Consider the following 122614-nt stretch of genomic DNA (forward strand, 5'->3'; position numbering starts at 1 on the left):
GACGTCACAGCGCCCAGGTCTCTGCCTGTCCCACCCACAGATGCAGATCTGGATGGAATCCGGACAGGGAGAGGGACCATCTCCCGCTCTGGCAGCGCCCGCCGATCGGCCCCACCCGCCGGCCTGTCTGGACTCCGGGTTCGCTGTCCTACCTGGCTCTGTCCCTCCTTTACCTTTGCGTCCTGTGCTGAACGTTCTCACTTTAAAGGAAAGGAATAAATCTCTCGGTGTGGATGGCGTGGCGCATCGGCAGGGCTTGTGCCTGTGACTTCCGTGGTAAGGTGGCACCCAGACCGCCCGGGGAGGTGGCGGACGCCCAGCTCTACCCAGCTCCTACCTGCCCTGGAGAGGAATGCCCCCTGCCCTCCGTCACCTTTCTCTCAAGGGAACACAGATGCGTACCTTTACGTCTAGTCGTCCCCCAGACGTTTGTTGGAGGCCTGTTTTAGGGAGACTTGCAGGATGTCGGAGTTACATGAAATTGTGGAAAAATAATCTGATCCAATGCCTTTATTCTGTGGGGGGAAAACTAACCCTCTGAGAGAAGGGACCCGCCCGAGGAAGAGGTTATGAACTGTGTTGGTGACAGAACTGGCCTGGAATCCAGTGGCCTTAAGCCCAGCCTGAGCACCTCGGGGCTGGCTGCTTTCTCTGCCTGAGCTTCGGGGAGGGCCCGAGCTCCGCCCCCTGCACCTGCTGCTCCTGGACTTGAAGGAGCGCCACCTCCCCGCCACCACCCAAGGTCAGCGCCCCTCCCCTGAGAGTGCATGGCCTTTGCACGTGGACACAGGTGGCTCTTCTGCATGGCCACAGTAACCACGGAGATACCAGAGGACAGCGTTAGGTCTCCTTCACTCTTGGACTTTCCTCTGGACCAGGAAGCTTTTGATTTTTCCTTTTTTTTAAACTTTGGTAAAACAACATAAAATGTGCCGTTTTAACTTTTTTAAGTGTACGATTTCATAGTGTTAGGTACATTCATAATGTTTTACAGCCATCACTATTATTCCTTTCCAGAACTTTTTCATTATCCCAAACATAAACTCTAGCCATTTGTTATGGGCTGAATTGTGTCCACCCCAAGATTCAATACGCTGCAGTCCTAACCCCAGGAATACAGCCATCTGCCCACCAAGGAGTCCTCAGAAGAAATCAGCCCTGCCAACACCTTGATCTCAGCCTCTGGCCCCTAGAATGGTGAGAAAATAAGTTTCCAGTGTTTAAACCACTCAGTTCTTGCTTCTTTGTTATGGCAGCCATAGCAAACTAATGCACAAATAGTAATACTCCCCACTCCTGCCAGCCCAGGTGACCTCTAGCACATTGTCCCTATGAACCTGCCTATTCTAGGACCTCATGTAAGTGGAATCTTACAATATTTGTCCTTTCGTGTCTGGCTGATTTCGCTTAGCACAATGTTTCCATGGGTCATCTATGTGGTAGCATGCATCGGGATTCATTTCCTTTGTGTGGCCAAGTATAACAACATTCCCTTGTGTGGATGTGCCGCATTTTGCTTATCCGTTCGTCATCTCATGATGGACATTTGGGTTTCCTCTACCATTTGGCTGTTGTGCATCACTCAGGCTTAGCTTGTGACTTTCAAAACAAACAAAAACAATAGCTTAAGAGAAAGAGGTATAAGATTTCCATAGCTCAGAGTTTATGCCACACTGGAATTTAGAGACTGCATGATGAGGTCAGAGCCTGTTTTTTCTCTCTAGCCAGGGTGGAGGGTGTGGTGGAGGGGCTTGCTGCCAGGTGCATCAGCCACCTGTGCCCAGACCCGCCGGAGGCAGCAGAACCCCCGACAGATGGACATCCAGGCGTAGAGGAAATGAGAGCTCCACTCCTCTGGGGGCTCCCAGGCTCCCTTAACCACCAGGACCTGGGTGTTTGGAGTAGGGGTGCCTGTGCGGGGTATGGGTATGTAGGGGCCAGGCAGAAGGCATTGGGTGGGCTTCTAGCATCCCCTTGCTGTACCGCGAGGGGTCAGGGAACAGACAAATGCCTTCCTCGGTGACAAAGAGTGAGTCACTTGCTCTGGTCCAAGGACAGGGACATATTGGGCCAGACACGAGCGGCCGTGTGTGGGGCCAGCTGGGATCTCCTCAGAGTCCCTGTGGGGAGGAACTCCTTGAGGGACCGTGGCCCACCCAGTACACATGGAGAAGCAATGCTGAGGTTCAAGTTCAAAGAAGTATGGCCAGAAATGTGCAGGTTCGTGATGGTTTGCGAAGGCTATTTCATTCTTCCAGCCCTTCAAGCTGCTTTCTCCCCTCTTAACAAAAGGAAGAACAACTTGCATAATTTCAACATATCTAAAAATAGCTTCCTTTTTGACTTAGATTAAAGAGAGAGAGAGAATTCCTGCTCTGTCTGGAACAGATAAGAGGGAAAGATCGGTGGAGGGGAATGGCCGCGGGCCTCTCTGGCATTCTGGAGGCTGGGCGCGACTCTAACATGCATTCATCTGCATCACGGGTTCCTCGCCTACAAAGCAGGGCTTGGGGTCAGCCACTTCCTGGGGCACCTGCGTGGTTCTGTGTGGGGAACTATTTTTACAGAGAGGCTCTGATATCCTCTTCCTCCCGGTGCATCACCCAGGAGCGTGGAAAGGTGAGTTCTCGGCCCCACCCAGACCCACTGAAAGCAAGACGCGGGGGGTGTGTCCCAGAACGCTGCGACATAACCGGCCAACCAGGGGACACGGTGTTTCTGCTCTCCGGTGACCACTGCTTTCCTAGAGACGCAAGTTCTACCTGGAGGACGTGTGGAATGTGACCTCACCACTACTGGCAAGGCACTAAAAAGTGGATAACTAGATGTTGGAAAAAACAGATTCGACGCATTAGCTTCAGTACCAGAATAAGTCGGTTTTCACACCAAAAATTATAAATATGCATACTTTATCCTAAAGCAATGCAATAATTTCCGATTTTTAAAAGAACCATCAGCATGGCGAACCAGACACCCCTCTCTGACTAAATGCGTAACGCACGCAGAACTTTCGTCGCCACGTGATAATGAGCTTGTAGAGATCTGTGTGCATGGCTCTTCAAAGCCATGCCGCTGAGCTTCTCAGGGAGAGAACCTGTGAGAACAAAATGCACTTCAGTCTAAGGACGTGGATTGTGTGCCGAGTCACGCTGCCGTGAGAGCGAGCGCCGCCGCGTTAGGAAAGGCGGGTGGGAAGCCCCGCCAGTCCGCAGCTGCGCGGGGGGCGCCCCTCGCCCGCTTCCCAGCGTGAGGGTCTCGCGGAGGTTTCCAGTCACGGTAGCGTTTGGGCAGAGGACGAAGATGAGGCCTGTGCCATCAGCTGGGATGCAGAATGTTCTTGCGAGTCTTCGCCCTGGCTGGTACTCCAGGCCACAGAACGCCTCACTCTAAGGTGACGTTACATTTCATGAAAATCACCTTGGGCCTCCCACACTCACCACCGTTTTATATTTCAGTGTAGTTGAGGCCCAGCTATGCATTGAATGTTGTTCCCGTTTATTCTTTTTTGTTTGTTTGTTTGTTTTTAACTCCAAGAAATAAGTCCTTAGGCTTCTATGATTTGGGATTAAGAAAAAAAAAAAAAGAAGTCCCACTCAGGGGTGCAGGTGAGATGTGCTGGCTCCTCACTGCTTTCAAGTGAACGAGGAATTTTCTTGAATTAAGGAACTTCATGGCAACGCCCACGTTTTGAAGGATGTAGAGGATTCAAGTGGCACCACCCATGCTTACTGTGTCCAGGGAAGTGGATTTGAGCTTTGGAAAGGGGCTAAGGTGAGCCGAGCCCGGGGGGCACTTCCGGCTGCACCTGGCTCCCGAGCGCCGGCAGTTCCCGCTGGGCCTCACTTCCTGCCTCTCCCCGGTTCCTGGAAATGAGGCTCAGGGTTCCAGGTCACTGCTCTGGTTCTTGCCCTCGTCAGCCAGCTTCCCTGTCTTTCCCAGTGCACGCTGCCATCCCTGCACTTCAATTCCACGTCCACGCTCAGCCCGGCCTTTCCTGGAGATGCCGACAGCGCAGGCCCTGAGCACCCCAGGTGACCCACACAGGACCTCCCAGGGTGGAAAGATTCTCCAGGAGCACCAAGGTGAAAGTCACCTTGAATGCTTGCATACATTCAGTGGGCACTAACTAATTCAGGCCATTTCAGGCCCCTGTTGCAGAAAACACTAGGATCACATTCAGCTGCCGGCAGACAACTGCACCGTCAGCGTCACCGATGGGGTCCCCATCGCCTGTCGGATGGTTGGTTACGTCCAGTCCTACTGGAACGACACTTCCTCCTCTGCAATGCTCCGCGCCCCCGATTCTGGGCACCCCGCTCTCAGATGGTTTCTTCCTGCCTCATCTGTCAGTCTGCCTCTCTCACTTGCTCCTTCTGCACAAGCTCCTCCTGCTTCCGGGACCAGGTTTCAGTCCTTGGACCTCTTGCCTCCCCAGGTGGCGTTGCCAGATTGAGAAATAAAAACATAGAACTCCCAGCTAAAACAACAAACAGTCCTATGGTGAAAGGATGTCCCAAATATTGCATGGCCCCAAATACTTACCTGGGTAACAGGTAAATATTGCATGAGGCATACTTAGGCAAAAAAGTGTTCATTATTTATCTTCATTCAAATTGAATCGGGCACGCTGGGTTTCATCTGCCCACCCCAAGATGATCTTATCCAGTTTCATGTCTTTAAATGCCATCTCTATGATGACTCCTCCAAAAATGTTTATCTGTAACCTAGATCTCCCTCTCCTGGACTTCAGACTCCCAAGGACTCCACCCCGTTGCCACCCGGGTGATTAATGGCTGTCTCAACTCGGCAGGTCAGAAACAGTGCTAATCTTTACCCCCAAATCTTGCTTCACGCACAGGTAATTCCGTCCCTCCATCTGCTTAGCCAAAAACCTTGGGCTCTTCCTCGGCCACCCGCCTTCTCCTCACACCCACGTGCAATCTGTCAGGATTTCTTTGGTCCCACCTGCTGTCAAAGCACCTCTTGCTGGATCACGGCCACCACGGCCCACTCCTGTCCCTGCTTTGTCCCGTGCCCCACAGAGTTTTTGCTCAACATGCCTGCCAGAGGAGTCTGTTAAAACATTAGTCTGGCCATGTCACTTTTCAGCCCCCACCCTGCAGTGGGTCCCCGAGTTTCTCAGCACAAAAGCCCAAGGCCCTCATACCCTCCTGCAAAGCCACTGTGACCGGTTCCCTGCAGCCCCTGGAACCTTGCGGAGAGCTCCTGCCCTTCCCCAAATCTTTGCTCAAATCTCACCTTCTCAATGAGGCTCACACTGACCTCCCTATTCCCACTCCAGCCTACGCCAGTTTGTGAACAACGTGTGACGAAGCCACAGGCCAGATACTTCACAAAAGTCATGCCCAGGAGTATGAGCATTTAAAGACCAGCTCTTAAAACGTGTGTCCCCACCAAAGGCAAACCTGGCCCTCAGTGAAGGCGAAGACTGAGCTCTGTGACTGCTAAGCATGCAGACGACACATTGCTAAGCCAAGTCCCAAGAACTCTTGTGCCGCCACCTGCCAGTGCTCAAGGTGCCAGTGCCAGGCTGCAGAGATGAGCAGGGTGCAGACAGCACAGGGCAGGGGTCCCCACCCTATAGTGAGTTGTGTGATTATTTCATTATATGTTACAATGTAATAGCAATAGAAATAAAGTGCATGACACATGCAATGCGTTTGAATTGTTCCAACCGCTCCCTATCCCCTGGTCTGTGGAAAAATTGCCTTCCATGAAAATGGTCCCTGGTGCCAAAAAGGTTGGGGACTGCTGGTTTAGGGCACGGAATGCAAGGTGAGGCCAAGGCACCACGCTCCCCAGGTCAATGGCACGGCCCTTCTGCTGTGGCTTGGGCGTGGCTTGTTTGCCCACCAGGTCTCATGTTGGAATGTGACCCGCGGTATTGGAGGTGGGACTGGAGGGGGGTGTTTGGATCATGGGGCTGGGTCCCTCGTTGAAGGGCTTGGTGCTGCTCTCATGGTAATGAGTGAGTTGGGGCTCTGTTAGTTCCTGTGAGAACTAATCGTTACAAAGAGCCTGTCACCTCCCTTCTCTCTCTCTCTCTCTCTCTCTCTCTCTCTCTCTCTCTCTCTCTCTCTCTCCCTCCCCCCTCCTCCATCCCCTTCACCTTCCGTCAGAGCAGCGGCTTCCCGGTGAGAAGCAGACGCGGGTGCCACGCTTCTCGTCCATCCTGCAGACCCTCGCGCCAAAGAGACCACCTTTCTTTACAGAGCTCCCAGACTCAAGTGTTTCTTTACAGCGACTCCAAGGGACGAAGACGCCGTCTTAGTAGGATTTGGGAAAGTCTGAGGCAAAGCACAGCAACTGGAGAAAACACGGCAAAGGCCCCTTCTGCCGTGGAGAGCCAGCGAAAACCCCGTGACGACAACCAAGGAGACAGACAGCAGTGTCCAGCTTAGGGCCGGGTGTGGCCAATTTCTGCGTCAATGAGCAGGTGCTGCTGCCACAGCCGGGGGGGGGGGGACTGGGCAAATCTCGGCTTACCTCAGGAAAGGCATCCACGCGGCGCCCGGAGTGGCCCGACTGACGGGGCAGGGAGACTGGCACCTCACCTTCGCCCTCTTTCTTTAGGCATTTGTGTTTCTCTTTGCCTTGATGGCCTCAATAGCCAGTTGCTTGCCTTTCTCTGGCAAAAGAAAGGCTGCTCCAGACAAGAAACTGCTCCACGTCCAAGGCCATGGGCCACCCAGATCCACCGGGGATGACGTCTGGCCGGCACTGCTAAGTCCTGCAGCTGTGACTTGGAGGAAGGCTGGAGTAACCCAGACCCGGGCTGCCCGTGGGTGTGCAGTTGGGCAGGGACTTCAGTCTTCATCTTCTTCCTCTGTCCCGCGTTCCTGAGCCCTGCGGGGAGGGAGGCACAGAGGGCAAAGCTGCCCCAGACTGCAAGGGGATTGATCTCCGTGGCCGGCATCCCAGCGCAGGTCTGTTTTCTCCAAAAACCCGTATTCTTTCTGTGTCACCACGCTCAAAAGAATGGAAGATTTACTTAACAAATGGCATGGCAAGGTGGAAATTTGGTAATCATTTTAAACACCTTACCCTAGACACAAAAAAATAAACTCAAAATAAGAATTTACGTAGAGAATGGCAGGAAAACTCGTGGAAAATGAATTGCATACTGAAGCAGTTGAAATCATAGAAGGAAGACAAATACCATGTTTTCACTTTCAAGTGGGGCCTAAATAATGTAAACCTAGGACCCAGAGTGGCATGATCGACAGTGGGAACTTGGAAGGGTGGAGGAGTGTGGCGGGGTGGGTGATGAGAAGTTCCTTAATGGGTACAGTGTGCCTTATTTGGGTGATGGGTCCCCTAAAAGCCCTGACTTCACCACTGTGCAACCTATCCTTGTAACAAAATTACACTTGTATCCCCTAAATTTATGCAAATAGATAAATGGCAAATGTAAGCATACTTTCTTATTTAAGAAAAGAAATCATAGAAGGAACAGATTGATAAATTAACATTTATTTGTATGTGATAAATATTGACTGTGAGTATAGTCATGAATAAGAATAGGTTTCACGCAAATAGAAATTGTATGATAAATAAAAACACACACTTTGATAGATCTTGAACTTCACATGTCCGATACAAAAATGTAAATTGGTGCTCATCAACATTATAAAATTTGCAAAACATATTTAAGGCATAAGAAAATGTTAGCAAAGTGGCGATGAGCAGCAACATGTTGGTCTATGCAGTAATGCCTGTAGTGCATCACAGAGCCCCTACTCCTGGGACTTTATCTAGGAAATCACCCCGGAGAAGAAAATGTGTTTGTTGTGGCAGTGGGTTACTCCAGAGCCAGAGGACAGAATCCTCCTAGTTAGGCACCCCTGACTTGCCATCCTGCCTCTGATATTTACTGGCTTGAGGAAGTGACTTGACACAGCTATGCTTCAGGTTCCTCATTTATAAAATGGAAAAATACAATGTGTGATACAAAGTGCTTAGTGCTCATTAAGCAGAAGCAAGTGACACCAAAGAGTGATTCTCAGTAGATGAAGGTAGGCGGCACCCAATGTCCATCAGGAGGGCAATTAAGAAAATTATTATATGCTAAATGTGTAAAATCTTAAAAAGCATTAAGAAGACAGTTATGACAACTCTGATAAGGAAATCAGCTTAGGATATGCTAGGTAAAATATGATGAAATTTTTCGATAGCCACTATGATCATAGCTAAATAAAATATGCACGCATGCTAGCAAAGACTGGACAAGAATATGATAAAGGAAAATGAAGGAGATGATTTTAAGGAGAGTTGAAACTTTTTCTTAAATGTTTGTATACTAACCGAAAACCAAGGATAAAAAGGATGGCTGAAAAGAAACTTGTGTGTGTTGTGTAGGGGTAGAAACTGAGTGTGCCCACTACCCATGGCAGGAGGTGATAGGAGTGGTGATGTTTCTTCATTTGGTTGGCATTTATGGAACCCTATTGTGCCAATTCTTTGGAAACAAAGATCCTGCCCTCACAAGCTAGTAGGGAAGAAGCAGATAAAAACAACCAATAAATTCCATTGTGGTAAATTCATTAATAGAGATAAATATAAGACAATCTACCTTTTAAAGGAGTTGGGCTAGGGGGCTTCCTCAAGGAGATGATGAGCAAAACTTTAAGGTGAGGAAAGTCAGGCAGCTGATGAGGGGTGAGGGAAGGGCAGCCCTTGGAAAAGTATGTGCTGTGGTTTGTCCCTGCCAAAGTCACGTTGTAATTTAATTGCCAATGTAATGGTATGGGGGGGGGGAGACACCGGCCTCCTGAATGGATTAATGCTGTTATTTCAGGAGTGGGCTAGTTACCATGGGAGTGGGATCCTGATAAAAGGATAAGTTCAGCCCCACTGTCTCTCTGTCTCTTGCACATGCTTCCACACAACATGCTGATGCCTTCTGCTGTGAGAAGACCCTTCCAGATGCAGCGCCATGCTCTTGGACTTCACGGCCTCTACAACAGTGAGCCAAATAATGTATGTTTTTTACAAAGTATCCAGTCTGTGATAGTCTGTGGCAGTCTGTTATAGCAGCAGAAAATGGACTAAGACAGTATAGAAAGAGGCCAGAGACAAGAGTAGAGACAGAGATAAGGCCAGATCATCGCCTTACATGTCACCCTAGGGTGTGTGAGTTTTATGCTGACATAAAAAATCAAAGTACAGTTATTTGTTTGTTTTTTTGTTTTGTTTTTGTTTTTTGCAGTCAACCAAGAGAAAACAATGGGTTTCCACACTAACTCAGCAGCGGTGGCAGTGACAGGAAAGGACTGTGCATAAATCTTTGAGAAGAGAATCAACAGATGAATTGAGGGGAAAGAGAAGCAAACAGAATGGGAAAGATTCAAAGGCAACTTTGAAGTCACCAGTTTCACCAAAACAGGAAACCAGAAAGTTGGGAGAAGGTACCTCAGACCATTGGCCAAGTTGGGGTCAAAAGGTCTGTTTTGCAGCCTGCTCAATGGGTGATGCCTTTGGGATATGTAAATGAAGGCATTCGTCAGGTTATGGATAAATGGTCTGAGGTTTAGGAGAGAGATGCTAACTGGAAGTATAGATCTGAACGTCATCTGTACATTAATCACTGGGAAAAGAAAAGAATGATCTGTTTTTGAGGTTCTACACTATTTCAGGTGCTTCGCACATAATGTCTCATTTAAACATCACAACCACTCCCATGAATTTTGTATACGAGGAAGGTGAGGCTCCCAAAACTTCAGTAACTAACTAGGACTCTTTGTTGCAAGGAACAAAGCCAGCTTACTGGTAAAATTGACTGTAAGGACACGGGAGACTCTGGGGCACCAAAAGACAGAAAGGGGAGAGAGGAGCAGCATGTTTCCATTTTCATTTCGCAAAGCTCCCTGTGTGGGAGAGGAGCAGGCTAGGGGAGGGCCAGGGCAGGAACGAGGAGGCCGGCCGGGATCTGTGCCACCTCTCTTGCCAATCAATCTCGAAGCAAAGGTTTGTTGAACTAGATGCAGCTTGGCTTGAAATCATGAGAAAGTGAGCGATCACGGAGGAAAGATACCCTGTGCCTTTGCCAACTTCGGTCTAACAGTCGCCAAATTTTTTTTTTTTTAAGTAAAATCGACTCTCTCTATATAAACTCCAAATGCATGGAGTATAGATGGACTTTTAATAACAATACTTTGTGGAATGATCATGATTTTAAGTAGAAATTCTTTTTTGTTTTTGCCATTTTCATGCCAATATCTTTTTTTCAGACAATACAGTAGAACAGGTTGTGAGGTGAGACTCATTAAACATTGAACCTGCTTCAGTTCTCCCTGTCTGTTGTAAAACCCTGGATGGGTCCTCATAAAATGAGGAATTTGAACTAAAATAAGTGCTTCTCAAGCTCTAACGTGCATGTGAATCTCCTGGGGTGTTGACAAAATGCAGTTTCCTGTTCACCAGGCCTGAGCTTCTGCCTTTCCAATAAGCTCCAGGGTGGAGGAGATGCTGCTGGTGAGGGTCACACTCCAGATAGGTCACCTTCCCCAAGGTGCCGTTATGCTATAAGCTTTAATGGTCACCAGACAAGGAAAAGCATTATGTCAACAGTTGAGAATGGAAAGTGTTTATTTTAGAAAATAAATACAGCTTTACTTTTCTGTTTATAAGAGTAATACATGCTTGTCACGGTGGCTCCTGCCCATGTTCCTAGCACTTTGGGAGGCCGAGGCCAGAGGACTGCTTGAGGCCAGGAGTTTGAGACCAGCCTGAGCAAGAGCGAGACCCTGTCTCTACAAAAAAATAGAAAAATTGGCCAGGTGTTGTGGTGCATGCCTGAAGTCCCAGCTACTTGGGAGGCTGAGGCAGGAGGATTGCTTGAGGCCAGGAGTTTGGGGCTGCAGTGAGCTATGATGATGCCACTGAACTCCAGCCTGGGTAACAGAAGATGACCCTGTCTCAAAAAAAAAAAAAAACAATTAAAAAAAAACCACACACACACAATATGTAAAGTGCAATGAAGTGAAAATCAGCCCGAATTAAATACCACTCAAACTTATGTGCTTTCTTTTCACTTGGTTGTGAAGAATATAAATGCTAAGTTTCAGTATTTATGTTGTATTACCTTCTCTTTTCAAATCAGATCGTAACCCTGGTATCTTTTTCAATTTGCTGCCAATCACCTGGGCACTAACTGATTCGAATTCACTTCCTTTGACTGCAGTAGATTCACTCCTGCATCGTCTGATCTCAAGTCGCTCATTGCTGGGTTCAGAAGAGGGGAGTGGATGACTTTCCAGTGAACCCAGCCATGCCGAATTGACCTGAGGGTGTCTAAAACGAGAAAATAGCTCAGTGAATACAGACAGCAAGTCTTAAAGTCAGAGTTAAGACTCATCAAGAGCTGATAATCAACAGAGGGTTCTATAAATGCATTCATCTTTTGGGAATGACTTATGTCATAATAATAGTTGATTAAGGAAGAAATTTCGTCTGGTTCCTCTGTGCTTTCTTCAGTGATAATTAATGTTAAACCTATTTGAGAGTACCTGAAATTATTTGCAATAATAAGACAGCCTTAAGATCTTTTTGGTTATTGAAAACATATATGTGACATTTTTAAAACCCAATTAGAATTTATTGAAATATACAACTGTTAGATATAAGATTATACATTCTAAATATCAAATTAACTTTATTATTTATATGTTTCCTTTGTCTCCTCTAAGCAGCCACAATTCCTAATTTAGCATCCAATAAAGTAATCATAATTGCAAATTTATATCTTTATATTTTATAGCTTAAGAAAAATTTCAAACTGTATATAGATTTATAGGAATATCTATATCAATATTCACAAAACCAGGCAAATACAAATACTGTCAATGTGTAGATAACCATATGTTAAGAGAATGGTCAGTTTGAAATCATGCCATTAGTAACTCAACTAGGTAGCACAGCTGTTAAATATATGGCGGTGAGTTCACATTTTAGATAAATGATACCATGATTTTAAGTAACTTAGGTTTAAAAAACTTAGGTTTAAAAAAAGTTTCTGAAATATACAGATTTCTACCTCACAGAGGGCTCTGAAAATACTTTAATCTTTGGGATTTCACATGTCATAATCATCATTGATTTTTCTTTGCTTTTGTCCTAAATTGCCCTTGAACAGTATGCTTTTAGAAACCCTGGGTTATTTGTTATTTAATCATAATCTTATTATAAAAGTCATACATGTTCATTGCAGAAAGTTCTTCAAAATGCAATAAAATATAAATAAAAATCGTCAGTGTCACTATCCAGAAATAATCATTGTTGGTGGTCTAATGACACCTTTATACACTGTATTAGTTTCCCAGGGCTGCCAGAATAAATTAGCCACAATTACAACAACAGAAGTTTATTTTCCATGGATGCCAGGAGTCTGAAATTAAGGTGTCGGCAGGGCTTGTTCCTGGAAGAATCTGCTCCATGCACCTCTCCTACCTTCTGGTGGTTGCCAGCAATGTGTGGCTTGTAGACACATCATTCCAATCTCTGCCTCCCTCATTGCATGGCCTTACTCTCTGTGTGTCTTTTCGTATGAGGACATTGGACCTGTGACCCACCCTAATCCAGCATGACTTCGTCTTAGCTAATTACATCTGCAAAGACCCTGTTTCCAAATAAGGTCATATTCTGAGGTTCTGGGTGGATGTGAATTTTGGGAGGACACTTATTCAACCCACCATACACAATATAATATATATTTGTGTAATTATAACAAGGGAATCATATTTTATATATAGCTTAGTTCTCTTTTTGGTTAGGATATCATAAGTCTCCCTATGTCTTTCAAAAATAGGATTTTTAATTTTTGTAGAGTGCTTCATCATATATCACACCATTTACATAGCCAACCTGCTACTTCAGAAATTCAGATGGTTCCCATTCTTTTCTATTATAAATGGCTCTGATGAATATACATGTACCTAAATCCTTGAATTTATCTCAACTTATTTCCCTGGTATAAATTATTTTGAGTTGAATTATTGGATTAAGGAGTATAAGCATTTTAAAGGCTCAGGAAAATTTTTGTTGAAGCTCAGAGATTGTATCCATTTACTGTCACCGGTGAGAGAGGAAAGAGCCCACCATGTTGCACCCTCTGTACAATAATAGCATTAAAGTTTTTGGAATGTTTGACAAGCGAATAGGCACACACACACAAAAATTACATCTCTTGTACTTATATTTTTATGTAAAGTTGCATCTTTTTCTGTTTATTGGCCATTTATGTATCCTTTTCTGAATTATCAGTTCATGCCTTGTATCTACTTTTAATTTTTTTTTTCTTCTTTCTCCAACTATCAGTATTTATTTCTTACTGTCTCACTGAGGAATACACGTTCACCCCTCTTGGAATGTGCTGTGAGCTAAGTTACTATGTACACATACCCCCCTTCCCTGTTCCCATTCTCAGGCCACCTCTGACCCCGGGACAGAGGTCCACCAGCACCTCCATTCCTGTCATCATGGCCCACGTGTCCCTCTCCCTTCTAAGACTTTGAACACTCTGGGGCAACGTCCATGTCTTACTCTTGTTTCCGTGTCTTCAGCAACTAGCACAGACAATAAATATTCGTTCAACTGAATTGTTAGATTATGATCTGGAAATGTTCACAATATCCTGTTAAGATAGAAACAGCTAAATAAGGGCTTATCAAATAAGGATAGACTCTAAAGGGACTCTGGATAAAGCGCGTAGGATTTAACCCATGAATGTTGTAGTTCTCTAAATTTTTAGAAGTAGTAATTTTTTACTCCCATATTTCTCAGCTATCTCTGGGATAAATGAGACTGTGGGCAACATTGTCTAGACAGCCAAAGTGTTAGCAATAATAAGCATAGCAATAATTATTATCATAGTAATGGAATAAAGACATTAACGTATTGAGATCGGAATGAGTTGCAGTTTGTCAACATTTTAAATGTTATGTTGTTTCCATTGAAATAATTGACCGTACTTGTAATAAATATAGCACAAATGTGTGCAATTTGTAGATTTTGGAATAAATTCCTGTTTAGCATTCGACTGTGAAGAACAGTCTAACTCTATTTGAAAAATACTTTGAAAAGCCCTGGTGAAAAGTTTCCACCAAACCTAGAAACCAGTGGATTATAAAACAGAATTAGAAAAGTTATGAGAGAGAACTCTTAAACATTGCATCAGCTGCAAGAAACTTTTCATAAACATCTTTACAAGCATTACTGTCTGGTCGAATTCATTTTTGCATGGATGTTAAAACAAGCTGTTGCCACAAGTGGGCTTTCTGTTCTGATCCTTATTCTGCCCCAGATGTCCTTTATCCTCTTCTCCACCCTTGCTTTGCCCCTCCCCTGTCCCCTCAAAATGCCACCCACCCTAAAGAGCCCCGTCCAAGCCTGTGTCCTGAGTTCTGAATGCCTCCCCGTGGCAACCAGGAGAGCCCTTCCGTCCTCTCTGGCTCCACTGCACACTGGTTTTGACACTTTCATCACTCTTAGCCATTGTGCAATGTGTTCTAGCTCTTTGTGAGCAATTTATCTTCCCCCTGTAGATGGTACGCATCTAAAGAACGGAATGAGCTGGGGAACCGTATGTAAATACTCACATGTTATTTGTGACAATGGCCGTAACAGTTAACATGCGAAGGGCATACACCTTGACCCTTTTGAGACTGAAATAATTTTCTAGGAATATTGGAGACCCAGCATTTCTGGACTTCCAACAGCCTGCCCCCTTGTAAAGTTGTGCGGACACTCTTTCATTGTAGAGCTCTGCCCAGACCCTCTCTCCAATACACGCCGTGTACATGCCGCGTGCACGTGCGTGTGCGCCTGGGTGTGCGCGCGCCCGCGCGTGCGGCGGGGAGCAGCCCGGGTGCCTGGGGCTTGGCGGGCGAGGGCGCACCGCACCGGCTGCCTCCGCGCTGCTTTCATCCCCGTTCCCAACGTCTCCATCCGGTGCGCGCTAAGGCGTGTTTTGTTGAAGGTGCTTCTGGGCTCTCCGGAGGGGAAGGCAGGCGACCTCCTCCCAGCGCGGCGGGCCGAGGAGAGGTGAGCGCGCTTTCGAGCGTGGGCAGTGCCGCCTGGCAGACCGGTCCGGTACCTGCCGAATTCTAGGCGAGCCGACTGGGGCCAGTTTCCAGGGCGCAGCCCAGACCGGGCCGGAGTCCGCGGGCGCTGGGGCTGGAGGGGCCGCCGCCGGCTTGGGGGCGCAACAGGGTTTGGGAGAAGGGGGAGGAAGGCAGGCCACTTGGCGGGCTTTGTTTTTGGTTCGGGCAGATCGCGGACGCGAAGCCAGCCGGAGCGCTCCCGCGCGCTAATTGGAAGGGGAGGGAGTGACTCGGGTTACACCAGCGCGACCTTCCCTCCCGGTAACTGCTAACTTGTAGCTTTAAAAGGAAGTGACATGAGTGGGGAGAGACGTCAGCCGAGGACCACTTTTTTTTTTCCTTCCCGAAGGGTCCACCCCATGGGTGGAGTCTCGCCTTTTCTCCCCAGTGCTGGCCGACTCGCAGCCCCATGAACTAGCGGCAGTCTGCGCGCGGCGGCTCCGTCTCGGCTCCTGGCCGCCGGGTTCGTGCGCCCGGGGCTGCCAGGAAGGAGGTAGGTGCAGCTCGCGCGGGCCGCCACCTTCCCGCCGGGCGTGGCCGCGGCTCGCATCGCTGCCGCCGCCTCTCCTCCGCGCGCCGGCCGTGCGGGCTCCGCGGGCAGCGGGCAGGGCAGGGCGCGGCGGGCGGGCGGGCTCGGACCCCCGCGGCTCCGTCCGTGCGCCGCGCCCGCGCCCCCGGCCCCGCGCGCCCGCCGCTCCCGGCTACGCCGTCCTGCTCCTCGGCCATCGACGAGGCCGGGAGCGCGTTCTGTTCCATGCTGCTCTCTTTTGTGTCATGCAACATGTTCTTCCGTCTCTGACGTTTCTATGGCAACCGCAAAAATACTACGCGGAATGCAGCAGCCCCGACAGAAATGGGTTTATCTGCCTTTCCGTGTCTGGCCTGCGGCTCCCCGCGCCGGTCGGCGGCCGCTCGGGCTTGCGAGGAGCCGCGCGGCTTCGCGGCTACCCCTCCTCACTCGCATTTTGGTTTTTCCCTGTGGCGGCGGGGAGGGGTGGGGGAGGGGAGTTGTCAAGGAAACGGGCATTTGTAATTACCTCTCTATTTACCTGATGCTCGGCCTAGGCATTCTCCATCATATCTAGGAATTAAAGAAGGAATACTTTGTTGTTTACGTAAGACTTCAGTGTCTGGTCTTTCTTTTCTATTTTTTAGGAAACCTAAACACTTCTCAAGATGTGATACTGACCCTGTGACCAGGCTGAGGGGAAGTAACACGTAAATGCTTTATGGGGGCGAGATGCTTGGAATAAAGTTGTAGAGAATGTCTGAGAATTCACACTGGTACAACGGGACCCTCTGCCCGGCTTTGCCTGGAAGTCTCCATGTTTATCAGATGGGTCTTGGCTCTGGTCTGAACTTAGCGCGATATTGAAGCTCAACAAGTATGAGCAACAAATGGTCACTCCCCAGTAGGAGTCTCAATTTTCGTTTTTGTGCCTTGTTCTTAGATGGAGTTCCCAGGCTGTTCACTCTCATTAAGGTGAGAGCTGATGGACTTTTCCTGTTTCAAAACTGTGGATCAACCTGTCTGTGCTTATTAGTCAACCACCTTCAGCTGGAAGAGAAGTTATCTTGAGAGAAGGGAGAAAGTGCGTGTGTTAACGTGTGTGTGTGTGTTTAGGGAAGTGTAAAGATGGCAGAGAGAATGGGAGCAAATCAAAAATCCTAAGTTAAAATTATTACTACTACATCTTCTGAATGTTCTCCATGGGGAGAAAAAAAATTGGTTTTCTGAAAAAAGTATGAGATGAGAGAAGATGATTATCTACCTAGGAATAAGCAAAGTTGAATATAATTAGACTCAAATAACACATCTCTTCAAAAGACATAGTCCCAATGGGCCTATTAGCAGGTATCAGTTAAATTGATGCTTTTATTTAGTACATGTAAGGAAATGTTTGTTGACGGGCACCATTCTTTTCATGGGCATCCCAGATTACCAAATCAGCCTTTATAGGATCGATCAGTAGTAATCCCATGTTTTGATTCTTAAAATTTTCTGCAATTTTGGTTAAGGTTTGTGAAGGTCACTTAGCCCTCACGATACCTTCTGGCTATTAAAGCCAAAAACATTACTTAGAAACCTCAGAGTAACCGTGCCCTGAAGAAGCAGGAAGAAGAAGTGGTTTTAATGAGGTTTTGTTCCCTGAGCTCCTTGTCTAGATGCGCTATCATCAATGTCTTATAAAACTTACTATGATGCAAGAGGTCTTAAGTATTTAAGATACAAACGTTATCTGAAAATGGGGTTAAATAGCGTGCACCAAACTAGAGCTAAATGGAGTAAAGAGAACAATTTAAAGGGCATAAAACATAGAAAAGTATTACTAAAAAGAATATGACACATTTTGGAAAAGCCCATTCTAGTACACATAGAGAAGTGGTTGGATTGTAGGCTTTGATGTTTGCAAAGAGTTCTGAAGGCAGTCATGCTAAGTTCCTGTTTTTCCAGCCTGAAAATTGTCCACAAGGATGTAGATTTACCACGCGACCTTCCAAAGCAGCCTGACAGCGAGTAAGAGAACGTCTTATGGTGGGAGTGCTCTTGAGTTTCCAGATCTGGGAATTTCACAACAAAAACCCTAATGGTATAGCATTTAAAGGAAAAGTAGCAAGAATCCCTTGGAAGTATAGAAAGAAAGAAAAAACCCCGACCAACCAAACAAAAACCACTTTGCGACATCCAGATCCTGAGTAGAGGTTAAAATAATCACCAGCCTTGACCTGGGGGAGGGACTTGGAGCTGTGAATGTGGAGTGAAAGCAGGGTCCCATGAAAGAGGCTGGCTAGAGGTAACACTAACGAAGTCAGTTCTAGAGTGACAGTCCTCATGGTATTGGGATTTCGCTGTCTGCGAGGCTCTGAACTGGGCGCTGTGAAGCTGGGGAAGAAGGCAGCAGCTGTAGCCCTCCAGACAGGTGGCAAAACGTGTGATGGGCGCGCAGCTGGGGAGAAGGTGAGAGCAAGTGAAGGGGATTGGAAGGAGAATGCAGTTAGTCTGAGACGAATGCTAGCAGGAAGGGCTGGAAGATGACATTGACATTTTGGAGGAGAGGAGGCAGGCGATTCAAGGGGAGAAGGTGAGGGTGTCCCAGATGGCAGAGATGGATGATAAGAGATGGATCTTGGCTCAGGGTTCTTATTATAAGCAGGGAGAAGTCAGTCTTTAGTGTAGAATAGAGCAGGTATACGCTGTGCTGGCTGAAAGAATAAGAAGTCGATGTAAAGGACAGAATTTTCTTACAGATGAGGACAAGAAAGGTTGTTAGAAGAAGGATAGGAAGTGGAATCCTTTCTCATCCAATAATTTTTTTTAGCTGAAGCTCAAAAGCTAAAGGCCAGACTTAAACCCATCTTTAAACAAGTAAGACATTGGGGGAGAGGGAACCCCGAACTCACAATGTCATCCTAGTAATTCCTACCATTGCCTTTGCTTTGAATTGTGGGGTGCTCAGATGAGGGTATGGTAAACATAATACACTTTGCGTGATCTGCTGTGTTCTGAAAAGGAGGTCTGATGGGTATGGGGAGAAGCTGAGTTCACATTTCTAAATGGTTTTTTAACATCTAAATATTTGGAGAAGCATATGTTTGATCAAGCCTGGCTTAAAAATCCTCTGACATCAGCCAGGGCCTGGGTAACTAATTCATCGGTCTTTGTCTAAGACAGTGAATCGGTTTGGAGTGTAAGAGTTGGAGCTCTGAAATCTACCAAGGCTGTATGAGAAAGCAGAGCCTAAAGCATATACTGTTCTTTCAACAAATACTTCTTGTGTATCTATTATGTGTTGGGGCTGTGGATGCAACTGTGAGCAAAATAAGATACAGTTTCAGTTGTTACAGATTTCAAATATCTGAGGGGTTTTCAAGGAGGATCTGTGACTGGCTGATTTCTGTTTTCTTCCAATAAGAGTAGTAAGAGAATAAGAGGAAATGTCTTAAAATAGGAACAATTTTTGTTGAACACTATCTAACCTGTCCTCTTACAAGGTGCACTCTTGCTTCACAAAGATTTTTTTTACCTGTTTCATTTTTGTCTTTATTTTGTTCCTTGAATCTGGTTTGCTGTACTTCTTCCTTTGACCCTAAGTCCTACCTTTTAGTCACCATCCATCCATTCATTCATTCTTTCATTCATTCATTCATACAGGCACACATTCATCTGTCATTCATCCGTCCATTTATTCATCTGTTCAAAAATAGTGTTGATACCATGTCTCAGGCACTGTATATTATGGATATAGCAACAATAGGAAACCAGTTCGGCCCTAAACAAGCTCAGGAACTAACAGGGAAACAGATGTGGAAGCAGCCCTTTAAACCAGGGCATATTACTTTGGATCCAGGTGTTTATTGGCTGTGACATGGATGTGTATTTCACTGCACAGTTTTCTATGTAGCCTGTGCTGAGCAGGCATGGAGTGAGTGATTAGCTGTTGACTGTAGTCTGCCTCATAATTTTCTGGTATCTGCCATGTTGGTTGAGCATAAGGATGGTAAACGTTTGTTAATTAAGTAAATGGGAAGAAGTGGGGTTTCTGACCCTGGAGATAAAGTGGAATAAAAGGCTTGTGTGTCCTCTTTCTGAAAGAACAAGCTGAGTGAGATATCTCTCACGGGTCCCCCCATAGAGAGTTACTTACAGATTTCCAGGGGACTATAGCTCACCCCCCAGATGGGCTCAGAGGATAGCATTTTAAAAAAAAAAAAACCCCCACCTGCCTCAAACTGTATGCCCACTGGGTTACTAAATACCCTCATGTCCTTCAGAACTTGTTTTCCATAACACGTTGCAAGTCTATGTCTTGTTCCGACAAAAACAAGTGGGTTTCAATCCCTTACAGCTTTCATCCCTCTTATAAAGGAATAGCAGTTGTCAATGTAAAAAAGCCAAACTCTGTAAAATAATTTTAAAGAGATTTATTCTGAGCTAAATTCGAGGACCATGACCCAGAGCCACTGCCAAGAGGCCTTGAGCTAGTGGACTCAGATATGGCTGGGTGACAGTTTGGTTTTTATACATTTCAGGGAGACAGGGGTTACGAGTAAAGTCATAAATCAATACGTGGGTCATAAATAAATCAATATCATACATTGATTTGGCCCAAAAAGGTGGGACATCTGGGAGGGCGGGGGCTTACAGGTTATAGGTGGGTTTAAAGATTCTTTGGCTTGTAGTTGGTTAAAGACATGAAGCTTTTTCTAAAGGCTTGGAATGTTTTAACATAAGGAGCTGTTATCAGAGATAAGCCACCTGACATAGATTTGTTGTGGAAATTGAGGACCTGCAGGTTTGTCTTGCACACCCTTAGGCCTGTTAATGGGTTACAAAGGATGTCCCCAAGAAGGGAGGGGGGCATGAAGAGGCAAGTCTGACCTCCCTCCTCCTGGCAGACAATTTAATTTTAGGATATTCCTTTGGCCATGAGGGGGTCCATTCAGTCAGCCGGTGGGGGCGAGGTGAGCCTTAAAATTTTATTTTAGTTCACACAGTTCACCAGAAACTCACAGAGAATCTAAATACCCAATGTAAAGAATGTTAGGGCCTTGTTGCAGTACTTTCTCTTTCTGTTTCCTAATATCATGAAGCTCCTCTAGTAGAATTGTTTCCCCACTTAATTTCCCCCTATTTATTGCTATATCCATAATATATGGTGCCTGAGACAGGATACTCAATACTATTTGTTGAATAAATGGATGGATGGATGACAGATGGGTGTGTGCCTCTATGAATGAATGAATGTTGACTGAAAGGTAGGACTCGGGGTCAAAGGAAGAAGTAGAGCAAACCAGAATGGAGGAGCAAAATAAAGACAAAAGTGAAACAGGTAGGCAATCTGCCAAAGAGCAAGCATGCACCTTGGAAAGGAACACAAGGCTAGTAGAGTGGATTTCCCCACCACGGCCTAAACATTATAAGGGCAATAAGACAAAGTTCATCTGGAAAACCACACTCCTCTGCTTGGCTGACCTTGGGAGAAAACGTTTAGCAAGTTCTTTTTTTTTTTTTTTTTTTCAATCTCAAATGAGATCAGCATGAAGCTGTTCCCAAGAGCTATTAGACGTAATAGCTATTTCATGGTCATTTCTACATAGGATCCTACAAGAGAGAGGAGGTGCATTTTGAACTTCATGGGATTTTGAAGCTGGACACAGAAATTCCTGCAGGATGTGATTCCTCAGTCTGGAAGAAACCTGCAGAGGCCATTGGAGACCCTGAGGTGACTGGCCCGCCTGTAGAATATATGAGAATGATAATGCCCACCTTTACTGAAGCTCCCTTGTACATAGTGCAAGGTTTTTCAGCGGCAGCAAAAAGAAAAGACAGAGAGAGAGAGAGAGAGAGAGAGAGAGAGAGAGAGAGAGAGAGAGAGAGAGAGGGAGAGAGAGTGGGGACCAAACCACATGGCTTTATTATACACTCCTGGACGAGGTTCTGGGGCTCCAAGAGATGGGGGCCCCAGAAGTCGCTGCCGTTTGAAGGGGCTGAGGCCTTTTATACCCTTCGGGCCTGGCTAGGGACTTCTGGCGGGAAGAGCTGGGAATTTTCCATTGTGACCTAGGGTGGTCATTGGGAAATAGGAGGGGCTGGCGGTATTTGTGGAATCCAGGAGCCATAAACGTTCTCATCTCGGTGGACATCTGGTTGTGGTTGCTCCCAGCGGGGCCTGGCAGTTTTATCCTTGGCGGGTCTGGTCTCCTGAGCCTTTTCTTTTTTGATATAGGGAAGGGAGGGGGCCTGCCACCAGCCTTACACATAGACTTCACATATATTAATTAATTTTATTCTCATAACAAACTTAGCATGTAAAAGCTTTGATATTATCACTTTCCATCTTACCGATAAAGATTACTGTGATTAAGCAACTCACCTAGGATCAGAATAAGTAGCAGAGTTGAGATGTGAACCCGACCACTGCTTGCCAGAAGCCTGGCTCTGGGCTACTACCCTTCATCTCTTGCTGTGGTGGATTCCTCCGTCTGTCTCCAGTGCCTGGTGCACAGCCTGGTACATAGCAGACACTGCAGTCATTTATTTTTTTATTATTATTTTTTAAAGACAGGGTCTCACTATGTTGCCCAGGCTGGACTCTGACTCCTGGGCTAGCTCCCAGAGTAGCTGGGGACTACAGGCTGCTACCACTGCACCAAGCTAATATTTTTGAGATAATGAACAAATCTTCTACCGTGTAGACCTACCTCTTGCATGCCTTTCCCCCTAGTTTTTAAGAGCTGCAGAAATACTACAAAGAACTTGGAGTAAAACTAACAGCAGTGTTTATAAGATCAGCTACTATAGTTTTCAGGGAGTGTTGTTTTTCTTGTGGTTTAGCCAGAGATGTGAGATTGTTGGGCGGAGGAAAAGGGCCATGTGGTTAAAATATGTGGGTGACGACGCACTACGTGTATCACATTAAACGTGGACTGTTCTCAGCAGCAGTGTTTAAGGCAGATCTCCACGCCACGGAGCTCACTGAGGAGCTTGCTCTTAAGGATACCTGTGGCGGCTGCTCTTAGTTCCCAGGCTGTGGGTGGGTGGAGTCAGACGCCTTTCTTTTGTTTTGTTGACTTTCAACAAATCCATCACTGAATTTAAAGGCAGATCATTCTCTGAAAAAGACTGTGCCAGGGCTTATCTTAGACAAACTTTGAAATGAGAGTGAGAAGGGAATTGATCCAGGAGTGGAATCTGGTCTGTTGCCCATCTCCCCGGGCTTCTCATGAGCTGTCAGTTCTCTGCGGGCAGAGGTTAACCGAGGCGGATGAAATTTTAAAGAACTTTCTGTCTCAATCAAGCACCTCCTCTTCCCAGGGTGCTGTAGCCATCAGCACACAATGGATGCCATCGTGGTACATGGCCTGGATCTTAGGTGTAAGTCATCCTGGCTCTTTCCTCTTCTTTGCCTTCTTCTCGGCTGTGGGGAGGCCAGGGCGGAAGGAGGCTTGGCAACCCTGGGCGCCCACCTCCCCGCCCCTGGCCTCTGCTTTCCCAGCGCTCTCTTTCCACCCATTCCATCTCATAAACAGTCGCTCTTTCTAGATGCAGAATTACATCACATGACAATGATTCCTCTGTGGTTTGAAATGACCGCCTGGGTGCTCACTGATGTCACGGGTTTTCATTGCACCACTTGTAGCACAGAGCAGAGCGCCTGGCACTGAACAAGTGTGCTGTGTCTTGGAGACACACAGAAGCCAGGCGGTCAGGTTTGCCTAATCTGCTGCCTCCCGGCCAGGTCCTCCCAAGGTGACATTGCTTTAGGGCAAAGTTTCTCAATCTCCTCTGTCATTGTTGACATTTAGGGCCACATACCTCTTTTCGGTGGGGGCTGCCTTGTGCAGCACAGATGTTTAGCAGCATTCCTGGCCTTGTCCCTTACATGCCAGTAGGAGTCCCCTCCCACCCCTAGTTGTGACTGTTCCAGACATTGCCAGATATGCCCCAGGAGGACAAAATCACCTGGAGTTGAGAACCCCTAGTCTAGGGAAGTGCCACACCGCCTCAATGATGTTCTGACGGGCCCCTCCCACGCCCATGTGGAACTCTCGGGAGGAACAGGTGAACACAGGTAAAGGAGGAGTTGAGAGAGTTGCTTGCTTTATAATCCTCACTCTCACCTGCTGCTTTCATTCCCCATTTCCTCGACCTTCACAATGATTGAATGCGTCCACCACCCAGGCCTCAGGAGCTTTTAATTGGCCTCCTAGACCCCACCCACCGACAGCTGTGGATACTCCAGCCTTTCCCTCCCTGTCCGCCCCTGGCCTTTCTCACTCACTGGAAAAACGGGTGAGAAGCCGCCTTCCCCACTTCCCTGAGCCGGCCGCCCTGCAGCCTCAGGTAAGGCACGGCTCCCCAGCCCTGCGGGGCCTCAGCCTTCCAGACTCGGTCTGTGGGGAGCTCAGGGTTCCAAATCCAGCCCCGGGTGACCCTCGGGGTTCCAAATCCAGTCCCTGGGTGACCCTCGGGGTTCCAAATCCAGTCCCTGGGTGACCCTCGGGGTTCCAAATCCAGTCCCTGGGTGACCCTCGGAGTTCCAAATCCAGTCCCTGGGTGACCTTTGGGGTTCCAAATCCAGTCCCTGGGTGACCCTCGGGGTTCCAAATCCAGTCCCTGGGTGACCCTCGGAGTTCCAAATCCAGTCCCTGGGTGACCTTTGGGGTTCCAAATCCAGTCCCTGGGTGACCCTCAGGGTTCCATATCCAGCCCCGGGCGACCCTCGGGGTTCCAAATCCAGTCCCTGGGTGACCCTCGGGGTTCCAAATCCAGTCCCTGGGTGACCCTCGGGGTTCCAAATCCAGTCCCTGGGTGACCCTCGGGGTTCCAAATCCAGTCCCTGGGTGACCCTCAGGGTTCCATATCCAGCCCCGGGTGACCCTCGGGGTTCCATATCCTGCCTGGGGGACCCTCACGGTTCCACCATCACTAAGTCCCTTCCAGGACCTCAGATTGATGGGGTTGGGGGAGTCTATTATTCCAACTTCCCACGCAAGTCCAGAATCCTCCTCTGGCATTTTTACTGAACCCTCGTATTCCACCAACCGTCTGCCTGGCGCTGGGGGCACAAAGATGGGCCAGATGCAGCCAGTGCCGAGGAGCCTGCTGCCTGGAGGGGAGACGGAAACCTAGCTGGATCGCACTGTCGCGGGGGGTGGGATGAGGAGCATGCGGAGCAGAGCGCCCAGGGGCACGGCAAGGGGACCGCAAGGGGACCGTGCCTGGCCTCGCCCAGGCTGGGGTTTGGGAAGTGCTTCCTGGGGGGAGTAACCCTACTTTAGGTCTGGGAGGCCGAGTACTCCTGCCAGTGTGCTCACTCCCACCAGAGGCTGGAGGTGCGAGGCCTGGCCGATGGTGTGGGGCTGGGGCGGGACATGGCGGAGCGAGCCGGCCAGGCTGGCACCTCACCCAGGAGGCGACAGCTGAGCGCCCTCGCCAGGCCTGGGTGGGGAGGTGCAGGTCTGAGAGTCCAGCAGGATTTGGCAACTGGCTTTACGGAAGGCCTCTCTGACACTCTGGGATAGTAAATTCAGGAAAAAACTATTTTTCTCTGATACTCTTCCCCAATGGGCACTTAACCGTATTCTGCTTAGTAATGCAGTCAGTCATTTATGCACTTTAATAATCAGCATCCTTTACGCAGCCCTTCCTACCAGTTGCGTGCTTTATGTAGCACATCTCATTTCAGTCTTGCTCCAGCCCTGAGGGTTATGAATTATTTTCTCTAATCTGAGGCACAGAGAAGTTAACTAACTTTCCTAAAGTCACAGAGCCGGGACTACCTGAGCACACCGTGGCTTTGCTCTGTACAGGACTGTCAAAAACAGTCACATATACTTGTGATGCATGTTCTTGCTTTTGCTGAGATCTCCCTGAATTCTCTGTGAGGGCGAAAAGACTTCTTATTGTTTTAATATGTGCAGAAATTTCCCATCTTAACCCTCCTTGAATCGTGTGGAAATTTAAGAAGTTACTTAAGACCAAATAATATCATGAAGGTTTTGTGGCGTCCGAAATCCTAATTTGGTCTCCATGTCTGGAGTTGTGATGGGGTTAAAGTTTGAGAGTAAGTTGGGAGAGAGGACCATAGAGATTTCTTAAAATGTGCTTGATTCTTTTAATTATTTATAGTCATTCCAACTTTTGTTCCATTAGGACTTACCCCTTCCGTCTTTGCAAAGGGCTGGACCGTTGTTTGTCTTTAAGGCAGTCTGGTCTTCAGCAGGTGCCTGGCTCTGCTCCCCAGAGAATACGCGCCTTCCTTAAACCCGTGCTTTGTATGATGGGGTCTGGCTGCATCCTGGGGCTGCAGAGCAGGCCTGGAGCTGCCTTTTCCTGTTATGGGTTCCACCTTGTGACACAGGGTCCCTATTGTCCTGGAGGGAGGAGGATTCGGGTGGCCTTAACAGGCGGGGAGAGTCGGCTAGTGAGAACCTGGAGACGTGGCCCCCTCCTTCCTTACCTTCTCTCCCTGAGCAGCAGCATAGCCTGGGGGCCTTTGGGGACTGTGATAGCTGTGTGGCTTGCAGAGGAGCAGGGCTGGGACACAGAGCTGAGGCCACTCCTTGCCTTCTGCGGGCCCTAGGACTCGCCAGGACTTGGGGCCGGCTCCCTCTTGTACATGTTGTCCTGGCTCCAGGAGCTGGCCTGGCACAGCCTCTGTCCCAGCCCACGTGGCCATTGTCTCCTGGCCCGGGCAGCGGGGAGTCTGGCGTCCATGGGGACTTCTTAGCCAGGCCCTCATGCTGGGGCCGTTCCATGGTGTGCCGGGGAGTCCACTGTACGGAATGAACGCGACCGTCTCGCTCCTGCATCCATTTTAATGAAAGATCCAAGGGAAAAGAACTTGTTAAAAATGAAAACAAATGGGGTTATGCTTCGACGTAACGTGCAAAGTTTAGGTGACATTTCAAGACAACATCTCAGAGGACTAGGGTACTTGGACAACTTTGGGACAAGCTGTAGACCCCACACGGCCAGAGCCTGCCCGGCTGAAGGGAGTGTTGCTGCAGAAGTTTTTGAGAAGAAAGAACTGCACAATCTCTAAGTAGGGAAGGGTGGCTTCAAGGTCCTGCCCTCCCACCCTCCGTCCCCATGTGGGGGATCTAAGTGTTGGGGGTGGGGGTCAGGTGCGAGGCTCCCTGAGGACATGCCTGCCTTTGTTACTGGTTCTTCCCCGTCTCTCTCCTCCTGGTGGCAGCACTGATGGAGGGTTGCTTGGGTCTCTCCATGTTTGTCCCACAGCTTCTCTTGCCTCCTTAGGAATGGTCCCTTCTCTGGGTTAGCCCAGGCTGGCTCTGGTCCCTCCTCCTCTCCCTGTGCCCTGGTGTCTCCTAGGCAAGGAGCTGCTGCCTCAGCGCTCCTGCCTGGCTTCTCCCATGTCTTTCTCCACTGTTTGGAATAAGTTACCCTCCTGTTCTCATAAAGGCTTCTCTGACATCGGGTTGTCTTTTGAAATCTGAACAGAACACACGTGAAGTTTGCCAGTACAAGTCCTAACAAGCCCCACGACGGGTACCCATCCCTTCAGGGGTCTCACACTCCCCGGTGGGACTGATGAATAACACAACCCAAACCTCCCTCGGGAAGTAGGAGGTGTGGGTGGAACTTGTAACAGACGGAAGAGGAGAACCCAATATCCAACTGCCCCAATAAACCACTTTTTTCCCCCCTCTTTACAGCAAGACGTTGGCAGAGAAAATCTGAGCTGTGCTCTTTGCCCAGGGACAAGCCAACCAAGTTTTATTTGAAATATTGGAGAATAATGAAGGTTGGTGGGCTTGTTTCATGTGTGTCTATGCTCTTTTAAAAACCATGCTATTAAGCATGAATGTGAAGCATCACTCCACCCAACATCTCACATAAACCATCTGGAAATGGAAATAGTGCTGTCAAATTATTTAGGTGGTATGAGACCTACATATAAGAGTGACTTTCTATTCCAGTGAAATTCATTTTAGAATGTGTGTGTGCTGCAGGGCAGGGGGTGGGCATTATGGGGTGGGGCCTGCTGAAAGTAGGAAAAGAGGCTGTCCATCACAGAAGTTCATTGTCTGATTCCGGTTAAGCCAACAAGTACGCTAAAATATATCACCTGTTTAGGAGACAGAATCATCCACATCTGAGGGGACAGACTCAACCAAGTGGAGCACAGCCCCAAACCTGAAGTATGGAGTGGGCAAAAAGCCTATGTGCTCTATGAGGCTTGATTTTACCCTGAACCTCCTTACACAGCTAAATGCTAAAATTACTGACTTAAGCTTGGCTGTCTACGTCCCCAGCGAACAGTGGGAAAGCAACGATCTACAGCCAGGTAGGAAGAGAAAGAACAGCCCATTGGAAGATTAGTGGTGGTTGCGGCTCCCCCAGATTCTAGCAGAAGGAGGCTCCTGCATTGTTGTCCGTGGCGTGTCCGTCGTGCTCTGCTTACTAAGGCGAGAAAGTCCCAATGACACCTGGAAAGGTCGCCATTGACAACCAGGTTTTGTTCCCTTTATCATTTGGCAATTAAGTTGCACATTTTAACTTTCCAGACAGTTCTTTCATTCAAAATACTTTGTTCCTCCACGCACACAGGAGGAAGGAAGGAGCTTGCTGTGGGTGATGGTCCAGGTGGGCTGGTGGGTCTCTCTCTGCCCCTGCAGCAGCCTCCTTCTCGGGAGCTGTGCTCTGAGTGGCTTCGAAGCACAGGAGTGCAGTGTCCTGGGGCATCTGTTCCCCGTTTGGTTCCTGGCCATGACTAAAACGGAAGGAATGGGAGGTTAACCACAGGAGCAAGCTCCTTGAGCTAGCCTGGAGCCGGCCAGGGAGGGTTTGGTGGCCTAAGTACGCAGGGCACTGGGAGGCAGCCCTGGGGCGTGAGGGGGGGGGCACGGCTGGCGCCCCCCCATCGGTGTTGGTGGCAGAGTCTCACCTGTGCTCTCACCCTCGCCTGCATATGTGAGAGTCACCTGCGAGCATTTAAAAACCAACCTGCCTGGGCCCCACCTTGGGCCAGCTGAGTCACATTCGTCGGCTTATTTTTTGTTTTTATCAGTTTTCCCAGTGACTCTGCTGAGATGGGAAGAATGGAACCACAGGGTGGAAGGAGGGAGGGCGGCGGGGAGAAGGTGGCGACTTTGACGAAAGGAACACCAGAGCCAGGACAAAGGCCTGGGTGGTGGCTGTGGCGGTGACGGCCACATTTAAGCTTAGGTGCCAGGCGAGGTTCTAGGAATAACCCTCTTACAACCCCTGACGTGCTAGCAGTGTCTCCATCTCACAGACGAGGAAACCGAGGCTAAGTGGCTTTCCTGGGGCCGCGTTGTCATGCTTGCAGGCCCCTCTTTGGCTCTGGCGTCCCTGCTCCAGCGGACAGGTTGGTGCCTTTGCGCCAGCGGCCTCTCCCTCTGCCCAGCTCAGCGCCCACGGTGCACGTTATAAGAACGCAGCAAGGAGCTGAAGGTCTCCTCGAAATGAAGGAGAAGAGGAATAAAGAGGACAAAATCGGGTACAGGAAATCCCCTTATCTCTGATCTTGTTATTTCCTAACACCTCTTAGATTTTTTTTTTTTTTTTTTACTGGTGTGGTGGAAAGTTCTGGTAGAGTCTGGAATGCTCTATTGTCTCTGACCAACATATATTCCTAGAAAAGAGGTAGAGTTAAATCGTGAGTTTTCCCACATCCGGCGTAGCTTAGCAACATTACGTTATTAGCGGGACCGAGGAAGGTGAGGTGTCCTGCCTTTCTGAACTCTGATTCGCCAACGACGGTGCCTCGTTGTGAAGGCGGCGTGGCAGCTGTGTCCTGTCGGGGTCACGTCACTAATAAGCCACAGCCGGGCATTTCTCTGGCGCAGTGTGGCGGACGTGACCAACCATTCAGCTCATCGTTTTATGAATATTTATTAACCATCGTTGGTACAATGATGAAAAACACAGCTCCTAAGGAATCCAGCCCCGTGGGAAGGCAGGGACACAGGAAGGGAGGTGACACTGCTCTGTGTTACACAGCCTGGGTCAGGCGTCCTCAAACTACAGCCTGCGGGCCACATACGGGCCGCCTAGCACGTTTATCCGGCCCTCCTGGTGTTTTCACCGCTGCTACCTGTCCTGCTCAGCAGGGGACTCGTCCCGGGCCCACAGTGCTCGCTCTCCAATGGTCTGAGGGACAGTGAACTGGCCCCCTGTTTAAAAAGTTTGAGGACCCCTGGCCTAGGTACTGCGCTGAGAATCTCCTGTCATTTTATCACGCGGTGGTCACAGTGTGTAATAGTGAACTGGACAGTCAACGTGGAAGGGGCCGGGAAGACGGGAAAGATGCGCCTGGCTGGTGGGGGAGGCAGGAAGGTGGCGCAGACTCGAGCAGGGTCTGGGGAGAAAAGGCGCGTTTGGGGAGGCAGCAGTGGCAGAAGGGCGGCGGTGGGGCCTCGGGCAGGCGGGGCGGGCGTGTGGGTATGGAGCAGGGTGGAGCCCTGCTCAGGCCGTCGTCAAGGTTCAGTGAGGCGAGCTCCTCTCCTGACACTCTCCTGGCGTCCTCCCCGCCCCGGTGGAGCCAGCTGCCCTGACCCTGGCATTTTATTTTCACTACACGCTGCACAGTCCCGGGGAGTGGCGGGTGGTCTTCGACTTGGAGTTGGAATTTCTTACTGTGCTTAACCGTGGTGGAGTGAGCTCCTCGGGACCGTCAGTGGCCGTTCCCCACGACGGCACCTTCGTGAATACCTGCTGAGGGAAGGAAGGCGTCTTCTGAGGAAGGGGCCGGGGGAAAGTGGACACCCCACCTGCGGTGGGAGCGGTGGCCTGCCCCTCGTCCTGGCGGCTCAGCTGAAGCCTGACCTACGTCAGAGCCGCAAGTCAGAGCCGCAAACCGCCCAGTCGGCTGGTGCTGCTTCTGGTTTGTTGACGTGGGGTGCAGTTCAGCACCAGCGTGTCCCCAGCCCCAGCGTGTGCAGCCAGTGCGGGCGAGGGTCGGCCCGGCGTGGCTCTGTGCAGGCTGACGGTGGGTGCCAGAAACGGTGCCATTCACCGGTGATCTCGCCACGTGCCCGTGGGTTAGCTTATCCATGCGTTCAGCTGACCTAGCTGCTGACATGTTTGCAAACAGTGGACCCTTTTCCATATTGCTCTCATATACTTTCTAGCGATTGCTAAATGTCTCTGCGAGTTGGACGTATCCGAGGAGCCGCCTCATTGGTAAGGTCAGGGCACCGTTGAGTCGGGGTGACTTCATGTGGGTGTGCACTGTGCCGTCACCCAGGGGCCTGTACTTGGGGTAAGGCTCTGCCCTCGCTCTTTTGAAATTCTGAAAAGCTTTTGAAAAGGGAGGCCCACGTTCTTACTTTGGACCAGGGCCTGAAAACGACGCAGCCCGTCTCTCGCGGGGTCTAGAGTTGGTTGACTTTCCACGCCCACCAGCCAGATCGTTGTCACTCTGGTCCTCCCCCAGGTCCGGAGGGCTGTGCACAGCAGGATGGCGTGAGACAGGGCGGCTCCCTGAAACAAGTCCACGATCAGCAGCAGCCCAGCAACTCGGAGCGTGCTCCTGGCAGCCAGGATCCTGTTAGGGTCATCGCTGTGTAGACGGGATGGTTGCGTTGCTGTGGAAGTTTGAGGGGTCCAGAGATCCATCGTGCAGCTTTGTGACTGGTGCTGATAATAGTGGGTTGCTCACTGGATCGTGGCTACAACAGATTTTCAATGTTCTCGCCATAAAAGAATAAAGTTTGTGAGGCGGTGGATATGTTAACTAGCTTATCATTTCACAGTGTGTACATATCAAAACATCATGTTGTATACCATCAATATACACAACTTTTATTTGTCCATTAAAAAATAATTATTGTTAAAAGCTTGCAGAACAGTCCCCAAGTTCTTCACATCTAGCCGTGTGATGAGACTTTCAACCAAATCTTTCTAAACTTAGCCTGAGAATGTCTCTCTGTGTCCATGAGGACAGCTGTTTCTATGGGTCTTTTTGGGAACTATTAATAACCATCTCCCTGATACAGGGTGCCTAATTCCGAGCCTGCAGTTTCCCCAAGAGAACTCTTCTTCCCTCTGATGGCTGAGAGGTGGTTGTTCTCTTGTGTCAGTTTAATTGTGTTTTTTTTTTTCTTTCTGTATTTTGGCTGTCTTTGTGATTCCAGGCATGAATAAAAATGTACTTTTCAGAATTTCCACCAAGAGCATCAAGTTTATTAATTTAGAGAAGGTAGCTTTTTAAGAAGCAAAATTCTAGCCGTGGTTGTTAGATACTTTGAGGTATGTGGAGCATCTGCCCACCCTGTTTGCAGGGAGTTTGTTTTCAAACAGGAAAGGATGGAACAAGGTGAGCTAAAGTTGCTGCTGTTTTGAGTTACTCCCGTGATCGTGGCTGAGGCAAGGTGCTTTTTAAGGCACAGAACGAGCTTGCAGTTGTCATCTCTGAACTGCTATCCTCAGTCTTTGGGATCTAACAGGGAAATAAGCATGACTGGAGACAGACAAAACCCCCTGTTTTCAAAAGTCGGGAAGTGTAAATGCTAGAACCTTTATTCTATGCATAGGAGTTTGTTCCTCCCAGGTATTTCAATTTAGGAAATAATGGGTGATCATGTGAAGCTGGCATGTGTCCACCAGAACTGTGGTAAATCATGCTCGGTTAGCCTAGCTTATTTCGTGGGTACCCTTATTGGGTGAGTCAGTTGAGAAAATGCCAGAGCAGGGCAGTTACCGGTGAGTACAAATCTGACAGACAGGTGCACCATGACACCTTGTATCTGTGATGGGGAACTGGGGTTGGCAGGCCAGGTGGGCGCATGGCTAATGGAACCAGACAGGCCTGTATTTACCTCACTATGACATAAAAAGAAGGGACTGATGCTGTCTTTTCCTTTTGTCTATTTTACATCTCTTTCCCATTCTTTCTTGCCCACATGCCTTTCTGGTGTCCACGAAGAAAATTAAATTGGCTTATATTCAAAGATCGCTCCTAGTATTGTTTTCTGATATTGTGATTTCAACAGTTCTTAAAAGTTTTTTCCTTCCATTCATTCACTTAATTTTTGATGCCTTTATTGAGATATAGTTTATATACCATAAAATTCACCCATTTAAAGTGTAAAGTTCAATGAGTTTTGGTAAATTTATGCCAAATTTGGAAAATTTGGTGTTGTATAACCACCACCAAAATCCAATTTAGAACCCTCTGTCACTCCAGAAATCCCCTGTGCCCATGGAATTGGTGCTCGCTTATACCTGTAGTCCAGACAATCAGCAATCTACTTTCTTTCTCTATAATTCAGCCTTTTATAGGTCTTACATATCAGTGGGCTAATTCAATATGTATTGTTTTGTGGCTGGCTTCATTTGTTTAGTGTACTGTTTTTGAGGTCCATCCACGTTTTCCTTAGATCAGTAGTTTAATCCTTGGTATTACTGAGCAGTCTTCCATGGTGTGGATATACCATGTTTATTCATGCACTGGGTGATGGATATTTGGAATTTTTCAGCATTCGTCTAATTTTTAAGTTTACGACTTTTATTCCTGATCCATTTCCCTTAGCGCTCCACCCGTGGCCCCAACATCCCATTGAGGGGACAGGAAGGTTCCTAATAAGGGCTTAGAGGACGCACGAGGACAGCTGTCTCCACTCCCTGCTGGCCAGGGTAGCAGGTCCATGGGAAGAGAGCAAAAGTGTTTTAAATATGATGCTGGCGGTTGACTTTTAGGAAAGCCGAAAGTCTCCCACACCTGGAACTGGAGAGAAGGGGACAGAAACTCTTGACTTCTGTCTTACTGGCTCATTTGTCTCCTACCTGGAATATATGAAAATGTCCCTGTTGCCAAAGTGATGAACCCAATTTCTTTCCTTTCAATTATTTATCTCCCCACTGATTTCATTAATTAATGAAGCTTTTGGCAATCCACCAAATTTCATTCACGAACTCTTTTCTCTTTGGTGTCTGCTCCCCTCCCCCGGCTCTGCCTCCTCAGCCTGCTCTGGGGACGATTTGTCAGCTTCGCTCTGCCTGGCCATTTTTTTTCTTTTTAATTTTTATAATAAATATTATTTATACTTATTTTTTTTTCTTTAACACAAACTCTTGGAAGATGGTCCAGAATCTGCCTGGCTATTGAAGGAGCTAAATTCGTAGCACTGGTGTCATTTCTCTCACTTATCTGAGCCCTGAAATTTCATCCGAATTTAATCACAGTGTGCTACAGCAAATAGGGTCACCTGTCACACACACTAGGGAGCAGTGCTGATAGGAACTTGTGTCTGTGGGGTATTTAATCTCAGGTGATCAAAAGCAGCCTCGTGTGAAGGGGGAAAGTCTCTGATCCGCTGAGGATTTGCTCTGGATCTTATGCACAAAGCCTAATTCTTCTAGATGGCGGCAGTCCCTGCTGCTGCTGGCGGGCATGCCTGCAGATGGCTCCCCTGTGCTCTTTTATTTAGGCTGCCTGGCAACCTTACAGTGTCAGCCAGTTCTTAACATCCGTAGGGTCAAAGGTGAGGTCCAGCCCGACTTTCATTTACAGCCTAGTCTCACAGAGATCCTGTCAGTTTGGGCGGGTCCGTTTTACTTCCCCAATGTGCGGTCCCTGTGTGAACACCTCCCCCTGCGGCCTGGCCGAGGGTGGAGTGCCTTCTCCCTGCAGGCTGGAGCTCCCGCGCCCTCCTCTCTGCTCCGGGACTCGCTCATTTCCTCCTCCTGTGCTGTGACGTGTGGTCAGAGTACTCTGTGGACCGAAAGCTGCTGCGTGTATCTTGTCTTCTGTGGGGCCGGTGTTTGTTTTTCAAAACAGCATTATTAAGATATAATTTACATATTGTGCAATTCACCCATTTAAATGTACAGTTAATTAAAGTGTACAGTTCAATGCTTTTAGTGTATTCACAGTCATGCAACCATTACCACTATCTTCTTTTGGAACGGTTTCATCACCTCAAATAGAAACCCCATACCCATTAGCTCACTCCCTACCGCCAACGCTCCAGCCCCAGACAGCCACTGGGGTACTTTCTGTCTCTGTGCATGGGCCTATTCTGAGCCTTTTGCATAAATGGAATCATATAGTCAGGGGTCTTTTGTGGCTAGTTTCTTTCACTTAACATAATTTTTTGAGACATGTTGTCACATGTCTCAGTAATTCATTATTTTTTGTGGCTGAATACTATTCCATTTTATGGATATATACTACATTGTGTTTATCCAGTTTATCCATGTATCAGTCGATGAACATTTGGGCTGTATCCACCTTTGGCTCTTATGAATAATGGTGCTATGAACACAAGTGTACAAGTTCTTGTGCAGAAATATGTTTTCATTTCTCTTGAGTAGATACTTAGGAGTTGAGTTCCTGGGTCACGTGGTAACTCCAATATCTGAGGAGCTACAGCTGAGTGTTTTTCATTCACTGCCCAAAATCTTGCCTGAGGCTAAAGAAGCAGGGATGTTTTGTGTCTCAGACTTTCAAATGCAAGGTTCTTTGCTGTTCAGATCTGTGACAAGTTGTTATGATAGAATTAATGAAGGAGAACTTCAGGTGTGAGCTATCACAGGAATGAATGAAGCAACTGTCAGAAGGGCTGTTGGTCCGACCCATAATCCTGTAGTGTTGATTCTATGGGCCCATCTGGCCTTAGAGTTTCTCTGCTCTAGAAGTGCTGTGGAACGTTCGCTCAGAGTGGTAAGAACCATTTGCTGGGCGTGTTCTGCAGTTGGAGGCTTTTTCTTAACATCGTTAGGGCTCTGGCTCTTTTGAGCCCAGGCATTGTATTTCCAGAGCTCTCCGTTCTTGCCAGGATTTGCTTTCTTAGAAACTAGGAAGTCCTGTGGAGAGAATTATCTGAAAGCAAAATGCACTTGCTCTAAGTACTGAATCCATTTTTTGTTCTCTCATTTGAGTCATTATTTACTGATCTTTAAGAAATGAATTGCTGATCAAGTTAAGCTGAGATCCAGGGATTAAAGGAATAAGTCGTACGTTGTCTTAGTAAACCCAAGGATTTGCTAAACCATGCTTCATCCCGTGGGAAGGACCAAATGAAATGGTACCCTGAGGTTTTGTATGAATATGTTTCTCCTCTATTCCCCAATGCTTGGTTACTTCTTACTGTGAACAGAGGACAGACAGGGATGTGAGGGACATAACCATGAGGACACATAACCAGTCCCACAAGTAGATGGTCCATAAATATTAGGTGAAAGAAGTGTGTGTGTGTGTGTGTGTATACACATATAAATCATTTTACTTTTTTAGCATTTCTAATCATCCTGTATCGTTCCCTCAGTAGTTTTGTGAGTTAGGTTGATGGGAGTGACAGAAGAGGAAACTGAGGCTTAGAGGAGGTAGGAACCTGAACAGCTTAGTGACCAAACAAAACAAGCCATAGAACTTCCCTAAACCTCTATTTCCCTGGCTGTAAAACGGGTATACTAATAAATCACAGAGCTTTTTCAATATCAAATGATACATATTAACATATGTAATCTGAAAAAGTGCAGTGTAAAAGCTTGAGCTTTTTAAATTTAAAGATATTAAACAAGTGGCAAATATCCTTTGTAGAATGATTAGAAAATACAGGTAAGCATATGAATATTTCCCATTATCTCACTAACCCAAAATATTCACCTAGAGTATTAATTGTTCGCTCATTTTGAAAAGCAATTTGTAATTAATAATATATAGTAGTATTGGAGGTATGCATGCCAAAATGATGCAGCAGTTCCAATTTACTGTTCATTATTACATTGTCTATAACAGTGAAGAAATGTAGAAATAACCTATATGCCCATCAGTATGGGAATAGATTAGTTTTTGGTGTAATCTTCTGAAAGAATACTCTTTTTGAAATTAAAATGACTGAAACTAGATGTATAAAATTTTGAAAACACAGCATTGAATGTAGAAAGAAAATTACAAAAGGATTCAAACATGAATTGTTTGTGAATATATATACATAAAATAAAAGAATAAAAACAGAAGGAAAAAACACACCAATTTCAACCTGAAATTAAGGGATGGCTTCAATATCTATAATACCTTATTTTTTAAAAAATGAAGCAAACATGATATCAATGTGGTAAAACACATTATATGTTTTGTATATTTAAAATTTCAGACATTTAAAAAAAAATGTTTGATAACTTACCATCCAGGGTACTTCCTCAGTACAGAGTTATACCTTTTTTGTCTTATAAAGTTGGCTCATACTTTTTTACAGAATTATACCTTTTTTGTCTTATAAAGTTGGCTTGTATTTGTTTCTGTTGACTCTAGATATTGTAAATATCTTTTCTGTCACTATAAATATGCTTCCTCATAGTTGTTTTTCCTGGTCCTCCTAAGTCATTCTGTTCCAACTTAATTATATTCTCAGAGAAAAATGTTTAAAAGAAAAATTCCTGGGGCCTCTTTTTACATTTTTATAATGATTTTCTATTTATTAATTTATAACATATATGACAACTGAAAGAGCTCCTACCCTCAACGCAGAGGGAGAATTGAAATCTAGTTTAGTCAAGATACACACAATCCGTTTGGTTTGTTAGGGAATTCCCCAAAGTCTGGGCATTCACAACATGAAACTTTCATTAACTTTTACCAAAAATAACTTAATCAAACAGATAATCTGGTTGGAAAGAGGATTCTCCATTCTCATTGCAAGAGCCCAGTGGCTGACAGCTCCCGTGGCTCCTCAGTTTCCCCGTGTCCTGGGCCGAGGGCGCTCCAGAGGAAAGTGGTCCGGGGGCGTCTTGAGGCTGTGCCCCCCACCCGGCACACGCTCCGGGCGTTCCTGTCCCGGAGTGTTGACGGGTTTCCGTGCCCTCATCTCTAACAAGTGATGTGTCCCTTTAAGAAATCTAAACTGCTGCCCCTCTGCTTTTTTGCCTCCCGAAGAAACCATCCTATAGGCAGCTTTCTAGACTATTGGAGCCAGCAATGCCCTTGTGGGTATCCAGAGCACTGCTCCATCTTTTTTTTTTTTTTTTTTTTTTTGAGACAGAGTTTTGCTTTGTTGCCCAGGCTAGAGTGAACGCCGTGGCGTCTGCCTAGCTCACAGCAACCTCAAACTCCTGGGCTCAAGCGATCCTCCTGCCTCAGCCTCCCGAGTAGCTGGGACTACAGGAACGCACCACCATGCCCGGCTAATTTTTTCTCTATATATAATTTGGCCAATTAATTTCTTTCTATTTATAGCAGAGACTGGGTCTTGCTCTTGCTCGGTCTGGTTTTGAACTCCTAACCTCGAGCAATCGGCCCGCCTGGGCCACCCAGAGTGCTAGGATTACAGGCGTTGAGCCACCATGCCTGGCCTGCTTCTCCCATCTTGAGTGGAAAAGTGGGGCCTGGGAAGGGAAGTGGCCTCAGTGTCCCCTGGTGAGCCTTGATCCCACCTGAGAACACCTTGAGCAGCTCACACAAGTCCTAAGGCACAGCAAGCAGCCCTAGGGCCTGTGGGGTCTTTAGCCAGTGCCCCAACAGCTGATCCGTGCTGCCCGGTTAGGTTCTGCCGCCTCTGGGGGAGAAACTAGCCGTCAGGTGGCAGGGCCAGGAGCACAGGGCAGTGGGGACAGTGTCCTTGGAGCTGGGGTGCTGGAGTTGAGCGGGGCCCCTCCTCTGTGCCTGACTGTGGCCCTGGCTGTCAGCTTTCTCATCTGTAAAATGGGCAGTGGGAGTACTGAGCCCCTGTAGTTCATTTCACCTCTGTTTGTGGGTATTTAATGTGTGAAATTGCAGTATGAATTCGTAGGGTAGGGAAGGGTCTTTCAGTAACTGCCTTGGATGCATCTGGTTAACTGTTATTTGGAAATAAATCCCTTTAGATCCTCTCAGAGCATTGTAAGCAAAAATAAATGTCCGACCAAATAGCTAAAAGTAAAACTAACTATAGAAAAAGACCTTACGTCATAATAATTTAAAGCTCCGATAAGCTGAAAATGAAAGCAGACAAACTGGAAAAATTGGTCACTGTATGTGGAATGAATAGGTGAGATGTTATGCTATTTAATATACCAAGAGCTCATGCAAATCAATATGTAAAAAATGAATAAACAGTAAATAAAATAGAAAAGTCATGAAGGAAAAAGGAAGAGTTTAATAAAGGTTGAAAATATGCAGCTTCATGGCCCTTCAAAAATGCAATTTAAAACAAATGAGACACAACTTTTAGTTTATGAAGAGCTAGTTTCATTTTTTTTGTTGTTGTTTTTAACTAAAAATTCTTATTGCTGACTAACATGTAGTGAAATGGGTATTTATGTATATTGCTGGGAAGAATATAAATAGCTACAAACATTTTAAAAAGCAATTAGGCAATATTCACCAGATACCTCAAAATGTTTGTTTCTGGGACCCAGAAATCCTGTTTCTGGAAATTTATTCTAAAGCACCCAAAATTCAGAAAAGACAAAAGCACGAAAAAACCTTTATGTCCAGAATTGTTAATCACTGAATTATTTGTTCTTAAAAAACAAAAAGAAGCTTAATATACAATAAGTCAATAAGATGATTATGACACATCCAGTATAACTACTAGAAAGATATTTATATTCTAATATGGAAATTGAGTATGATCTCACCTTAACAGTTAAAAAAAAGGGGGGCATATAAAATTGATTTAACATAAAATCTGAATTACTGTATACTTAAAGCCTCTGTAATGGTTTTATCTAGCAATGGAAAAAAAACAAGCTTTGTGTATTCACCAAAGAATAGAAGAAAATAAACGAAATTTTGTCAGTGGCTATTCTGCATTTTAGAACTTTACAAACTTTTTATAATGAAATCCTGTTATATTAAGTGGAAATTACCTTTCAAAAAATTCCTATCTTTGGGTAAGTGGCTTACACGGTGAGTGTACTTTAACAGATTTATATGTTGATGGAAGATTCCTTGTTTTATAAAAAAGTCAACTCTGTGTTCCTCAACCAACCGCTGAGTTTTTTTCCCCTACAAGGGTTTTAATAGACAATTTGCTTTTATTTTAGTTATTTTCATTCGTGTCAGTTTAATACAGCAGTCCCCAACCGTTTTGGCACCAGGGACCAGTTTCATGGAAGACAGATTTTCCACGGGTGGGGTGTAGGGAAGGCGGGGCTCAGGTGGGGAGGGGAGTGGCTGTGGGTGAAGCTTCACCAGCCCCCTCCCTTACAGGTGTTGGGGACCACAGGTTTAATGTTTGGATGGCCTCATGCGGTTTCAGTGTTGGTAGGAAGAGAACTGTGTGCTGCTCCCATGATGAGACGGTTTAGAGAGCAATCGTGGGGTTTATCTGCTTGGATTTTGCAGGGAGGATAAATTGGTGGGTCATCTGCCCTGTGCTTAACGTAATGGGAGAGAAACCTGGGATCTGTCGGTTCATGCTATTATTTTTGCGATGTTTCTGATGACTCAGAGTTACCAGTGTGCGGATTAAATTAGGTCATCCAGAGATTCAGATGGAATCAGCGTTTATTGAGCATCTGTGTTTTCTGTAAGAGGCGGAGGGGGTGGGAGTCCCCCCAGGGCTGGGATGCATCGCTCAGTAAGCACTTCCGTTTGTTGGGCCTGGTACTTGCCACTTAAAACTTGGGGAGGGTCTGGGTAGGGATCCCCCCATGCACGTGCTCAGTCTAATGCAGTGCCGTGTATAAAGTGTAACCTAATGAGGGATCAGTGAATTCTTAATGAATGAATGGGTGCCTCCATGGACAGACAGCCTAATGAGTGAATAAACTTACCAGTGCATGAATGAACGTATGCATGAATTAAAGAACCCTGTCCTGGGTTCTACTTTAAACATTGCAAGGAACCTCTCGGCTTTCCTGAGCATCTTTTGCTCTAGAGCTTGATGGCCGAAGACAGACGAGAGAGGGAGAGAGGCGGCCCCGCTGCAGTTTGATCACTGCTCTTCCTAATGCAACTCTTCGAGGAATAGCCAGTCCCTAACGATCCCCAGAGCATTGTTCGTATCTGAGTACTTCAGTATTCCTGCGGCTGTATTTCAGAGCTATCTAGAAACAAGGAGACTGTAAGTCAAACTTATTTTGGGCACTCACAGCCAGCGATTCTGTCTTCGATAAATGATTCATGTCAGAAAAGCATTTAAGTGCATTTGTTTTCTAGTAAGTCTCTCTTCAGGTCCATTATGCATGAATCGAGCTGGAGAAATTGCCTGGGCTCACTTGGCATCCTTTGTGAAAGTCAAAGAAATGAAAGATTTAAAATCTGGCCGTATTGATCTCCCACCTTCCCCACACCTTTTACCAGAAGGTAGGGCTGGCAGCAACAGCATCTCCAAGAACTCAGGGGTCAAGGACACTTTGCAGACAGCGAGGAGGACCGAGAGGGATGCCCCAGAGAGGGAAGAGCCTAGTCGTTGGTGTCTGAGACGCAGAAGAAAAAGAGTGGCCACTTGCTGATTTCGCGCAAAGCTAGCGCCTCTGAGCTACGATAGCTCGCTAAATCACCCCGCTTAAAAAGTGAGCTCCTGTGAGCAGGAGGGGGCCAGCAGGGAGCTTCCCGCAAGCTCTGCTCCTGACGAGCCCGCCGCATTTGATGCCACCGTTAGTGTCCACGAAGCAGAAGCGCTGTGGTTGAGGCGCGTGGGCCGGCGGCCCCACTCCAGCTTCCTGGGCATCTGCCCTGCAGACCGCCGGCCTCGCTGGGACCTCCCGCCACCCTGTGGGGCCGCCGGTGCTGTCATTCCCCGTCGGCAGGTGAGGAAGCTGAGCTCTCTGGAGGCTAAGTGATGAGGACACACACGAGTCACCTCTGATCCCCTGACTCTAAGACCGGGTCCCTCCTCTTCACCTGTTTACTCAGCCGCTAGAGCAGCCGCAAATTCTAGGCTCCAAGAAGGCTTCAGTCGGCACAGGCCGGTGCAAAGTAAGTTCCCGATCCAATCCGTGCCTCCTAGCGTGTGTTTGCACAAAGTTAGCTGTTTTATGGAAGAGCTTCTCGTGCCCGTGCGGTTTTGTTACGTGGCCTTTAGGCTGGGGTTACCATCACTCTGCGTCTTCTTGCCCTCATGAGATAGTCCATCTCTGGCACCGGGAACCCCCCAGGTCTCGGGGTTTGGCCCGCTTGTCTGCGGCAGGCTATCTCGCTGGTTAGGAGCTTTGCTCATGTGGCCAAAGACAGTGTTTCATCCTGTGCAAAATGGGGCAGTTGACCCAGGCGGACTAGGGGGCTGGGCCAGAAGGGAGGGAGAGGCTTGTGCAACCTTACCAGCTTTCCTGGACAGGCGATGCCAGGAACGGGTCTGGCCATCTCCGTCTGGTGGCTCCATAGTGTTATCCCACGGTGTCCCGGCCCATCTGTTCACAGCATCAAAACGTGAGGTGTTTTGGCCGTAGTGGAGCCTGCTTAAAGGTTAAGGAGCTTCCAAATACTGGATAAATTATGGTTCTAACCCTTTCCCCGGTGGGTGTTAAAAATGAGAGTGCTAAATAATAAAATATAGTTAAGGATATTTCCAAAGTTTTTAGTTTTACCATAAGTCTTAATTTTCAAGTCTTTTTATTATTTGTTTTTGTTTTATTTTGAAATACTGAAGGTCAAATTTTTTTTTTTTAAATAATCTTTTTGGGTACCATGATTTGCTGATGACCTAAGAACACGCCTGTCTGTGCTGGTAAGTCAGCCCGGCCTCACCCCTGCCTGGAAGTCTTCCTGCTTCCCCCAAAGTGGCAGGCACTCTTCCGTCCACCTATTCTTCGTGTATTCTATGGTTGTCAGAATTGCGTCCTCAGCTGCTTGTTGTGAGGTGCTGTGGCATCAGGAAAATACAGGTGCATTCAAAGAGCACCACGGTGGTGGCAGTCTTGGTCTCATCAATACCAGTCTGCATTTCTCTTCCAGAAGGTAGAAACGAGGCTGTGTTGTATGTGCATCTCATTTCTTCAATGAGATGTGTGTAGAGAATTAAAAGTTACTACCTGACCGGGCGCGGTGGCTCACGCCTATAATCCCAGCACTCTGGGAGGCCGAGGCCGGTGGATTGCTCGAGGTCATGAGTTCAAAACCAGCCTGAGCAAGAGCGAGACCCCTGTCTCTACTATAAAATAGAAATAAATTAATTGGCCAATTAATATATATAGAAAAAATTAGCCGGGCATGGTGGTGCATGCCTGTAGTCCCAGCTACTTGGGAGGCTGAGGCAGGAAGATTGCTTGAGCCCAGAAGTTTGAGGTTGCTGTGAGCTAGGCTGACGCCACGGCACTCACTCTAGCCTGGGCAACAGAGCGAGACTCTGTCTCAAAAAAAAAAAAAAAAGTTATTACCTATTATTATGAAGAGAGCCTCAAAACCAATGACTTCCTTTGGGATGGGAATAAGGACATAATCATGTCACTAAAACTTGCCAGTGGGCTTTGAGGGTCCTGTGTGTCCCTTCAGCTCAGGGCCACCCTAGTAAGGAAAGCTGGGGTGCAGATGCTCTGGGGGGCCGCAGAGAAGGTGAGTCGGGAGGAGACAGCCCCCAGACAGCCCGGGGTGGGGCAGGGACTGGGATTGAGGGTCCTTCACACGGCTGTCTTGCTGGGTGCTTTTGCGTATTTGTGCATTGAATTGTCATAACAGTCCCGGGAGGCAGGGGTTACGACCTCCATTAACAGAGGTGGAAACTGAGGCTGGGAGACAGGTGTTAAGCTACTTGCCACAGATGGTGCAGTTAGGATGCGGGGCCTCTCCACGCTGGCTTTGGCCACCCAGCTGTCTCCCACGCCGGCTGCCAGTCCTGACCGGGTCACTGCGGTGACGGTGGGAGTAGAGTAGGAGGTGGTTTATGCGCTGAACACTCTTCTCATTTGTAGTGGCAACCCCCTCACAGCTGATCCTCTTGGCCCAGAGCTGGGTCTCGGGCTGCCCCCTTTGACACACCCTGGGGCTGGCTGCAAGCAGACACCTCGGCCCCCATGTGTTTTCAGCCTTTTCAGGTCTGTCACAGAACAGGCGGCCACGGCCACTTGACAATCGCGATGATGATGATGAAGATCACAACAGTGATTTCTGTTCACCTTGCATCCCGCTTTCCTTCCATAGCTGAAAAGGTTTCATTATTAGTCGGAATATACTCCTTTAAAGCAGAAATGTGGGCGTTTCTCCATTTGGAAGATTAATTTTTCTCATTTCATTTTAGTTTTGGGTTTCATGATACTGGATTTTTCATCAGGACTTGGTAGAATGTTTTTGGAAACTTCCATAGGTTGGATATAATTTTAAAATATTCCTTCCGCTGAGCACCTTTTACATGAGCTCACACACATTCTTGGTTGTTGGAAATGCATCCAGGTGGCTGGTGCCCTTAGACGGGCACCAACACTGAGCTCAGCGTCCTCCAGCCCCAGTGACCCTGGGGGACAGCTGGATCGGGGTGCAGAGGTGGTGGGCCTTCCACCCCGAGGAGGCTGCGACTGGGCTCTCCAGGACTCACTGGCGGAGGGCAGTAGCTTAAAAACTCGAGATCACCCCAGCCGTGAGAAACGGGACCATGAACTGAAATGTGGGAGGGTCGCATGAAGGCCGAAGTTCTTGGGGAGTCTAGCTGCCTCGGCCACATTGTCTCACGGGCAGCATTAACGGTAGTCCAGGCCCGGCCCCCACCTTTACTCTCATGTTGCCTACTCTAATTAACCTCAGTTTCCTCATCTATGATATAAGGATGATGGTACCTTCCATGGTGGGCTTTTGTGACGATTAGTGAGATAAGGTATGCCAAACATTTATTCTATTGATCCCACTGCCCTGGTTACTGTTCAGAAAACCTGCAGTGTTTACCTGTAAATATTTCCGTCTCACAGAGGTTAAATCGACAGAAGGCCTTGGAGAACACCTAATTTCATTTCCTTCCATCTTTATTCCTTCTGATGGAAAAAGTTACCGAGGTTATCCACCTGTGTTTTTGCTTCTGTGTCTTGGTTTCCTTGAATTAGATATAAAAGCTCTTTAGAATTTGTTTTTCTCCCAGAAGCTACTCAGAGCTATTAAGCATGAACTTAGATGCATCAGTTTTCTGTAGACCTAAATTTTTATCATCTTACAGTTGGACTCTGGAGAGGGACTACGGGTTATCAGACGACATAATGAAAAAGTTGAGTGTGATTTATGGCTTCTTCAGAGTTTGGTTTTCATGGACACCATGTACTGTTCGGGGATCTTGGACAAAGGACTGTTCTATGAAATTTTAAAAGAAGCTAATTTTATATAGGCTTCTGTCAAACCATTAGACAATGATGATTTTTTAATTGAGGAATATTTTAGTTAGAGATGGTCCCCAAGACAGTTGAATTTGGTCTAGAGTACTTTTTCTCCTGTTTCGTTTTGGGTTGTAGGCCCACCTAACTCCAAGGACTCCACCAACCGAACTCAGCCTCGTTCGTCAGGACTAAGCTAAGAAGCTTCCTCAGAGTCCCACAGGGCAGCGGCTGCCCCCGTGGGGACTTTGGCTAAGTTCACTCCAGCTGAAGGAGGGCCAGCAATGGGAACGGTCCGCACCCGGGACAGCCCCGCCGTTTCCCCTGGGGGGGAGGGCACCGTGGTCCCCAGGCATCCTCTGCCCTGCAGACCAAAGGCGGTGGTCCCGGGACGGAATTCGCCAGCTTTCCCCACGTTAACCGTGCTGCTGTCTCTGCCGGTCCCTGAAGTTTCTCTTTTATTCCTCTGGGTAACTGGACCCGCTTGAGGACCTTCTCAGCAGATGGGAGATGGGGAACAGAGGCGCTGGCTTCCCTAATCACTACTGAGGAAGAGTGCACTGGAATGAAGGAAAAGCCTGCCTTGGGGAATGCGTCGGTTTGGTGGGGTCGGAAGGGATGTCAGAGCTCGCCCAGGCAGCGTCTTCCTAAAGATGAAGATGATGAAGCCGTGGGCTGGCCCTGGCTTCGGGTGGACTGACGTGCATACGTGTGCAGTGTGTGTGTGCGTGTGTGTGTCTGTGTGTACAAAGATAACTGCTCTTACTGTTTTCTTCCAGTTTTTTTTTCTATGCTTGATTTTAGAGTTGCAGTTATTCTTTCTGTATAATTTTGTACCTTTTGTCACTTAACATCATAATGAAAATTTATCCGTTTTACTGCAAACCTGTTATAGTGACACTTCATACTGTTGGATGGGTCTCTCATAGTTTACTTTCCCTCCCTCATGTCAGAAATGTAAGTTTTTCTAATTTTTTGGTGCTTGTAAAGAGTAGTTGTTGAATATCTTTATATATGGAGAATGTCCTAAAATCTAGTTTTGCCCTTACGATAGGTTATCTGGAGTTGGTTTTTACGGATCAGGCAGGGTGATTGATGCGTGTGTCAGATTCCTCGCTGGAAGGACAGAGGGGGTTCGCACTCACAGGAGGCGGGGGCTCCCATTTTGTCTCATCTCCGTAGAGTGCGGTGTTATTATTTAAAAAATAACTAATTTGGCATATAAAAAGTAGTATAAAAGAATTTGCATTTCTTTGATCTCTTTTTGTATGTTTTGTGAGCTGTCCTGGATTTTGAGGCCACAAGAGCCTCAATAAGGTGGTGGTGTTTAGATTTTAATATGATGCTAAATTGGGCGTGGGCATTACTTCAGCAGTTCTTCCTGGACCGATTTCTCTGGAAGGAGTTTCGCTGCTTCTATAGCCATGGCCTGGTTCAGTGCTGTAATGTGAGTGTGTGTGTGTGTGTGTGTCTTTCAAAACACGCTAGTGACAGAGCCAGTGCCGTTCAGGTTCAGCCTCTCTTCCTGAGTGCGACTGAAGTCCATGCTTATTTAGTAGTTTCATAATGTTGAATAAGGAGAATATCTGAGTCTTAACTGGGGTTCTCTTGTTTGTTGCCTAATGTGATGCCTTGAGCTGACAGCTCTGTGTGTATTTAGAGAAGAATGCGGTCTGAATCCTCTCCCGGGTAGACTCTGAGCTTGCTTTTATTTGCTTATGTTTCCACCAACATAGGCTGGGCGGCATATGGTGCCATCTGCTTTCCGCACACACAGAACTCACTGCAGGAGCCCGCTAGGCCAGCGGCCCTGCTGCTGTGTGCGCCTGGCTCTCCGTGTCAGGGGACCTTCACGTTCCAAATGAGAGAGCCACTGTGGCCGACAGCCCTGAGCTGCCCGCGCTTTAGTGCTTTCCCAGGCCCACTTCCTTATCCACGTGCTCTGGGAAGCTTATCGCGTAGTTGAGAAGGCAAAGCATGCGTGAGTTCTTGCAAATGTATCGTCTTCCATTTCTGAGTCACTAGCAGAAAAGTAAAGGTTAGAATGAAAACATACGGGGGAGGGGGATGCTTTAACACGCTTGAAAGCAAATTAAAGAAAATGTCAGGATCTAGGTGTGTAGTAAGAAGGAAAACCGAGCCGATTTGCGTGTCATTGGCTTTTCTAGAAATGCCAAAGTAATATGTCTTAGCTGCTCCCTCTTTGCCTTCTTAGTTTCTTACAAACGATGAAAAACTCCTCCCAATTCTTGGGTGCCTCCCGTTCCAGGCAGTGGGTTAAGCGTTTCAAATGCATCGTTGTACTTGATCCCACAACCACCGCATGCTGTTGGTGTTGTTCTGATTTCACAGAGGAGGAAACTGAGGGCCACGTAAGTTAAGCAGCTTCACAGCTGTAACGTGGCTGAGCTTGGATTTGTAGGCAGAACTGCCCGACTCTCAACGTCAGCACCCTAACGACTGTGCTGGGTTGCCCATGCTGATGACGGTGCCTGCCTGGACCCCAGGTGGCCTGGGGCTGCCTTCACATTTCACAGCTTCTCTTGTCTTGCTGGCTGGGTTGTCACCTTTTCTCTCTCTTTAATAGGACGTGCCAGCCCTTAGCCCTTTCTCATCTCCTTAGCAGCATGCCTTTTCCTCCCTCGGAGACCCGCAGGTGCCTAGCACTCACTGCGCATGCCCGTGGCCGACCACACCTAACCTCTAGGGGGCCGAGAAATGGGATCCATCCGGGTCTGTCCCCAGAGGGGGCAGCTCTCACTCTCGTCACAGAAAAACGTGATAAAACGCAGAGAAGAAAAAAAAAAGAAATCGGCCCTACTCCTTCCTCCAGAATTTAGCCGTTATTAATAGGTAGCTATGCACATAGAAATAGATGTGGATGTGAATGATGTATATGCACACATTATTATGTTATAATGCAGAACCATAATCATGCTTCTTTGTGAACTTTTTTTTACTCAGTATATTCTAATATTCTCTAAAGGTCTACACTAACTGACTTAACCCCTTTGTCACCCTGTTGGCTCAGTCAGCCCCAGCGTTGCCCACATCCTCATATGAACAGCTTATTTTTACGTCCAGATGGTGCTGAAGGAGGCTCTCGCTGGTGTTCAGTAACCCCCGACCTCGACATTAATGACGGTTACCTGTTTTTCAAACAGCTATTAGACTCGTAGCCAACAGTTTTACAATATGCCTTCAAGGATGGCCAGGGACTTCATCAAATGATTACATTCAAAATCTACCAAACCATCAGTAGATTGGGAAATAAAGGCAATTTGGAGTAAATTCTCCTGAACCTTTTGTGATTCCTAGTGACGTGTTCAGAATGCTGGTGCAATGTATACTAAACCCATAGGTGGTCAGACTCTGCCTTCTGGAAAATTCAGATAATGTTATCTACATTAGATTTCCTGGCGTGCATTTTCCCTCTTTTCTGTGATTTCTCTTAAAAATGCCTTCCTGTTTCCACGCTCCCTTCTGTATGTCGCCTCAGTTTGCAGGGTGGTGGTTTGTGTGATGACAATCCTCCCTCTGCCTATTCCTGCAGAGCTAGTGTGTGCTGTGAGCCGTCATCTAGCCCTGTCTGCCCCCCCAGAGATGACAGTTGGGGGCCTCAGTACGCAGATTTCACTGCACGAGCCCTCTGGAAGAGAATGCCCGGGAGGGTTTGGCATCCTGCACTTGGCATCCCCAGGGGTGGTTCTCAAGGGCATGTGGGTGACCTTCAGGAAGAGGCCCCCTGGCGTGTAGCCCACTGCCATGTATCTTGCTGAGCACCCAAGCCCAGCACAAGTGACACCAGTTTTGGATTTTTGAGCACATGAGTTCATCATTGTTGCCCTGATGATGAGAAATATCTTTATTCAGAGAAATATGACATGGCAACAGCTTCACAGTTACTCGTTGATTTAGAACCTCGTTAAGTCACTTCTGACATTCTCAGAAACAGAATAAAATTCTCTGTCCTATCCTTGCCTCTCAGGATAAACTACTAAAGCGGGTTTGCTGGAAAGATTCTTTCCATAACATTCTAGGTACTTACAAAGCTGAATGGGAAATAGGCAAAGTATTTAAAAATGTTTTCTCTCTAGTTATTTTCATCACTGGTCAGGTATTTATAACATCTTTCTCTCAGTATGACGCGAAATTGGGTACTTGCCACGAGAAGAGAAAGCTCTCCTCTATTCAAGATGGGAAGGACGGGTCCTCCAGACCTCTACCTGGAATAAACTTAACACATAATCACATTTGTGCACTAGACCTTTCCTCCTGTATAATTTCACCTTGTCTCTCTTTTAATATAATCAGCCCTAAAACTTAAGTCAGTTGGATTATCGAACAACTCATAGCACTTCTCACCCTGTTCTTCAGGCAATTCCTTGACTATTCTTAATTTTTGCTTTTGCATATAAGTTTGAGAAGCAGCTTAAGTTCCACAAGACCAAAAAACGACAGCCTCCTTGGGATTTTGATTAGATCCTGTTACCCCTTTTTGGAGATAGACAAACTGAGATTCAGAAAGGTCAATTTGCCCAGAGATACACAACCAGTAAGGGACCGGGCTTCAAAGTCAGGGAGTTGAACTCCCAAGCTCAGCTCGAACACAACACCGGTCTAGCAAAGGGGACCTGAGGACCTTTGTGGGGGTTAACAACCCAAGACCCCAAACAAAGCAAGGTTTGTCTGCCTGATTCCTCCTAAGGCTCGTCTGTCTGTCTGCGATTCCCTCTTAGACATCCCCGATCTGGTGTTAGACCCTGGTTCGTGCAGGACTAGTGAGGGTTTTAACTCAGGGCGGTCCTTGAAATTTTACAAGGAAAAAAAAAATGTAATGCCCGAATTTCCGTAATTCCCTAATACTGCACTAGTGACTGAGGAGGGCGGCATTTAATCCCTTGCATCTCCCATGTCAGTTGACTTCCTTTTCTTAGTGTCAGGTCAGCAAAGCCAAGGGTTTGCCAACTATTTTATAAATGCCAGACCCCAGAAACCTAGTGAAGAATCCAATTTTGTCTGGACACATTGTCTCGAAGGTATGAGCAGCTAGTCCAGGGTCAGTGAATAAGCTTGCATGCATATTCAACATCAGACCAAAGCTGCTGCCGAGCTGCAAACCAGCACAAATCACTCCTTTTTGTGTGGCTCCCAGAGTCCAGTGCGTGGAGGGTGAGCTGCCAGCTTAATGCCTGTTCCTTATGGGAGACTGGGACGCCGGAACTAAGTACACGGCATTTCCATGGACATTTCCAGGTTGTAAAACTACTTACCGTGTTTCCTTGAAAATAAGACAGGGTCTTATGTTTATTTTTCCTCAAGAAGACACCCTAGGGCTTATTTTCAGGGGATGTGTTATTTTTTTTAAGTACGGCACAACAATCTACATTTATTCAAATATATAGTTAAGTCGTCGTCTTCCGGAACATCATCATTACTCTCCAAACCCCGAATTCCATCCTGAATTTCTTGCGACTCTATTTCCTTTAGCATCATTGGCCCCAATCTCTCATGTCGAGCGATAGAGCTCTCATGGGGCGGATGAGGAGGGCTGCTCGTCTTCTTTCCGGCTCCGCGACGAAAAGCATGGGTTGTGCAGATGCGCTGCGTAGCCACGACCCATCACTAGGGCTTATTTTTGGGGTAAGGCTTCTATTGCACAAATGCTTAGAAATCCTGCTAGGGCTTATTTTATGGGTAGGTCTTATTTTCGGGGAAACACAGCAAGGAGTTTCACAACCTGGAAATGTCTGTGGAAATGCCGTGTGGGGAAGGCCAGAGATGTGATTCAGACCTGCAGGCCTTGCATGGGTGCCAGAGAGCAGACCTTCTGGGGCCTGAAGAATGGGGTGTCTCAGCTAAGCTCAGCTGATTTCAGAGAAATAGGGCCAAGGGGTCCCATTCCTCTCCTATCAGAAATGCGTAGGAATCTCACAGACATGCACCTGCCTTCTAGATGCACCAGTGGGAACCTGCCTCCCTCTGACTGTCCTCATGCCTGGGACCATCCTCAGAACCACCCAGATGACACAGGAGCGAGTTCCATTTTATGCTCCTCTCTGAGCATAATTTGCAGTTATGAACTTCACGAGGGGCTGCGCTGTCTTTTGCCCTTGGTGTGACTTCAGGGCTGCTCTGCCAACAGGAGTTCTGAGTGCGGGAGAACCTCTCCCCATGCCTCGGGCAGAACAGGGGAAAGAGTTAAGGCTGAGCCCCGAAGTCAGGCATCCAGTGTGTCAGCCTTAGGCAAGTCAGCTAACCTAGCAGTTTTTTTTTTGGTTTTTTTTTGAGACAGAGTCTCACTCTGTTGCCCTGGCTAGAGTGCCGTGATGTAAGCCTAGCTCACAGCAACCTCAAACTGCTGGGCTCAAGAAATCCTCCTGCCTCAGCCTCCCGAGTAGCTGGGACTACAGGCATGCACCACCATGCCCAGCTAATTTTCTTTCTATTTTTGGTAGAAACAGGGTCTCTCTCTTGCTCAGGCTGGTCTCGAACTCCTGAGCTCAAACGATCCTCCTGCCTCTGCCTCCCAGAGTGCTAGGATTACAGGCACGAGCCACTGTGCCCAGCCTGTCTCAGTTTCTTATTCTGAAAAGTGGGATAATAATACTCATCTCATGGTATTCATGGGAGCCTTAAAAATGGGAAAATACATCTGAAACTATTACAGATGCTCCTTGCTTTATGATGGAGTTACATCCTGATAAACCCACCGTAAATTGAAAATATTGTAAGTGGAAAATGCATCACTCAACCGACCTTCCGTAGCTTAGCTTAGCCTGACTGAAATGTGCTCAGAGCACCTACACTAGCGTCCAGTTGGGTAAAATCATCTAACGCAAAGCCTATTGCATAATAAAGTGCTGAATATCTCCCGTAATTCACTGAATACCGAGCGTGAAAAACAGAATGGTCATGTGTGTACACGGAGCTTCCGCCACGTCCACGCCACTTTTGCACCCTCGTAAAGTTGAAAATCTGAACCATTATAAGTCGGGGTGTGGCTATAGACAGGTGGTTCTTTTTGCTAGCGTTATTAATAAAGAGAGTAAGGAATCTAGGGTCCCTTAGTCCTTACTGCCAGAGCTTCCTTCGTCCTGCAGTGTGGGCTATCCCTGGGGCGTTCGCGAGGCTCTTCCGCTGCCGGGGCAGCAGGTGTGCCACCCTTCGGCTTGCTGTGCCATCGGAGTGTTTGAGACTCCCGCTTTCGCCTATTTTCTCAAAGAAAACCGTTTACTTCCCGAGCCATAAAGTCATTTCATTGTTCCCTCTGGATCTGGGGAGACGGATGTAGGACTGTGAGTGCGGTCGCTGTGTGTGTGTGCGTAGAGTTTCTTTCTGATGTCAGGAGCGTGGGGGTGGCGGGCCAGGGAGGGGTGGTGGGGTCGTTTTCTTACCTGCATAGTTAATTCGTGTGTGTGCTGATACCCGCAAAGTTCAGCCCTTGTCTACCTTCGTTAAATCATCCTACAAATATTTTTTAAAAATCAAGCTCCCACCACGTGCCCGTGACGCTTCTAAGGTGCTAGGGGGGCGGCGCTCTTCGAGGTAGTCGTGGTCCTAGGGAGGCTGGCAGAGTAGAGGAGGAAAGTCAGCAAGAGCAGTAGCGGAGCGTGGTAGATGCCCTACTAGTGCAGGCAGCTCGGGGACTGGGGCCCACCCCACACCTGTCCCCGCCCCACCCGCCCAGGGCAGGCTGCAGTTCAGGGCAGTCCTGTGGGAAGTGAGGGCGAAGCTGGGGTCTGAAGGATGAGAGCAAGTGGAGGGAGATGAGAGAGGACTCGGGCCAAGGTGGCCGCAGGAGGCAGGGCCCTGTCCTGTGAGTCCAGCCACAAGGGTGGGGCCGTGGCTCCCGGCTGGCTCAGCTGCGGCTCCCTCCATGGGGGAGGCTGTAGAACCCTGGCCAAGCGTGTCACCTTCCAGGCCTCAACTTCCCCATCTGCCACAGAAGTACCCACCTTTGAGGGTGCTGGGAAAATTAAAGGACTATTTGTAAAGGGCTTAGACCGTGCCCAACAGGAAGTAAGCACTATATATCAATGTTTGCTAAACAAAAATAAATCAACTCGTGTACGGTGAGTTTAACCTCAAGTGTATGTTTGTCTTTGAAGAACATTTTTTTCTCGACTATAAAAGCATATCATGTTCTTGCTAATGCTTAATATTCGTTTGTGTTTTAGACAATTTCCTGAGTCCTGGAGCTTTCTTCCTTCTGGAAACATCCTACTGCGGGTATTTATTTATTTTTGAATAAAGGCGGCCGCACATCATGGACCTCGTTGGATTGCTGAAGTCTCAGTTCCTATGCCACCTGGTCTTCTGCTACGTGTTCATCGCCTCGGGCCTGATCATCAACACCATCCAGCTCTGCACGCTCGTGCTCTGGCCCATCAACAAGCAGCTCTTCAGGAAGATCAACTGCAGGCTGTCCTATTGCATCTCAAGCCGTAAGATACTCACTCACAATCCTGTATTTGCATCTTCCCTGGGGATGTGCGTATCAGAGTTATGGCTCTGGATAGGGGTTCGCTGGGCTTGCGCTGTGTGCTAAGCTGTTTCTTTGGTTTCCCTTGTTTTATATTTGAAATGGCTATTTTTGTCCTTGTTCCTCAAAAATTATTTTTGAATGAGTAATGCCAATAGCACAAAACCCAGCAGGCACAGAGGGTATACTGTAAAAAGTTAACGTGCATTCTGTCACTGTTTCTCTAGTTTTCCTCCTCAGAAGCGATCAGTATTAATGATTTCTTGTCATCCTTACAGAAATAGTGTCTATATATATGTGGCTCTTATGCATGTACATGTATGTGTGTGAATCTTTGTGTACACATACATGATACATGTATTTTTTTAGAAAACGAAATGGGAATATACTATTCTCTTGTTAATTTTTTCCTTCAACTTTTTATTTTGAGATAATTGTGGATTTACATGCAGTTGTAAGAAATAATACAGAGAAATCCCATATTCTCTTCAGCAAGTTTCCCCGTGGTAGCAAATCACATAGCTGAAGTACAATATTCCAACCCGAAAATTTCCATTGGTGCGATCCACCAGCCCCACTCAGATCTCTACTCTTCTACGCACTCATTTGTGTGTGTGTGTTTGATTATGCTAGGCTATTTTAAGCATGACTAATTCAACCGGCCTGAGTTTCAACAATTAAAAGAGATGAAACATGTCTCTCCCTGCCTTTCTTCTCTTCAATCCTCCCACCGCCATTTCCAACAGAGTGTCCTGTCATCTCTAAACCCAGAGAAGAATAGCTGTAGTTGTTATTCCTAGAGTGACATCCTAGAGTGACAGAGCGAGTGGTTCCTGCATGTCCAGGTACCCAGTCCTGTAAAAACAGCCCAGGCAGAGGTGTCTGTTTCTCAGCCACCATTGGTTCAAGGGTTATTTTCAAATAGATGGTGCCTCAAACCACCAAAAGAGAGAAAAAAAATGAGATCAGTGTATTCTGATGTTTTAGAGATGTGTTTTGTTGTTGCTGATGATTAACCTTTAGTCTATACCTACTCTCAAAAGCAGAGGACACAGTGTATCATTAGCAATCATATATATGGGTATGATTAGATTTCAAAATATGAGCTCTTTCAAATTAAGTAATTAAAAAACTCTCAGCTACCTTAGATTTAGATTATGCCAAGAATACAAAATTATCAATCTTTTTTTTTGGGGGGAGGGGGGGATGGAGTCTCATTCTGTACCTGGGCTAAAGGGCTGTGGTGTCAGCCTAGCTCACAGCAACCTCAAACTCCTGGCTCAAGTGATTCTCCTGCCTCAGCCTCCCCAGTAGCTGAGACTACAGGTGTGTGCCACCACACCCAGCTAATTTTTGTATTTTTTGTAGAGATGGGGGTCTTGCTCTTGATCAGGCTGGTCTTGAACTCCAGACCTCAAGCGATCCTCCTGCCTTGGCCTCCCAGAGTGCTAGGATTACAGGCGTGAGCCACCACACCCGGCCCAAAATTATTAATATATTTTTGATGCCCTTTAAATAAACCAATCAAATTTGAATTTCCGTCAAAATACAAGCTATGTACAATTATCCAAATGGGTTACTGCTGAGCCCGTCAGTTCTTGTTAAACTTCAAAATACTTGTGAGAGGAAAAAGTGACATTGTTCTTCATGATTTCTTTCACCAATTCAGAAGTTGCAAATATTTCTGATACTGTTTCTTACATGGCTTGAGTGCAAGACCTACTGTATCTTATATTAGAATGCTTTGCATAAATGTCTTGAAAATTTTCATAAGATTATGAAGCTGAGTTACAATTGTAAAACAGTATCTTTACTCTACCTGTCTGTGGCCTGTTGGGTACAGCCACCAATGCAGTCCAGTACTATGTGAGGTACTTTTCCTTGTCATGCACTTTAACATTCGTCTCCTAGTGTTTAGCCTCTTCAGGGGTATAGAAAAAGGAAAAATGTGTCAGAACAGATTGGAAGAGAGAGGAGTTTGAATAATTGAGGGAAAGGAGATAGTTGACTGAGATTTACCTTATCATTTTAACCGTCTTTTGACCCTCCAGCAGTAGGTTTCTGTTTCAGCAGAATTTAAATTTAACAAAGCAGTGCTGATTGCGCTTTTCATTGAAAACTGCATTTATATGATAATTTGCATGCACCTATGGAGGTTCCACAATCTGTCGGTTTGCAATGTGAAATCCTGTACGTTTCTAGTCGTAACCCCTATCCAAATTTCCAGCAGAATGTTAAGAATCGGGCTTCTCACGTGGAGTTAGGAAGCAGGAAATAAGATTCGGGGTCGGAGTTCCTGAGAGTACTGTAATTTGGTTTTGGTTGGTGGTGGAGACACACCAAGGCGATGTCAGGATCACGTAGATATTTTTCCGAGGATGTTTTAGCCAGCTCGTCTCTGGTGGAAATTGAGACGTGTAACAAATTCATAAAGCAAGGTGGACTTTTTACCCATCACAAATTGAATTATTTAGAACAAACTCCAAATGAAACTTAATAATTACCCGCCCAAGACAACCGGCGTCTCAGCGCATCACGCGCGAAGGGCGAGCAGTCTAGCTTTACTGAAAGACCCAGAAGCACCTCCCTCCAGGGGCCTCCCACGGTGATCTGTCCCCGAGGAGGGAAGCTTCCGTGGGTCTGGCTGTAGCAGAGACATTTCATCACGATGTGGAGGGGGAAGGGAGGATTTCTCCCTCTAGGAGAGCAGTCCTGGCTCGTGGAAGCAGAGAACGTGGTAGAAGGGGAGGCTGAGCCATCCTGGGGTGGCTCACAGGCACCACATTGCCATGCATCTGTCCACATTCGGGACCGAGTCTACCCTCACCGGATTCTCCATTCGTGGTCTCCCAGGAGGTGTTGGGTAGCAGAGCTGTTCTCTTCTTCTCTTTACGATACTTGCTCTAGGTAATTGACAGAGTTCCTCACAGCCTGAGCTGTTCCACAACAACCAAAGACATGTGACAAGACAGAATATTCTGGAAGCTCTGCCGGGCCACCGACCACCTGCAGGTGATGGTTTGTGGCAAGCCGGCAGCGTGCATAGGAGACGGCGACGCAGCTTCCTCGTGCCTTAACTCTCCTCCTCTCTCTCCAAGCTCAGACAGAAACTGCTTGTGGGTTTAATTGTGTCTTCTGGCATATGAATCATGCTAAGCTTAGGAAATCAGCAGCATTCATCATTTGCAGCTGATTTTCTAAGGAAGAGGCAGGAAAAAATTGTTTCCTCGAGACACAGCCCCTCCATCACCCTGCTCGCTTTTTACCAACAGAACTGTGTCATCGTCCATTTTTAATTAAATATTTGTTAAGAGCTGGGTGTCGTACCCAGCGAGTTCAAAGCGGTCACCAGCCCTGGCGTGGTGAAGCGCTCGTGCAAAAGGCCACAGCGACACAAATGACAAACGAGACAAAACGCAGTGAAGACAGCCTGGGTACCAGCAGGCCCCGCTGAGCAGAGAATTTCAGTCGACTGGCAAGGACCCGCCTCACGAATAGCAACCGGAAAGTGACTTAATCTAGACGGCAGGTTTTAGGGGGTTGCTTTGTCTTATTTTTGCCCAGGTTTTAGGCAGGGAAGGCCAAGTCTGGCTGGCTTAGCAGGCTGCTCGAGGAGGAGAGGGTGGGCCAGTGTCATCTTTAAGGTGAAAAGAAGGAAGAAAGTTAGAAGAAGGGGGCGAAGGGTAGAATTTTATTACATTTCCACTGTGCAGGATATGCCTGTTAATCTCTAGGGAAAGGTGGCCACGACTGGCTGTTTTTTTCTTCCCCCTCTGACATTGTGGGTTTAAAAAAACAGAAAGATTAGGAGAACAACCTATTAATGTCAAGGTCAAAAAAATAAAACGGGGGGGGGGGGGGGCGCCTGGGGGTGAGGCTGACTGCAGATGCCCTCAGGGCCCTGGAGAGGGCTGGTGAAACCAAACAAAACAGAAACAGAGACGCCCCCTGCACACGGCCCCCGGCCCCCCGACCCCGGCCCCCCGGCCCTCTGCCGATTCCCTGCTGCTGCCTACCGTAAGTTCTGCCAGTTTGAGCCGCCACCCCGTCTTCCTGGACCGGGAGGAGGCTCCTGGTTTGGGACAGCTGTCTGAAGCACAGCTCCACGTGGTTCCTGTCATGGGCAAGGCCACGGGGCGTTGGGGGGGAGTCAGAATTAAACACCTCCCCCTCCTGCTGAAGGCTGTGTCACCTCCCAAGAGCCACACAGACTCTGAGTCTGAGTGACAGGACTGATCACAATGACTGGGTGGAAAAGCAGCACTAGGTGTTGCATGACAGAGTGATGTGTGGGCCGCTCACAGCACATCAAATTACGGGTGGAGATCGGGACGTGGGTCTGTTGGGGGAGGGGCGAGGGGAGGGTGGGCGTGGGGGTCTTGTCTGTCTGCCCACTGTGGTTTGTTCTTTGGGGTGGGAACTGTAAAAGCTCAACTAAATAAAGGGAATGGAATAGAATAGACCCAGATTCCAATATTTTCCTAACACAGGGCTTAGATCATTGTTTTGGCTCTCGGGAAGCTGTTTACCTTCCTTTTCAGCCCTCCACGCCCCACCAGGTTATTTGCCCTGTGTGCGTAGGGTGGGCTGGCAGAGGCGAGCAGGGGGGAAATGGGGTGTGCACCTCACTCACACGACCACAGCCGGTGCCCTGCCCTGGAGCAGATGCGGAGTCCGCTGTAATGGTATCAGCGTTTGTAGCGTACGTCCAGATGTTCCAGTCACTGCAGATTTGTCACCTGAGAAGGACTGGGCAGCGGCCAGCAGGCCCGGCAGAAGTTGGTCTGCGATCCCATCTGGAAGGGACATCGGGGCGTGGTGACGCTTGCTTCGGGAGCAGGAGGGGAAGGGAGGAAACTGCGTAGCGTAGCCCCGTTCCCGGGAGTCAGGTCTGTTCTCCCGAGAGAGGCAGGGGCTGGCTGTTGAGAGCAGTCTGTCTCCCGGCTGGGGGAGGGCTGGGTGTCTCCGCCCCTCCTCTGGGCAGAGGTGCGGGTCCTTTGGCTGGTGACTGTTTGGTGGTGACTGTGTTCGAGTGCTTGTGCTCTGTGACCCAGGTGTCACAGCAGGTCTGAAGGCCTAACGAGGTGAAGCTGGTGGTGCAGAAACAGCCCTGGGTGCCCAACTCGTACAGTGGGACGCGCCGCGCTGGCGCTGCCGAGCCTCCCACGCGCGGTGGAGGTGGAGCGGCGCCAGGCTCTGCTTTTACACGCGTGCCTGCGTGTGCCCTCTGACCCCACACACCAGCAGGCTGGCTCCTTTCCTGCCGGCCTTGGACACGGCCAGGGGGCTGCCGGGCGAGGCCTGGACTCAGGCTTCCTCCCCCTGATCGACTAAGCGCCTCTTGCACGCTACATTTCCAATAATGCAGTGAATTGTAAGACAAAGCAATCTTTTTTATAATGATATTTCTCCCTGCTTTGCCTAGGGAACTCTTGTGAGGTGGCACAGTCTGACGGCCTCTGCTCTAGCCTCCTCGAGATGGAAGGCAGGCCCAGGTGGCTACAGGAGGTGACAGTCTAGCGCTTTCACTCTGAGGTCACCACTGTGTAAACTCTGTGGGTCAAACGTTTGTGCCAAACGAACCTGGCTCTGCACACTGCCCGCACTGCCCACCGGCGTTCTGACTCTCTGAGCAGTTGGGGAGGGCATGGGTGGCAGCCTTGTCATGCCTGTCAGCTTGGCCAGGCTGAGCCACAAGCCCCAGGGTTCTGTGAGAGTGGCCCCCAGGGAGGCCGGGGCCCCTGTGAGGCACACCCACCCTCTTGGTGCTGCTGGGCAGGGTCTGTAGGGGGAATTAGTGTCCCTAACCCATCCATGTTGAGTTGATGAAAGGCAGGTAGCCGCCTGGGGGAGGGGCGCTGCAGCCCTGGCTGGAGTCGGTGGGAGAGGGGAGGGGGCCAGTGGCAGGACATGAACAGAGACCCAGCCCCCCTCTAGCAGCCTCGCTGCCTCTGGGACCACCTGAGAGCCCCCAGGTTCTGCCCACACACACAAAGGATGTGGCGGCAGGGGTCACCCGGCTTGGGGCGAGGGCAGAGCTGGGGTGGAAGTGGGGTAGTGGGCCAAGGTGCCTGGGCCGACTCTCGGGAAGCCCGAGGAGGGCGCCGGGGAGGACCCACAGCACCGGGACACGGGCACTCGGGCCCTGTGCAGCCAGTGCCGCTACAACCTGTGCAGGGCTTTGTCCTGGACCTCCTGTCCCAGTACTCCAAGGAGGCCACTTGGACCACTGAGACTCGGCCACCCTGCACTCCCATGTGGGCCCCTACGAAGACCACGCTCAAGGTCGCCCCCTATGCCAGGGAGAAATCCCACTGCCAGGGCCTCTATGGCCAGGGGCATGGTCCTGCTCTGGGCTGCACATGCCGGGCGGTGCCCCCTGACAGGGACTGGAGGGACCCAGCCATGGCTGGACAGGTGCCCTCCCCAGGACCACTGCTGTTGGCACCACTAGCAATCGGCCAACACCTGATCCTAGATCCCCCCAGACTTGCCTGTCAGGGGAAGCTGTTCATGATCCCTTTGGCCAGGAGACCCTCAGAGGCGCACGGCCGCCCCGAGGAGCCGGCCACGCAGGCGCACGTCCCTGCAGGGACCCGGCTCCTGGCAGGGCGGTGCAGCTCCTGCGCTGGGGAGCGTGTGAGGGAGGCGCCTCCCCTCGGGTCTGTCTCTGAGCGGAATCAGGAGCAGGAATGAAGTAGTAGGACTCTGGCCGTCCTGAGGCCACTGCTGGTGACCCTGTGGAATGAAAATACAAGGCAGGTCTGGGCGGCTGTTGGCAAGAAAGCTGTGATCCCTCAGAGGGGGGTGGCGGTGGCATTTCTCAAGAGGGACAGCAAGCCCGGTTCCCTCTGCAGCCAGCGGCTTCCTCTGCGTCTCTCCTCCCGTCTCTCCTCCCAGCCTGAGGAACGGCAGGGCGGCGCGTGCTCGCTCCAGTCTAAGCTGCGCTGCGCCGTCCCTGCCAGACAGGTATAGACTCCTTCACTTGTCACAGTAGTTGCCTCCAAGGTGTCAGGTAAAAGGGTCTGTTAGACTGTCCCCACACCCCCCAGTCCTGCCCCCTTGATTGGCGTCTTCGAGCCGGCCAAAATGTACAGCTGGACGGGACCTGGCCACGGCCCCCGCTAGGCAGCCGCGGCCCAGATCCGGGCCTCCGCCTCGACGGAGCGGAGACTCGCCCTCACCAGGCCGGGCGGCGGTGGCCGTCCCAGAGGACAGTCCCGATGGCTGGCTGGCGATGGACATCAGCGGGATCGCCCGAGGTTGGCGCTGTCTCCCCTCAGTGACGCTTCCCTACCGTGGCTCTGGTGAGTAAAAGACTGAAAGGGACTCGAAAGACCCCCGACAAGTCCTATGGCTCCTGCCACCTGTGGGGCCACGATTCTGACCCGAAGGTGGAGCCCTTCCCCCCCGGACTGAGCGGGGGCACAGAGTGTCCGTGGGAGCAGCCTTTTCCTCTCCAAACGCCCGTCACTCCCTGGTGCCTTTTACCTCTCCTGCTCCGAGACCGGAAGAGGAGAACCCGCCCGACTTCACCTGGAGCCACTCCCTGGGACGGCTCCGCCTGGGGCGGGCGGGCGGTTCCTTGGTCCCCACACGTGCCGGTTCAGTAGAGAGCCTTAGGAATGGACAGACGGCAATCTTATTTATTTTATTTCCTGGGCCTGAGAGGGGTATCTCCCCGTAGACCCCGGGTGATGACGCAGAATCCATAAGTAGGTCCAGGAGACCAGAAGGCCACAGTGAATCAAGCAACAAAGATCTTTCTGAGTAATTTCTTGGTGACTTATTCGTGTTTTTTTTGTTTTTTTTTTTTTGAGACAGAGTCTCGCTTTGTTGCCCAGGCTAGAGTGAGTGCCATGGCATCAGCCTAGCTCACAGCAACCTCAAACTTCTGGGCTCAAGCAATCCTGCTGCCTCAGCCTCCGACTACAGGCATGCGCCACCATGCCCGGCTGATTTTTTTCTATGTATATTAGTTGGCCAATTAATTTCTTTCTATTTATAGTAGAGACGGGGTCTCGATCTTGCTCAGGCTGGTTTCGAACTCCTGAACTCGAGCAATCCGTCCGCCTCGTCCTCCCAGAGTGCTAGGATTACAGGCGTGAGCCACTGGCGCCTGGCCTTGGTGACTTATTCGACGAGTATTACTGAGCACCCTGTAAGTGCCAGGCACTGTATCTGGTGCTGGGGACCGGTGGGGAGCCCGGCAGCCACCGTCCTGCCCCCAGGCTTGCAGCAGGTTTCCTAAAGATCTCTCCGTAATCTTACAAAACGAGTCCTACCTGCCATGTGACACACTGGTCATTACTAACAGAACAGAACCATGCCGTCTATCCCATATTTGGGCAAAACAAACCTTGTTCCATTTTCTTTTCACTTAGTAAGACTTTTTGGATAGTATTAAAAAAAAACAAACAAACATACTAGACTAGCAAGCCAGCATACCAAATGGAATGCAGCAGAAGCAATCTTGAAATTGCTTTGATTTAGATCATACTTAAAATTCTTTATTGAGTCAAAGAACTTAGGTGTCTGCATTTAAATGATGCCAGAATGGTAGATGGGGGAAAAAAAATGAAAGAATCACAGCACGTGCAGGCTAAGAGGAACTAGGCCTCCCAATTCTGTCCCTTTATTCTACAGACCTTTACTAGCTCATACTTACTGAGCACTTACTATTCCAGGCACTGTTTTGAGAACTTCAGCACAGAGAGTCTCAGAGACTTGCCAGGGCCACACAGGAAGGGTAGGGCTAAGCCAGGTACCCAAAGCACAGAGCCTGTCACTTCTGCACGACCCAGCCCCGCCCAGGCTCCTGAGGTGAGGCCAGGGTCCAGCTGGTGGTCGTAGTAAACGGCAAGCTCTCAAGCCTCTGAGGTGACACTCCACAGGGCTATGGAGAAATGAAAAGAGAAGTCATAATAGGCAGCTATTTTCGGCTCTAATCGTTACACCTGCCACAATCCGTCAAGGATTGACTACATACCAGGTGTCTACCAGGAGCGATGTGCTGAACCTTTTATAGCCACCACCTGCCTTCCCCACGCAACCACGCCAGGACCAGGCGAGTCTCGGTTTTGCAGGCCGGTCAACTGAGGTCCGATGACTTCTCTAAGGCCAAGCAGTGAGTGGGAGAGCCAAGAATCTCCTACATTTTGAAACAAGCCAACACAGCGTGCCACGCAGGACTTTATCCTAGCACCCACGGACGCTGTTCAGCAAACATCTGCTGGGATCAAACCCGCCCGTGCTGATTTGCTGTCTCAGCCCCGGGTGACCCAGCACAATGCCTGTCACCGCTGGTCGGGCGTTGGACAAACCTGCTTCTGAGTTCATTCCGGAAAGGCCGACGCTCGGGGCAGAGACACGGGGCTGCAGCTGCTGCCTTGGCGAGGCCACGGCACAGGCAGGCCGTGGGCAGCGGCGGGGCCAGGCGTGCACAGGAGCGGGAGAGCCCTTCCGTCCCTCGGAGGGTGCAGCCACGTGCCCTGCAGCAGATGAGCCTGGTGTTAGGGAAGGAGAGGGAGCTGGGACGCATTGGCAAGAGGAGGAAAATGCGCTTGCTGGCGCCGCCAGGGTGCTGAGAAGCCGCTCTCGGGCCTGGAGGAGGGTGCACTTTATTTTTGTTCCGCCCTGAGCAACGTTTCTCAAAATGTGCCTTGAGAAACTGTTATTTTTATTTTTATTTTTTTGGCGAAAACATCTGCTCACACATAATCTCCTATAGAAAGATACCCCACTAGGTCATTGGGGTGCGAACCGTGTTGTATCCCAAGTATAATGTTAAGTAAAAATAGCGTGATGCAAAACCCTTGGTACACTCTAATACCAATATTATAAATATAAACTGGGAGTAAGTTTATCAGAGTGCTATTTTTAGGAATTGTAATTAGAGATGTCTCTGAATGTCTTGTATTTTACGCAATGAACACGCGTTTTATAAACTGGAAAAAAAAAATATAAAACCCAAACAGTAAAAAAGGATGAAATAGGGAATGGGTTAAGGAAGAGAGTAGAAAATATAAAGTGAGCCCTTTGTGAAATAAAGTGTGAAATTCACTCAAAACCTTTATCAATTGACTGCCTCTTCCAGGCTGGGTGGGGACCGGGGTGACAGAGGAGATGTTTCAGGCTGTGCCCTCCCAGGACTGAGCTGACGTAGTCAACTCTCATCACAAAATTGCAGTAGTTTGGTGGAGCGGAACTGAGAAGGGAGAATGGCCGTGAGAACTGGACATTGTTAGGGGCTGAATGGTGTCCCCTGCCTACACTCCAAGAAGAGACTGAAGTCCTGACCCCGTCGTGCCTGTGTGTGTGGCCTTGGTTGGAAGTAGGGTCTTTGCAGGTGATCAACTTAAGATGAGGTCCTTAGGGCGGGCCCCACTCCAATGTGACTGTGTCCTTACAAAAAGGAGACATGTGGACACAGAAAGACCTGCGGGAGGAAGACGCAGTGAAGACACAAGGAGGATGTCACCTTACAGGCCAAGGAACACCTGAGGACCTGAAGCCCCCAAAAGCCTGGAGAGAGGGAATCAAGCCTGCTGACAGCTCGATCTTAGACATCTGGACTCCAGAACCGTGAGACAACAGGCTTCCACTGTTGGAGGTCCCCACTCTGTGACACTTTGTCACGGCAGCCCCAGGAAGCGCATGCACTCTGCTTTCTAAGTCTTTGCTGCTTCCACTGTATCAGTGAAGCACAAAGTGAAGTCCAGGTCATGGAGAGGTGGCACGTGTTAATGTCATATTTCTTTCTTTCTCCTCTCCCTCTTTTCTGCTGCTAATGCCTTTTATCCATGGACCAAGCCGAGCCATCCTTTTTCCTACCTCTGCAAAGTCAGGAGCTCAAATGACTTAAGTGGGGCTGGTGACAGTGGCCATGGAAGAAGATGACCGACCGTGTGGACGCTGTGCAGAATCCTCACCTAGAGGCAGCGGCCCTGCTCAGCCCGGCAGCGGCCGCCACGCAGGAAGGCCGGCTGCTGCAGGGTGGAGCTTTGGTGCCCAGAGAAAGACCCGTACGTTTCTGCCACCTGTATTCTTTGTGTGCAGTACGTTCAACTGGCATCTATGCCACCTCTTGAAATACATTGTCTTCAGAACTGCTTTGGCTAGCCCCCAGAGCAATCTGCTTAGGAAATGTCGAGTAAAATGCTTTGCCCTTCAAACCTGGAGAAAGGCCTAACAGATGACAGGAGAGGGACACGAGTGACAAATCAGGATTGGGCATTGCCCACCCGCAGGGCACTGTTTGGTCTTACTGCCAAGCTCTCTGTTTGGCCAAAATGAGGGTAACAAGTCTATTCTTTCTCTTTTTGCTTTGCATTAAAAAAAACATACAAGAGCAAGTCCGGTCACCGAGGCAGTCTGTTCTGTTGTTCCAGGCACTCCTGGACTTTTACGTCCTGAAGTCTCAGGGAAGACGTCTGCTCAGCTCAGTCAGAGGGAATGTTTTCTCTCTGCAGCCACTGTCACACTCTGGCCCCATTCCTAGTGAAATGGTTTTATTCAGCATTTACTTTGCTGGGCTTTTCCACACGATGCTTGTTACAAAATTGGCCCTCTCTGCCAACGCCTTCTTGTTTACTCGGAGAAGGGAACAGAGCACGGGGGCTGAGAGCTGGCGATTGCGTCAGTGTGTTGCTGGTTCAGGGCATCAGGTAATTTCACGGCCGTGCGGTTGAAATGCCTGTGGTCAGAAGCGTGTTGAATGTCCGGATGGTCCCATCTTATGAGGCTGATTCGCTCAACGGATAGTGTGAGGAAGGACACTGGATTTGTAAGTCTTTAAAAAGAGGAATAGAACTATGTTATAGCACACCTTGTTTGTTTTGAGTAGCAGTTCGTTTCTACATCTTAAATATGTGTGTGTTTGTGTATTTATATTCTTCTGTGAATCTGTGACCACTGGTCATTATGTTTTAGGTGGGAGTTTGCCCACGCCAAATTTCAGATGGGCACACACACTAAAGGGACAGCAAGTTTGGGAACACAGATGTGATCCTGAATTGTGTGAGTGGATGCTTGGCTTAAAGGGAGTTGTCTTAGCCGTTGATAGGGTTTATAAATAAATTAATTCTCCGCCAAGGGGCCCGTTTGTTTTTGGAAGCATTAAATTTCGCTTGTGACTTAAGTTACGGCTTTCAAATGAGGTTGTAAGTTTGACTTTGGTGTCTTGTAACTTTGTAAGACGATTGTGTGTGGTGTTCAAAGGGGGGTGGGTGTTCCCAGGAGGCGGACAAGACAGGCCACTGGGGTACACAAAGAAAGCCTTTGAACTCCTATTTATACTTTATCATAGCGTATCAGTCCACCTGGAGAAGATTTAAAAATTTGTATTTATTTTATAAATTATATAAATATGACTTTTACAGTTTTAAAATTTGCAAATGCTAGTGGCACATATTTAATTTTTTTCTAAAAGAATCAAAAACATTGGAAGACTGTGGCCTTAGTCTATAGGTTTGGGTTTCTATACTGGAAATAGAATTTAAATAGCCCAATTCGAAATAAGGGGGAAAGAGGTTTCCTAAAAACAAGCTACAAAGCAAAGGGCATGTTAATGGCAAAAAGTATTTTCACATTTCCCTCTATTTCAGTTTATCCTGGGCCCACATGGAATCCGAGGCATTTTCAAACACTCTGAGACTTCCCTTCTCCAGTCCTGCCCTCCCCTCCCCAGAAAGGAGGGAAGATGTTAGATTAAAAATACTCTTCACTTCCACAGTTTGTTTTGGGGAAAAAAAAAAAATCCTAGAAACGCTTTGGTAGCCAGTGTTCCATCATGCTGTGGTAGAATATATGCTGTCCTCCTCTTCCACCCTGGAATATATAGTGACATGGTGTGGAAAGCACTGAGTGGAGCAGTTATTCTAGAGCATACTCATGGCTCCCCTATAGTTTTCGTGCTGTTGTGGAATAGATTTGACATGGACGTGCCGTGCTGGGGCGGTGGAGGAGGGGACCCTGCCCGGGTGCCACGGTTATGTGCATCTGGAGCTGCAGTCCTGGCCTGACCACCTGGGGACTCCGTCCGTTACTCCTCAACGCTGGAGCCACTTCCCTGTGCGTGCCTCACGGTCTCTCCCGTGCAGTGCTCAGGTCCCCACAGCCACAAGTCCTGGGGCAGCAGTGTCTGACTAGGGGTAGGCTCCGGGGAGCTGGTCGCCAGCACTGCCCTGGCTCCGAAACAGGGCTCCCCTCTGAGTGGTTGAAAGAAGGAGAGAGGTGACTGCTCTGGGCCTGCAGCCAGCCCCTGTGCCGGGCCCGCTCTGGGTGGGCGGGCCCAGGTGGGTCCACCGCATTTCACTGTTTCCACGTTGTAATTATTTAACACACAGAAACCTGCGTGTTGAGTGCTCATCTAGTCTCAGCCACGAAACCGGTATGACGCACATGAGAAGACATAAGATTGTGTAGCTAATTCCTAAATAATGTAGTAGAGACTTAAGTATTAGAGGATTTCAGAGAGAAAAAGAAGTTGTTATAGGCCGGATGAGTCAGGGGAGGCTTCAGAAAGGGAATGTCTTCAGCCAGACTTCGGGGAAAGAAAGAGGAAGGAAGGGCAAGTGTGCCAGCATGCCTGCTGCCTGGAGCTTAAGCAAAAGGCAGAAACGCATTAGCTCACAAAACCAGGTAGCCGTCTCGAAGGTGTGACAAGTTGTGTAATGGAACAAAAGTAACAAATACTCAAAACTGTATGTTGCTATTGTCTATGCTCTGAGGTTATTTATAACTGTTGTATATGTACGGCAGAAATGCTACATAATGGTGCGCTGTAGCACATGGCTCCCAACTTCTTATTCGGTGATCTCATACCGACATCGACCGAGGTGGGAATATTTACACTGTGGAAATTGGCAAAGCTGTAAGTCAGTGCTGCCCCGGACTGAGAACTGATTCTCAAACATTTCCCAGCGCAGCCCCGTCTGCACGTCAGCGGGCCGGTGGGGGGCAGTTCCGTAGTGATCTTGTCCAGGCTGCAGCCCACCCGAGTGTGTGGTTCTCTTACCAGAAGGAAAGGGCCCTGGACTGGTCGGCCACAAGCTGCAGCCTTCTCAGAACATTCCAGGGCGGTGGGTGGACATTTAGACGGTCTTTGCAGATGTCTGCATCCCACTGTGCTCTGAGCCAGCAGGTGGTTGGGAGGTGAGAGCGCACCCCGTCCCTCCACCCAGTCACAGTGTGGTGGGAGAGCGAGTCCCTCGCTGTGGATGCCGGGAACTGCACCGGGGCACACAGGGCCGGCGGGAGCGGAGCCGTCCCCAGCGGGTGCACCGGGCGCGGTGGGAGGAGGCGTCTCCTGGACCCCTGATCCTCCTCCTGGGCTGTGGGCGTTTCCCACTGGGGTTCCAAGCGTGCCGCACTGAGTCATTGCCCTCCCTTTCAGCAACGTGATCGTGATGTTCATGAACGTGGGGTCGTTCATGTACACCAGCAGCCGGCTTCTTTAAACAGAAACGGACAGATCAAATACCCACGTCTCCACGCAGAGCCGAGCATGAGTAGTGGGAGGAAACGCAGGCCGGCGCCACCACCTGCACACCAGGTTAGCACCAGCGCAACCGGACCCCCGGGACGTGCAGCGAGAGCATCTCTCCTGGGCTTGTTGTGTGGTTCGTCCCGGGGAGTCGTGACAGGCTTTCAGTGGCAGCCTCCACCAGAGCCCTCCCCCTGCATCTGCCACCTGGCACCCAGCAATTTTTTTTAAAAAAACATGCTCAAGTAATGGAATGCCCTCCAATTCAATGAGCATGTATTGAGCACCTACTGTTGCCACCATACCAGGTACCCGTGCTTCAGGTGCTGGGGACCCAGAGGTGACTGGGGCCCGGTTCGTGACCTGAAGCTGCATCTTCGAGCTCAGCTCCAAGCCACCCTGGCTCCCCAGCAGGTGACAGTGTTCTCCTGTCCCTTCCCGTTTCCACCCTGTGCTCGCCCCGTCTCTGCCCATCTTTCATGGCTGGAATGCTGAGTCAGGCCAGAGTGATGAGCCACCTAACAGGAAATTGTGACCAGGACAGGAAAGCCTGAAGGTGAAGACCATGCTCAGCAAGAGAACAGCAGCAGCAGGTGGGCAGAGGTGAACCCAAGCCACTCAGAAGGACAGTCAGGGGGAAGTGGAGACAGGAGGCCGGGAGCGCTGAGGACGATCACCTGAACTGAGAGAGCGTCGCTGCCTGAGCCTGTTGTGAGCTTCCACAGGTGGAGCCCAGGGAGTGAATCAGGAAGGACCGATTGCACGGAAAGCGTTTCCCTACACGCGCGAAACTGAGCCTGAGAATGGAAGAAGGCGGTCGCGGGGGTCCCTGTCCTCCCGCACAGGGGAGAGCCGACTGTTGCAGACACTCACTGAGGACAGAGACGGGGACGCCATTGCCTCTCCCTCCCCCCTGCTTTCCTCCGAGAGCCTGCAAGCCACACCGCTTTGCCTCAGTCGTCTATTGAGCTAGCCCCACCTGACCCCCCACCCCCGACCCCAGGGTGGGATCAGAGCTCTCTGAATCGGAGACATCACCGGCTTGCATCTGCGTCCCCAAGTGTCACAGTGTCCTTTGTTGGACTATGAAGGAGCCTTGTCAAGTCGGGACAGAAGCAAGCTCTGGGCAGCCTCGCCCGAGTTTGGCCGTAGCTGAATGGCAGTTTGTGTGTGTTTTCTGTAATCCCTGTCAACTGGACGAGGAGCAGCGAGAGAGCAGCTTTGCAGCTCTAGGGCAGAGGAAGGTTGGCAGTCCCTTGTGTCCACTCAGCCTGGCAGATGATGGGTCCAGAGGCCACGCTGGGTGAATGAAAGGGTTTTGGGCTTATCTACCCCAAACGGAGAAATTGTAGTGGATCGGTGACTGTACGTTGGGACTTTTAGAGTGTGAGCTATCGGTAGGAACTTTGGATTTTGTGGGGGTTTTTTTTGGTTTTTGAGGCAGTGGAGCTCATTCTACTGGGTGGTTCAAGTGAGTCGACCCCTCAGCTCTTGCAAGGATCTCAGTATTTCAAGCATGTGCCGACCCTGAGATACAAAGACTAGATTGGTTTAGATTTAAAAAGACGGTTTTCGATTCTAAAACCACATTTTAAATAGGGTTAAAATATGCCTATAATATGTGCCAGAGAGACACCCTGAGAACCACACTCACGGTGAAGGGCCGTGATCTCGGGACTCGATGCTGGGAGTGAGACCGGAGTGGGTCACTGTCGGTCCACGTTCGCTGGGGTGAGCATACGTACATTCTGCAAACTCCAGAGTGTGGGAAACAGCAGAGGAGTGAGCCAGACCTCAGGGAGCTTGTGATCCGGCACAGATTTGCCCACTGGGATGCGAAAACATTTTCAACCCACAGATACGTGGGAACCTAACTCCTTGGAGACATTTACAAACGAGGCAACAAACTACAAATGCAGTGCTCTGAGCTACGTAGGAGTGGGCTTGTGAATTAAGTAGGATAACCAATGTATCATGCCAAACTGTACAGACTCGTGCAATCGTGAGCGTTAAAATTGTTCTCAGGTCTGTAGAAATGAGGAGCATTTAGATCAGGGGTCCTCAAGCCTTTTAAACAGGGGGCCAGTTCACTGTCCCTCAGACCGTTGGAGAGTGTGCACTGTGGGCCTGTGATGAGTTGGCTGCTAAGCAGGACAGGCAGTGGCGGCAAAAACACCCGGAGGGCCGGATAAATGTGCTAGGAGGCCCGTCTGTGGCCTGCAGGCCGTAGTTTGAGGACGCCTGATCTAGATGGTCCCTTTGGGGGTTGAACTCAGAAGTTAAAATGTTAATACTATATAAAGAGTGTAGCCGGTAGCCTCACTAAAGAAAAGACTATTAGTATCAAGCTGGATATGAAGTCGACTGATTTTTCAAAACTGCAAGCAGGCCTGTTGCCTTTATCTCCGCCTTCTCTGTGGACGGAGAGCTGGCAGAGGAGGTTTGGAAGCTGACAAAGGCATAGTTTGGAAACACAGTGGTAGAACACATTGATTTTTCAGTGAGTGGGCCACATTTGCAACAGTGGTCCCCTACGATCACAGTATCGTATTTTTGCTGTACCTTTTCTATGTTTAGATACACAGATCCTGACCGCTGTCACACCTGCCTGCAGCATTCAGCACGGGGACATGCTGTACGGGCTGGGAGCCTGGGAGCAGCAGGCCGTACCGTCCAGGTCTGTGTAAGCGCGCTCTGTGACATGCATACGATGAAATTGCCAAAGTCACCCAGCGATGCATTTCTCAGAGCGTGTCCCTGTCGTTAAGCGAGGCACGACTGCGCTCCTGTTGTCCTTTTGCAGATACTTTCCCAGGAGGAGGATTCTAGCAGCAGAGTGCAGGCACCATGTGTGCCTAAGTGCCTGATAATTAAATAAGTCCCTGGTAGCTTCTCTGGGGCTTGGTTACCCAGAAGTGGTGCTAACGGACCTGTTCTAGTGCACACATAGGGAAGCATCTGGTAAACCAAAGAGGTGATTTGCGCCCCCCTCCCACCCACCTCGTGTCCCCTGTTCAGCTCACTGCAGGAAATACACCCAGTGACCCTGGGGCCTGGGCTGGGGGTGGTTTCTGCCCCCACAGGATTGCTCAGGAGCCCCAGGGTGAGCTGCCCCGACGGGATTCCACTCAGCTCTTGCCTTAGCTACAGTCTCCAGCCCCTGCCTGTCTCCTGGGTGCCAACCCTGGAGTCTGAACACGCCACATGGCCTGTCCTGTCTCCTGGTGTTTCTGTTCTTCACGTCCTGTTCTGGTCTTTGACCCCTCATTCGTTTATGCCTTAATTAACTTCATGCATTTGCTCAGCAGGCATTTCTTGAACACCTGCTCCAGCTACATGGTTTTCTAAGAGCAGGCAGGCGTATGAGGACACGCTCCCTGCCCCTCTGGGTGTAGACCCCCTGGGAAGTTCCTGGGCTTGGCCTCTGCCCCTCTGGGGGCCTGTTAGGTTCTGACGTGGAGTCTGGCTCTGTCCCGCCCTCCCCAGTTCTAGTCTGCCCTGGCCTGTGCTTCCAGACTGCCCTGTCTGCTGGTCCCAGCACTTTCCTCCATACATGCATGGTAATTAAGCCTGTTTCTCCAGCCCCGGGGCGCACACGGTGCCACAAGCTGTTAGAGAAATTGATACGAGCTCATGGATTAATTCAGGCCCAACAGAGGAGAAATCAGCTGGTCACTTCCATGCAGATCTTTGGAGATCTTTGCAGATCTCTGACTTAGCTCCTCTCCAGGAGTCCTGGGGAGAGGGAACTCGTTTCACAGGTCACAGTTACACTTTGATGAGGAACGCCCCTCATTCGAGCACCATGGTATATCTGACCACCTACCACCAGGTTTCAGGCCGGTTTATGGGCAACCCAGCTTCTCCCATCTGGTCTGCCAGTGCCAGCCTTCCTGACTTGAAGGGAATGCATTTCCCCAGTAATTAACACGAGGTCATGACAGTAGATTTGGGGACTCTCTGCAGTGTGGGTTCGCCCACTTGGTAGTTTTGATTACATGGTTTCATCAGATTATTGACAATCCTTTCCCATTAGGCAGCTATGCGTTTCATCCTGGCTTCATTTTGAATTGTTACACAGTATGAATTGATGGAATTCAAAATCAAGTGTTATCGTGCCTTATGTAAAAACTTTGAAAAGAATTCTTTATAGAAGTCAACCAGCACCAAATATTAGTTTTCTTTTGCAAACTTTTATACTACGTTTGCACTTTTTTCTTAGTTTTTTTTTCCCCCCTATAGTTATGAATCTTCAAAATCTAAGTAATGAATGATCATTATTTTTTTTTTTCAACCAAGTTGCCCAATGTAAGCATTTTCTGTTATGGTTGTTTTAAGTGAATTCAAATTTGACCAAAAGAGACAGGGGTTGTTATAGGCTTTATTGGGTTTTGTCTTAAATTTTGTGAATGTTATGGAGAAAAACAACTTAAACCTGCAGATGTCGAGGCTGCGGCGTGTGCATTTGCACACGTGAGTGTGTATGTGTGTGTTTCACTGAACTGTTGAGAACAAAAGGAGTTCAAGGTGGGACCAGCGGGGAAGTATTGCCAAGGCTGGAAACACGATAAGCGTCCGAGCGCATGCCGTAAGGGTAGTTCCACGTGGAGGCTTCTGGGGAGACTTCTCTCAATGCTCAGTGGCTTATATCTAGTACTGCAGTGTTTTTCTTGGTAGCTAATGTTCACAGAAAAAGAAAAGACTGAAATTTGAAATATATACTTGGTTTTCAGAAAATCTGTTTTTTAAGCTCATGCTGACAGTATCTTTCTTATTAGAATTGGGACTCAGCCTAGCCTTGTTTCAGCAAGACTGACAGGAGTGGGAGGTGGGGGTCAGCGCCTAGGAGGTGACGGTTGCTGTCTCTTTAGGCTCTCGTCCTTCTCCTCTCCCAGGAATGTGTACGGTGGCCGTCTTCAGGGCCTGCGTGGATGATCGGAATCTATCCATCCAAGCCTGGAGCTCCTGGTCAAGCTTCAGACTGCCTCCCCCGCTGGCTGGGGCACACCACTGTCACTGTGTGGTCAGCCTGCTGCTCTGGGTCCAGCCCTCCGCTTTCAGCTGCTTCTTAGTTTCTTTGAGTTTCTTCATAGAATTTCCGGCAGTTTCTTTTCTCTGCCACCGGGTCACTGACTCTTGTTCCCAGTGACGTCTCATCTCCCTGCCCAGTACCCGACCTCCATTCCATCCCCATCTTCCTCACGCCAGAGGAATGTCACTTTCTAATATACGTATTTGTTCATTTCTTATGGTGGTGGCTTATTGTCATCTCTCTCTACCTCCCGAATGTCCCCACTTCACTGGAGTTTGAGCTTATGACGGGGATCTCTGCCGAGGGCTCCAGCCGTGCAGAGCAGTGCCTCACACCCGGCGGGCACTTGTACATGTTTGTTGAAAGCACATGTCCTTACATTTACACTCGTGTTGTCTTCCTACTAAATGTGTTCACCCAGCTTCATAGCGTCCTCACGAGACAGCCCAGCGCCCTGCATGACAATGGTACCCGAAATCCCTGGAGACTGATGACCGGACCCGGGAGGTTTGTTTACTCGCAGACCCGCCCTAGTGTCAGGCAGGACCCCGGTACTGAGGGGAGCTGGGGGGACGAAACAGCATCAGGAGCAGGAGGAGCTCTTATCCCTTCCTTACTGTTTTTAAGTAAAACAGTGAAAGTTGTCATGGCAGTTTTACCTCCAGAGGATTTCTAGAATCACTAATTCCTTGTCCATTCTCTGCAGAACAGAGATCAACTCTGTCTTCAAAGATTTGGTAGAGACTAAGACTCTTAAATTGCCATCCGCATTGGAAACAGCACCGGGAGGTGGTGTGGCGCGTCCCATCCAGTAACTAGGACTGTTCTCACCCATTTTCTCGTGTTCAGATTGGCTCGTTCCTGTCGTTCTTGAGTTCACTGGTTCTCTTCTCTGTCCCCTCCTTTCTGTTGGGCCCATCCCTTCAGTTTCTTACTTTGGTTAATTGCTTGTTCAGCTCCAAAATTTCCATTTGGTTCCTCTGTTTATTTTTCAAGGCTTTCTATTGTGTCGAGTGTGTCTGTAATCGCTTGTTGTAGCATTTTTATGATGGCCATTTAAAAATTCTTGTTAGATCGTGTCAATGTCTGTGTGTTCTCAGGGTTGGCGTGTATGTCAGTTGTCTTTTTCTCATTCAAGTGGAGAGTTTTGGTGTGCTGAGTGATTTTTCTATTGTATCCTGGACATTTTGGGTATTAAGTTATGAGACTGGATCTTACTGAAACCTGTTTTAGCTGGTTTCCTCCGACGCTGCACCGCTAGGGCAAAGGGTACCACCTTGTTACCACCGGTGGCGGGGAGGGTCCAGGTCTCCCACGCTGTGTTCACAGACACCTGGGAGGGCGAAGGGTGTCTCCTTGCTGCTGGGTACAGGTGAGAGCTCAGACTGCCCATCAGGCCCTGCTGACAGCGCTCTGGCTGGGGGGGGGGGGGGAGAGGCGCCTCCTTACGTTGAGGGAAGAGGGGGTCTCATCACCACTGGAGGATAACGGGGAAAGTTCCAGCTCCCCACTCGGACTTCTCTGACAACAACCAGGGGGTGGGAGAGTTGGGAGGGGTATTCCTCGTGCAGCCGGGAAGTCTGAGTTCCCCCTGGGCCTGTGCTGGTGGGGATTGGGGTCGGACCACGGTTCTTTATCCATAACGTTTGGCTGGAGTCGGGCAGTTATTGTCTAAAAGTTTTCTGTCTTGCTAGGCTTGCCCTTTCCTGGCTCCATAGCGAGAGAGAGCAACCTTGTCTTGGGCTTTTGTCTGTGTCCCGCTGGCGCTTCCAGGATGCCGGCATCCCGGCCCGCAGGCCGGGGTGTGTGACGAACACGTGAGCACAGGGACTTCCCGCCATGCTGTCCTCAGGTCCCAAGGTGGTCCCCAGGTGTTCGCTGTTTTCTCCCTACCTTTCAGAGCCTTCTTACGTTCATCTTGCATGTAACGTCCAGGGTTTTTGGCTGTACTTAGTGGAAGAAGTATGTCTACTCCACCTTATCCCAGAACCAGAAGTCTAGAAGAACTATTTTAATGTTCTATGTTAGAAGAAACAACTCTGAAAAGAAGACCAACAAAGGTTTTATGTTAGCATGTTTGTTGTTGTTATTGTAATTTCAACTCTTACAGTGGCTTTTTCCCCCCTCTATTGCATTTCCCAAAGTCAATTTACCTTCAACCTGAAGTTTTGTTTTTTGTGATCATCCAGTAGGAAATTTTACGCTGCCTTCCTCCTTCTCTTCCCCCCGTGAAAGTGCTGTTGCCTCTCGCCTTAAAAGTTGGTGTTGGGTTGATTTTTCCGGGGTAGTTGGAGACAAACCTGAGTAGAAAACACGATGTAAATTGCCAGATGGGGCATCCTCGTGCTGTGCTCTGCCCTGTCTGGCTGGGAGGAGCTGCTCCTTCAGGCTTTTGACCTTGAAGTGTCCCTCTTGGTCATTCTTGATACAGCCTGAGTTAGTGTGCAGCATCGAGACAGGAACAGAATGCTCTGTCCTCAGCGTCGGGAAGTTACGGGGACAGGAGCCCGTGGCTGCCGGTGCTCCCCTTTGGGTTGGTTCTAAGTGCACGGCTTCACTGCCCGAGTCCCTCTGACCACGCTGGAGAGTGGCTGGCACAGGGCACTGTGGTCGGTGGGGCAGGTGTCGTAGGGTCGCTGAGCGGGTGGATCACTGCCTGCCCGCGGCCGCCCTTCCCTGCTGCATGGCGCCCGGGCAGGTGGCCGGGACCGCTCCATCCCCAGCGGGGGGGTAGAGGCCTGCTTCATTCACTGGTCTCTCCCAGTGCTTTCTGATCAACAGTGCCGTGTAGCCGCTCATTCCAGGTTTATTTTTAAATGTGTTAACTTTCTAATTTGGGAGTGATTCTGCCTCTTTTTTTTTTAAAGCACAACTGAAAAATTATTCTTCTAGCTGACTCGGTCATAATTACAAAGTAGTATGACCGAGAACAAAGGAATAAAGAATTGTTCAAAGCGTTGCTTCACTGAAAATATGTGTTTAGTTCTGGGGGGAAAGGTTCCTGCCTCTCACCAGCCCCGCTGGTGCATGTACCTGCCGTGCGGCGCTGTAGCACTTTGAATTGGAGGGAACGGTTTTTTGGTTGTGTTTTTTTTTTTTTTTTTTTTTTTTTAGTTGTTGATGACAAACAACTATAGATCAGTTTTGATTGACATTTTGTTTGCCTTTTAAGATTTAATTAGCATTTGTAAAATTTGGGAGAGTTAAACTTAATCATGAGATAATGAGGTAATAAGAATTGAGTGCGGTTTCTAGATAATTGTCTTCAGCTGAAGGATAAATATAGCTGAAAGGGAGACTTCTGGGGGGATTAAGTAGTAATTGAAGGCTGGAGCTGGTTAGAAAATTGGTTATATGAATATTAAACTGGAGGCATTCATTGCTATTAATAAGTCCAGTGAAATATACTAATAAGTTTAGGCACTGGACCAATTAAAGGACATTTTGAGAATGCAGTGATTGAAACTTTGTCTGAACTGACTTAGAGACCATTGCTTCAAATTTCAGACATTTTAAATATATAGCCTGTATTTACATGGGAAGATAGACAAGATGTTTAATAAACTCACAATTAGTCTCCTTTGTATACATTATTAATGAGAAGATTAAGTGCATTTAAACTTCTCTGAGTGACACTGAGAAAAATTTAAGTTTTTAAAATATATCTATTCATGACTATGTATTCAGAGTTGAGAAGGTAGAGTCAACTCAAGAGTCTAAAATTGTTTTTAAAGATTTAACAACCTGGAATCAGCATTACACATGAGCATCTTTGGCTTTGAGGCAACAACCATCTTTGTGGTCATTATTACTGTTTTTGTACATTAAGGACACCCAAGTCCTTGCATAGCAGCAGGAAGAGTCCCTGATTAAATGTTTGCAATGTGAGTTTACCATGTTTCCCCGAAAATAAGACAGGGTCTTATATTTATTTTTCCTCTAGAAGACACCCTAGGGCTTATTTTCAGGGGATGTGTTATTTTTTAAAAAAAAATAACAATCTACATTTAGATTGGTACAACAATCTACATTTATTCAAATATAGTTAAGTCGTCTTCTTCTGGAACATCATCATAACTCTCCAAACCCCGAATTCCCATCCTGAATTTCTTGCGACTCTATTTCCTTTAGCACCATTGGCCCCAATCTCTCATGTCGAGGAATAGAGCTCTCGTGGGGCTGATGAGAAGGGCTGCTTGTCTTTACCGCTCCGCGACGAAATGCATGGGTGGTGCAGATGTGCTGCGTAGCCACGCCCATCACTAGGTCTTATTTTCGGGGTAGGGCTTATATTGCACAAATGCTTAGAAATCCTGCTAGAGCTTATTTTATGGGGAGGTCTTATTTTCGGGGAAACATGGTAGAAAGTCAGAAGAAGGGCAGGGTGAAAATTACACAAACAAAAAGCTCTATAAGGGGTGGAGAGATGGTATGTATACCAACCAGGATAGGTAGATAGCAGTAACTCTACTATAGGACTGAAAAACCAGTGGGTCTTATGAATTCTATTACAGACAAAGACAACTCTCCCAGCAAAATTCCGTGTACTCCTAGTCATTTATTATTTATTGAACAAACATTTGTTGGACATATATTACATGCCAAGCACCACGCTGGGTGCTGGCTTTGTAGCAATGAGTAAGACACAGCCCTGTGCCCTAGAATACTTACATACAGTCTGACAGTCCAATGGAGGAGAGAGAGAAACCACAGTAGGCAATTATAATGCAGTGTGTGTTGCAGTTACTAAATGCTGTGTAACAGGGAACCCCAAAACTTAGTGGCTTAAAACAACCATTCCATTGTACCCATGGATTCTGTGGGTCAGGAATCTGACCAAGGCCTGGGGGAATGGCTAGATTCTGCTTCAGGACACCCGGTTCTCAGCAGGGAGACTCCAGAGCTGAGGGCAGGAATGGGGGTGGGGGCAGGGAGGTGTTTTTACCCACAGGTCTGGCAGTTGGTGTCAACTATTGGCTGGGGCCTCAACTGGGGCTGTAAACTGGAGCAATTCAGCTGTGTAGCCGGGGCTTCCTCCTGGCCTGACAGCCCAGGCAGCAGGATTTCCTAGCTAGCAGTTCAGAGCTCCAAAGGTGAAGGTCCCCACCCTTGGGGCAGAAAGTGCACTGCCTTTTATGACCTTGCCTGGAAAGTCACACGTTTTTCCTGCCACTTCATCCTGTTTATAAGCAAGTTAGAAGCCTCTTAGATCAAGAGAAGGGGAATTCGAGTCTGCCTTCTGATGGGGAATGGCTGTGTTCTAGAAGAACAACATGCAATGCTGTCGCAGCCGTCTTTGGAAAGTACACTTAGTGGAGGATGGTAATTTCTAAATGTCTTTGACAATCTTCCTTGCAAAAAGTGACACCTAATTTCCCTAATTCTTGAGTGCAGGCTGGACTTAGTGGCTCTCCTCTAATTAAATTAAGTGGCATAAATGATGCTTTGTGACTCCCAAGGTGACACCATAAGAAGTACAGGTTCTTCCTGATTCTCTCCCTCCCTCTCTGTCTCCGTTTTTCTTTCTCTCTTTCTCTCTGTATCTCCCCCTCTCTCGTTCTCTCTGTCCTCTCTCATTCTGGAGAAAGCCAACCACCGTGACACTCAAGCCTGATGTCACTCAAGCAGCGCTCAGGCCCGTGAGAAGAGGATTGGGGACCCACAGCCAGGAAGCTGGCACCGACTTCCAGCCTCAGTCAAGCCCCGGCTGACATCCTGATCACACCCTCCCACGGGACCCCAAGCCAGAACTGCTCAGCCAAGCCAGTCCTGAATTCTTGACCCGCAGAAACCGTCAGAGATGGCAACTGTGCATTGGTATTTTAAGCCGTGAATTTCTGGGGTGCTTGTTACGGAGCGATAGACAACCAGCGCACAGTGTGACGACAGGCTTACGGGAGTGTGCTGGGTGGGTGTGAAAGTCCAGGCTTGCTGGGTCAGGTGGGCTTCCTGGAGGAGGAAACACATGTGATGGGTCTGAAATGGCTTGGACTGGGCATGGCAGGCTGAGGTCTGTGAACTTAGATATGCGGAGTGAGAATATTCGAGTTATGGGTGAATAATGGGCAAGGTGTGGCTAATTGTCTGTGAAATGGGGCCTTCTGCTTGGGCTGGGCAGAGAATGAGTAGAGCTGATGTATTTACAGTAGAGCCGAGACCAGGGCATGGCCCTCGCTCCCTGGCAGCCTGGGCACCACCCTGGAGTGGCTAAAAATGCAGAAGCTCGGGCCTCTGCCCCTGACCTAAGGCTCCTGCAGCCCCGCTGGCTGCGGAGGACAGAGGCTGGGTGTCCCTGGGGAGTCCGGTGCCTCTGCCTCTGCCAGGCAGAGCTCACGGCAGGGAAATTTAGGTGACGGCCTTGAACCACAAGTGACTAAGAAAAGAAACAGAAAACCATCTTTCCTGGTTTTGACAAATGACTCTCTTACTTCTATGTTCTATTTTTTACCTGAAGTGCTCTTTGAATAAAAATAAGACTTTGAAAAAAAAAAAAAAGTAAGCTGGTTCCTGTAATTGCCTTTTCTTCTGGTACTTTATACCCCCTCCCCTGGGACTGCAGTGCTCATCAATCCAGTCCCGGGGGAAATTGTCATCTTTCATCAATGACTTCTTAACCTTCTCCTTATCCGATGAGGTGCTCGGTTCCGCCTCCCTGGGAGAGCCTCCGGTCCCCACTCCCCTGCCCGCTCGAGCTCCCCAGAAAGGACCTAGAAGATCGATACCGCGGAGGAGCCTGAGTGGATCCATGGGTCGTGCTTTCCTTTGCCCGACCCCTGGCCGAGCGGTTATCTGGGGGCCAGGCGAGCAGGCGGGGCTGCAGCCCTTCCCGCCGCCGCTGCCCTTGGAGGGCCGTTCAGGTCGCGCTCCCCAGGCCCCCAGGCTGACGTGTGTTCGGTTCTAGCGGTGACGCAACCTGGGACTGGGACCCGCTGTTCTGAAACCAGGCAGTAGAGGATCTCTGCGCTCGTGATTTTGGACAGCTCAGAAATTGTGGCTGAACACAGTGACCATGTCAGAGACTCGAGCCACCTCTGACTCGAGCCGGCCGTGTACCCAAATCCTCCAGGAACCGACGGGTCCTCATGTCAATTCAGATGTGCTGCTTGTTTGTGCCTGGTTCTTTACAAAGGGCAAAGGAGGGGCCTGTGGTGTGCCTACTCAGCATAGTGAATGTTGAAGAGGAGGAGAACAGATAATCCTCTCCAGAAAAATCGAAAGATGAGGTCATGCTGCACCCTGGCTGTGCTCAAACACACGCGCTTTTTCCTCCCTGCCCGGCCCGGCTCTGGGCGGACGCTGGGCAGACACCGAAGGAAAGGAAGGAAGTGCAGCTCTCCCCGCAGATCACTGGGATTTCACCGTAGTCATTTAGAGACAAAATGGCACATTATTTAAGATGAAACTCTCTGAGTGCAGGCAGCGCACTCTGTTATTTACTGGCCTATAAATTCCTTCCGTGCTTGGCACATAAAGCTTAATGTAAATACCAGCGACACTCCGCGAGTGCTCTCCACGTGCGTGGTGAATACGTAAGCGTGCACCCTCGTGGGCCGTATTCCTTGTGATCTTCTCGTAGAAGTGACGCATAGTCTTATGTCTCCCCAGCTGGGGTCCGGCTGAAGGACGAGTGCGGGATTTCTCAAGCGTTCCCTTCTCCTCCGTGCGTACTTCCTCCCTCCCCTCCCTGCGCAGACCCGCCCAGGGCAAGGCCAGGTCCCTGGAAGCCCTCTTCTTCAGTGCCTTTTCCTTCCCCTCGGCCCCCTCCCCCACGTCATGCTGGCAGTGTTCCAGGGGAGAGTGTCCTGGGAGCCTGTCAGGGGCAAGCTGGGGTTCTCTGGGACCCAGAGACCCAGTCTTTGCTCGAGAACTGATGTCATAACCCCAGGCGATTTCTGCAGTGACGGTGACAACAAATTGGCTTTATTCCTTTACTCTTGGCTGCCACTGTCACCCACAGGGGGACGGTGGGGGTGGCAGTGTCAGTCTAGTCCCCCAAGAAGCAATGTGTGTCTATGTGTGTATATGAGACCACATCTACAAAATACTTTCATAGCAGCCCCGAGGTGAGTGAGTGATTAGCTAACTGGGTTCTGTACCCGGGTCACGGAGAGACGTGAAACTAACCGTCACACCAGCCAGGGCTGGGACCGAGCCGAGGACCCCACCTGTGGTTTGAGGCCTTGTCAGCCTGTGCTTTGAACGCTGAAAGGTTTGAACGCAGGAGGGGTGGACTGGACATGCCAAGGAAATGGCAAACGGCGCCCGCTGCAGCTGTTTGCTGTTCTAGAGAGAGGGCTTTTATATGTTTCTGCAAGTCTCGTGCACAGTGTTGTAATGCACCATTTGTGCAGAAAACACTAAGAGGGTAATTAATTTTTTTATAATTTCTCTACAATTACCAAACTAGAATCCTTTCAAAACTCGCGTTATTAGGCATGTCTAGTATATTAATATCCAGATGTTCTTTAGAGCGAATATGGACTATCTGTGCTGAAGCTTACCGCACCACGGATTTCAAAGACAAATCCTAGGATTACAGAGACAGAACCAATATTAGTGGTAATTCTGGTATATGTTGGTTTGAGGATTTTCTAGAGTTTAAAATATAGAATCTTGGATAATATAAACGAGTCATTTTCCCTTAAGCTATGTAATCGTGTATTCATTTGGAAAAAAAAAAAAAACATGTCAGTTCTAGGTCAGCTTCTCTGCTAATGTCAATGTAAAGGGAAAAAAAAGCCCAGAATGCATAAATGTCCCAGGCATCCTCCCGAGTTCTGTGTCTGTGTGAGCTTACTGAAACCTACGACAGCCGTTACAGACCAGGAAACTGAGGCCTGGTGAGGTTAAATAACTAACTTGTCCAAGGGCTCACAGCTAGTAGATGGGGTGGTGGGGCCACGTTGCAAACCCAACTGTGCAGTTATGTATCTGAATGCAACATAAAATCCAGTCCTGCTGTGTCTTTCTTATGCTTGGTGACCACGAAACAGCAGATTTCTCAGTGGCAGCACTGTTGACATTTGGGGCTGGGTCATTGTTCGTTGTGGGAGGCCGTTCTGGGCACTGTAGGGTGTTTAGCGGCACCCCTGGTCTCCACCCGTCACGCCAGCAGCAGCCACCCTCCCCAAGTTGTGACAATGAAAGATGCCTCCACACATTGCCAGACGTCCCCGAAGTCTAGGGTGGGGTGGGGGGTGGGGTTTGCACAAAGTCACTCTCACCTGGGAACCACTCGCCAAAGAATGAAAATCATTTGAAGATTATACTTTTAGGTACAAGCAAGCAGTATAATTTAGAGGGTTTTATTATATTTAGGGAAGACTATAAATATCTTTTGCTTATCCACTTTCAATATTGAGAATAAGAAACACAGAACTCTTCAGTAAGCATATTAGTAAGTGCAATAAAAGTGCATTTCCTTTCTTTATTATGGAAGAGTTGTGGGTAATGTTTAACAATATAAAACAAAAGAACAGTGGAAAGAACAAAGTATAGGAAATGGAGGAGGAGTTGGGGGGAAACAGAAATAGAAAGTGCCTAACGCCAAAAACAGAAAGTATTAAAATAGAACCAACAAGTCGATAGCCTGCAGAGTTTGGACAAACCCTATGCAGTTTGTCGTTTCTGCTGACAGTGAGGCCAAGACCACATTTCCATCAATCAGCAGTGAATATTTATTGATGGAGACAGTTCCTCTAGAGCCCAGGTGAGTGATTTCGTTCCCAGCCGTGCCCTCTGCGGGTCACCTCCCTGAGAAGGGGAGCGGTCGGGCCAGGCGTCTCCTTCCCAGACTGTCCTTCCCACCGGTCCCTGTCCTTCCAGGAGTTGCTGCGGGATGACAGCTCTATGCTAGGAGCAGCAGGGAACGCAACAGTGTCCAAGAAGGACGCAGAGTGGTTTGAGACGGGAAAGCAAGAGCACCTGGGGTCGTGCGTGCGTCCAGCCTGAACACAAACGCTTTGGGGGACAGTAGGATTGGAGAGGACCTAGAGCAGGTTCCCATTCAAGACATGCCTTGGCCGGGCGCGGTGGCTCATGCCTGTAATCCTAGCACTCTGGGAGGCCGAGGAAGGCAGATTGCTCAAGGTCAGGAGTTCGAAACCAGCCTGAACAAGAGCGAGACCCCGTCTCTACTAAAAATAGAAAGAAATTAATTGTCCAACTAATATACATAGAAAAAATTAGCCGGGCATGGTGGCGCATGCCTGTAGCCCCAGCTACTCGGGAGGCTGAGGCGGAAGGATCGCTTGAGCCCAGGAGATTGAGGTTGCTGTGAGCTAGGCTGGCGCCACGGCACTCACTCTAGCCTGGGCAACAAAGTGAGACTCTGTCTCGAAAAAAAGAAAAAAAGGACGTGCCTTGATGCCCAGCGCCAGAGAGGTGGCCCACCGGCCACCACCCCTGGAGCGCCAGCGTCGGGGCCTATGTCATCGGGGCCCAAGCGTGTGCTGAGCCCTCCTGAGTGTCCAGGTGACAGAGAATGGCTTCTGCGCAGGTGACAGAGAATGGCTTCCCGACAGCTCTTTCCTCCTCAGGCCGGCGGAAGGTGACTGAGGCAGGACGCAGCCCGAGCGAGGCAAGGTTTTCTCCCTGTGCCTTCGACCGTCGAGGAAGCTTTTTAAGTGCTCTCTTACTGCGGGCATTGGGAGCCAGGACATTGCCACGTTTCTAGGTCGCATTAAAGCTCGGAACCACCATATTCTTCGCAGAGCACGCCACGGGATGAGTGCTTGCTTAAAAGGTGTTTACCGTCCACTTTGTATCCCTGTCCAATTATGCTGCAGGGCTTGTCTTCCCTGAGTCATTGCCTTTTTTCCTTTATTTGGGAAGACTGCCACCGGGAAGGGAAAGCTAGAATCTCACCCTGAACATAGTAGACAGTTTCTCACCTTGAATTACCCTTTGATTTGGTTTTGGGTTAATTGGGAAATTTGCTTCAAATTCTGAATAGTAATTCTGGTGTGGTTAAATTAAATTGTATTATATTATTTTGGAGAAAAGAAGAGTACATTCAATTTTGTATTTAATGTTTTTATCCCCAAGAGAGTCCCAATAAATAGTGCTCAGCTGTTTTTCCGAATAATTTGAAAGATTAAGCAAAGGCGTGGAAGATGGTGGCCAGAATATGTCCTTTCCTGCTGATAGAGCTTTTAGTTGAGGGGACAGCTTTGTGTGCAGTGGGCCTCCTAACCAAACCCCAGACGGACAGCTCTGCCCACCAGCCTCCAGCAGCCACCCAAGGTAAAGGAGGGCACTTCCTGGGGCCGGTGGGGTTCACACTTGAAGAAGTGCAGAACCAAGCCAAGAATGCCCGGGAAACCTTCCCGAGTGTGCCAGCCGTGTGAATCACTCCTCCTCTGGTGCAAGAGGGAGAGGGATTCGGGAAGGACAGGAATTCTCCCAGGGAAGATCTCTCCCGGGGGAGCTAGAAGGATGGAGAGGTGTTCCTCTCTAAGAGATAAGTGTGTCTGATTTTCCATGGAAGCTATTTCATTCATTAATTTGTCGAATGTTTATAGAGCGTCTGCTATGTAGCAGGCACCAAGTCTGGTCTCATAAAGATGAACAAATTAGGTTTCCTCCCTCAAGTAGCCGTCTGTGGAGGAAACAGACACACACTCTCTACAAAGGGTGGTGACCAAGTCTGGCCTAGAGGCTGGGAAAGGAGACAGGAGTGGCTCATAAGGGTCATTAGAACATCTCCAGGAAGCTTTTAGATCAGTGCTGTTCATTAGAGCTATAATGAGAACTGTATCTATGATTTTAAGTTTTCTGGTAGCCACTTTAAAAAAACATAGAGATAAGTAAAATTAATTTTAGTAATATATCTTAATATAATCCATCCAAAATATTATCATTTCAAAGTGTATCCATTATTTAAACAACGAGATATTTTGTGTTCTCTCTTTTGTTCTAAGTCTGCAAAACCCAGTGAGTATTTCACATTTACGGCATGTCTCAATTTGGACTAGCCAGGTTTCAAATGCTTACCGGCCACGCACGTGTGGCCAGCAGCGCCCACGGTCGACAGCACAGCTATTGACACTGATGACTAACCCTCTTTTATGTATGGAGAAATTAAGGCTTAGATAAATTAACTACCTTAAAAGCATGATTGACTTTCATTTTCAATATTATAGCAGCTTAAGTTATTTTGCCCAACCCTTCTTCTGTAAGCACCTAAAAATACCGGATAAAATATTTTTTTAAAAACCTTAAACATATCGAAGATCTGTCAAGAGAGTAAGGACATACCAGGCCAAATCTAAGGCAGACAGGAGCCCAGAGAGTTCATCAGGGAACAAGAAGTGCTTTTGAGAACATGGTCTGAGTCGGGCAAACGTGAGCACCAGGGTTTCCCTGAGCGTGCAACACAGACGTCGCCTGCCCCAGAATCCTAACAGGCGATTCTTCCTCTGTAAAACTGGAACCCTGAAAGGCTATAACCTCAACGTAAACATCAACCAAAAGTAAATGCACCGCACAGGCCTAGGGGCCGACAAAGACGTTTCTCTTCGTTCTGAGTTGAACTGGAGATGGTAAAAGTCCCTGAAAGGTTGTGACCACGGAGCAGCCTGCTTGCAGATTTTCAGTGCCTGTTCACGTTACCGGATGCTCTGGAACTCTTCCAGCCATTCGGTTGGTTTCAGATTGTCTCGGACTGGGCACGTGGCAACTGTCAGGAACAAGAAGCTGTAAAAAGTAACCCAGGAGTCCTTTTAAGTAACCAAAAGAACCTGTAGAAATTTTTAAAACTACTGAATTTAACAATAGGGGTTTGAATTTAATAGGGGTTGCATGTCAACTGAAACACAACGGAAATGAGTATTAGTGAACTAGAAGATGCACCAGAAGGAAATCTCAAGGATGCAGCAGAGATGAAAAAATATTTAAAAACATAAGAGATTAAGCATGTCCTTGTAGAAGAAGCAAGATGGGGAGAAAGAGACAGTATTTGAAGAGGCAATGGTGGAGAGTTTTCTAGAACTTGTGAATTATACTCATCCAAAGATTCAAGAAGCCCAGTGAAACCCATGGAAAATAAAAGAAGAAAATATCAGACTTAAACGTATCATAGTGAAATTGCAGAATACCTATGAAAGAAGATATTAAATGTATCCAGAAGATAAAAGACCTTCCAATGAGTGACAGACTAAATAAAGTTTAACTTCTTACCAGCAGGAGCAAGGGCCAGAATATATAATCACATCTTTAGTATGTATTGAAAGAAAAAGTAGTTCTAGTCTAGAATTCTACACCCAGCAAAAATAACTTCCAAGAATAATGACAAAATAAATGGATTTTCAGATAAACAGTAAGTTTGTCACCATCAGATTCACTAAAGAAAATGCTAAGGACAAACTTTCAGGAAAAGAAGAAAGACCTCAGAGGATCTGGGATGCAAGAATAAAAGGAGAAAAAAAACAGTGATTCATGGGTAAATGTAAGTGAATGCTACATAAAACAATCATAAAGTCGGGTGAGGTTAAAGTAAAAGGATAATATTAAAATATTAGGACAGAATAACAAAAAACACATGAGGAAGGATAAATTGAAGAAGTATTTTAAGAATGTACAACTTCTAAACTAGTAGACGGAAAAATGATTATTGCAAAAGAAAGTGAGAAAGGAGAGAAATGAAAGACACATTGGAAACATGGAACAAATAGCACAAAATAGGACAGTCCTATAAATCCAACGAGAGCAGTGCACCTCCCTGTACACTGTGCAGCGCTGGTCCTGACAGCGGGAGAGGTGAGGTGAATCAAGAGTTGAAAGCACCATCGAAAGCAACAGTTCCGTAACTTGTCCAAGATCATCGCCAAGAGAACAGCATAGTCAGGAGTCAAACCCAGTCTGGTCGGTTTGACTCCAGGGTCTCAGCTTGTGGAGGCAACAGCAGCCTCCTTGCGGTTGAATTTTGTCCACGTGAACTGTAACTCTTTTCTGCACCTACATCCTCACCAGATGGAATGGTGTGGACACAGCCTCCCAGCTCACGTGATCTATGTCTGACCAAATCTTTGTTGTTGATATCTTAAATGTCCATCTAAGAGTGACTTCTCTACAACTGAGTTTATATCTAAATGGTACGTACAGTTTTCCTGGTTTCACTCAGTTCCCAAGTGCTGAATTTTAACTGTTTTACCTATTTCTTACTCCTAATTTGCAGTTCAGTATAGTGGTTAGGAGTAGGGGGTGGGGTTGGAGTCAGGCCAGGGCCGAGTCTGGATTTGACACTTACTGCCTTTGCGATCTTGGGTGTGTAGGTTAAATGCTCTATGGAGTTCTCATCGATAACATGCACTATAACTCTGTAAAACATTTGTCACTATGCATAGCACGTTAATGAATGCTATTACATTTGGAATCAAATTGTTAGCCTTCTTAATATTCTTGAAGGATTTGAAAACCAACGTAGTGAGGCTTAGGACATTTGGACACCAAGATTAGCAGTGAGTCCAATGACTGTCCGTGGGGCATGTGGGCTGGGAAAACACTTTTCCTGTGGATACCTGTATATATTTATCAAAAGCAAAGAACGAACCTCGACTATGGTTGTAACTTCATAGTCTATGGAAAAACACATCCAGTTACAACCCAAGAACCAAAGCGTTGACTTTCCTAATGATGAATTCCTTTCTGCTCACCTTTATACTGGAGGTGGATATTTCAGACCTTGTGTGCGTGGTTTCTTTTTCCCTTCTGACCTGTTGGGACTTGGCACATTCTAATCCTTCTTTAGCATTCACCTGGTGAGAGAGTGAGGTTGGGAATATTCAGAAGTTAAGGTGGATTGAGAATCTTTCTACTCCCTTGGTTAACATCTTCGCGTCTGTGGACCTGACAGCACTTTGCGTTTGCTCTCTTCTGGGGAGTCTTCCCTTAGCTCTCTGGTGACCGACTGTAGGTAACTACAACCAGGTGGGAGGCAGGGGGGGAATCTGCCAAGACCAGGCACATAAAATGCTATTTTATGTATTTAATCTTTTTTTATGGGATAAATATAAAAGGCTCAACTCACCCTGCCTTTTAAAAAAATTAACAGACTTTATTTTTAAAGAGCACTTTTAGGTTTACAGAAAAATTGAGCAGAAAGTACAGATAGTTCTCACATCCCCCCTCCCCCCGGGTACACTCTGACACTTCCCCGGCATTAATGTCTGGGCACATTTGCTACAATCGATGAGCCAATGTTGATACATCATTATGCACTGAAGTGCAAAGTTTACATTAGGGTTCACTCTTTGCGTTGTACATTCTACAGGTTGTGACGAATGCATGATGTCACGTACCCACCACTACAGTTCTTACAAAGAGTCCCACTGCTCTAAAACGACTCACGCTCCCCTGACCGTCCCTCCCTCCCCCAGTCCCTGGCACTTCCCAACACATGGCCACATTTAAGACACAACTTGTCTAAATGACATCAGCTTGATGAAGTCACCCAGTTTTGTTTTACTTCCTATATTTTCATAGACTCTAAGACAAGGGGGTCCTCAAACTTTTTAAACAGGGGGCCAGTTCACTGTCCCTCAGGCCGTTGGAGGGCCGGACTATAGTTTAAAAACAAACTATGAACAAATTCCTATGCACACTGCACATACCTTATTTTGATGTAAAAAAGCAAACGGGCAAAAACCACCCGCACGTGGCCCGTGGGCCGTAGTTTGAGGATGCCTGCGCTAAGATATCACTGATTGTGTAAGGTACATCTTTATCGTATACCTCTAGGAAAAGGAAAGAAATCCTCCAGTTAAACTGAGGGATGCCATCGATAGAAAGGGACACCCTAATTTCAGCATGTTTGAAAAGCGATCAAGTGATAGCATAGAGTGCCCAGCCAGGCCTGCACAACTGCAATGCTTTACCGACAACGAAAACAATCAGAACTGCACTTAAGGTTGGCGTTTGGCCTTTTATGGGTGGACGTGAGAAGGGTGTGGAGAGTGGTAGGTGAGGGAAGGGCCAGTGGCCGGAGGAGATGGTGAGGGAGGCAGGGGTCGCCAGGGCGTGGGAGGCAGACGGAGACACTGACAAGGCAGCTGGGGGACTCGGAGAGCTGGACTCTCCCACCGTGCCAAGCCTGTGACCTCACCCTCCAAGGGCACCCCGTGCTCAGCACACTGTCATTAGGCTGCTTCACACAGGAGCCAGAGAGGGAGGACTAGGACGGCCCGCAGACGAAAACGCCTCCTAGTTCTTGGCCTTGGTCTCCCCAAGGCGCCCGGCTGTCGGGGTTTAGCAACGCAGTGGTGTGGCCGCTCACGGGCTTTGTAACTTGATTAGGCAAAGCTCAGGCAAGCCTCAGGGAAAAGGACTTCTCGGAGACCTTAGAAAGACTGGGATATAATTGAAGCACAGATTTGTCACGTAAAAATTGTCAGGATTCTAAGAAACGCATGCTCTGCACGTGCACGAGTGCGGCAGAGTGGAAGGGCTGTGCCCTCCACTGCCAGGGTGGCCGCCCCCCGCGTGGGGATTCTGTGCCCAGAATCTGGGTGGCCTTGGGAAAGCCACCTCTCTTCCCTTTGTCACTTGTAAGATGGGTCGTGCTGCCCGTCTCACCAGGAGGCTCTCAGGGTTATGCGAAATGCCACAGATGGAAGCCCGTTCAGCCGTTGCCCGCTGCTGGACCCTGGGTGCAATTGTCAGTTCACCCCAGGCTGCCTTCCTCCCCCCACATCAGCGCTTGTGCCCAGGGCTGCTGCTGGGTTGATAAGAACTCAAACCACTTGAGTTAAATAAAAATTCAGGACACCCAGTGAAATTTAGATCTCAGATAAATAGCAAATAATTCTTTGGTACACATCCCAAATATTCCCTGGCTCATAATTGAGTGGGTCTTCCATGTAGTATCGCATGGGACGTACTCGTGCTCAAAGATGATTTGTCATTTATCTGAAATTCAAATGTAACGGCAGGCATTCTAAATGTATTTTATCCAGGCACCTTAGTAGGGACAGAAAACAGTCGTAGGAAGTTTGACATGGAACAACTGACGTGAGGACAGGACCTCAGGAAGACCGGTGACTTCATACAGAGCAGGCCTGGGGTGGAAAGTGCCCAACGTACACATTCCCCTCGGTAATGACAAGTTGCTCTTCTGAACAAGTTGGCCCTGTGTGAGAAATGACACAAAATTCAATATCCGTGGGGCCTCCTAAGCTGAGCTAAGGAAGCAATGTCTCACGTGACGATAATGTTTTTTTTTTTTAAAAAAAAAAATCCCAGAGTAGTTTCTCCTTTACATTTCTGTTCTCAAAAATTGTTTTGCCAATTGTGTATATCTTAGCATCTTAACTTTTTATCCTTTTCAAAATTATAATATATGGCATTTCATTATATATTTATGTATATTAAAACTGCATTTTAATATGTACATATTTCTCTGTTGATTAATGAATTTGAATTATGAAAATGAGCCTGATTATATCCCAGTGAGGGGGAAGGTGAGAGGAGGCATTTAACAGATGGAAATTTAGAGCAGGTATTTATCTTATGTAGATTTTAAAGTTTCCAAAACATATCAGTAATTTCTTAATGTTGCTTTTAAAATAAAAAAAAAATTCAGATAGGCTCTAGGCCCGTGCTATCCCTCACTACCTTGTGCGGTGATTTGGATCTTGGTGGATTTTCTGTCAGATAAGTGTCTCGCACCGTGCGCAGGTCGCCGGAGAGCCTGCTGTACTGCTGTGGGCACGAGGACGGGATGAACGAGACTGAGGTCCTCCCCTGCAGGACTGCACACTCTGCTAGAAGGAAAACAGAGCAAAAGAAAAGATGCCTAACACGGAGAGTCAGAGAGTCACAGTTTATTCGCTGGCAGGCTCAGAGGGGCCTCGCCACCACATTCTGAGCACCGTCTATGCGATTTTTCCCACTTGTATTAAGTCGGGGTGGTCCGAGGGGTGGGGTACCAGGCGTGGGTCAGTTGATGTGTCGGGCAATGGGTTGATATTATGTGGCTGCGCCAGGCAATGGGTTTAGTGCTACGCTGATGCCAGGCAACAGGCCAGTTGGTGGCCAGGAAACAGGTTGGTAGGGTGCTGGTGCAGGTCTTCCGGGAGGGGTGGGGGTCTTGGTGCCTGACGCGCCAAGTGACAGATGGGGGTTCCCTTGTCACTTTACGTGCTGTGATTGGCCTTATGTGTTGTTCACAACACTTCTGTGTGTGATAGGGTAAAACCGAAAGCTGGGGGAGTTAAGTAACCTGCCAGTGCCGTAAGGGGCAAATAATGGAATGGGATCCAAATTCGGGTCCGACTTCAAAGTGCGAGGCTGTGTCCCTTAGGGGGGATTTGAGAGAGTGGAAGAGAGAAATTGCTTCTGCCGGAGGTGAGGGGTGGGGAGTGTGAGCTTATCTGAGCTGAAATCAGAAGACAGAAGGAGCTGGACATCCTGTAGAAGGGAAGGACCTTTCAGGCCAAGAGAATGGCTTGGGCAAGAGGCCAAAGCTTGGGCAGGTACGAGGACTCTAGGTAGTTCCAGGAAAGGACGTGCTTCCGCTTGACTCTAGCTCAGGATCCGTGGTGGAAAGACGTAGGGTGGAGTGGTGGCCAAGGAGCCAGGGCTGGCTGAGGGACCTGCGCTTCATCTGGTTGGTAGTGAGGAGCCAACAAAGGTGTTCAACAGTGTAAGGTGGCGGAGGGGCACAGGATGGGGTGAGGGGCGGGGACCCTGGAGCGAGAGACCAGACAGAAGCCGTCAAGGGACGATGGGGCAGCACTGCAAATGGGAATGCTGCTGGTGGCAGGGACGGGCCGTGGGCCTGGCGCAGATGGCCCGGGAGTGACTCTTGGAAACCCACTGTGTGGCTGTTGGTAGAGGACCCCCAGGAGACAGCAGGGGCTGGCGCAGGCTGGCAGAGTCTCCCACGGGCTGGCTGGACCTGGGACGCGTGCCCACATTCCAGAGCCTGATCCCCGGTTTTGTAGGCTAAGAAGTGTGATATGTTCTCATTTCAATCAGGCTCCAGCTGACTGGCATGGAGCATGAGTGCCTTCACGTCAGATGTCAGGAGCGTGCCCCAGAGTCACTCGGCAGAGAAGTGGGGGGCGGCCAAGACTCCCGCTTCTGGGGCCCGACTCCCACGTGGCCAAGATGAGGCCACAGAACTTTCCTTGGCCACGGTAGGCAGATTTTGAGAATTTCTCAGTACTCTATGCGGCCAGCAAAGGGAGGACAGAAAAGTGACACTTTTACACTTTGGGAACTTCAGTCCTTTTAATCTCTTCACATATAGTGGCATTGAAATGTAAAGTATTTTCAAATTGCACCTTAATCTTCATCAAGTTTCAGAAATTAAAGAAAAAGGAACTCCGTGCATGCCCTCGGCCTGTGTTTTACAGGTGAACGTTTTCACCTGAGTTTTGTCTGTCTCTGTCCGCGCTGCCCCAGGGGAGGAGGCAGCCATGCCGGAGCCAGGACCCCGCGGCCTTCCAGGTGACCCCCTGCCGCAGGTGTGTCTAGTCATCCGAGGAAGAGGGAATTTGCTTCCTTTAACTTCTCATTATGAAAAACTTAAATCTACGTAAGAGTAGGGAGAATAGCATAAGGCTTCCCCATAGTCACACCATCTGGATTTAACTTTAAATATTTCATCAGACTGGCAGTTACCGAATTATCAATTGATCGATCGATAGAAATTTATGCAGTAAATTCCAGACAGTGTATGTCATGGAATATCAACTCCAAATGATCATGACATGTGTTTTATAAAGAATAAGGACATCTTAGAAACACGGCCACAATGTCATCACCACAACATTCGAAATTAATAGTATTTTCTTAATATCACATAATACCACCTACATTCAGATTTATCCAGTTCTCAAATGTTTGTTTTTTGTTTTTGTTTTTTTTACGTTTGGAGTGTTTAACTCAGGAATGAACCCATACTTGCAATTTAGTCGGTGTATCTCTGAAGTCCCCGTTAACTCAGACCCTCCCACTCTGTCCTGCCTTTCTTTTTAATTGCGTGGACTTGCGGAGGAGCCCTGGGCGCCTGAGCGCTCGGTGCAGGGTGCTTGGTCGGCGCCTCCCTCCCCTGACTCGCTGGGGACCAGAAGTGGATGTGGACCCTTGGTGTGTTGGAGATGGGTCCTACCCCTCCACAGCAGGGCTGCCTCGCCTCACGGTGGCCGAGCAGGTGGCGTTGAGAGCGTGTGGTCTGGTGCTGATGGTGCTTTGCTCACACTATGTTCTCGTCTCGAGGTCTGTCGTAGTCAGATTTCTAGCGGTAAAAAGTGCCCAGGGGGGGTGCAAACCCGGCAGGTAGATCATCCCGGAGGCCTGACTGGGAGCGTGTTGGAGGAGACGGGTTGGCCGGTTCAGGAGAGAAAGGCAGGTGGCCGCAGAGCCAGGAGGACGGGAGGACAGACAGGCGATCAGGGATGACGGAAGGGGGAGGGGACGCCCGGCTGGTGCCGAGGGGTCCAGGGCTGCACAGAGCCAGCCACCTCCAAACCCAAACTCCAGGTCCCCCTCCTCTGCCCCGCCCCTCCCCTAGGCTTGCCGGCCCAGTGAACAAGTCCTGTCCCCGGCTGCTGGGGACAGAGACTGTGGACGTGCTCTGCATCCTCCCCTCTCTGTCCTCAGCCCGACCCACAGCAGGTCCAGCTGTTCTACCTGCGGCACGTCTCCTGGGGGCTCTGGCCTCCCCACCCCCACCACAGTAGCCCACCCCCCACGTCTGCCCCCCATCTCTCCCCCCCTCCCCTTCAGTGGTCCCAGAGCCTTGTGTGGGACACAGTTACCATAGTATAACGCTAACAGTAACAAGCTGGCCACTTACCGATTACCTGCTACGCTCCTCGTGCCGGTGCGGTGAAGACGTGTCCTGCCTGGCGCCCTCAGCATCTCCAGAAGCGTTTGCTCTGCCGGCCATGCAGACGGGGCACAGTGAAGAGCCAGGAGTCTCCCTGTAAGTGGCACCACCAGGACCGGAGCCCGGATGTGCCTGGCTCCCAAGCCCACTGGCAGGACGCTGAGCGCTTGCTGTTGGCAGACCCTTCTCCTTTCCCTCGCACGCTGCTCTGCGGTTGCTCAGCCGTCTCCCCGGCAGCCAGCTCTGGGAGGGCAGGGGTCCCGTCTGCGTGTTTGGTGTTCATCGCTTGGGCTCGTTAGGGGACCACACGGCTTGTGCCCGGCCCTGGCTGGGTCCTGGAGTCGCAGCTGGGATTAGGGTGAACAGGACAACAAACACTGTCTTGTCTCGAGGTGCCCGTGGGCCGCAGCAGTGCTGTGATCACAAGCCGTGACGGGGCTGCAGAGGGTGCCGGGTCGGGGCGGGATTGAGAACTGGCCTTGCACAGAGAGGCATTCTGGGACGTGGCAGATTGGGGGTGGGAGTCGTGTCTCACCGCTCCCGGGTGCCGCGCTTCGGTGCTTGTCTGTGCCGGTGAGGGAAGGGGTTGGCGCGGCCCATGCAGTGTCTCGGGAGAATCAGTGCAGCAGCGGGAACACCTTCCTGCCCAGAGATCGCAACGTGTCCCTTTGTCCCTCAGTTGGGGCTGGAAATAGGCAGACGCCTTTCAGTGCCCGCGTCTGTGGAGGGAAGGGGAGTGTTCTTGTTCATTTGTAATGATTCTGGTACCCTTAATTTGCCGGGAGCTCGCCATGCGCTATACACTGAGCACCAGCTGTGTGCTACGGGCTTTAATTGTCACCAAAGCCCACGCAGCAACCCTATGCCAAAGATTAGGACGGCGCGGCACCGTGCGGTTACCTTGCGCAGAGTCCCACGGTGCTCACCGCTTAGAAGCCAGACGGGTGGCGCCTTCCGGAGGGTTCTGGTCTCTACCGCAAGCCCCAGCCTCGAGGAGAAAGGTTTCCGAGAGCAGCCACGCGAGCCTTCAAGACCCAAGGCTTGGCTGCAGTCACGGTCGGACCCGCCTGCCTTTATGTGTGGGGAGGGAGGAAGCCCCCGCCTGTGGACCCCACTAACCGGTGGCGAAAAGGGGGCACGGCCTTTCAGGGGACTCACGCACAGCCCACCCCGCACCTGCCCAACACTGCCAGCTGTGAAAATTCATTTCAGGGTGCCATGGAATCACCCAGGTTCAACACGTTCTGTGAACATTTCCTACCCTTTAGACCTACCCCCAGCCTTCCAGATTGGGAGTTGGTCCTTATGGCCTGAAAACAGAAAGAACTGTTGTATGCTCGCAGGCCCCTGCAGAGAACAGTGTGGCCGTTTTCTTTAGGCCTAGTCGTGGCGACGCCAGGCTCCCGTGGGCCTTCAGGGGCCGGGACTCCGGCCGCAGAACCCGGACGCGCGGTTCTTTACCCCTGGGTGGGAGAGAAGGGGGTACGCAGTGCTCTTTGGTGGGGTGTGGAAGTTCCCAGTTAGCCACTTCCCAGGCTGTTCGGCGTTCCGTGTGTCACCTCACGCCGCCCTTCGGAGCTCTGCAAACTCCAGGGCGAGGATTCGTGAGGGACTCGGGCTTTCCGATTGATTTCCCCCAAGGTACTTAATCAAGAAATGTACGTCGTCTGCCTTCTCAAAACATCCTCTTCTCCCTCCCTGGAGGGTGTTGTGGCGTCGTCCTCGTTTTCTCTTCCGCTTCTAAGCGCTTTCAAGGACTGGGGTCTAGGCTGACAGGGTCCGGGACGTCACCCCTAGAAGTCGCTTTCCCCCAGCTGGGCGGGCGGGGCCCTGCAACTAGGGTGGCGCGGAGGACGGAGGCTGCGTGAGATAAGCGTGTGTCCCGGTCTCTTCCAGAGCTGGTGATGCTGCTGGAGTGGTGGTCGGGCACCGAGTGCACCCTCTACACCGACCCGCAGGCCTACGCCAAGTACGGGAAGGAGAACGCCATCGTGATCCTGAACCACAAGTTCGAGATCGACTTCCTGTGCGGCTGGAGCCTGGCCGAGCGCTTCGGGGTCCTGGGGGTAAGTCGGAACCGCGTTCACGCGCCCGCCTCCCCGCGCGCGCCTCCGGCCCGGCACCCCGCTCGCCCTTCTGCTCCCCGGCGTTCAGAGCTGGCAGGGGAGCCACGGTTTCTACTTGACGAAATGTTCTCAACAAACTGCTTTTCGCTCTTGCTCCTCGGAGTCGGGGTTAACATCTTCCCGCCGGGAAGGTCCTCGTCGACTGCCACCCACCGGGCGTCTTACACACAATCAGTTCGTCTCATTCTCACGGAAACATTTATGAGCAGATGACATTCCACCCTCCCTTTTTAAAAAACTAAGTTATAGAGTTTAAGCATTCCGCTCAGGGCCCCGTAGCTGTAGTTAGGTTTGGATTTGAACGTGTCTAGTTTGACCTCAATTCATAGTTTTAATTACTGTGCTCTCGACCGCTTGCTGGCTGCCAGGCAGCTTTCCCCGCTGCGTGCTGCTCACGTGGCTCCCTGCGGGCTCAGCAACGGTGAATCCCGAAGGCAGAAAGTTCGAATTGGAGAATTCGGAATGATTATGAAATTCTGGTTTTCTCCAACTGGTTTGACTTCCTCTTGCATGTAGCCTGCATGCCTTTGGAACTGGGTCTCTTCGGTTGACTTTTGTCATCTTTCACACACCCAGGCGCGTAGCGGTGGAGCCGTGCCATGTGACCGAGTCTAATTCCTCATCGGCACTCGGCGTGCCAGCGGGAATCACGGCTCACGCCTTGGTGCGGGCCGGGAAAGGTCACAACAGTTTGCACCAGAACTTGGAGATCAGGTTTTGTGTCTGGGAACAGTGCCCTGCCTGCCCATAGGGCACGTGTGTTTGCTCGTGTCGCACGTGTGTTTTGTAGCCCATGCAGACAAAATCATGGCGTTTAGAACGTAGAAGGTTGGAGACAGGGCCTCGGAGACCGTGGAGGACAGATGGAAATAGATTTCCTGGGTCTGATTCCTGGGGCAGGTGAAGACCGCCTCCTGCCAACTGTTTCTCCTTTCGTTTTCCCATTGATTTATCCAGTGCTGACTCTGTGTGTGCATGTGTGTGTGTGTGTCCAAATATATTTTCAGCAACAGAGGCAGAAATTCTAGTCTCTTCCCTTGCCAGTTGTAGAGACGTTGGGCGGAGATCTCAGTTACCGTTTTGTGGCTTCACTCTCCCTTAGAATCTCACAGTCCTAACAGCCCCGGCAGGGACACCGGTGGCTCTGCTCCGGGTGGCCGGGTGCGCAGTGCCTGCGCGTCTGGGCCGTCGGGGCGCCTGTCTCCCTGCCTCCCGTCTCCTGGAACGCAGGCAGTTATGTAGAGGCAGCGGGTGACTTTCCAGGCTTTCCAAGTGGCATCTGGGAGCGTCGGTAGGTCTCGAGGCTGATGCCTCTCTGATCTCACGGGAAGTTGGGGGCCTTGCTGGGTGGGGCCTCGGGTCTTCTGGCTTCTTGCTAAAGTGCTTCCTTGAGCCTTGAGTTCCCGTCAGAGCTGGAGGGAGAGCGGAGGGGGCGAGTCATCGTCCCGCCTCTCCAGACACCCGGGAAACAGCCCCGGCATCGCTGTCGTGATGAGAAGGAGCAGCTCGGCTGCAGGAGCGGAGGGGAGGGGGTCAGGAGCCTCTGCGGGGCGCTGGCCGGCTCCAGTGCCAACGCTCTGCCCGGGGACACCCTCCCCGAGTTGCGGGCACAGTCCTGCCCTCTGCCAGGGGGGCTGGTCAGGCGGGGCACACGGGGGCGGGTGAGATGCCTCCTTCCAGGCGCCTGTGAATTTCTGCTACCCCGGCCGGGCGCGGTGGCTCATGCCTGTAATCCTAGCTCTCTGGGAGGCCGAGGCGGGAGGATTGCTCGAGATCAGAAGTTTGAAACCAGCCTGAGCAAGAGTGAGACCCCGTCTCTACTATAAATAGAAAGAAATTAATTGGCCAGCTAACATATATATAGAAAAAATTAGCCGGGCATGGTGGCGCATGCCTGTAGTCCCAGCTACTCGGGAGGCTGAGGCAGGAGGATTGCTTGAGCCCAGGAGTTTGAGGTTGCTGTGAGCTAGGCTGACGCCACGGCACTCACTCTAGCCTGGGCAACAAAGCGAGACTCTGTCTCAAAAAAAAAAAAAAAAAAAAAAGAAAAGAAAAAATTTCTGCTACCCTTAAAGGGGTGAGAAACAGCCTCTTATTATAATAAATATTAATTGTTCAGCAGTATTTTTTGTCTCCAATGACCTTCCAAAAAAACACTACCTATTTTTTTTTTTTTTTTTTTTGTAATAGCACATGATGTTGAGATCCTTCTGGAGTCTGAGGAATTTGCTTTTTAAAGCAATAAGGAACAAAAGGAAGTTCATGACTAGGCGTTTTTCATCCTCACCTGTAACAACCTAAGTGGAAATGAGTTTAAATTGAAGTCGAGTGAAATTTGCAGAAACTCTTAAAGGTGGTGTTATTAAATGTTAAATCGGTTTTGGGGGAAAGCGATAGAAGTCTCAAAAAAAAAAAGCAGCTTTCAGTCTTTTCAAAACAAAATGCCTAAGATCCCGCATGGCCGTGGTCATTCCAGTGACCCATCGCAGGAGCTCTGGTTCCCCTGGGGTGGGCGTCCTGGCACGGGGGGGGGGGGGGGGGGTCCTGGCATGGGCCGGGGCTCCAAAGGCCTTAGCTGTGACCGGGGACTCGCACACCGACTCTCTCCCCCCTGCGGCTGAGTGTGACGTGTGGGCACCTGAGGCCACACGCCACCAAGGCGCCGAGTGGCCAGGTGTGCGAGCAAAGGCCCGGGTCCTGCGGTTTCAGGTGCCTGTTGTTTGCCTCCGTGCCTCAGTAAGACACGCGCGTGCCGCTCACCGGAGGCCCCAGCGGGCCGCATAAGGTCGGGACGGCGAGGCCTCCGCATGGAGCCAGGCCCGGCGGGCAGTCTGAACGGCAGCTGTCGTGTCAATATTCGTCTGAATTCTTAGGCCAAGCAGGATATTTTCCGTCAGATCCTTAAAGAAGCCGTACTGGCTATTCATTGACGAGCCCACAGTGTGGTGGCTTAAACCAGCAAGCGTGTCAGAACAACCTCCGCTTGCGTGGTCAGGAGTCCAGGTGCAGCTGCACAGGGGCCAGCTCGGCCTCCCAGCTCGCCACCACATGGCAGTCTGAGACTGTCACTTCCCAGTTGGCAGTTATCATAGGGATATGAGACAGTGGGCCCTGAAACCATGGGAATGTTGTTGTCTCTTTGCAGAGAGACAGGAGGAGGAGAGCTGAGGTGCTGTCGCTCAGCACAGGCTGCTCACGAGCTCTGCGCTGCCTGTCAGACAGGGACTCTTGGTGGTGGCGACGGCAGTGGATGTGTCTTCAGAGCACGCGTCCAGCGAGGGCCGCGTCTGCGTTCTGCAGAAGACCCCGTGTGGGTGCTCTGCATTGCGAGGTGCTGTCCTTGCCCTCCGGACTGCACAGCGCGTGAGGAGAGGTCACGGAGGGCAAGCACACCCGCCTGCCACGCAGGGTGGCGGTGAAGAGGGCGGGGCGCGGGCAGGTGGGCGGGGCGCGGGCAGGTGGGCGGGGCGATACCAGCGCATCTCACCACAGAGCAGGCAGCACGGCACAACACCGTGACAGTGACGGGGACAACCTGGAGGTCCCCTGTCGGGTCTGGGTGTGTGCTGGGGAGGTCCCAGAGGGCCTGGGGAGGGACTGGGCCACGGTGGCAAAAGAGAGGAATATTGGGGGCAGGGAGGAAGCGGGAGGTTGGTGTTTGGGGCATTTCTGTTTACCGAGTGGTGGGGAAGAATTTCACTGTTTTAACAACTGGAGTCACATTTTGGTTCTTCCCGGCACCTTGACCGTTGGCCCCGGGGAGGGCGAAGGTGACAGCATTGGGACAGGCTTGAAGAGTGAGCTCAGCTTTACAAGGGGATGAGGGGTCCAGGCAAATGGACAGAGGTGGGAAGCCACCAGGGTAGGTCCTGAAGGGAGATGAGGGTGACGGGCCCACACGGTGACAGTGTGCGCGGTCCCCCTGGCTCTGGCTGTGGCGGCAGAGTCTGCCCCACCCAGATTCACCCCACAGCTGCGCTTGGCGGGCTGCCAGCTCCGGGTCCCCAGGTCCTCCTGGGGGGCTCTGCACCGCTGAACCCAGTCGGGTCTGGGTGTGGGCACCGCCGTCTGGGCCGAGTGCAGGAAGGCCCTACACGGTCTTGGTAGAACAGCAGGCAGTGTCATCATAAAACCCTCGAAATTCACCCGGAAATGAGGACCGAGCCCAGACTTTTTTGGTGTTCTGGTTTAACTTTGCCAGGACACATCTGATCATTAAGTGTGGCTCTTTCTGTACAAGATCACACATGTTTGAAAACATGTTTGAAGGATGTTTCAAATTTCCTGAAATTTAATTATAAAAGGATCACTTTTTTAGCCAAAATTTCTCTACAGGAAAAATGCCAGTGCAGACTTGTTTATAAAGGCTACTCGAGTGTTATTTCCTATAACCCCTGCCAGTCAGAACATTCCCCCAAATTGCAGGCTTGCTGTGTTTTATCTCTGAATGTCTAAAATTTAGCAAAAAAAGGGGATCTTTTGGAAGATGAATCTATGTCTTCTATGCTCAGGCATCAAGAACAGTTGTTTCTTTTTCTTCCACTTATTCCAGAACCATCCTCTGGTGAGGGTGGCAGGGCAGAGATGGAGCAGGTGTGTGCAAAACCAACAACAATGGCTTAGAATCCCAGAGACGTGGACTTGAACTCGGGTTCCTGCGTTGACCAGCTATGTGACCTTGGGGAGGTTTTCTGACTTTTCCCAACCTCTGTTAATTTCCGTCTCATGGCGTGATAGGAGTTTAATGAAATAATGTATGCAAATACCTAGTTCAAGTGCCTAGCGCAAAGTAGATGCAAAATAATTATTCATTTCCCTGACCCTGATTAGCTCCCCTTCACTGACTGTTTTCGTATCTTAAAAAGCGGGATGAGGTTGTGAAGTGCAGGAGGGAGCGAGAATGTTCTACTTGTGGGATTGGCCCAGCCGTCCTGCACGGGATACCATGCAACTACACCCCGCGCCGTTTTTGTGCAGCACGAAGCACTGTTCCATTCGACTAGACCCTGGTTTCTTCATACGTTCAATCTTGTGAACTGCTCTTGGGCTTAAGGGAAGGTAGAGGTTTCCGGATGTGGAGGAGTATTCTCGGCAGACTCGGCTGCAGCCGTGGTTTGCAACTCTGGGATCACCTGGGCACGCGGCGAACGCCCTCCGCACCCAGCACCAGTCCCAGCGACAGTCCCTTGCTCCGCAGGCGCGGCCGTCACAGCAGGGCCGGGCAGGGCCGCTACGCTCTGCCTCTCTCCACTCACCAGTTGGGCCAGGCGTGCTGAGATCTGGCACCATGTGGCTAAGGAATCCGAGTGAATGGTGACAGACGGGGTAGCCAGGTGAATCGTTGGCCGAGGAAGGAGTGGGCCGCCCAGGGAAGTGCAGCTGCACCTTGAGCTCATAACAACCGAGGCCAGTCCTGGAAACAGCAGTGCGTGCTTCCTCTGTAGAAGTCTGGTCCCACGTTTGGCATACCAAGGTCGTCTTTTTCATTGAACAGAATCCTCTGGCGGCGTCTTTAGCAAGCTGAAGTCCGATCACACCGACTGTAAATCTGGGCTGGCTTAAAGCAGCAGGCAGAGGGGGGCTTCCTGCCTGCAGCATCTGCACTGCAGGGACTCTGTGTCACCCGCTAACTGCCCGCTTTCTCACGCCCACCTCCTGCGTGCTCCGGGCCCTCCCGAGGCCCCATCCGCCTGTGCTTCCTGCAGCCGTTCCACAACCACCCGCTGGCTACGTGGCGCTTTGCACAAGGGAAATAGCTCCTGTCACCTTCCGCCCTTGGGGAGTCCTGTTCCCCACCCGCCCCTTAACACCTCTGCCCCATCTTCCTTTTACTTGGGCCCAAGGCCGTCCCAGGAAGGACTGGGCTGGCCACTAAGAATAGCACCCGAGAGGCGCCCTGAGGACCCGGGTCCGGGAAGGGTGGAGGGCACGGCGCAGGGAGCTCCTCTCCTCTGCTCTATCCTGGCAGCTGCCACCCCCAGAGCAGACTCGGCTGCGATCAGCCCCCTGCTGGTCAAAGCCCCCTTGCTGGTCCCCCAAGTGTCCTCCCTTCCCCCGCACTAGGGGGTGTATCCGGGCCCACGTTCCCTCCCCCGTGACAAATGGTCGCCGTGACCTCCAGTCCAAGAGCGGGATTCTTAGAGCTTTGCTTCATGTTTGATGTACGCATTTCCCCTGTGTGTGTGACTCATTGGAGAGCAGAGTCCATCGCGTTTTAGGAGTCTCTCGAGATTTTTCTGGTAGTCCAACGTCCACGGCATTTCCTCTCGGCACGAGAGAAGTTAGCAAGCAAGACAGGCACGGGCACGAGTGGGGCTGGGCCACCCCTGTGCCCTCCCCCCTGCTCGGCAGGAACAGAGAGTCTCACCTTGGACACACGCCCTCGCGTGCACACACACCTGGCTCGTTATTTTGCACTCCGGTCTTGCCTCCTGCATTTTATTTTAACTGGGGACTCAGATTCCAGGGACACCCCAGCCCAGACTGTCCTTTCTTCCACTTACTTCTCTGGAGGGAGAGCGGGTCTGTTCAACAACTTATTCGCAGGGTTAGTGGGGGAGCTGGAACACAGAAATTGTTAGCTTTCTCGGTCTGTCTCCCCACTAGACTTGGAGCCCTCAGGGGCACAGACGGTGATGTGCAACTCTGTGTTCCCAGCGCCTGGCATCCAGGGGCTCTTACGCGGTCCCTCACACGGGTGCAGCCGCTTTGGGGTGAGGATCCCCCCAGACCAGCTCATGTGCCACACGTCGCAACAGAGGCTGGGCCAGTGGCTGGCCTGCTAGTCACCGCAGTGGTCAGGCCCGACGGCGTGGCTGGGCCGCGTGGAACGGAAACATCTAGTCCGGGGTCTCCAGCTCGCAGTTGGGGAACTGTCAGAGGGTTCGAGGGTGGATTCAGCCGCCTGTTGTTAATGGACGCCTTGCCTGTTTTCAAAGTTAAACCTAAGGTGCCCCGTTTTATATATTTAATAGAAATAAGTGGACTTGGGTGAACCCAAATGACTAACTGGCGAGCACACCGGCAGACCTTCAGGAATGGTAGGATGTTTGCAGGCAGTGCCGAGGCCAGGGCCGCCTGCTCCCAGTCCCAGCCCCCATGCGCTCTGCCGGTCCCCAGGGAGTCGTGGGGGCTGGGCCAGCGCAGAGGAGTGTGAAAAAGTGTCCTCCTCGTAAAACGACCGTCCTGAGAGTACTCTCGGAACTCCTTGGCAGGCCACCGTGGTGGAGAAAAGCCTTAACCAGAAAGGCCTCACTCCGATGATCACGGCTGGCCACAAACGCCGCGGAGCCACCAAATCTCAGGGTCAGTGTGCACCAGCCTCACTGTCCCCCGAAGCGGCTCTCCCAGCACCGGGCCCCAGGTGGGGCTTGCCCAGCCGGCTGGAGTTGCTGAGCCGCTCTCGGGACCCTCGAGTGATGGGGGGTCCTCATGATGGGCTGCTTAACTGCAGGAGCCCGAAGCAGCCACCCTAGAACAATTCTTGCCCTTCCTCTCTCTCCGAGGGTTCCTTAAACCCTGGAGAGAGTGCCGTGACGGCGGCAACCAGAAAACGGCCAGGGGGTCCACTGCAGCCCCCCGTGGTTGTGGACCACGTACGCTGTACTGACTGTGAAAATTTTAGATTTTCTAGACATGCCAGTACCTAGATGGCTCTGTTGACAAATCTAACTCATCAGTAAATCCTCTCCGGTCAACCTCCAAAATTAACCCAGGATCAACGAAGTTGGTATATTTTCTTGCACGTTCCCTCTTAAAGCTGTTGCCATCCATACATAGAAGCCTTTGCTTGGCCTGGGAGAGTCGTGATATTCGAGGGAATTGAACCTGCTCCCAGGGGGACTGTCAGCGTGGCTCCCTAGTTTCTAGTCTCTTGGTCATAAATGCGTTGACTTGTGTAAATCTCTGAACACAGTGCCTATCTCATAGTGCTTAAATAAATGTAACCGATCGTTAATATTATCATGCTAGAGCATGGCTTAGAAAATGGGTTGAATAGAGAGACATTCAGCCGCTGGGCTTTGTAATGATGATGGTAGCTACAGACTGTTGACCTCCTGTGTTGGGCTCTCCAGTCTACGCTTCTGTACACATTTCCATATATGGTACGTTTCTGTATACACTTCTGTATAGGTTTTTATGAAATCTTCACAAGGACACTGTGGGATAAGCATTATTTCCTCATAATATAGCTGGGAAAACTGAAACCCAGGAAGGTTAAGCATCTTGACCAAAGTCACGCAGCTGGGCCATGGTGGAGCCCTGTTGAAACCAGGACTGTCTGATTCTGGTTTTCCTCGCAGTCCTGCCAAGGAAAGGAAGTCAGTGAAGTGTCTGTAGTTTGAAGGTAAAAGTTTGTGCTTTACTATTTTAACAAGTTTCTTACCAAACAAACATCAAGACCTTAGGCCCACTGATAAGGTTGGACGATGCATTAATTCACAGTAAAGACAGAAATGTCCCCTCTGTCCCTTCTGGTCACTACGGCAGGCTGTTTTTGACGCAGAGCCTCACGTATGTTCCCACAGCAAACGGTGAAAAGGGCTGATGCCAGCCACTTAAAACTGGCATCGTTAGCGGGATACAGTACAGCATGTCTATAATAAAAAAGGAAAATCTAACAAAATAAAAATCACTTATAATCTGACCACTCAGTAATAGCTACTGTTTTTCTCCCCTTCTTTCCTTATTGGAAAGTCATAATCGTGCTGTAGACTCAGCCTCGACTCCGGAGCTTTATGAAATTTGGTGTTATAACAATCAGTATTTCCCCAGCCACTAAGTACCCACAGAAAACAAACTTCAGCGGCTCTGAATCAGGAGTTGGCAAACTGTGATGGACCAGACAGTGAATATTGCAGGCTTTGTGGACCACGCCGTCTCTGTCACAGCTATCCACCCCGCCGCGCTGTGGCGGGACAGCAGCCGGAGACCACACGTGGGTGCACTCAGGCGGCTGTGTGCCGGTAAGACTTTACTCACAAAGCAGGTGGCAGAGCAGATTTGGCGCGCGGCGATGGCACGCTGACCCCCGTCTGTGGTGTTACATATCGTGCATGTGGTGCAGCCCACAACCCATGACATGCTTCTACCTCTGAACCGTTTTCAGTGATCTAACAGTGATGAAGACAGACTCTGAGGTCACCATCTTTGGGTCCAGATGCTCATGTCCAGGGGTCCTCAGACTTTTTAAACAGGGGTCAAGTTCACTGTCCCTCAGACAGTGCACTGTGGGCCCAGGACGAGTCGGCTGCTAAGCAGGACAGGCAGCAGTGGCAAAAACACCCGGAGGGCCGGATAAACGTGCTAGGCGGGCCGCATGTGGCCTGTGGGCCGTAGTTTGAGGACACCTGCTCATGTCACTGTCAGATTGGAGCTGCTGTTTCCTTTCAGCAGCAGGTCACCGAAGGCCGACCGCCAAGACCGCTTGGGTCATGTGCGATAGAACTATGCATAAGAAACCCGCCGAGAGTACTTCTGCCCCCAGACAGCCGCGGGAGACCACAGGGGACCTTCCCACAGGCAGTGGCTGCTGCTCTAGAGTGCACGGCCCTCTCGGCCGTGGAGCAGGCCATCCTTTATGACTCCTTCATGCTGCCACAAAGCATGCTTGGAATGAGTTCGGGGAAACATAATTTTAAAAAACAGTCTCAACCTACCCAGGAACACAAGCTTAGGCTATTGGTAAAGATTTTTTGTTTGGTTTGGTTTGTTTTCATCTCACAGGCTGTGAGTGGGGAGGTGACAGAAACGGAGGAGGGTAGGGGACGTGGAGGATGCCCCTTGCTGGCAGGGGGAGGGGGCGCGAGGGGCCTCACCCGGCCCGAAACCCAGAGTGGACGCGGGTCGATGGCGCTAGTGGGGCAGCGGGTCCTCGGGCGGTTTGCGTTCGTGCTTTTGAGTGGCAGGCGTTTCCTTGTCGCTTACAGCGTGCGAAGGGTGGATGACTCCAGGAGCCAGGACGGCGGGCTCACCCTTTTAGGACTTTGCTCCCATATTGAAAAGAGAAAAGAGCTTAGCGGTGGCGGCGTGGCCGCTGGCCCGGGCGCGGCGCTTCCTCAGGCCTGGCCAGCTGCACCCTCGACGACGCGGAGTTACCTTGGCAACGGTGGGGCGGCCGCCGGCGGTCCTCGGCATTTCTAGGCTGTTGTCTGGGGAGTCACAACATGGCTGTTCGCGTGCTCGGCGGCCGTGTTGGAGGCGGGAGGACGGGCCAGGCCCCTTGGCCATCCTCTCCTGTCAGCAACTTCTCCCCCGAGCCCCCACGCATAGCCCTCAGCCGGCCTGGGGGTCACGCTGGCTGGCGCGGGGCCACGCCACCCTGGCGCTGACGACCAGCTGGGAGGCAGGGTGGGCTTCTGTCACTCCTGGTCATCCCTGGGACCCAGAAGAGAGTCCTCTGTCCCCGAGTGTGTCACCCTTGTAAGCAGATGGGGACTCTGTGGATGCAGGAGGAGCAGGGCAGGGCTGTGGGCCCGGGGCCTCGACGCTCACCCGGGTGACAGCCCGGCCTTAGCCTCAGTCGCGTGGCTAGAGTCTTAGCTTGCCCGCCGTCACCCTTGTGATACGTGATTCTGGGCCACTCAGTGTCTCTGAGCCTCAGTTTGACTGTCTGTAAAACGGGAGTCCCTATTCCTGTTGGTTCAGAATTACACACGATTTACAGAAAGCACACGGCCTTGTGCCCTGGCTCCCACGCTGGCCAGTTCCCTCACCCACGAGGGCTGCCCGAGTCCCTGGGGCAGGCAGGGCCTCCCGGTTTCATGGCTTAGGTTCTCATCCAGGGAATCTGCACGTTGGATTTGTGTGAAAAACAAAATCCACCAGAAGATGGAGATGCTATACTTGGAGGGTGTCTGTGCTTTTTCTTCCCTGCATGGGGGAAGAAGTTGCTTTTAAAACATAAGGTAGCAATTGGCTGTTTACACCTTCTCAGTTCTGCAGGGGCGGGGGCCATGGCTCTTGTCCCCAAGCTGAGCCGTCACTGCAGTGGCCGTGGATGTGATGGTGTCTCTGAGGGCCTGAGCTTCACTGGCAGCCCCACCCATGCAGCCGCCTGGCCCGTGCATACAGGCCCCGCTCCTGGCACTGTGAGAGGGACCTGCTCGCCCTGCCTGCGGGGCTCAGCAAGGCCGTGGGGTAGAGCTGCACGGAGTAGGGCTACATGCCTGTGAGGTAGGCTTAATGAAGACCCTTGAAGGCCCTCGGCTGGTGGCCTGGTGTCTTCCCAGACGCCAGCTGTCCCCGTGGAGCACTAGGGCCCTCCGGCCTCTGGCACTCACCGGCGGCTGGCACAAACTCGGCCGCTGGCAGACAAGCGGGGCTTCACTGTGTTCTGGAACTGTCCCCCGAGGCTTTGGGCATCCATGTTTCTTCTTTTCCTGCTGAGATCTGCAACAGCCCAGGGAGACGACTCTGATCTCTCTTTTCACGGGCGTCTGTTTCAGGGCTCCAAAGTCCTGGCCAAGAAAGAGCTGGCCTACGTCCCGATCATCGGCTGGATGTGGTACTTCACGGAGATGGTCTTCTGCACGCGCAAGTGGGAGCAGGACCGCAAGACGGTCGCCACCAGCCTAATGCACCTCCGCGACTACCCTGAGAAGTACTTTGTACGTAGGCAGCCGGGCTCCTGCGGGGGGTGTGGCCAAGGGACCCTGTGTGCCTTGCATGGGACGCTGTGCGACCCTGGGGCTGTGTGTGACCACGGGTCGAGTGTGGCCTCGGAGCTGTGTGTAGACCGAGGGTCTTCCACGGGATGACGTGTGACCGTGGGGTCGTGTGTGACTGCAGGACCCGTGTGACCGCCGCCCTCTGCCTTGCAGTTCCTGATCCACTGCGAGGGCACCCGCTTCACGGAGAAGAAGCACCAGATCAGCATGCAGGTGGCCCAGGCCAAGGGGCTGCCCAGCCTCAAGCACCACCTGCTGCCACGCACCAAGGGCTTCGTCGTCGCCGTGAGGAGTTTGAGAAATGTAGGTAAGGAAGATCGAGGTGTCCCTGCGGCCTCCCCGCTCCAGCAAGGACAAACAATTGCAGCCACCCTCTGACAGGCAGAGCTTGTTTCCTGGCGGCTGTGCTGCCCAGCTAGCTGTGGCTAGGAGCTTGGAGCGGCTGCCAAGTCGGGTCTCTGAGGGGACTGGGAACCCTGCACAGGTGACACATGCACACCTGGCAGGCACCTGGCAGGCCCACACTGCCCTCTGCTGTCAGCAGCGGCTCCACGAGCTGAATGAGCGTGCGGGACCCCTGGGGGAGCCCAGTGGGGTTTGGGGGGCATTTCTTGCCCACCTTCTGGCCTCAGATGCCTGCAGCTGATGAACTCTGACCTTGTGGTCTGTCACAGCTGACCTCTGGGTCAGTAAGAATAAGAAAACAGCAGCAGCAACTTGCCACAGGCCTCTTGTTGCGCTTTTCTCTGTCTTTTGGATCCTCCTCTCTCCAGTTCAGAAACCTTCTGCAGCCACCTCCTCCTAAACCCCACTGCCCTTTGCCCCGGCTCTGGAGGAGGTGTCCCTTCCCCTCGGGGCTGGACGGGTCTCGACTAGCTTTGGTCCCTGGGGGCAGCTCCGTGGCTGAGCAGCCGGCTTCCTCACGCTCCCGAGTGCCGGCAGGAGAGGAAAGGTTGGCTCCATCCTGGAGGCTGTGCTGGGCACACCAGGCCACGTTCTGTCACCAGGGCCAGGGCAGAACCTGCTCTCCTGGGCCTGGCCTCAGGCCTCTTTCCTGGGTGAGGTGTGAGGGGCAAAGGGCAAGGGGCTCTGAACTCCAGGGCCTGCCTCTGGCATTCAGGTGGGACAATGGGCGAGTTGTCTCTGTGGTGTGGCCTCGCCCCCTGTACCCCGTCCCCGGCCTCCCACCAGGACCTACGAACCTGTACCTATCACAAGTCCCCAGGTGGCCCATCCACTTCGGGAGCCCCTGCAGTGTAGTTTAAGACCCCCAAGCCAGTGCTCCCTACCTGGCCCCTGCAGCCTGGTCCCACCCTACCCCTGCAGACTTGGGCCCGAAAGCAGCCCTGCCCCTGTCTGGGGGCTGCAGGAGCCCATATCCAGCCCGGCCGTGGCCCTGCCCTGCCCTTACCACAGTAATCTGGTTCTTTTTTCCCTAAGTTCTTCCTTTACCTTCCCAGTCACCAGCGTCCTTGTACAGCCCCCTGTGGCATGACACTGTGTGCTCCACACACAGACGATGCCACCCTCAGCCCTGCCTCCACACCTGGCCCCAAATAACCAGGGCCTCGGATGACCCTGTAGCTTGTCCCTGCTTCCCCCCCACCCCTCCCCCGACACAAACTCCTGGCATTCGCGCTGTCCAGCAGAGTCACAACAGTGCGGGCTCTCCGATCAGAGGACCTTGTGTTAAATCCTGTTTCCTCTGCTGACCAGCTGTGTGACCCTGAGCCAATTACCATACCTCTCTGATCGTAAGTTTGCTCTGAGTTCTGTAAAACCTGTTAGGCTTGCAAGGAGGATTAAGTGAGAAAATACATGTAAAGGACTCAGCATCCTGGCTGGCACATGATAGCCCTTCAGTCAAAGGGGGACTGTCGTTAAGAGCCGTCGGCACCCCAGCACATGAGGTCCCGGCTCCTGGTTCTGCTTTTCCCTGTTCTAACCCACCTCCTCTGGGTTGGACCAGTGACACTCCCTGACTCAGGTTTGCCCCTGCAAGGCTGTCCGGCTCCCTGCAGCTGTGCACAGAGAGATTAACAACACTCCCCCAATAACACCACAAGGGACAGGGCACATGCCACATGCCAGGCACTGTAAACACCTTACGTGTAGGATGTCCTCACCAGGACCCAGTGAGGTGGCTTTCCTTTTCTTCTTGTTTTCAGTTCACAGATAAGGGACACAGACCCAGAGGAGTTAAGGAGCTTCTCCAAAGTGGCTCAGCCAGTCCATGGCGAGCTGGGATTTAAACCCAGGCAGGGCTGGCAGGGTCTGGTCCTGCTCCTTCTGATGGGCTGTGCAGTTAGAGGCAGGCCCAGCTCGCTCACTCAAGACACTTCCGGTGAGGTTTTCCTCTGGAAAAATGAGAATGGTGCAAATCACGGGTGTTTAGGAGCCCCTGGGGCGGCAGTTCCCAACCTTCTTGGCATCAGGGACCAATTTCATGGAAGACAATTCTTCCACGGAGCAGGGCCAGGGGATGGTTTCGGGATGATTCAAGCGCATTACATTTATTGTGCGGTCAAACCTCTCTGCTAATGATAATCTGTATCTCTGCTGATGATATCTCCCCAGTGCTGGCATCGTCTCACCAGCTCCGCCTCAGATCATCAGGCATTAGACTCTCATAAGGAGCCGCAACCTGGAGCCCTGCGTGTGCAGTTTACAGTAGGGTCCCCGCTCCTATGAGAGTCCAGTGTGCCGCTGATCTGACAGGAGGCGGAGCTTGTGCCGAGATGCGGGTGATGGGGAGCGGCTGTGAACGCAGATGAAGCTTCACTCACCTGCCTGCTGCTCACCTCCTGCTATGTGGCCTGGATGCTAACTGGCGAGGGCCAGCTGGGGGTTGGGGACCACAGCCCTAAGGGTTCTCCCCACCTCTCCTGTTGCCTGCATTGGTCCCCATGTGCCAGCAGGTCATTTGGAAAGGGGTTGGGAAGCCACTGGACTGCACCAGCTCTGCGGTCCCCTTACTGTGAAACTGCATGACTAGTCACACTCCACATAACCTAAATGGTTGTCACTACAGATACACTTTTATGCTTTAATGTAACAAATACCAAGGTTATTTTCCAGTAGCCCTCACCAGGCAGCTCTTCTAGGGAGGGTGACAGAGGACTGTCCAGCCTCAGTCTTCAGGGAGGCAAGTGTGGTCTCGGGCACTTGGGCGCAGCCCCCAGGCAGGCCAGCAGGGGGGACCCTCTCCCACCGGCAGACAGGGGACCTGCAGACCCTGCACGGTGGTCGGGCAGCAGGTAGAAGAAAATGGGCCTCAATTTTCTCAGTTTTTTGAATGTTGGTTCTTCATATTCCCAGCCAGACTGAGGGCCTTTCTTTCCCATCGTTCTCTCCCGCTTTTGGTAATAACCACTGAACTTAAGGAGAGTCCCCAGCGAGGTGTCAGCTCACAGCTCACTAGCACAGTGGGCCCTGCAGTAGTGCCTGCCGTCATCATCTCAGCAGCCGTGGGACGGAGACACCCTGACCCTATTCCCTGGGAGGTTGATTCACCGCCGGGAAGAGCTGGTGGCAGGTGCTGGGATCCACACCGGCCTCACTCCAAACTCCTGCCCTTTCCACCCTGCGGCGCTGGCTGCACTTAGCACGTCTGTTTCCACTGTGCATTTCTCTGCCCCGTTCACCCACTTGTTCACTGGTGCCTTCTTCAGCCCTCTGACCCAGTGGCATTTGCCAAGCACCAGCCAAGTCCCAGGCCTGTGATGGTGAATTCTGATGTAACTTCCTGTATCTGACAGGTTCACTCACCACTGGGCAATCCGATTAAAATCACAGGCTTGTTCTCAGCCACGTTTCAACTGACTGCAATCCAATTCCTTAAGGAGTTTCTAGTCAGTATCTTGTCATAGGATAATTTTATAGCTATCTTATTTTTCTAGGGAAAAAAATGCTCATAGATTGCTGATGCTGCTGTAACTTATATAGTATACTTGGGATTAATTTATCTTACTATCTGTATTTAACACATTAACTGCCCCGTGAGTTGTATTTAACTCATGCTAGTTTGAGGCCTGGGGCTTTGTGAAACACGTTACTCACATGTCTCTTTACCATGGGAGCCACGTGGTGCGCAGGACTTTTCCTGTGATGGGTGGCCCCCGGGGCAAAATCCTGCAGTTTTGGTTCATAAAAATCTTACTTGTTGATGTTCTTATTATTACAATTCATATTGACAATTTAATTGCATGTAACTCACAGAAAATAAAAAATAACAAATTTTTCATTAAATTAGAAAGGATTGTCTTGTTTTCGAAGTTTCTATTCTATGTGATAACACACTGTGGCCGCAAGGAAAAAAGTATTTTTTTCTAGCGTGGCAGTCAATGTGTTAAATGTTGGTATTTGTGGACCGTGATAGGCTGTGCACATTAGAAAGCTGCAAATCATTATTGCAGTACATCCATTTCTGACATTGCAGTATGACTTTATAACTGATCTGCCCTCAGTAATGACCTCTGCTTTCTATTACTAAACTAGAGTGGAATTTTCTGGTTACAAAAGATGATACATGTTCAATGTAGAACATCTGGACAATACAGAAAAGCACGGAGAAGAAATCTATAATCGCACCATTCCTAGATAACCAGTTAGTGATTTGATTATTGTCTTCCAGTGTGTGTGTCTACAAAACAAACTTGGGTTCACACGCTATATACTGCTTTGTATTTGTTTTATTTTTTATAGTTTCAGCTGTATATGACTGTACACTCAATTTCAGAAATAATGAAAATCCAACACTGCTGGGAGTCCTAAACGGAAAGAAATATCATGCAGATATGTATGTTAGGTAAGTTGCTCCATTTTCTTTCCAGAAAAGAGACTGCCTATTCTAAAGTAAAGAAATCACAGATGACCCAGGGACCACCTGCCAGCAATGTCTGGTTAATGTTTTCTTGTTTGCGATCTGTTCTGCATGGAACTTGTTTACAGTCTGCATTTATACAATGAACTCAAGAGACACGTCTTCCTATTGTGAATAATCTGGTGAAGGCTCCTTCCCTCCCAGCTACTTCCCGATCCTCTTGCACCAGCTCTCTCCTGTCACAGGGCTCAGGCTGAACAAGGAAGACCTTATAGTCATTTGGAGGTTGAGTGTGAAGAGAGTACTTTATTACCCTTTGCTTGGAAGATGGGCCTGCTGTGTAGAAATACACATAGATACAGATTTATAAGGAGGCCTAGAAGCAAATGGAAAACATTTTTGCAATATGTCACTTATGTGCCATATATGACTCTAGGCCACTAATGACTAATGACTTTATTGAAAACATATCCAGAAGATACTAGACAAACCAGTTCTCTTTGCCTATGTATCAACTTATAGAATGGGTCTAACACCTCCAGAATGTCACCAAGGTCGGTAGGAAACAGATTTGAAGGATGCTGCAGATAGTAAAACACAGTGATTCATGCATTAAAACCTAATGTGACATGAGTCAGGGAAGGTTCTGGTTTCTTACGCTGCAGGCCACCTTCCCTGAAAGCTAACCAGGAGAACTGGAAATACCATGAATAGAGAGCTACAAGTCCCTATTAGTCAAGTGGTACATAACCTTCTGATTAAAGACCTTGCACTGCCAAATTTCAACACAGCACAGTGGAAAGTCAGCGGCCCATCATCCCTGCTAGGCTATAAAAAAGTTCCACCTGTCCTGGGGAGATGTTTTGCTGGATCGGCAGCCTGAGTTAATAGCTTCCTCCCTGGAAACTGCTCTGGCTTTCCCCATAACAGGAAAGAAGCACCACCATTATAGTTCCTAACTGTGTAGGCCACAGTCTGCCTGGTGAACTCAGGTCTGTGGCACAGGGGGGCAGGAGAATCATCTACCTTCCCAAAGGAAACCTCCCGGGAGTAGAGTGAGTTTTTATCCCCCATTTGACACCTGGCAGGAGCTCCACTCAAGTTAGCTCAGCTGGCTTGAGTCAGCGGGGCTCAAGTTATCCACAAGCAATGCCACAAGACTATTTTACCTCACAGGTAACTGCAACTCTCCAAAGCTTGTGAGGGAGTGCAGCCTAAACTCGACTGTCAGGCTCACCCACTGAAGCCGCTTCACTGTCACTGACAGGAAGAGAACCGTTGATGCTACTCAACACACATTTTCTCTTGTGGTTGCCCACTGAAAATGAGTCATTTTCGATACAACATACTAGAACATTAAGGGCAATAATGTCAAGTTACTGAAAAGAACAAAATTGCCTAGAGATCTGGTTTCTAAACCAGAATAGATCAGGAAGAGCAAAGATGTGGCGTATTCATGGAAGTGCAGTATATGTAGGACCAAATAAAGTGAAAGTATTTCTGGAGGAGCTCACAGAATAAGTTCAAATTATGTGAAAAACTGATGTTATTCTAATGGCAGTGGCTCATTGTAATTTGTTATATAAGCTGAAATCCCGTAGTTTATTAACAGACTATAGTGTGATAGATAAGTTCTAAAAATGTACCTTCTTACTAAGACAGCCCTAGGTCACAGTTGGGGGTGAACTGACCCATGGAAAATCACGCCAGATAGGAACTTTGATGAGGACAAAATCTGATGTAAAGGAGCATTCCTTGAAATCACAAAAGCCAGCAACCTGAGAACAAGTAAAAATATATATGGAACAGGAAACGTGGCAAAGTGACTTCTCTTCCCCTAGTTCAGAATGGGCTGTTTGCAAATGGGCAGGCCTTAGGCCCTTGCCAGCACCAGCCCTCAGAGCCACCAAATTGCTGAGCTACCCTGGGGTGCAGAGTGACTCAGGCCGGGCTGCTGTCTGAGCCGCAGAGCCTGGGGAAGATGCCCTGGCTCCTCCCATCCTGGGGGGGCTTTAGTTTCCCAACATCCACATCACTGATTTGTCAAAGCCCGTGCAGGAGGTCTGCCTCGGACTTTCCACGAGGCCAGAGGAATCATTTGATGGGAGACACTTAGCCAGGAAACGACTTAATGGCAGTAGCAAAGAAGAAATTACTAGCATATTATCTCTCATACATGGATTCTGTGTACATGGGATTGTCTCGTGTGGAATTTATCCTCTATGGGAGAGACAAACATTAGGTTTGGGAACCCTCTCTGTGAGGTGGGAGGGAAGATGGAATAAGGCAGGTGTCTGTCCCTTCTTCTGACAATGTCTTTGTGTCACCGAATCGGACTCTTAGTCGTTCCTTCGTGGGCCATGATGGCATTTGGGCCTGTATCTCCCCATTAGGGATGTGGAATTTCCCCTCTGTCAATTGAATTACTCTCTTCCCTTCCACATTATTTATGCTACGTAGACAAAGAACAGAAAAACGGCAAACACTGTTGTTTGAAAGTGAGTGTTGGGGCGCTGGCTCCCCCTGCTAGCTGCTCTCTGCCTTGCAGGCGCATCCCGCTGGAAGACATCCCGGAGGGCGAGGACCAGTGCTCAGCCTGGCTCCACAAGCTCTACCAGGAGAAGGTCAGTGCGTCGGGGCTGCAGGGTCCCTTTCCCGTCACAGCCGTGGGGGTGCCGTCTGGCCTTGTGGGACTGAGAGTGGTAGCGAGTCTTTGTCCAGTGGGTGAGATCTCCTAGAGCCAGTTACTAGTGGGTGATCCTGGAGCTGATGCTCTGCTTGGCAACAGGGAGAGGAACATGGCAAAATCTGTAAAGGGGCTTCACAAAAACAATGTAGGTATCTTGCAGGCAGAGTGGACCAAAGGCGAGGCAGTGGCCCTAAGGGTTCCTGCCGCTGTGTTCCTGCCTCTGGTCCTAAGGCAGGATATTCTCCTGGGGTGGGTGTTCTCTGTAGCAGTAGGTATGGGCTTGGTTGCTTCTGAATGAGCAGTCTGGTTCTCTGTCCAATCTTAAATCATCTCTGGAACAAGCAGGGATCCACCTTGTCCTTGGCTGGGTTCAGACCTGCTGCAGTGGCCTACTGCTCCTGTCTGTGCTCTAGCCCGACAGTCCTTTTGCTGATGATGCCTATAAACTATCACTGCACAGAGCCGGCCCTTTCAGCCTCTTTCTTATGTGGGTTATGGGCACAGCTCTCTGGTCTCCTTTTACAAACAGACAACACACAGTAAATATGGACTAATTGACCCTGTCACCAGAGCACGTTAACTGCAGATTCCTGGGACCCAGCCTCAGTGATTCTGACTGGGAAGGTGCGGGGTGGAATCTAGAAGTGTGTGCTTCTAGGAAGGTGGTTCTGATGCAGGTGGCCTGAGACCTGAAGCTTTTTAACAAGAAGATTCTGAGTTACCGAGCTGCTGTGCTGACGCACATCTGGGCCCCAGCAGAGAAACACAAAACAATATGAATTCTTCCCCTCCGGTTTCATGCATGAGGCAGGATTTTTCTTATGCTGTTTTCTGGTTTAATCATTGAGGCAGTGGGAAAAGTGTGCTAAGATATGAATCCTTTTGTAAAGAGCCACACCAAAAAAATCCACAATGAGTTTAGGTTCTAAAACCCATCAAATTAACATTTTTCCTGATGTGGCCCTTACTCTCCTGTGTTCAGGCAGAACCGTAGTCATTGTGCAAACCAAGCTAAGGGGTAGCTTTCCTTCTTATTAAAGTCTCTTAGGATGTTTTCTCTACACTGTGCTTGCATTTAAATGATAGTGGGCCTCTCAAAATGGTCTAGTCCAAAGGCCTTACCCCACTGAGTAAGAAATTAAGGTCCAGAGAATGATGTAATTGGCCCAGGCTTCCAGCTCACTGATCAAAGCCAGGTCCTTTCCCTGTCCATGGAGGGCTGGAATGACAGCACAGGGCTGGGCACCCAGAGTCCTGACTTTGTTCTCAGTCACCTCCTGCAGCCCCCAAACCTTGTCATCTGTGTGGCCTCCAAGCGTGGGTGGGATGCCATGGCACAGAAATCTGGCACCACCATGTGGTGAAGCCAGAACGTCTGTGCAGTGCGTGCTCGGTTGGGTCCTCCCTTGACTGTGGCTCAGGTTTCTGCAGGGCCGCCTGGAGTCAGGAAGCTCTAACCATGGCTGCCTGACTTCTGCCCACTTCTCCCCAGTGGGGGCTGCGGCTGTCCCACCTCTCCATGTGTCCCTGTGGGAGGGGGACAACCAAGGTGGTATTGAGAAGACACAGCAGGTGCCTACAGAGCACTTTATGGAAGGTGCTGCATGACCCCAGTTCAGCCGAGCCACAGTGGCCCCCTTGTGTCTCTGAGCTTCCCTCGGGAGCGGGACCTCAAGAAGGACCCGCCACTGACGCCAGTGTCATGTCCCGCAGGATGCCTTTCAGGAGGAGTACTACAGGACGGGCACCTTCCCTGAGAGCCCGCTCGTGCCACCGTGGCGGCCCTGGACCCTCGTGAACTGGCTGTTCTGGGCCTCGCTGCTGCTCTACCCTTTCTTCCAGTTCCTGGTCAGAATGGTCAGCAGCGGGTCGTCCTTGACACTAGCCAGCTTTGTCCTCGTCGTCTTTGTGGGTAAGTGGGCAGTAAGAGGTTGGCAGTGGTGCCCGCCCTGAGCTGCAGGGAAGGGCTCCTGACTTCCGGCCGGGGGGGGGGGGGGAAGGTGCAGGCCGTGTCCCTGCTGGGGACTAGGTTTCAGGAGGAGAGAGCTCAAAGCCTCCTGGAATCCCAAACCCCTATGCCGGCTCGTCCAGCCTCTTGCTAGTGCAGCTGCCACTCTAGCACCCCTCCCTAACCCTAATCCTCCTCAGGAAAGCTGCGTGGTGGAGGCCGGGGAACCTCTGGGGAGGCCCGTGCGCTTCCCCTTTGTTGCAGGGGGCTGATATTGAACGGAGATGTTTGGTGGATGCTTTTTCTTGGTCCAGCTGCTGCTGCTTTAAGATGGAAGTTGGGGGTGGGCCCCAAGCACGGCCTGGAGAGTGGTGTGTGGACCCGCAGGGGCATCTCTGCACCTCCTTGCCCTGAATCACTCCTCACAAGGCCTTCGAGCAAGAGTCTGTGTTTCACACAGTGCTCTCTGGTATTATCATGTGTCCCCTGCTAGTGACACGCTCCATGGAGATCTTACAGTTGGCCCCAAGCAGGAGTCTCCCCGTTTGTAAGTGACCTGGGGGAGATGGGGCCTGAGGAAGTTCGGAGGCCACGATGCCAATGCTCTGTAAACCTGCGCGCCTGGCCCTGGGAGGTTCCGTGCACTTACTCCTCTGTCTGTTCCCAAGTATTTGTTATAAATAGATGGTGTGCCAGGCCCTGGGATCAAGACGTGGTCCCTGCACCTGAGCTCACCAAGCCTGCCTGCTCCAGAGGCAGCAGTTTAAGCCAGCTTCTGAGTGGTGGCCCTAGTGGTCACACTGGACTCCCGTGGGCCCGGCACTTTCTCTGGTGCGGGCTGAATCCTGCTAGCAGAGGAGGGGCTCAGCCAGTGCAGGGACTTTGCTTTTGGTGCAAGTCTTAGAGCAGTGAACAATGTTGGAACTTGGTGGGCACTAAGTAGATACCTGAGCACTTACATTTTCCAGACTCCTGGGATGTTCTTTATAACACTTCGCTGGAGGCACCCCTGTGCAGAGCTCGGTACGGTTTGCCAAATTCATCTCCAGGGTCCGAGGATGAAAACCGTCCTACTGCAGCCTTGCTCTGTTTTAATGTCACTTAGACGTTACACTGAAGAATGACGGGCAGCTGGAATTACGAAATGGCGAGGGCAGGCAGCTGCCTTCTCGTGGCTCTCGGTGGCAAATCGCCTTTAGGCCCCTCTTAACGCTCTGCTCTCCCGTCCCTGCAGCTTCCATGGGAGTTCGGTGGATGATCGGCGTGACAGAAATCGACAAGGGCTCTGCCTACGGCAACTTCAACAGCAAGCAGAAACAGAACGACTGACTCAGGGATGTGTCACCATCCAAAGGGAACCGGTGGCCTCTGCATACCCTCCTTCCTGGGACACGGTGGCGAAGGCTGGGGGAGCAGAGTCTCGGCCTCTCCAGCCTGCGAGTTTGGTCTCAGAGCCGGGCGGGAGGAAGATGCTCTTAAGTCTCTTTTCCCCACGTGCTTTAGCGGGCTTCGGTTTTCTTTCTTTTTGTGTGTGTGAGAATGGGTGTGTGGTCGAGCGGGCCGCCTCCTGTGATCGCTCCAAGGGTGTTTCAGGCTGCAGCGGAGGCAGGGCTGGGGGCCGAAAGGGGCAAGTGTCCCCTTTCATCCTTTGGTGCTGAGTTTTCTGTAACCCTCGACTGCCAGAGTGAAAAGCGCTTTAGGTAACATGACTAAATTAAGCCTCCCAAAAAAAAAGAAAATTAAAGTGCTTGTCTGGGTCACCTGTGGTGTATGTTTACACAGACTGCTCCCCCTCTGCAGGGCAGCTGCGGGTCTCAGTCTCTCTGCAGTGTCCAGCTCCCTGAAGAAACTGAGCTTGCACATAAGAACCATAAAAATAAAGCTGGGATCCTGTAATGAGTTGCGAGATGAGCTTGCACCCACTGTTTCTCTCAGCACTCACGCAGAACAAGGGCAGGTTCACGTGACACAAATACCTCGCCCTCTCCTGACGCGTGGAGCTCGGCTGCAGCCCTGCTCCTCCTGGGCTCCTGTCCAGCTCCCATTTCACTCCACTGAGGAGCAGTCGGCATCTCCAGTGGCCCCTGGAGAGGACTCTGCTCCCTGCTGTCAGTCAGCAGAGGCCAAATGCAAAACAAGAAAGAAAAAGGCAGCGATATTTTCAAAGATTAAATACTGCCTTGTCACCTTAGGCTGAGCCGCCAGTGGCACTTGGATCGGTGAGTATTTGTGAGCACGAGAATTAAATAGGAGCTGGCTCTCTCCTGCGTGCAGCTACACACCGCCTAGTGCAAGCCTCACGTCCGCTGTGGGGACAGAAGAAGGGATGAACTGTTCCATATAAGAGTTGGCCAAACATATCAAAGGCTTATTATATGCGGTCATGTTTTAGATGTTTGCGCATTTAGTCACTGTTTGTCAAGCACAACTGAACTAGCTAAGCTGAGGAGTTACAAGAGTCCTAGAAAAGCTCCCTGCTTAGGGGACAATAACATATCATTGATACGAATGAATTTGAATCTCCAAAAGTAAAAAGGAACAAATTCTGGCTTACCTGTGGGGAGAGAGTATCAGAGAGCCCAGGGCCTGGGTTCACACTCGCAACACCCCTGAAGGCAGGTTTGAAGAGCCCAGCACATCCCCAAAGCATGTGGGCAAAAAAAGCCCAAGACAATGACCTTTAGCCAGAGGGGCCCTGGGGGGCCCATGCCTGGATCCAAGGGCCATTCTCTCAGAGGGACCCTCTGAAGTGTCTGTCGTGTGAGTGACACACAACTCTGCCGCTCACTGCTGTCAGACTTAGGCAAGCCCTTTTCCTCCCAGACCCTCCCATCTGCAACATGGGGGTGCTAACACCTACCTCCTGGTTGTGTCAAGGGTGAAAACAGGCTCACTGTAAGAATCTGGAGAAGCGAATCAAGTTAGGATGAAAGATTAGAAAGCTGCCTCCATGTTGCTACTTAGAAATTACCTTACAGTACCAGTCATTCTTCCACTCGATACAGTGGTGATCCAACTTCTAAGAACATCCATCCATCCCACTCCTTCCACCTGGGACTTAAAATGGCGCCCACAGTCAATTTTTTTCAGAATAGGCTCTGGCACCAAACACAACAAACAAAGGCTGCTTGCCAATACCGTAGGTACCAAGTTGGAGGCAGGCAAAAATGTCTCTTAGGAAAACTAGGCGGGCATGATTGAGCTGCCTTAGAACACAAAAGAGAACACAGCGTGTTGGGGAGAGATCCTGACATCTTCCTCCTCGGCCGTTTGACCCTTCTGTGAAGCAGAACGTTACGTGCTGCAGGGACCTGGTGTTCCTGCCACCCTGCTGCCTTAATGACAGAGACGAGCACTGGTACCTCTTGGAAAGAATCTTATCACTCCTCCTCAAATCCGTGTTTGGGTCACACAGAGGCCACAATCTCTTCAGCAAAAGTACTGTTTTGGTTCCCAGCGTATTTATCTTTCTGTGAATTAAAAGCCCATGGAGAGTTTAAGGCATCTTTCTGTCCCCTAAGTAGAGCACCACGGACCAAGACACTTCCTGTCTTTTTTACATCTCTATCTCGTCAGAGCTCATCCCCCGCCCGAGAGCCTGTTCTGTAATTCAGTGTGGCAGAGAACAAACTTGTACTGAACTCTGGACAGTAACGCAGGGTAGTCTCCAGATATTACGGGCCATATCCTAGACTACTCCTGCAGCCTGAAAGCAGGAATTTAATGGACTACTTCTAGGAAACCAAGCCCACAAAGAGGCTCCCACAATCATTCCGATGATGCAGCTTGAAGTTTGGGGAAAGTAGACCGATTCTGTTACTACGTTTACATGAGGAACCAAGGAGGAAGCACTAGGCCTCTGTGAGTTAGTCAATCACCCTGTTTACTTTTTTGCAGACAAACTTTTTCATATCATCACAGAGTAGTACTAGAATATCTCGATTGCTGTATTCTCCAAATACATGCAGAACCTTTTAAGAGCAGCTAATGATGTTTTAAAAAACATTAGTGGTTTTCTTAATATATCTGTAAGCAGAGCAGTGATTTAAATGTAAAATCCAGTGATAAATACTGTCCAGCCAAAACTTAGAAATCGCTGATGTGACAGTACAAAAATGGCCCCGGCAGCTTTCTGGCCACTCACCCAGTAGAGTGCAACAGTGGTCTGTCTGGCCCCCAAGCAAAACAGATGGGGCTTTGCGCAGGCTTTGGAACTTATGAATAAGTATGGACAAAAGTGTCACAAAATGTAACTAGTGAAAACTCTCCAGGGTACCTGACTCCTGCTCAAAACAAGAGACTTAATCCAGCTTTTTCTAAAGCACTGGTCTAGACTTTTCACATATTAGGTCAGAATGAGAAAAACAAATAGTGTAGGTTTAGCAGGTCTTGGGGGCAGCAGGGCACAGGTCATGTGGAGGAACATTTAGTACTACAATGACCTGCCATTTGTGTTTAAAAGAGCAAGAAAGTAAGACAGGCCGCAGTTCCGCCTGCGAGTGCCGGTCACTATTAGGCCATCACGTCCCTCTCCTAGAGCTTCTAGGGAAGCACCTGCCAAAATGCGAACCTCCAAGTTCCTGTGCAGCGGGTCCCTCATGCTGTCCTGCTAGGTATGCGGCCCCTCCATCAGCGGCTGTCTTACAACGCCTTAACTAAAGTAGTGCTGTTTACAGAGAATAAAATCAAGCGTAAAGGCAACATGCTCACCGATGTGTTGGCATCAACTCACTTTCTGACCCCTCCTGTCCTCATCGTGCCTTGGCGCAGGGCGGAGAAGGAACCAAGCCGTGATGACAGGTGGTGCGACCAAGATCAGCCGGCCTGCTGATGTTCCTGGCCACCGTTCTGATGAGCACGCTCACGACAACAATGGTTCTGCTGGAATGAGCAAGCAGGACTTCCCCAGCTGAGAGGGTGGTTCTAGGTCTGGGGGCTGTGAGCCGGCCTTCCCGGGCTCATGCAGGAGGCACTGCGGCCTCCCGCTTTGTCCGGGACGGTATCCGCAAGAGCCCGGCATCCTGCTTCTCAAACTCATTCTTCTCAATACATTCTTTAAAAGGGACCATTCCCTGCCCCTGCCAAGGAACCATTTAGAGACTTCAGGCCAGAGGCTTAAACTCCTCCTCCTCTGGATTCCCGTCTATACAAAGATAGGGTGGCTATGTGGATGAGTAAGAAATCAGCTGGATCTCAGTAGGGTGTTTTCCTAAAAATATCTTCAGAGATTTAATTGGAAAACAATTTTTTGATCATTTTGTTGTTGTTGGCCAGGATAAATAAGGCTCAAGTTACATCCTTAGTGTACATGCTCTACAAAAGAGTAAGGCAAGAAATATCTGCAAGGGCCAGTCCCTCTGCCCTCTGAAACCGGACCCTGTAAGGAAGGTGAGGGGCTTGGTCACCGCAGAACCCCCGAGTCAGCACAGGGCTTGCCGGCTCCCGGCTACCCAGGAAGTGCACGTCCCGTATTTCTAACTCGCGTCCTCAGCATCTCCCACTGCTACATGCCAGGCTTGGGTTTTGGGTGTTTCCAGAGTTTCAAGTAAATTTAAGCAAAAACCAGACACTCCAGGTGTGGTGAGGCCGTCACAGTGGCTTCGGAAAGCACTGGACATAAAACACGAGAGAAAGGTCACGGACTAAGGATGTGCTCGTGTCTCTCGGCCCAGGACGCTCCACACCACTCAGCACTGGTCGCCCATCAGCAGGGTATCTGACTGTGATAGTCACTGTTAGAAATTACCTTATTTTCG

General features: G+C 49.7%; 1 protein-coding gene across 4 annotated transcripts; it reads left to right on the forward strand.

Annotated features, from left to right (window-relative positions):
- Positions 1-14790: 14790 nt before the first annotated feature.
- AGPAT4 (1-acylglycerol-3-phosphate O-acyltransferase 4) lies at positions 14791-118618 on the forward strand. Of its 4 annotated transcripts, XM_076002811.1 has the most exons (10): positions 14794-15060; positions 15469-15612; positions 52950-53216; positions 95501-95670; positions 107178-107339; positions 107553-107706; positions 112104-112206; positions 114770-114845; positions 116624-116822; positions 118093-118618. In XM_076002811.1, the coding sequence occupies exons 3-10, from the start codon at positions 53039-53041 to the stop codon at positions 118185-118187; spliced, it is 1137 nt and encodes a 378-aa protein (XP_075858926.1). In that variant the 5' UTR covers positions 14794-15060; positions 15469-15612; positions 52950-53038; the 3' UTR covers positions 118188-118618. The 4 variants fall into 4 exon arrangements, with proteins under 4 accessions (XP_012615080.1, XP_075858926.1, XP_012615081.1 ...); XM_012759626.2 differs by lacking the exon at positions 15469-15612 and having other exon boundaries at positions 14791-15060; XM_012759627.2 differs by lacking the exons at positions 14794-15060; positions 15469-15612 and adding an exon at positions 21134-21343.
- Positions 118619-122614: the final 3996 nt, after the last annotated feature.

This window comes from Microcebus murinus, chromosome 5, assembly GCF_040939455.1.
Source record: "Microcebus murinus isolate Inina chromosome 5, M.murinus_Inina_mat1.0, whole genome shotgun sequence".
Classification (NCBI taxonomy): domain Eukaryota; kingdom Metazoa; phylum Chordata; class Mammalia; order Primates; family Cheirogaleidae; genus Microcebus; species Microcebus murinus.

Bases quoted from the DNA above. Each gene is read 5' to 3' on its own strand.
- AGPAT4 (XM_012759626.2), top strand. From the start codon at position 53,039: ATGGACCTCGTTGGATTGCTGAAGTCTCAGTTCCTATGCCACCTGGTC. The intron at 114,846-116,623 runs GTCAGTGCGTCG...CATGTCCCGCAG, and splicing joins ACAAGCTCTACCAGGAGAAG to GATGCCTTTCAGGAGGAGTA. The intron at 116,823-118,092 runs GTAAGTGGGCAG...CCGTCCCTGCAG, and splicing joins TGTCCTCGTCGTCTTTGTGG to CTTCCATGGGAGTTCGGTGG.